Genomic DNA, 108,043 nt, shown 5'->3' with positions numbered 1-108,043 from the left:
AGTTTTTTTTTTTTTTTTCTTACTTGTGCTAACAGTTGCTAATTAGCACCTTATCACCCTCCAAGTAGCTCCATACTGCGGAGACGCCAAGCACACGAGTATTTATAACCCAGTGACTGAGGAGATAAACAGCTCTGCGTGGCCGATGGCCAGATCAAACATGCTGGTGTTAAAGAATTATTTAGCTGCATTGTTCTAGACAAAGGAGACGTCGCCTTTCAGATCACTTTCACCTGAACTGTCTGCTCCAGAGGCCGCTCTGTTTGGCAAGTTTAGGCGCCATCATAATACATCTCTGAGATTACTTGGGGGGTTGTGGGAGGGGGTGCGTGTATATTACATATATATATATATATATATATATATATATATATATTTATTTATTTTTTTTAACCAAACTGCTCCTGTGTTAGCGCCTTGCTAATGCCACGAGTGTGTTCATTTACTGCATGGATGCATCCTTTGGAATCAAACCCTTAAACCTGGCAGCGTCGCTGACATGCTTTGCTAACAGAGCTACACACAACCAGACTGACGCAAGTGAAAGGGAAAAAAAAAAAACATGTCTCTCGAGCTGCAGTTTCTTTGATGAGACAAAGAAAATAGAATGTGAGCTTTGTGTGAGAGCAAATCTCAATAGATTAATTTGAAGTGTTCACTGAATTGTGATTCCTTTTAATTAATGATAGAATTAACTGCTTTGTTAATGCGTTCCTGGAGGAAATGAGCTGCTGGCAAATTCTGCGGCGAACAAAAGGGGGGCACATCTCTCTTGACATTTATACAACTTTGCCAGTGTCAGGGTGCAACAGCTCATGCTGGGTAAAATTTGTCTTGAAGGAATGTTTTCCTGCACTGTTTGGAGACTGATTCAAAACTACGACTGGCTCCGACATCAGTAAAAGGCGGCTAACTGGACTCCTGGTTTCCTGGTAGATAAAAGGAGACGTGCTGAGGTTTTACACTCAACTGTTTTATTTTGAATTCTGCTAATCAGCTAACCCCGACACGACCTCTCTCATTTTTTCTCCAGTGTCGGGTGGGTCAGGTGCCCTCAATGCCACTTCAGTGAGCGGCGACGGCGTTGGGCTTATTTCTTCCTGGGCAGATGTGTTCTCTGCGACCTCTGGGAGGTTGAATCAGTTCACATGAGCCGGTTCTCTACCTGCTGTCCCTCCAGCGCAAACTGCTGGAGGGCAAAACAAGAACTACCATCACCACATGCAATCCAAGATGGTGGAATCAGAGGCTCACTGGAGAGGCAGCTTAATGATATTGAGGACAACAACAGCAACCTGCCAGCCCTGCAGGTGGAAACACCTGAGGGTCTGTTACTTCAATTAATAAAAGCACAACACATGACTATGATGACCTGGAACTTTCTTAAAACAGGATAACAAACAACAAACTGTGAGCTGTGAATGACTCTATCCAAAGTATTTGTTCTCCCAGGCGAGGCGTGTCAGTGGAGTCAGTCATGCTGTAAATATGCACATCATTAAAGCCTGATATCTTCTTACTAAGGAATTCAAAATGACTGACCACTTGTGACATCATAAAAATTTCCGCAGAAAAAACTGATTTGAGAGAATTTTTGACCCTTTCTGAGTAGAAGCCCGTGGGAGTTTATTACATGCTAGCACAGTGGGCCCCTTTAAAGGAAGTAAGCTTTAGAGACGCTTACTTCTGCAATTCCAAGCAGTGTCTCTTGTAGCTTGGCTTTGACTTGACCTTTACCTCAAAATTATTTACATTGCTGATTTTCAAGAAAGTAAAACTAAAACTGACAGATTTTGCAATGCCAGTAAAAGTTCAACGGTGTCTTTTACAACTAGGCTGTGTGGGATGTGCTTGAGTTAGTGAATTGCATAAAAGTTCATATATGTTATAACTTGATTTTGTGAATTTAACAACAGCCAAAGTCACGCCCCAGATTCCAGATCCTTTACTGTAATCTCGTCCCTATTTTCATCTAACAGACAAACCCTGTTTAAAATAACTTTAACGCTTCTGCCCATCCATCTACTCATCCAAGTTCACAAACCCGTGTGTACTGTACTGTAGCAGTGTAAGAAGGGCTGATCTCCCACTCAAAGTCTGTTGAGTTCCTCTGCTTGAAGCCCGGCCTTTGCTGCTCTCCTGTCTGGCGATCTGCTTCTGACATCTGACAATATCCACTTAATTACTTCCAATAAGAAAGAAAAACTCGAAACAACACTACCTTCCACTGGATAGACCATTATGGACTACATAAGACAATTATGAATGGCTGCTACACCCAGCAGTGCGCGTATGGGAGCCAGTGACCCGGCGAGACTAGTGAAAGAAACAATCTGCTGTATTAAAGCACCTGACAACATCCACGATGCTTATTACAGCATTTTCTTTCACCCCCTTCACTAAAGTTTTTCACAGTGTAGCAGCATCAATGCACCGTGCGCTTTCTGACAACAACACCAATGCGTTTGTGGAGAAGATTTCATGTTTCAGAATATTTTCTGTTTGACGGTGTGCTTTGTGATGATTCTGTGTTCGGGCAGAGACAGAAAATCATTGAGATTTCAGGAACAGGGATATTGGAAGTGGATTTGAGTGAGTGTTACGGCTACGTCTCGGCAGCAGCTCCTAACACATACTAAATTACAGCGCGTCCACGCCCATACTCGATATAAATCCATCAAAGGGGATTGTGGTGGTGGTGTGGCAGTTACATGGTTTCATTCAGCCACTGAGGGCATTTAATGAACAATTTGGGCCGTGTCTCTCCAGTGATTTCACACATGAATCCTTTAGGAAAAGCAGATTTTAAATGGGTGTTTACTCAGTAAAAGCGGCGTGTTCTTCACTCCTGTACCGCCGGCTGTCAAATGACAGCACACTGTGCTCTTGAAAAGGGCAGGCGACCCATGCAGCTCAAAATTTAATGACTTTTAACTCGTCCTGATGGATTGATAGGTACATACAAGTGTTGACATAAGATTTTAAAGAGGAGCTTCACCTATTGAGCAGAGAGTTGCACTCAAGGAGCATACATTCATGCAAATGTCACCTTGTGTGAGTAGTACTTCCCCCACCGATCCCCAACAACAGCTGCATATTCTATTCAAGAGCAGGGCAACGGGGCATCCATATGAGCATAATATCACCGAGCAGGCGATTCCCTGCATGGACCTGTCGAGCATGATGTACGTAGCAGACCGGTATCTTCCCCAGCAGAGCTCAGATTGTTTTGATATTTTTATTAACATGTCCTCAATCATAAATCACTCTGAGGGGAAGTGAGGCCGATCCCTCCTCTCCACGCGGCATCAGATTACAGGTAGAAGACAAAGCTATCGGACACCTCGCCACGTGTCCTGCGTTTAACACTTCTTCCAGCCGCTGAACACTTAAATTCAGTTTACTTTCAAACATTAGGACGCAGCGGAATACAATATACATAATATTATGTAAATCGACTCTCCAATATAGCGGCTGGGACTCAAAAGCAGCGTTCTATCCTTCATCAGTTTTTATCAAAGCTGGAGACAAAACCAGCCGGACGGGCAGTAAGTGTCTCGCAGTGTCAGGATGTGATGTCATATCGCTTTAAATAACCTCGCAGGACATCATTTTGTGTTACTGTGCGTCTTCTGATGTTATCTTCACAAATAGGGGACAGATTAATGCATTGTTTAAGCACAATACGGTGTCCATTTGCATCACAATAAGATTCCACTTTTTTTGACTTCTCAGCGAGCGCTCCGTGCCCCTGACTCAGGCCACGTGGCAGCCGTGCTGTTCTGCAGCCACACACATTTTCATGTCATACTAACTTGCCAGTGTGCGCAAAACTGTCACACTCCCTTAGAGGCTCTGGATGCTATGCGTAATTCCTTTAACACAAGGCCGTGCAGATATCCTTATCATTGTTGTAATGGCGTGCTCATGCCACCCTGCATCCTGTGAACTTGCACGAGGCAGCTGGTAATTCATTTAATTTATTCAAGTCGACCCGCGGTGGATCAGACCGCGCTGGGCTCCTGTTGTGTTGATGGCTGGAGTACACGGACGGACACTCAGCAGCCTTCGTCCTTCAGAGGTGATCTCAGGGCCACAGAAACATCATTCAGGACTTTCTATCTGCAGCCACTTGCTCAAATGTGAAACTCTGGAGGCTCGTGGAAAGGTATAGAAGCAGTGCGTCACAACAACAAATCAAAATGTTCTACTTTAAAATGATGAAAGCACTCTCCTGTCATCATCAGAGCAGAGCCTGCCTTTGTTTGCTTAATATGTAAACACCATCTGTATTTTGTTTAATCCTCCTCAACAGGTAGCCAGCTCTAAAGCGGATCCCCTGTCACTTGCAACCTAGGACATTTGGCGCTCTGACACGCTCATTCGAATCCGTGTGTTGGCGCTTCAAAGCAAATATCTTGTTCACATGTGGTCTGAAGCGCTGCGGGTGTGTTTGACTGGATCTCAGTCAGCGAAGAGCGGGAGCTTTATCTCTCCTGATGGATCTGGCCACTCATAATGAGGTGGACTCTTCTAATGAGCTCTGATTTCACAAAGCCCTGGGCTTGAGTTCAATCTAATGAGTGAGGGGCATTAATAAGTTTGGGTTGAGTTTTGCGAATGTGCTCCGTGGAAAATTTTTATTAGGAAACGGAACGATTCGGGTTCCCCGATACGTGACAATATACACATCTTGGATATATTATGGTCTAATTAGACATTTGTAGGTAGCGCTTTTTAACTGCAACACATATTGTATCAGTGTCATAAGGTGATTATAGAGGTGATGCACTTGTTAACAAATCAAATGCCAGTATCAAAGGCAAATCCTCCTTATATTAGTACAAATTTATTGGAGTGAAGAGTCTGTCCTTCCCACGCTGTAATTAGATTGCCTACCTATGCACAAAGGAGTCACAAGAAATGAAATGGCAGGTAATCGAGTCACTTTCTTTCCTCACTACTGCAGTCAGTGAAAATGCAATATATAGAGTATGCAACATATGTCACACAGAGTAACTATAACAATATATTTAAAAAAAAATGTATCACATGTAAAAAATCATGTAAAAAACACCCTCCAAAATACTGCAATACAACTTCTTCAGATTAGTCAGTCTAAACCCTAAAGACGTTTGATTTGCAATACTGAAAAGCAGCAGCACCAACTGTGCGTAATGTGAAAGACATCCCTTGTAATCATGAACCCACAAATACACTGCACTGCTATTCCTCTCGGTGTTGTGGAGCATTTTAGTGTCATTTGGTTTACAAGCTCAGATAAATCCAATTACACAGCAGCAAATGACACAAAGAAAATAGCAAGTGCACATAGTTGAGCATCCACAAACTAGACCTAGACACATTTTCATGCAATGGTGGAGACCAAAAGTGAGCTCAGTGTAAAATGAATATTGGACACATTAGCTGTTAGCATGCTTTACAATATCAACTTTATAAAGTTGCATTATCCCTTTGCTACTATGGTAATTCAGCAGATTTATGCAATAAATAATAGTTAAATTTGTTGACTAAAATTTGGAATTGTGCAATTTACTATATTCCATAAAATCTCTTGCTGTGTGTGTGTGTGCTCTACACGAAATATATTAAGTCATTAAGTTACTTACCAACCATTTTAGCCTTTATGCATTGTGTCATGCTTATTTCACCACAATAACTTGTAATAATTTGTATCCACGAAGCTTCAGTTACTCATGATACATTATAACGCCAATTAGGTTGCCTGGCAACCACCTAGCAACAGGCTAGAATGACCTATTTTTAAAAGATCGACGTCTACCACCTCATCTTTTTTTTTTTTTTTTAACTTTTCTCAGGGTGATTAAGAATATGAACTCACCAACAGCTCAATAACACAATAATCATTAATTAGATTTAAATTTTTATTAATCTACCAAATTACTGAGTTGTTATTTCAGCAGTGGATTTTCCTAATGCTACACAGCATATTGCTCCCTTGCTGTTATCACATGATCTTACTATTTCCACCACTGATAAATACTGAACAATGTGATAATGTGCTGATGCTACAGTACTATGGGCAGCTGTAGCTCAGGTGGTAGAGTAGGCAGGCCATTAATCATACGAGTGGCAGTCCATTCCCTCTCTCTTTTTGTCCATATGACAAAGTGTCCTTGAGCAAGACACTTTAACCCAAATTATTCCCACTGTGTGGATGTGGTGAAATATGTTTTGGACAAAAGCGTCAAACAGAAACAAACTAAGAAAAACAAAAAACACACACAACCTGAAGTCACCTGGAAGCAGCAGAATGCTGATGACACACAGGAAGTTAAGGACAGAAGAGGACACCGGCCAGGATTCGGAAAGGCATTTGTCTTGCAGGATGGTCTCGTAACCTTTCAGTCTGCCATTTGCGGAGATGTCTTGTCGGTGTGTGTAGATGTAAGAGAGCCCACTGGAGGTGTGCCCTCCCCATGTGCCCACCTGCCTCTCTTACTGCAGTCTGCTGTGCCATGTGGAGCCCCAGATGTAGCCTACAGAATAATCCACACTCGTACACTCATGAAGGTGTCCATCTGGTCCCACGCGCTCAAATTAAGTCCCAGAACCCGTACAGGCGTGGGGACACTGTTGTTGTGGCATTTAACAGATTCGAGAGCATGAGATACTGCTGTACTTCTTCTATTCTGTCTGTAGGAAGGCCCGAGCTGAGGCGCTGCACAGCTGAGAGTCACTTGGCTGTGACTGGGAGGTGAAACGGAAAGGGACTGAGCAGGATAAGCCTGCAGAGCTCACTGCTAGCAGAGCAGAGCGAGGAGGATCTTTTTACATTAGCTGAGCCTCGGGCACATGCAGATAACAGCAAAGCTCCTGCCTGGCAGGAGAGGCACCAACACTGCAGCCCTGCATCACAGCTGGCAATGTTTATCCAATCAAAATAAAAGAGCGCTTTTTATACTTCAAGGTTTTGTCTTCACATCTGAATAATATCTCATGCGTTTGCTTTTGACTAAATATAGACTGACCTGAAAACAACTGAATACAAACATCAGATAGAGGCCCGCCTCAGTTTATAATAACTGTCATTTACTTTATCCCCCCCACAGTGATTTAACAAAGGACAACACTCACTTATTTGACTGTTTAATATACAAGACATTTTCCTATGAAACACATTTATACAGGAACACCAATTTACAGCACATTTGAGCGAATACTGAAGGAGAGCTCCACTCAAAACCTGGATGATGTCATCAACGTGTCATCACTCGGGTGACAGCTTGGAGGTTAAGAGTCCTTCTGAGTGCAGGTCTAATACCCTCCTGGGAACTTCAGTTTCTCCCCCCGTTAAAAACATGTAAATGAATCCCGGACAATCTCCCAAAATTGCAGTATATTTACTTCCAGCAATAACCTTTATATAACCTTTAATTAACCCCCTCCCCCCCAAAAACAAAATAGTTTCCTATTGCAGGAACTTGCCATAACACTGATGTTGATATTTTTTGTTATCATTTTGCTGATTATAAGTTATTTGATGCTATAATAAGATTATTTGTCCTCATTACAGATCGCTGTGACTGACAGCTGCTTTGAATAAAGAAGGAGCAACTGCTGATGTCTGAGTGGGTTGTTCTGATGTAAACTATTCAAAGTGAACTATTCAAAGGTTTTGTGGGAAGCTGCTATGGGAAACTTTATTTGAAAGTAATGCAAACTTACACCAAGCAAGGTAATTGTGCAATCAACATGTTAGGTCTCTCCTCCAGAAAAGCAGTTTATTCACCAGGACTCGCTGGCTGCAACCATGGCAGATGGGAATCGGTACTATTTAATATTTTACATGATTCATTTAGCAGCTGCAAAGCTGATTGGTAACAGTCATCAGGAGCTGTAGGCTAAAAAGATGCACTTGATAGATTAATGTCTGTCTTACACCATTTTCAACTGCCCACAACGTCAGTTTTGGAAGAGACCAAAGACACAACATATCGGGGGTTGGTGGCGAGCTTCAGAGCTCACCTGGTATGCAGATTTCATCAAAGCCAGGCTCTATGTTCCCAGACTTTGTGCTAAGCTAACCTAACCAGCAATAATTTTATATTTAATAAACAGATGTGTGTTTGATTATCATTCCTCTCATCCATCTCTTTTGCTGCAAATGGCCCAAAATGTTAATTCCAAGCAGTTCTAGGTGAAAATAATGTGCAGACAGTGTGATGGTAATATAACATGAGAGCGACTTGTTAGCACGTTTTCTGTCTGTATAATAATGGTTTATGTTTTAAGAACTAGTGTCTCTCTGGGAAGCTTTAGTCTCATTTCTGAAGCAGCAGCGGGACAGACGTTGCTCTCGCCCCCGTCCTCGTCACCACTTCACAGGCTATTCAATTAGCAGAAGAAGCATGGGAGATGGAGCCATAATGGAGCTGATGAGATGCACAAGGACAGGTGACACTAATCAGAGCGGCGCCCCATTGTCTCTGTGTGGGCATCATTAAGGAAAGGGAGTAATTTCAGGCTTTTTTTCCCCTCTCTGAGCCTGAATACACTCATGCTGCCTGCGTGCATTCCCTTCCTTGTTATCAATTTGCAACATGTGTGAATATATCCACTGAAACGAGTGAGAGTGTAAGGAAAACAAGAATATTTGACACCTCAAAAATAGGTTTTAAAGTGTAAGTTCTTATAAATGCCACACTGATATACTGATGTGATAGCTTCAATGGCTCTCAGACACATCTAATTCCCCAAGGATTTACTCTCACCCTGTAATCTGTAAACTCCTTCTGTTGTTGGTTCAGAAAAGGCTGAGGCATCCACTCTTCAACACATCCACTTTCCCCTCCTCCATGTGAGTGGGTGAGGCCGCTGATGAAGCGCGATCTGCAGAGGCGGCCTCAGGCCGATCCCAGAGGCCGGGGTTGCTTCTGTCTTCCGTCGAGCCTCTGGGCTGGACTACGAAGGAGTTCTGCGCCGCCTGCCGGTACCGAGAGCTGAAGTAACTCCACAGACACCTGAGAAAATCCAGCCAAAGCACAAAGATTAGGAAAAGACTCAAGGTTTGACTGCTTCATCCCACATAATTTTGCCGAAAAAGTCCAATTAGCTACATTCGCACTTTGGCAAATCCCAAATAACTTTGTTAGTGTAATAACATAATCCTAATCTCATTACTAAGTCCCTCTCCTCCCATTAATTTAGTCGTTAGAGAGCGTGGAAGCCTGCAGCTGAATTCAGAGGGCCTCCCATACAGCCCAGTCTTAAAATATTCACGAGCTTCACCGTCTCATGCTGACATTAAAATTCTTTTGATGCATCAGTAAACACCGATAAGCCAAACTTTTACGACCACTAACCCAAATATGCTGTGGTCCTCTGCTTGCCGCTAAGCATCTGAAACCAAGCTGAGGCACGATCCCTACACGACTCATCGTTAGCAACAGATTCCTTAAGAGCTTGAGGGGCCGCAGATCATACTTTTTTCATTATATTATATATTATATAAACAGCTTGTGGCTGTTTGTCCCTCCTCACCCTGCGGTTGACCCACAAATTTTCCCACTTTGGAAACAATCAATCTTAGTCATCAGTCGTTATGTCTGGATTACAGGGATTAACACCTGGTCGTGTCTCCCAAATCCAACATACTGATTACACAAACCAACTGTTCACGTACCCTTTGAACATGCCATGAGCCAATCATCATTACTCACTTCCTCTGCGAGTTCTTGTAATCATTTGGCTAATTTGTGTAAATCAGAACCTGCTACACTGGAGTGAAATTACACATTTTTCTATCCAGCACCATCTCCTGCAAAAACATCTATACAAGACGTCTTTGCTTGGTCAAAAACATGTTGGAAGAAACTGCTCGGATCGTCTAAGCCAGGATGTTTAATACTCCTGCACTGCAGAGAAAAGGTATGAAAGAGGTCAGTGTGGGCAGTTAAGATTCCAGAGAACAGGACTCCACAGAGAGGTCAACAAAGCTGCAAGAGTGTAAATGATTAAATGCCGTTTCTGTGAAAGTCCACAAGGAGTGTCCGGATGCTGCTCAATATTTACTGTTGTGAACTTCTTGTAAACAGGCACATGAAGATGGAAATAAGTATTAACAGAACCAGGTCTGTGTGTTTTAGAGTACATCAGGGCCATTAACTCCTTAACATTCACCCTCTTTATTAAACAGGGATAAAAACTTGGAAGCACTTTGTTTGTTGGACTCTTGCATGCAAACAGCACATGTGACCTAATATGACCAAAACCTTTTTGCCCTTGTGTTACAAAAAACTGTTGCTGCTGAACTGAGACCAACTGAACTGTGAGGATGTTTTTTTAAAAAAACAAACGATGTTCTTCTTTGTGCACAGTAGCTCAAAATGTATCTGAAAAGATCTCACCAACCACTGCGCTCACCTTTTAGTTGCTATGCACAAACAATTGTTACGAGAGCATTGTTGTATTGTTGTGCGAGCATCTGGTGCCTGTGTTGTCCTGCGGGCGGATTTTGCTTACATGGTTTGAGTTCACTTATGAACAAAATGAGATACAAGTTGAATTTTGTTTAAATAAAGGTCAGCACAATAAATACTACACTCTTTCCTGAAGGGAGAGATCGCTTCCAGGTTGACAATCTCCTCCGCCCACAGCACAAAACTAGGATATAAAAGATGGACAGAGCTCGCGGGTCTTAAAGGTGAATCCAGTGAGGAAGTGCTTAAACTTTCATTCTTTTTAATGACCAGTGGGGTCCTTCACTAAAAAAGACTTCTGGTTGCATAAAAGTCTCTGGGATTTCAGCCCTCGGCGCCCCCGTTCTCTGACTTCAGTAAATAGAAATTATCCTCATTATTAAAGCTAAAAAGGAGGATTATTTATGGCATGCTAACTAAGTAATAACTCAATGACAACTCTAGTCAATACTCCTGCACTGCAGATTGTTGAAGAATTCCTTTGAACAACAATTAAATCCAACCCACCAAGATACTAATGAAAAATAGACTCATAAGAGGTCTTCACTAATATCTCAGTGGCTATGTTCATCTTCTATAATGTCTGTGGACACAACGGGTCACCGAGTGGCTTGATGAGTATAAAAAAAATGATAAAGCTTTTAGATTAACCAACTCTCAACCCAGAGATAACGGGCCAGTGCATTGGACCGTGTTCACCATCAAAACACCAAATTAAGAAATATGCTTTGGTAGAGTGGCATTTATAACTCGAATTGAATTCCAGAAACTCAACGGAGAATCAATGCCAAAGAAGCCATCAGTGGTCTTTTCTTTAATTTTTAATTAATCTGAATATAAAATGTTAATGGGTAAACCTTTGAGGAGTTGGTGATGGGAGCCAGACTAGCTCTTTCCACCTTACCTCCCACCTACACATTAAGCATACAAGGCATCAGCGACTCAGAGAATGTTTGACAAGTGAAAAACAAAGTGTCCCATGTCTGTTTTGGAGTGGATGTGGCAGGACAACAAATACATACATTCATACATACAACATACATAAAAAGAGAGAAAGAGAAAAAAATGCTGAAAATGTAAAATTCTACTGTGACACTGGGAAAAAAAGCATGTTTCAGTCTTGGGAGACCTTCCATGAGTGTGTTCTTGTAGGCACAGTGCATACCAACTATCCCAGTAATCAGTTACTGATCATTGGGTTCATGTGACTGATGTAGAAGCTAATCATGATAGCTTGACTCTGACGTGGCCAGGCAGCAACACACTGTATCATTTCCTACAATCAGCAGCCACTTAATATGAAGACATTCACCTTTCAGCGCTGCCTTCAACCTGATCGAAAACCAAGCGAAGACTGCTTATTTCCACCTGGATTTTTTCACCATTAAAAAAAAACTGTTTTAATTTAGCATTTTACAAAATAATAATAGGTGGACAAAAAAAGTCCTTTTCCCAGTACACTGAATGCATAACCTCGGTCCACCACAGTAATTGGCTGCTGAGGCAAATCAATGCCTCAGATCAGAATTGAAGCCTTCGGCTTGTTTACAACATCTATCATTTGTTCTTATCAAGAGTGATCAGAGCAATTTTCCCTCCCTTAATATAGGTTTGATGGGACAAAGAAAAGCTCAATTCTCAGAGAATTGGAAAACACATTTCTTGTGCTTTGTGGTAACTAAACTGTCAACAGATAAGAGAGTCCATGGTATCAACTCGTGGGTAATTCATCTTACAATTGTGCTGTTGTGTTTTCCTTTGGAACGGCTTGCAAATTTGGTTTGAGGCCTTTTGCTCATATGTCAGCGCGAATGCTTCGTCCAAATGTTCACAAAAAACGAGAATGTAAAGCAGAATGTACGCTCAGAGCACTCGTCTCCAAATCTGCTCAACTTACGTGCAGTGGCCACTTAAAAGCAGCACATTTGTAGCCTTGTGTGCACTTCTAAATCTGTAAAAGGGCGATGAGCTATTCGTCCTCAGGCAGCTCTGCAAACTGCTGTAGACAGTAGCGTGAGGTGAGAGAGCAGTGTAGGCCACTTTGTATCATGTCAGTGCTAGCGGTTAGACGCCATCTCCACAGTGTCCCTTGTCACCAATCACATCCTTTTAAACCACCCAGGGAGCTCGACACCCCCCCTCACACACACACATACACACTCCCTTATCTGTCAATGCTGCTTAAATAATGTAATTAATGACTTAATTAACATTTCCATAATCTATTTTAATAAATCTAACACGGCATAATGAGAGTTTCTAACCTCCAGGCAATGGCATATAAAAATTCACAGCGCAGAGCTGCATGGTCAGGGCACTGTCGCAGCGCCGCAAACTCTCACCATGACAGTAAAGGAAGGAGAGAGCGCATACTGTGTGACAGCCCTCTGAAAGGCAGTTCAAGTCTGACAAATATCATGTGACTTCGTGAATGTGTCCAATAACAGACCTGCAGCACGAGGAGGAGGCAAGAAGATTATTTTGGAGGGTCAAAATGCCGGAAGGAGGCCAGAGCATCGCTGAAAGAAGGATTGTTCGAGTTTTTATGAGATGAACAAAAATGTATTCTTGAACTCAACTGTGAAATAAAATTATTATTGTCAAGTTGAGCTTACATGTGGAGCTGGACCTGCTGCGTGGTTTCGTCTAAATAAATCTTACATAACAAAAGATGCTGTAGCTGACACACAACAACTACACAGATCTGGGTGATTAATCAGATTTTAATCTCAGTTCCATTTTGCTTCCCAGTGATTATCCTGTCTTCCTTCTCTCACCCCAACCGGTCGCAGCAGATGGCCCCGCCCCTCCCTGAGCCTGGTTCTGCTGGAGGTTTCTTCCTGCTAAAAGGGAGTTTTTCCTTCCCACTGTCGCCAAAGTGCTTGCTCATAGGGGGTCATATGATTGTTGGGTTTTTCATTCTATGGGCAGTAAAACTTTTTGTCGTTCAACATCTGGCGAGTCCGTCCGCAGCTGCCTTTGTCTCTGGATCGCCCGGGGTCTGTCACTTTTGGTAGCAGGCAACAAATGGCTTCTGCCTTTTGTTGTTCACCCTGTAGCTACTGAGTAGGACCCTCAAGATGTGCAAGTCCACTCACCCTTGAGTCTCTCATTGGTGTCATAATCTACCAGGGACTGACTGGTGGATTTTCTTGCAAGACAAGGTTTTATGGTCAAATACACCCCCTAATTATCACTTAACTCCATAGAAGATGAACCTGTGTCCTGCACTTATTTTCCCCCATTGGTTTTTTTGTTTTGAACTCAAATTAAGCAAATGAGTTCACAACAAGGATCCAACATGATGCAGACAATAAAAGGTCATTCTGAGCTCTTTGCTTGTTTATCTTCATCTTATCCCTGTCTGTCAGACTAACGGGCAGAGTCGTGGGTGGGGGTGAGTTGGGGTCGTTCCTTACTAGAGCTCCCACCCTTGGGGCTGAAGTGTGACTGAGATGCACACTGACAAGGGGCAGCAGGACACTGGCACATCCCAGGCAGCACAAGCACAATGAGACACAAGGTCTGTGTAGACCACCAATCCTAATGAGGGCTCCCATTAACCTTCTTACTGTACCAGTAATAATGTACAGTTAGGTCATTAACTATTTAGACAATAACAACTTTTGCAGTTTTACCTCTGTACACCACCACGGTGGATTTTAACCTTCACTTTTAATTCATTCAAAGGGTTTTTAAAAAGTATTTTATTAGCTTTCTTTTTTATACACTGTGCCCCATTTTCAGAGGCTCAACTGAAAACTCGATGACTGAAAAGTTGATCCACTGGGTTGAGATCTTATGACTGACTTGTCCATTGAAGAATTTTTAAATTCTTTGCTTTGAGAAGCTCTCGGGTTGTTTTTGAGGTTTGCTTTGGATTATTATCTATTTGCACTATGAGTGCCGTCCCACCAGTTTTCCAGCACTGGGGTGAACGTGAGCAGAGAGTGCTGCCCTGTACCCCTCACAATTCATCCAGCTCCTTTTATCAGCAGTGACATCATCAATAAAAACATTACTGACCCAGTTCCACCAGCAGCCATACATGCCCATGCCATAACATTACATCATGTTTTACAGATGATGTAGTATGCTTCAGGTCCCAAACTGTTCCTTTTCTTCTCCATGTTTTTCTCTTCCCATCATTCTGGTACATCTTTCAGTGCCAGTTTCATCTTGGCTTCTGTCCAAAGGCTGTTTTCCAGAACTGTGCAGGCACTTTTAGATGTTTGTCTAATCTGACCTTCTTTTTCCTGGGTGTAACAAGTTGTTTGCACTTTCTTGGTTGTAGGCTTTCAATCAAAGCAGAAAAATATAACTAGTAGTTCAACTTTAAGTAGTTCAACTTTAATCGAACTGAGTTTTTTCACACCTGTTGGTGTTACTGAGCCGGTCAGCACAGGCCTCTTTTTAAGAAGGACCCAGATTGTTGATTTGGACACTCGTGACGTTTTTACTAAATCTATGATAGTTCAAATGCCTTCCTCACTAGCACTGATATTTCTTTAGGCCTCAATTTCAACACTTGAAATCAACTACAGATTGTTTATCTGCATACTTTGTCATGAAAATACAAGGCAAGCAGGCTCACTTGGATATCAAACTGCTTGTCCATCAACAGTTTAATTTTTTTTTTTTTAAACCTTGGAAAGTGGTTTGGCTGTGTGTAAAAATGACTATGATTGTTAAACCACTTGAGTTAAAGTTGAAAGTCTGAACTTCAGTCTTATTTTTGATTGATTTTTAATTTAACATCCACTGACTGTAGCTCTGTACAGGGGCGAGAATTACAAAAAAAGACAATGCATCATTGTCCAAATACTTATGGACATTATGGACCTAAACAGATCATCTGTTTAACTTGTTATGTAGACACATGGAAACATGAATAGCACAAAGGAGATGCTCCAATATGCTACTCACTGAAAACCACATGTCAGCATGAATGGTTCCTGTAAGAGTGTGAGCATTTGAACTAAAACATATTTGAACCTCTTTTGACTTAATTATCGAGCAAATACCTGCAGCTGAGATCTGCTGAGAACGCAGCCCATCTGACGCTGCCAAACATGCTGTAAACAAACCAACTTCCTGTCATAAAATTACAGCTCATTACTAGTGTGGATAAGGGCTTCAACAACATAATGATGCAGAAGCACATTACCACCACTATATTTATTAATTACCAGTTGAGTAGCCACATTCCTTGCAAGGGCGGTTAATGGAGAGAGAGGAAGGGGGAAAAAAACGTTAGAAGCCTTGTTGAGTTAATTACAAACAGCCTGCCTTTTTTTTCCCTCCAAGTTAAAACAAATACTAGAGGAAGGACACATGTAGAACACAAAGTTTTAATTTTGCTACTGGCACAGAAAGCTGTTTAGGGTGATTGGAGGGTCACTTCCACTGCCACCATCATATTTTAGAAAGTATGTTATTAAGCAGGGGAGCTTGTCTGAATCCCAGCATCCAGTTTAATTAAGCAAAGTCGGCAAAGCCACATTAAAAACATAGCTTGATTTTCAAAAATATTATTAGGAAATATAATTCGAAGTAACCCATTATATATTTATCACTCATTTAGGCAATTACAGGTTACATAACCTGTATCTGTAATCTGATTACAGGACCTGCCATATGCTGCTTTCTAATCAGAGAGTAGATATTGTTTATGCCAGAAATCTAATGCATTATTTACAAGTAAGATGTTAATAAAAACAGACTGTTCATTTACTAATGGTTTACAGTACCGCAGGCATCGTTCCAATTAGCAATATAGAGATGGAAAAGGAGACTAAGTGAAAACAAGAGAGGTGGGAGGGTGCTGTGGGTCAGACAACAACATGTTTTCAGAGATGATTATTTGGATGACACAGGCACTCGCTGCTTCTTGTTTTTAAACTCACATAAAAATGAAATGTTACTTGATAATATTGTTTTATGCATTTAGCAGAACAGAATGTGGAAAGAGTGCGGAAAGAATGTTATCACCATTTTAATCATTAATCATTCTGACCGTGTTAGACTGAGTTCAGCCCAAGGGCACTCCATGGTGGGAAAAAAACAGTACACATATGAGTTAGTTAATAAATGCACAGTAAAACAGAACACACTCACTTGATGAGCAGGGTCTCTGTCAGTATACCGAAGAAAATTGCTGCCACTTTAAAGGTGCTGGGAGGAGGAGGGCTGGTGAAGGCCGTCATCATGCAGTAAACAGCGTAGGGCACCAGACTCATCAAAACGGTCGCCGTGATCAGCACGAGCCACGTCTGCCACTGGAAGCTCACCGACCGCCACGGGGAACTCCTCTGCAGCTGGTACTGGACGACACAAAGAAGGAAGCCTCGTGACAACGTTCATTCTACATGTAGAAACGCAGAAATGTTTTTGATTCTGACCTCCGTGATCACGTTTGGATGAACCCACTTTAAATGCTCAAAGCAGTAAAAAAAGCTCAAGTTGCGTAAACTTCATATTTAATGCTACAATAACGTTCCTGCGACACTTTCATTTTTTAATTTAGCACCCTGATTATTTCGGAACAACTTCAACTACAGTGTAGATGAAAAGCACCACTTAAAAGTACAATTACCCTGTGCTCATTTCGACTGAATGTGAGCTTGTGTGTGTGTGACATCAACATATTCATGCTACTGGTGAGGGATAAAACGAAAGCATTAAAATGAGTCCTGTCAAGCTGAGAGTATTATGCAAGAAAGACAGGAGAACATGAAGTAAAAGCAAAGACCAACTGTCAACCTGTCTGTCAGCGTCACTCCGTTTATTAATAATGTCCAGACTGCCCGCCTGGAAAGTGAAGGGTGTGCATATTATGCATGCGTTATGTCCTTCTAAGTGGTTTGGTAAATTATATTTTGTAGTCAGTAGCTCAGGTTGTTTTGTTTACCTGAATATGAGCTCAGCAAATCTATGACACGAAGAGTTAAGTGAGCTGAGCCGATGACTATCGCCACGTTAGCGCAGACAGGTAAGTGCGGAGCGCTCTGGCTCAGTGTGAAATCCTCCAAAGTCAAATTCAAGCTGTTTCTCTGAAGTTTGCAAGGTTACATAAATAGAGACTCACAATTTTGAAACACAATAACATGATCTGCATTCTTATCTTATTGTTTGTAATTTAAATTTTTGTCATTTAATAATGTATACTTTATTGATCCCTGTGGGGAAATTACTTTCTCTGAGTTTACATGAAATGTTTGACTTGAGTCCATAAATTCTGGAGAGCACCTAAACAACACTGTACTTTCTTTATTCTCCAAAAGAGGAAATAAAATACCCACATTTAGCATACTTTAGACATCAAACATCATTCAAGCTAATTTCATCTATTGGTTAATTTCAAGAGCCAATAAAGGCAAAACGAACGTTGAAACATGTCTTAATAAGGTGTTATAACAGCAGGAGCGCTGTGAAAGGACATGATATTAAAAAGAATATTATTAGCATAAAAAATGGCATAAAAAACAGGTTCAGGCACTCCACAGATTTGGATTAGTTTGTTTTTAATTTCTCTAGCTGACTAAAATAATGGCCTGTTACTGCTTGTCCAAACCTAACTTAAGTGCCTGGAGTGTGCTGACTGATTCACTGGAGAACATACTTCATGTTAAAACTACCAGCTGTGGTTAACGCATTAATATTAAAACACGAACAGGAACAGTGAAATCCCAACAAAACTAAGAGACGGACCTTTAATTGTCTGAAGATAGATATCCTTTCATTATTTCTTCTGTTTAACATGGAAACACTGGCAGATTTTTGTCATTTCAATCTCCTCCCATTCTGTTAAACTTCATGGATTATTACAACCCAACCTTTCCTGTGTCCAAATTCACATTAAAAGCTCTCAGAGAAAACACTTGTATTGTGAAAAGTTTGCAGTAACTTGTGTAAAAACAGATTTAAGAAAAACTGCGCATAACATTGTTGACATCTAGCGACTGATTTATGTGTCATTTGACCACAACAGAGAATAAGTGAGAGAGCAATACCATCCCGCAGGGAAAGAATGAAGGATAAATCATCATTAGACGATAGGGAATGGTCTCAAGATAGCACTGCGCGCCACTTCTGCAGCCCACATGGAAATACCCAAATGCAGCCAATGCTTACTCAGCTGTGATTGGTCAATACAACTTGGACTACAAATGGAAGTACAAAAATGTTGACCCGATCGCCACAGATCTGGTATATCCATACAAAGATCTCAGTTTATAGAGATTAATAGCTGTCCACCTCGTAGAAATTAGAGGCACTCTAGCTTGTAAATGTGTCCCCAGCTTAAAGCAGTCAGCATACACTGAGCAGCAGAACAAAGTTTCTTCATATCCAAATCCTAGTACAGTAACTGCACTTTCACCCTGTAATAGAGACTAAACAAAACCTCCTAATATTGGAAGAAACTCAAACTAATGCTTTAACCTCACACCTGCTCTACACATTCAGTGCTTCATTACTTCAGGCTTGGCATGGTTGTACATAACACCTGAAAGCAAGATAAAACACACACACACACACACACGCATAACAGACACATATAAGCACTAAAAAATGCATGCAGTCATTAAGTGTGCATGCAAACAGTGCCTTAAGTCCTGTCCAAATATTGCCTCGCTCTGGAGACAAACCAAACCACTTAAACAGTGTTTGATTAGTGTCTGGAATTCATCTGCAAATGCACACTTGCCTTGTCCTCTTTCATGGCTGCTATTCATTAATTAGATTCTTTGTGCAACTGAGCTATCCTCAATGTTTAAGGTTACATCAGGCCCCAGTAAGTGGCTGGCTGATAACAGAATGCATCCATCTTCATTACTCAGCCCTTTCTGTCGAGGCTTGCTCCTCCACAAGTGAGCAATGTCAGTAGGTTCTAAGAAGCTGATACATTTCATTGCATTCAAATCCTGAACTTTTGCCTCCTTTGATTTCGGTTGATCTGATTAAATTAGTGGGTTATGGTTTCCACTCGTGTTCTCTCGTGATTCTTTTGTGGTGTTTTTTTTTCCTTGTCAAGGTCGAGCAGTGTCACAGCCAAATGAAAACCAATCACCTTTTGGGGTTTATATGTATGTATGTATATATATGTATATATATATATATATATATATATATATATACACATATATCACAATCCGGTTGCTGTATTTTAATTAATTTGCAATGTCGCAATTAGTAATTCAGAAATGACTTCTTCTGAAATTGAATTTTCTTAAATATCTGTTGGTGAAAATGTTTTTATTAATACAAATAAAAAAAGAAAATACTGCGAGCCATCGTTCTTGCCAAAGAAACCCCAGACATTGAGATAAATGTCTGCATAAACCGAGACATGACTGTACTCCCAAGGCTATCTTCTTTTATTTTGGGAACCTTATAAGGAAAGCTATTAAAAAAAACAACCCAGTTGTGGTGGTCAGTCCTTAATGTTTGCGAGACTGAAAGCATTTGAACACAATCCTAAAAAGGCAGACTGAAATGAAGCTGTTAGCATCATATCCATCAACCGGGCTGCAGCTTTTAGTCACATCAAGGCCAAACCAGTCTTAGTATGTTTTATTGTAAGCTCTCCGTCAAATTAATTATCTGTGAAGACGCTGAGTAAGGCGACAATAAGGAGACAGCCAGTCACATCTGTCTCGCCTCCACGTAACTCTGCATAGAATGAAAGCAGGTTTTGAGTATTTTGGGGAGGAGAGAGAAAGGAGACGCAGCGGTGCATCGTCTTCGCGAAGGGAACTGATTACAAACACAGTACATAAAGGATATCTACCCCCAGGTCTGCCCCTTTATGGAGAGGAACGCCGTCTTGCCAGAAATTACATTTGCTCTGCAGCCAATCCCAAATTCAAATAACACATGGTAATCCAAACACTACACTGAGAAGCAATAATTTAAAAACCCAACAAGCAATACATTAAAAAAAAATCAGTCTGTTATTTACTCCTGATGTTTTATGACTATGACCTTTAAACACTATACTAATCAATCAATACAGGAGGGAAGAAGCCTATTGGGAATATTTAGATTCTACAGATTGTGAAAGTAGGGCACTATTTATCCAAACACAATCATTATTAATAGCCCGACTGTCAACCCAAATACATTTTCTACATATTTTCCACATTAGCCCCTCTCCCTCCAGAAGTACTCATACACAATGTCCAGCAAAGGAGATAATTAATGAACCACAGCTGTCACGTCAGTGTTATACAAAAATATGTTAGAATCCTCATAAAGTCATGGTCAGAATGTTTGGCCCATCATTTAAAGGACTGTCATGGCGATATTACGTCACAGAACTCCAATAATAACATCAAAGTTTTAATATAACGTGTTGGAGAGGAACAAACCGCTACGGGCGATGTAATATGGCAGAAGATAATCTGATCCAGGTCTGTATGTTTTTCTGTTTCATCGAGGTTTTTACGCAGCGTTTACATTCAGAAAGAGGACAAGAAGCGAAATGAAGTGTTTGATTACACTTACAAGTAGAAAAACAAACAAACTTACAGCCTTAGAGCTGCTCTAGCAATATTGCAATTTTTCATGTTTTCAGTAAAATCACATAAAGATTAAAAAAATGTAAAGTGCACTTCTAGTTGTTAAATACTGCAGAAAATGTCATGATGTGTTGGTTAGCTGAATGCTGAAAGTACAGGAATGAGTATCCATAAAATGCTAAATACATTATAAAGTGACAAAATGGACCAATGGTAAGTGAAGCGGAAGTATGTTTTGTTTTTTTTATACTGTTGAAACTTTTTGTGAGGAATCAAATTTTTTCAAGTTCTAATGTGTTTCTAAGGAATCAGAGATTTTTTGGGCAAAAATCTTAATATTAGGAAACTGACTGTCGAACACACATAAAAAAAAAGCTTATGCAGCTAGTTTTTTACTGGCGTCTGGAACGATACAACGAGCTACTACTGCCAGAACTACAAGATGTTTGCTGACAGCCATTAGACAACAAAAATCAAACGACATGCTTTCACCTACCAGACACTGGGCTGTTAAATACGTTACACAGAGAGATGGGATGGTATTATACAGTCAGGAGTAATATGTTACAGTTATTTTGCTTGGAAAGGCCTGTGTCTAATTAACATTAAGATCTATTACTCTTGCCACAGTAGATATCTAGATTGGGTTCCCCAAGCTGCGTCAGTATTTAGTAACCTTTAACTGGCCTTTATAGGTGTATCGACAAACTCTAGTTAGATCTCCTAATTTCAGGTGTGACACAAATTAACTCTGTAACATGGAAATGCCAAGCAGCTCCTGAGACCGTCTCCCGTGTAAGTGCTGCTTGTTTGCAAGCAACAAGGATGAAGTTCTACTTAGCATGACCAAACTCGAAAGTCTATTAACTTATTGAGATTAAAAGCCTGATGCCTTCCCTCCCTACTCACCCACCCCTCCGTGGCCCCATCCCCCGGCCGGCATCACACATCCAAAGGAGAAAGGTGATTGATGAGAGCCATCAGGCTGCTTGGAATCTCTTCTCTCATTAGACTCCTTATGCATCTGAGCCGTTTCAACACACACTGGGAGAGCAGGGAAGGGGGATGGGAGCAAAGGGGGTGTAGATCCTCTGACTTTTTAGAAGATAACTACTTATACTAAAATATTTACCTTGTACATTAATCTCTGGGAAATTAATTTGCCGTTATACTTTCTCTCTGGGAAAAAAAGAGACTTTTTTAATTGAGAAGTTTGAATCCCGACTCCCTAATCTTCATGCTTAGTGAGCGCTGTCTCTTTTGACTCACTCATTGGACTGGCTGGAAATTAATGTCCCAGAGGGAGCAGTGTTTGGACAGTCGGGGTGGATCCTATCATCGACCACTGAGGTTCTCCTGAGGAGGGTTAGCTAAAGAGCCGAAAAGGGAAGCAAAGATTGTTATGTATGCATATCCCCAACAGACACGATCAATCACATTAATGCAAGTGCAGCACATTATTATGTACTTAATTTCCAATGGATAGTAACATTACTATAATGTGCTGGTGATTGCACTGCAGTAAACCAACTGGGGTCCATTCTGTCCAGACAAATAATCTCATTACATCAAAGACAACAACCAAGATAAACAGTGAGAATCAGAGCCTTCAATTTAAACTGCAGCTGACTCTTTTCAACTTTTATGTTGCAGATATTTTAGGTTTATAAAGCAGCACTTGTAATGAATTAAAAAGGAGTGTAATTCTTTAAATAACAGGAAAAAGTATGAATTTTACTCATTAATTTTTATTCATTTTATTTTCTGATTTTTAATCAAGTTTAGTTTTTGGTTGCTTTTTTCAATAGTTTCAGTTCTATATTAATAACAATATGTGTATTTGTCATGTGCAAAACAAGTTCAGACCAGGTGCTACAGTACAAACAGTTTGTGAACACAGTTTACTCACAGTCATCCCAGTACCAACAAATATATACCAAAGCCTTCTTAGGCAGGCAGATAGATTTCTCTTACATTTCCTAACAAAGTGGTTTTTTATTTCTACGCTACAGGGTTTTAACTGGCTCAAGATTAGCCTTTAGGAGGTGCACGGAAGCAGGACTGATGCACGCATAGTTTAGCCACTGATTCTGTGCAGACGTACTTCTTTCTAGTAATTAGATAAACAAAATGCATTTTATTCCCAAGTAAATTAAACCCTACAATGTTAAAGATAATTATTATCACAGTCCTGGTGATTTTCCTTCAGCGTGAGGTCACCACCTCTTCAGTGTTAAATTAAAAGTACGGCAGTTGACAATAATGATAGAATCACTACACTTGTAGGATATTCACTCGGCTCTTTTATTTTGTAGGAAACAATTAGATCAAAGAAAACTATTTTTGTTTTATTGATGAACATCCTGGTTTAATCTAACATTCCTGAATCAATTTATATTAAATTATTGTAATTCAGAAATCTTTTCTAGATCACATGAAGGGAAAAAAATACTGAATCACTCAGTGCCGAGGAAAAAAATGACAGCGTTACATTGAAATGTGTTTTTCTAATCTAAATACCTGAATGTATAGATGATAATCTCAGAGACCTTAACATGATTTTGCACCAGACTGAAAGAGCTGTCGCTTGAAACAATGGAAAGGGTTACACAACTCCTTCAAGAAGGAAATCCAACACAAAGTGTGGCAAAAAACTCAAACTTAAAGCGACATGCCTATAAAAAACAAGCACATTTACCCGCTCGTTTATGATATGGGTTGGATGTCAAGTGAAAAACCAGGAGAGATGGCAATCATTCGCTCACACTGTTGCTATGCCAGCGATAGAAGCTGGTCTCAAGCAAAGAGTGTTAAAGCTGATAGTGATGTCTTTCTTGATGATTCCATAATTTTTCCTCTACTTAATCTGTAAAACCAATCATACCATTAATTGAAATCTTATAATTGAATTTGTTTGAAGTCCCAAATAGCTTTGTGTCATTTCCTATGAAGCAAAAAAAGTTGAATGAACATCCTCCAAATTTTTTGCCAGGGGTTGTAGTACGATCACTGTGTGAGAGCCAGAACTGCAATGCAACCTGGTCTTTTTACCTCCTCCTGTACTTGTTACCTGAGATTCGAACCCGACTGTCTGGTTCTTTAAGCCTTTTCTCTTGTATTGTGTAAACCCGGCACGTACTGTGTGAGAATGTGAGCAACAATGCATAAATCTAACCATGCGGTTTGTACAGATCAGCCAAACGGCATCACGTTACAATGATCTGACATTTCTTTCCCATATTATAATAGCAGGGTTAATTAGGCCCAGCTTTCAACAAACCCACTAATGTATTTCCCTTTCTTTTACCTCAGCAGCGCAGTATCATGCATATTTAACACCCTTTCACAGACTTGGTGTGTTAAAATGAGTAGAGAGAGACATTGTTTTCAAACAACTCATCGAACGAGCTTTAGCTTAATTATGGTATTGGCTCAGGTTGATGAAGCCTGTCTGTGATATTGGTTATATAAGTCTCCAAAAAAAAAAAAAATGATGTTGCCTGCCTCTGTCTGTTTCTCATATTCATTTCAAATGCCCTTGCTAGTCTCAAACTACTGATGAGTAACTTGGAGACTGGTTGATTGTGGCTGAATGTGCGTCCTTGTGGGGAAGTGTAAGGCACCGCATGTGAGTGGGAAAACAGAGGATGCATTGTGTGGAACAGATTGTGTGTCAGAGAGACAGAAAGAGGGAGAGTTTGTCTATGAAGGGTGGGGTTTTGGTCATCTGCCATCGGATAAGATATCCTGACAAGGCAATCAGAGAGAAACAAATTCTGCAGCCACACGGGTTCAACTCTCTCGTTCTTCACCCTGATGAGCTTTTGAAAAATGGAGCTCAGTTGAAATTGGTTTTGTATGAGAGGCTTCAGATCTGTCGCTTGTCAGGATTATTGCCACCTGTCTTCATTGGCTGCAAAGGTCTGTTAATTAATCTGCCTCTCCTTCTTAGTGGCCAGAGAGGACGGGGTGAGCACTGTGCTGTCTTCCCTTCTCAGCACTGATGTGTCAGATGTGGTATTGCAAACAAGCCTGATTTAGCATAAGACTGCTGCGATGTTAAGCAGCAATCCTAATCAGTATCATTAAAGTACTGCATCATGTCCCCTTCCTCCCAATTTTATCAGGGAGGCTCGTTAATTGCATATTTAATTTAATTTGGTTAATGAAAGTCATGAGAAAATTTATTTGATCGACAGTAATATCTCTTGTGATCAATGAAGCTGCAAACAGAGCTCTTCATACATTCTCTCCTGACTGATCATGTTAAACCAAAATGAAGTGCAAAAACATCTATTTGGTGCCAAAGAAATTAACGCAATGTGCTCTGTTCTATTAAAAGTAACATCCTGATATCAGTAAATGTAAGTGGAAGCCTGCAGCTAAGAGCATCAACATGTAATCCAGCATTGATTAATTGGACATGGACAGATTAATATGCCAGTGGATACTCATGCCAAGCTTATCAGAGTAAAAGTGTTATTACACAACCATCAGCTGTGTGGCTGTAAATGAGCAGAAGAGTGGAGATGGATTCAACCAGCCAGGTTACTGCACAAATACAGGGAAGGGTTGGGGGGGCATCAGTGGACTTGTTTCCTTTGTTACGTGGGCCCCAATCACACTCCCACAGGAACTTGCCACTGGCCCCGGCCCTGCAAAGTGTCAAACTGATCAAGTGTTGGCTGTGATTGTCTGCTGCTGAGTGTCTGCACCTGTGCATTCCTCTAAGTGTTGAGATCCCAGTGATTTCTTTGAGTGAAGTTTGAACTTGGCCTGCAGTTTGCAGTCCGGGCGTACCCAGACTTGCCTGGCTGCGAGCGGTTTGTATTGTACACACACTTCTGTCACTCTCTGCCGTTCCTTTGGAATGCAAACCGCCAGTGTCACAGCAGAGCCATATATTGGGGCTGCGTGGTTTTGTTGCGGTGCAGGTGCAGTTTGGGATGCAGGGCCGAAAGGCTTTGCCAAGTCACGGCGTGCAACTGATTGGAAAGAGCAACAGTTGGAGTTAACCGCATACACAATGAAGTTTCTGTTTCAATAACAAGTCTAAACAAAGAAAAAAAATCATTAAGTAATGTTCATTATACATTTCCCCTCTGAATACATGCCACTGTATCCATAATCAACAGTACTTTTACATATGTTTGATTAAACTAAAAATGAGCTGCTGTTTCTCCAAGGACATATTTTCATGTGAAGAATACTTTTTCATTTAGCAGATGCTTATATGCAGAACAGCGTTGTTGCCGCCCACAGGTATAATCAACCAGAAAATTAATAATCCTACTGCAGGACTACAATAAATCATTATGCTTTGGACAATTAATAACGGAGGCGAAGCTTGGGGTGTCTGATTACAATAGTTACGATGCATATCATCAAGATTTAAATTTAACATTTCACAATGGAATTTCAGACACCAGTGCACATTACTGATGTTTAAATTTGGCATTAGGGCGGGTCATGGGGGCTGAGGGATGGTGTGTGTCTTCATCCATTACTAACCAAAGTGCTGCAAAATTACAGTGCAGCACTTTTTATAGCTATAAATTTACACTTAGTGCACAGTGATTAAAGGGAAAAGTAGGAAAAAAGTGCTCTGCTCCATAATTGGGAATAAACAAGTTGAACACCAAATCTTTAATTTAATTCAAAGATTTTAATTTAATTTAATTCATTCATATTCCAGCAGAGTTTCAATTAATGTAATCAGTAGTTAACGGGTCAGACCTCTCTTTCTTTATTGAACTTGAGAAACTAATTATATGATGGAACACGACCTTTAATTTTTTTGCTTTTCTGAGTGAAGTATGCTACAGTATGGTGTTCCACAGGGAAGTTGTCTGGGGCCACAGTTTTTCTCATTTTTCTTTTAGGATGAAATCCCTCTTAATGCAACATCACCTTGAAAAACCAAAAGGATGAAAACAAAATGAGGTTACTGAGTTTTAATTCTGTAAACTTTTTTGTTTCAAGTGTTTGGACATTGAAAACACTGGAGGGTCATTTTTTTCTATGACCCTCCAGAGTTTCTCATGGCTCCAAATGGGCCTTTGATAGGTTACTATGCACATACGAATATTAAGATTGGTCCATATATGGTTAAGGGGAATGAGTCTTTGCTACCTCACATAAGAGAAGTTTGTGCATTTTTCCGTTAATCCTGTTTTGTTGAACAAGAATAGATTTTATGCTCAAACAAAATGCTTTAGGCTTTATTTCAATTTAAATTCCCTTAGGGTAAAAGCTATTGTTTACAGGAAAAAGATATCTTTCTATTTTATAAAATCAAAACCTACTTTAAAAAGTACTTATTTCAGAAGAACTAGGTTTTTTAAAAACTCTGATTAAATAATTCATCAAAAAGAGGACAATTTCATATTTTCTAACCCTTACTGGCATCTGTAAATGATCCTCATCTACCAGTCCACTATTTTTTTTTCCAGTGACCTCATAATCCAGGTGTGTAGACATCTGACACTCTGGAGGCAAAGGAACACGGGCTCCTCTCAGTTTTGACATCGAGCTTTCAAGAGTCGAAGAAGAAACAGAGAGGGGGGAAAAACACCAGGGTCCAATACCTGAGCAGGGTAGTCAGCTCATTGAGTGGACATAAACTTCCTCCACCTGACATGTGGTGGGAAGAGGATTAGTTACACACGCTCAGCCTCGGCTGACTCACAGTTTGTGGAATCACAAAGTAATCTTGAGGCACATTCACTTAAGAGGCAGCTTGATGATCCCAGGCCAGTGATTTATACATCTTAGGAACGTTGCGAGGCTGTAAGAATTTGTCAAGTTAGAATCCTAATTAAAACTGTTAATCACAGATTCCTGTTTGTTCAGCACTCGGGCGAGATGAAAAATGTGATCAAATTATTCATTGCTCCCTTTCAGACAGGTAAAGCCAGCATAGCCTTGAGCTCCAGAAGTTTTTTTTCCTTCTTTTTTTTTTTTTTGCTTCTCCTGAGTTTTTTCAATTAATTTGATTTACATCAAAATTAAAGGTTTACATTAGCAACTTTCCCATCTGGTCAATTCGGACTTACCCGTTCATGAATATTGGCATACATTGAGAAATTCCGAAAATTCACTCAGGGCAGGTTTTCAGTTGACTGGATCAGAGGGAATACTTAAAACTCACAGCAGTATATTGCTCCTCTTAAGAGTGAAGCTTGGTGCTACACTGCACTAAGTTCAATGTGTTTGAGTGAATTATGTTTACTTTTCTTAGCCCTAAGATTTCATACTAATCACTACGCATTTTCATTCTATTGCAATTAAATTACAATTCGAATTTAACAATTACCTGTTGACCCACAAAATGCTTTTAAGGGCCGCTTCACCGATTTTCCTCTTGTTTCATATCAAGAAGGGACAGCTATGCATGCAAATGATAAATATACTATATTTACCTGCACTGTGAACTGGGAATTATCTATACTGGCTGCAAATAAAAAAAAAGCTTTTTATTATTAACAAAAACAAGTATTGTATGTATTGTGATCAAGTAATTAAAAAAAAGCTACAAAAAGTTCAAAATAAAGCCCATTTCTGACTGGCCACAGCTATAACATCTCATCCAGAAATTGTTTTGCACTTCCTGTCACTGTTATGTACTGAGAGCTGAAAACGTGGAATGGCTTATCATCAGAAATTACCAAGAAATACAAACACATACCAACGCATGCTGCAGACTCTTCTATTTCTGTCTCTTCAAGGCTCAAAACCAACCACAGGTACTTGTGGTTATAGTTTTGTTACATTGTTTCCATTCATCCATCCATTCTCTTCCGTTTATCCAATTCAGGGTCACAGGTGGGCTGAAGCCAATCCCAGCTACATAAGGGTAAGAGGTAGGTACAGATATGGGTGCACCCTGGACAGGTTGCCAATCTGACCCAGTGCTAACACAGAGACAGAGGTAACCATTCCCACACACATTCACACCTATGGGTAAGAATCAAAAACTAACCCACCCCACTGATTGCATCTCTTTGAACAGTGGGACAAAGTCAAAGTGCGTGGGGATAACACGCAAACCCCACACAGAAAGGCCACGGCTAAATGGTGGCGTTGAACTCAAGACCTTCTTGCTATGATGCAGCAGTGCTAACCACCGTGTCATCATGCTGCCCATTTCAATGCTTCCTTTTTGTATATTTCTGCTTTGGACTTTATCAAAACCCCCATAACTATTTACTATTAACTATACAGTTTGTTTTGCTTTGATGTAACAGACATGAACAAGACTCCTGATCAAATGGACAAACGCAGCCCTCTAGTAGGAAAACCTCTGTATTCTTTCAGTTTTAGTTACAGACACAGAACACAGGAAGCATCAGGGAGTCGAGGAGAAGGGCCGAGAAACACAAACGGTAGTATTGCTGCCCGCTGCGAAGAGCCTATTAAAAACAATGTGGACACCAGCAGGCAGTCAATCTAAAGACCAGTAGTGGCCCCCTTTGATGTACTCTAGCCGCTTGATAACAGCATCAGAAATGTATGAAATATTACATCAAATAGTTTGACCACAAGATACTCCTTGGTATGTGGACAGAGTGAAGATGATCTGAGACCACAGTGCTGTTTTACTGTATTCCAATTTTAAAACTGCGAGTTTCAGTTTGAAAACATATTTAATTCTCAAAGAAATGCTATACCAAGAACTGTCAATCATTATGATTTATTGTCCTGTAACAGCACAAATGGGAGCCACAGGGCAGTGAGGGCTGTACAGGGGCAGCTCTGCTTTGACTCTAAGTGAAACCTTAGAAAATGATGAAGAAATAAATCTTATCACTGTTATGAGAAGTTACAACCCGTTAACCTGGATTCCCATTCCCATTTTCTTCACATATAAAGAAATGATATGTTATGTTAACCTTAAAAGTAGACTAGGAAAGACGTGACACCCTGGGTGAGTTGGGTAGTTGGTATGATGACCATATATTTATACACAGAAATACGTTGCTCTTATAAAAAAAAAAAGTTTCATGCACAGGCCGACGCATCTTTTCAATTTCTAATCTAAAAGAGCTAAAGGAGGTGTATCAGAGTGAGGCTTTCTACTTAACCATGTCCATTTATTCCAATCAATGAAATGGACTTAAAAGCCTGCCTCTCATACAAACCTGGTTCAAATAAAGGTCAGCTGCTTTCTGAAGTTGAGGTGAATAAAGGCCAAACTTCATGAAAAATTATCCACATAGGTCAACATTTCATAAAACATAGTACACATACATTTAAAGCTTGCTGCATGTGTAAAGCACAGCCTAGGTGATGTTAAAGCATAACGTGTTCATAATGGGACGTATTCAGTGTAAATTACAGGTGAGACAAAAAGTGATGTCCGATGGCAAGTTCCACATCTAAGCATCTAAAATGCATACACGACAGATGTCTAATATTTAGATGTTTATTTTATATGTTTAAATTTGGCTGGCATCATATAAACGTAAACATATATTTTTCAAACAGTGCACAGATATCGGTTTCGAGTACCAGTGAGAAAGCAAACAAATGTTTACGCTGAGTATAATTTCATATAGATCAAATGTACAGCCCTGGGCAAATGTAATTACTGAGATTATATCCCGAATTAGCTGGATTTTTGTTTGTGGCTGGGCTTACAATGTTTATTATGATGTAAAAGAAGACCAATCTGTTACATGATACGCATATAGTGAGGATATATATATATATATATATATATATATATATATATATATATATACATTCGAACCCTGAAACTTTTTGGTTGAGGGTTTGGACAGGAGACAGCACTAGAACTCATACATGCCTCAAACCAGCGCATCAGGATCCTCCCCCCAAGCAAACAGCCACTACAAACTCTCCAGGGATTCCACTTTGAGAAACTCCTGGTTAGTGGGTAACAGTGAAAAATGTGGTGGTGGGTTCTGGAGATTAATTGGCCTACTTCCTCTAGTGTGACACCCCACTTCTCATACTTCCACCAATGAAACAAGGAAACTGTAAAACTGTACATGATAAGGCTTGTTGGAGGTAACACTGCCTCATCACCACAATCTGTAATGAAGCCAAACACACACAGTACAGGACACAAGGGGCCTCATGCTGTACACTAAGTGCCTACGATAAGACAGAAAACATGACATCATGCCGTGGTATATCTCTGTGCACTATCACTATGCAGGTTAATGCTTCTAAGCTAACAGCAGTTTTTGATCTCTCCCTGGATGAGCTAAAAGCCATTCCAGTGAAACGCTAAACTACAGAAAAGGATAGATTGACATAACTAGGTAAACCTATCTAGGCCATAGCATCCAGACCTATAGAGCATGGAAATATGAAACTAAATACAATGACATCAGGCCTATTGATGCTACTTGTGTCTAAAAAGCTTCTTAGATCTACTGCAGAAACAATAAAGTGCTAAAGTTATCCTGTGAATACCACTGTATATAGCAAAAAGGCATTGTTTGTTGAATTCATATGAAATACAGAAAATGCATTGCTTCTAAGAACTAATGATAATGACTTGTAGTCATTCTGAATGACAACAATAGATGTTGATATACTGGCAATGACAAAGAGTGTTCAAAATGTGGATAACGCTGCACATTATCGATGGGAACGATCTGGGACACTGCTTCAGTTCACTTGCATACTAATTCTGATTCATTCACCAACGTGTTCAGTGTGTATACCACACAAGTAGAGGATAAGGTTTTTCTTTTCCCTGTCTACACGTTCTGACTTGTCTCCATTCCCAGTCTTATTCCCATATCCCTATGTTTATTCCGAGGCATAGATAGTTTAAAAGATGGGCATAGCTTCTGGGTCTGAAAGTGAAACCAAATCAGAAATACTTAAATTTGAAATTATTTAATGGTCAGTAGGGGGAGACTCTTGTGGTTGCAAAAAGACTTAGAGAGAACTTAAGGGAAAACAGCCCAAAGGGTTTCTTCCTCCATAAGCATTTTACTGATCACTTTATGGTCTCAATTATGGGCTATGCTCATTAGCCAATGGGCATGCTTTTAAAAACTCATCAGTTCCCCCCCTGCACATCATGTCTGGTTTCAAAACACCATGATGATGACAGCAAAAATGCTCAAGGGGTAGCAGGGAGAAGCAAAAAAGGCCAAAATCCAAATCTTTAATCATAAAATAGGCCAAGGCTATCAGGCAGTAGGGCAAACAAATCCAGTAAAGTACAGGCAGAAGGCAAAATCCACAAGAAGTCCGAAAAGTCAAACACAGAGAGATCAATAATATCACAAAGGAAAAGCCAAAGTATGCGAACAAGATGATCTTGGAGAGCAAAGCTGATTATGACTGAAACAGCACAAAAGAACAAAGTATGGAATTTCAGCTAACTGAAGTATACGAGAAATGGAGATTTCTAAATAAAAAACGAAGGGACTAAGACGAGGATAGAAAACTAGAAAAAAGTAACTAACTAAAATAACTAAAACTCCACATTGTGGCATATATATTACCTTTAAGAGTCTTGTACATGAACACTGCCACACATTTCAGGCAGCTTTCTGAGGCGATGATAATAATGTAGCACACAAGTGCCACAAATAGTAGAGCAACAAATGTAAAACGTAAGAAGTGGGGGGGAAAAGGAAGTACAGTTCATTGCTAACTACAGTTCATGCCAATGCCAATTCCCATTCCCCAAAACTACAGATACTTTTTGATACAAACAAACTAGCATGGCTTACAATGTCTCCTTTTTTATTTTTGTGGTGGTTCTACAAACACTTACAAGGTCCTGCTGCTTCACCTACAAGGCTTTAAATAGTTTGGCACCTCTCTGATCTTTTGCACCCTTATGTTCCATCCCGTGCTCTCCGATCCCAGGATTCTGGCCTTTTAAAGATTCCTAGAGCCAGAAAAAAAAAAAAAAAACTATCGGGGAACGTGCTTTTTCTTTTCGTGCCTCGTTTTTGTGGAACAACCTCCCTCAAGATGTTAGGCAGGCATGCTCTGTGGAGGTTTTTAAAGCTAAGTTGAACATCCACTTGTTCACCCTATCGTACATGTCTTAATTCTTTGCCTTTTAGTTTTTTTTCTTATCCTTTTTATTGTTTTTAACTTGTTATTGTGTTTTTAACTTGTATTGCTATGCATCACTTTTATTTATTTATCTCTTTATTTTCAAATAGCTGTACAGCACTTTGTCTGAAAGCGCTTTATAAATAAATGTATTATTATTATTATTATTACAATGAATACGGCCCTGCATCAATGTGAATTACATATACATACAGTCTCTCTTCGTGAAAACTTAGCCACAAAGAAAGAATGCAGTGAAATACAGTACAGGAGTATCTGGAGGAAATGAGTTATTGCTGGAAGTTTGGTTATTTTTCTAAACCCAGAGAAACACCAGACATTTTTAACTGCATGTACTATAGAGAGGATTAAAACCACAGTCGAAAATCGCTGCTGATTACTGCAAAAGACTGCCAGTCTTCCTTTTCATGCATGTGACTTTATGAGTCAAAACACTATGCCATCTTGGAATGATGTGGTGTTGGTCCATTATGTTCTGCTAAAACAGCTGCCAGCAGCTGAGGCATGGGCTCTACAAGACCTTTGACCTTGTGGTATCTGACAACAAAACACTAACAGCACATCTGTTAAATTCTAATTTGTGAGTTTGAGTTTAAGCTATTGTAGAACAAACCGGCTCCAGCACATGTTCAACCATACTGCCACAGGTTCATGGTTTGTCAGACTGCTGCTCACAAAATCAAGCCCACAAGCCTTGATTTTTAGCAGATTCTCAAACCTGGAGATACACATTTGGGCATTGCCAAAGTTGCTCAAGTTTAACCCCCCCCCACACACACACACACACATCTGATATTCTGATGGAGAAAACTGACTGTTCATTTAATGTCCAATAATGTAGATATTCCAGGTCTCGATATGAACCACTGTTAGGAGACAATCTTAATACTTTGGGTCTGGACATCTGGAAAAAGGTTTCCTTGGAGTTCAAGTATAAATAAATATCACATCTTGCTACAGGAAAGGGACATCAGATTTAAGGATGAACTCTTGTATTGTTGTTCCTTTAAATTCTGCTTATCATATTTTGATGCGACACACTTTTGCAGTGTCATTGCCAAAAAAAAATAACAGTGACCCTGTTGCTTACCAATTTCACTCTTTCCTGGGCCCCCTTATCAGATGATTGGATAACATACATTCTGTTCATCAATAGCAAAAAGCAATCAACAAACAAATCTGTGATTACCAGAAATGATCAGGTAAATTGCTTCTATTGCCTCCTTAGCTTTATTTATTGCATTGGTTCTGTGTTAATGTGATGTTAGTGATGCATTTCAACCTAATGAGCTGAGACAACGGTAAATTAGCAGCTAGTAAATTGATACATTGCTGTTGTTTTCAGTGAATTTCCCTATGGGAAGCTGCTGCTAGGCCCTGGTGGGCATTTGTGTCACTTCAGTACAAAACAAATGGAGGCAGTTATTTTCTGTGGAAACTTATATGCTCTTAAAAATAACTTAACAGTTTAATTAGTGTTTAGGACATTTTTTCTTGTTATTTCAAGTATGTAAGTGGTTCTTGTAGTTCGTAACAGGGGTTTCAAACATATGCCCAGGGGGCCATAATGTCCCTGCCAAAGGTTCCAATCAGGCTGTTTTCCAAAGCACATGCTATTACATCATGATAGTATAAAACCTGTCTGTTTCATAATCATCTGCTTCATCATCACACTTACATGCTTCTTACTATCAAAGACTGTGCTCATGGCCTCACATGCCACACAAAAATAAGGACCAGTAGCATTTCTTCGTAAACACACTGTTCAAATTTCTCTTGTTCTTAAGACATCTCACTGAGTTCATCTGCCTCTAAATGGATGCTTCATTAAATATGAACATTTTTAGAATGTGCTGTTTACACGATTGTGTGGCGTTTAGCACGATCGCCTCACAGCAAAAAGGTCCTGGGTTTGAATCCACCAGCCTGTTTAGGCCTTTCTGGGAAGAGTTTGCAAGTTCTCACCATGCTTGTGTGGGTTCTCTCCAGATACTCTGGCTTCCTCCCTCACCCCAAAGACAAGCATGTTAGCTTAATTAGTGAACCTAACTACAACTTGGCCAGAAGTGTGAACATGAGCGTGAACCACTGTGACCCTGAACTGAATAAGTGAAAGACAATGGATTGCCTACATGTGACTCATGAACTAATATGAGTTTGACACCCCTGGCTTACGACATTCTAAGATAAACATTGTATAATATGTGTTAATTACTGATTCTCAGTTATAGCCAGTTATAATAAAAACACATTTTTTGTTAACTAGACTATTATTTCCTGGAAAAAAAATCTATCCTACTTCCTGTAATCAACTGTCTCGCCCTGTGACTGAATAAGATGATCCATCAAACTTTATGCTGCACTTACATTTACACTAAATACTGACCAGTGGAAACTGTTTGAATGACGTATATATATTTCTTGTCTCTGAAATTAGGAATTTAAAGGCAAGTAAATGAAACTGAAAGGTTTGTAAAATTATGTATAACTACAATATTTTTTAGATGCCAGTGAGGGTGAAAAAAACATAATTCACCAGTTGCAAAAACGCTCATGAGACAAACATCTCTCTGAACTTCACCATCCTATTAACCATACTGGGACCCCAAATATTAATCTTGGACCCCCGGAGGGGATCCCAACCTGCATGTTGGACAGCGCAGTGTAATAACTATGTCCTCTTATATGTTTAATGAGGCTGAAAAATCAGTGACATTTTAAAATAACTATGGTACTGTTAGTCAGGTATTGTAATAAAGTTCAAGCCATATTGAAATTCTGAACAAAGTGTTTAATGGTTGGAATAATTTTTAAATGGAAGGTGTGGTTCAACATGGGGTGCGCTTATGAATTAGGCACAGCAGCTGTCACTCAAGTCCTCATCTGTTGCAAATACCCTCGTCCTCCAAGCCATCTCAAGGTGTTCATTCTACCATGTGACAGCCCCCTTTGTGAGTGGGCCCCACTCTAAAAGCCCATCCAGACATAGATGCGCAGCACTGGTGACCTTTAATTTCATTCAGACTGTGTACAAATGACTGCAGCATAGCCCACTTAGGAAAAAAAGCCTGTGAAAGAAAGTCTTTGCGAGATTGTAGCTACTCTGGGTTTCGGCTCACTGGCATTATCTACTCCCTTGCTTTAATGACTTCCCGCCGAGAGGAGCCACGGTGAGAGCCTTGGCAGTCAGACTAAGAATAGCATTAGACACAAGGTTATCTGGGCATTACACTCACTGTAACATGCAATTAACTCTACTCGTCCATTTTCATTATACAATTATTCATTAATGTCAATTTAATTTTATGCATTGTTCTACATGACCAAGGCCTGATTACGGGGCCCTTGCACTCCAATATCCCAAGTTAACTGGTGCCAGCCTCACTTGCAGGCCGACTAATTGCAATTTAGCCCTAGACAGCACCTCCCTCTTTAGGCCCTCCATAATGGAGCAACTGATTCACAGACAGGTAACGATTGGAAAGACAAAGTGCTTCTCTCGCTGAATGGGAAAACAAATGCACTGCTGCTAAGCTGTTTTCTTTGTGATAGCACTGAGGTCTGCCCTTTGTATTCAGAGAGGGACAAGAGGTAATATGTTTCCTTAAATCCTATTTGTCTTCCAATTCTATCTCCATATAGAAATAAGACCCTATTAAATCACACAGGAATGTCTATACTGCGACTGCAACAGAATTAAATTTCTAGACAGATAATTTGCAATCCCCATGTCAAGACTAAGAGGCCCATATGTAGGTTTTTCATTCTAAACCAGTCAAAATAGTGATGCAGAAAAGAAAGTATTTCTGAAACATTTATTGGTTCTTTGGGCTGTTTGCAACATACTGCATGCCAGAAGAACAGCCAGAGAAAACTACTGTCACCGTGTCAAAGCCCGAATCAAAGAAGCAGAAACGTACAGTAGATAGACCAAAGCAGGTAAATCTGAGGGTGAGTTTACTTCCTGTTGCTTAAAACTTGTGGCACAAAGTTAGATAAAACAGGATCAAATGCTCTGAAGAACACAGAGAGCAATGAGGGCTAATACTTTGTTGTTTGTTGTGCTACAGAACTAGAGTGCCTTCACTGCAAGAGTTTCTGTCATTATTCCAACTGTAGCTAAGTTCAGCCCAATTGTTCTTTGACAAACTAAAATTGCAGCAATTTTATTTTGGAATTTCGAATTGTTTCTTACTGCGTTGAAGGAGTTGGTGTGTCAGATATTTTTGGTACAGTGTTGTTGATAACTGATTAGGGAGACTGATTGGGGAGGTTAACCAGACCAGCGCATGCTGATTTGTTTACTTGTGTGAGCTGCAGATTTGGATTTTATACTTTGGTTACCCTAGGTCTCAATTCTTATGGAGGTGGGGAAATAGTGTAAGTAGTGGGCCTGAGTTGCCAACAGTTTGGATGACTTCCTGGAAAAACTTTCTGCACTTAGCTCATTAGGTAGCTTAATAGCGTTGCTGATTCGGGATGTGCACAACAAGCTGAAAATATCTCAGAAAAGCAAGACCCCTGCGGGAGCCTGGGGTTCCCTTCCTAGGAAAAGTTGTTGAGGTCTTGTTTTGGCCAATCGCTTTACTCAATATATGACCGACAATGATTTATGTGTTGCATGGCAGTGAAACCCCAGACCCAAACACAAGTGGCTCCAATGCACATTTAGTGAGCTGTACGTGAAGCTGGACATCAAGGGAGAAGATAACACAGGTATGTCCAGATGACATGGAGAGTTATGGAGATGTCCAGTTGAAAAGGCAGTGAACTTTTTACCTGGACTGTTTAACATAGTCTTAGAGAGTGAGAGGATGCCTGAAGAATGGAGAAAAAGTGTACCGGTACAGAGCTATAATGTAGTAAGTGGGATAAAGCTGTAGAGACATAGCATGAAGATATGGGAGAGAGTTGTTAAACTTGGTTAGGTAAAGAGGTGACAATCAGTGAGCAACAATATGGCTTCATGCTGATAAAAAGCATGAAGCCATATTGCTTTGAGAGTGTTAACAGAGATGTATAGAGAAGGTCAAAAGGAGTTGAACGATGCCTTTGTTGATCCAAAGAAAGCATGTGATAAGTGATAGGTGCCTAGAGTGGATTTGTGGTATTGCACGAAGCAGTCAGAAGTGGTAGAGAAGTACGTGAGAGGGGTGCAGGACATGTATGCTTCTTAGTTTCAAACTAGTCAGTTAGTCTAATTTTTTTCATGGTTAGTCAGCTAAGAAAAATCGCCAGGAACATCCCTAGTTATGATTTTGATTCCTTATGGTGAACCCTAAAGGGAGTAGCTGAAAGAAAAGTGTCAACCCATGATGCTGAAGGACAGGTAGCCAATGGATGCAACAGCAAAAATAATAGTCCAAAGCATGATTGTAGAGCAGGAATGGGAACGTCACACAGCTGGGGCTTTTTCTTAGCCTTCCACATCTCCTCCCCTGTCCCCTGGCATCGGGAGAAACCAAGGACTGGAAGCCTGGCCCCCACAGCAAACTAAAATCATATAGATTCTCAGAGGACAACCATGCAAATTGCCTTCTGGATCATTTATATACTGTTAAATATCTATCAGAATAGTGGTTGCTCTGATATTTATGTGTCAACATGTTCTGGAGAAATTCAAGGAAATCAAGGTAAGAAACAAAAATAGCACCACTTTGAATTTAGTGTGGCCTCTGTGTCCCTGCTGCCAAAAACCAGCAAACCCCTATAGAGCAAAGTATTCAGCATGATGCACCTTTGAAGTACACTGTAAAGCAGCATTTTTATTTTTCACATGGGTGGGAGAAGGTGAAGAGTTTCAAGGACACTATAAAAAAATGGCCCGTTTGAGGCCAGAAAAGGTTTGTCAAACTTTAGCTTCAGCCGCACTCTGATTATTTTAGCTGTGCTTTCTTTGGAAGTGCGTCAATGTTGCTGCCGTTGCTAATTTTGAGCATAAATGGCCACATCTGAGTTTTGAATGTGTGTAGCATTTACCTCCTTTCTTTGCCTGGAAGATATCACCTTGCTGCTATATGTGTGTTTTTCTTCAGGTTGAGCGTTTTATTAAAAATGATCAGCACATCACTAAACAACAGTATTATCAAACTCAAAATACAAATGAGATGATGCACACTCCAACCTGCTGGAAGCTTAAGAAGAAACATCAGGAAGAAAAGAAATTAGAATTTATTCTCTGTGGACTGTGAATGCCTAAACAAATATCACAGAAATCTATCCACATTGTTGAGAGACTTTAATGTGGACTAAAAAACTGGACTGAGAGACGGACAGACCAGCATCGAAGTCCCTAGAGCTGCCTCGGTTGTGTAGCTAAAAAAGGCTATGACTGACCTTTCAGTTCCATCCATCTGATGGTAATTAGGTGCAGCGATCCCAGTGTTTATGAAGGTATTAACACAACAACTGTTTGGGCTTTTCCTCCCATCTTGTCTCTGTCCTCTTTAATGTCTTTCACAGCACGCAGAGCTTTGTGCAATAGCTAAAACCATATTTAAGGCCAGCAAATGCTTTCGCACTCGTCTGACAGGAAATTTGCCTCATGCAATAATGGTAAAAAGGAAAAATCATAAACCACGAGGGGCTTTTTTTCTTCTTTTTTTTTTTTCATACACCTGACATAGAACACATGATTAAAGAGTGCAAATTTGAGGGTGACCCCAGGCCAATTGGACCTGTCTTTCATGCACTGATTCACATCAAAGACTCTCAGGCAAGACTCCTCAAGGCATACAGTATGTGATCAAAGCGCTCTCCTCTTTGTAAATTCTATTTTATGCTTGTTGTTCATATTACGTTTCAGAGTGACCATACAAATCTCACGTGTAATTGAGAGGGTAAAAGACATTTTAATTCTTACAGAGCCATGTTTCAGGCACAAAACAAGAAACTGTAATGCAAGATAATGATTAATGTACTTCTTTGCTGATTGACCATTGAAAAGACTACTCTTTTATTCTTCTGTTCGGCAGACTTTGTAAGCAGTAGGGCAGCAATTATTGTTCATTTTCAGACGGGGAATAATCAAGGCCTTCAAAAGAAAATTAGATAATAAGCATATAAAATATGAAAGGAAAGAAACAGCCAACTCGAGTCTTCAGTTGGAATAAAAGAAGATGTGATTAGCGTCGCCAAAGGTTTACAACATTTTGTTTGAATATAGCTGATATAATTACTTTCATGTTGAACTGAATTCACTTCATAACAATATATCAGAATGAGGTGAAATATGTCTGGATTAAAAGAGGGATAGTTTTTTTCCCCTTCTGTCTGGATGAGGATAATGTTGCAGTCTATTCTTTTAATTTATACAGCTATAGTCATTACAATTAGAAATTAGAAAAGACAATTTTGTGCACTTTTATTAAGTCAGTTCAATTCCATTCAATTCAGGCAATTCGGGTTTATTAATAAATATATACACATTATGTGGGCTCTGCAAAATGATTCAATATCTGTGATGCATGTAAAGACTTGCACTGACTTAACAAAAGCTTCAGAGCTACTTAACAGTAGTGCTCAGCTTTTCAGCACTTTTTTGTGGCTGCAGCAAGGCAGGGAGTGTAAGCACAAGCATGTATACACACAAAAGGACCAGATCCCATGTAAAGACAGCACAGAGGCACTAATCATGGCTGCACAGGAACAAGCTATGAGCACAAGATCCATAAAGGTGGGGGGGTCTACCACACCAGGCAAGACCCCAGGTGCAGGCTGTGTAAAGATGTCCCTGAGACAATCCAGGATGGTTGAGAATGATCGAGCTAAGATCCTGTGAAACTTCCAGATACAGACAGACAAAGTGGTGATGGCTAACCAACCGGACATAGTAGTGGTGGACACGCAGAAAAAGATGACCATAACGATAGATGTAGATCAACATCAGGAAAAAGGAACACGAGAAGCTTGAGAAGTACCAAGAGCTCAGAGAGGAAGTTGAAAAGATGTGGAGGGTGAAGGTAACAGTGGGCGCGAGGCTCCAGCAGATCCCAGGAACAACATTCAAGGTCTTTGTCGAGAAGACAGGAGTCCTAGGAACAGCAAAGGCACTGCGCAGGACTCTCAAGATCCCAGGCCTCTGGTAGAGATCCCGCAGGGCGAGACTGGATTTCTTAATATTCTCTCAAGCATAAAAGCACTATGTGACTGACACACAATTTGATAAAATCACTTTTTAAAGTAAGAACAAATTTTACACTTTAAAATATATTCATTCAGAGCCCTCTCTTTCCATAAGAATGGAATTCAGCAGCATTTCATTGGCTCTAAATCTAGTTTCAAATCTGTTTATTGAATCAGAATCGTTTGGAATCCCTCCTCCCATCTATGAGCAAAGTAGCAAAGAAGAAGAAGAAGATTCTATATGGGATGCAGGAATGAATAAATCTGTGAATTTTACCAACTTGGAACTGAATCCAGAATGAAACCAGTAATCAGAATCCATTCCACAGTACAAGCTTAAGGTAAAACAAGAATCCCAGTGGGAATTACTGCTCCACTGTCCATAATTAAGTCGATGCCAGTGATTTCCAGATGCTGGTCTTCATCACAAAATATATACAAACTCTATCTTTGATGGATGTTGCTTCAAGCTGCAAAGAGGAGTTGAAGAAGTCAAAATAAGAGTCCATGGAGACACAATACCGTTCTTCTGAAATGATTATGGTAAAAACAACTACAGCACCAACATGGTATTCCTGCATTTATTGAATGCATCTTTTAGGAGTTCATTTTCTTTAACGTTAAATTAAAGAAAGTGAAATGAAAAACAAACACCACACAGATTTAGGAGTGGAGATCTAGGAACATAAGATGATGTGGAGCCAAAGGAAGATGTGGCCAGTGAAAAACCATTCCATTGTTTCAGCTATGCCTTTTACTTCTACATCGATCGTGTTGACCAAAGGCTCTCTTTTACTCGTCTTGGCTCGAGTGAGTTTGAGCTTCTAAGGGAATAAAAACATTTCAATATAAAGGAAAAGCTATCACTGGAAGAAAAATGAGAGCTTTCTAGGGAAAATGAATGCAAAAGAGTTTCTTTTTTTCTGAGTAATCGCCCAGCAGCAACCACCAACACTCTTTTTTCTCAAATGGTGCTGGGTGAAATAGCTAGCTAAGTGAACAACCGCCCATCCAGCAGATCACACAAAACCCCCTGGTGTACGAAACGTAGCTTGTTGCGCTTAGTGATTTAAAATATCAAATCCAATTTCAAACAGATGATTGTAGATCAAATATTTAACAGTTTCCTATGTTTAAAAGGCCGTTTGAATTTCAAATGAAAAGTGACAGCCCTAGTGTCCATATTAATGTCAATAAAGAAACATGTCACTCAGTGCAATGCTGTGGTTCACTGGTGTGTTTGTAATAGTTTTGGGACCACAATAGAGCTCCGCAGCACAGAGGAACAATCTCAAATACAGCAGGCTTTAGTTTTTAGAAGCAATTCAACTGTAGTTCAAGTCCTTCACACAATTTCTTCTAAAAACAACTACAGACTATAACTGGTGCTCTCTCTTCAACTTGATGCAACTTTTAACATTTTACAAGAGCCATGTCTGTGACAGGAACATCTGTAATATAATGGGTGCAGTGTGTTTAGAGAAAAGGCCTAATTTAGGAAAATAAAAGCTTTAATAACAGAATGCATGCAAGTAAAAAGAAAAAACAGTTATCAATCATGATCGTGGCTGATTGGTGGGGACTGATTAACAGCTTTTTGCACCCCCTACTTCTGTTTCTTTTTTTGTCTTTTAATTAATCCTTGTTCACTTCACCTCTGGGTGTACTGTGCATCAGTATAACAAAATCGAATGAAGTGCAGCCCTAGGGGGGTAAGAGCAATCCTCATAAGATTATAATTGTCAAGATGAAACTATCCAAAATAAGCTGGAGAAAAACAAATGTTCAAACATGAATTAGATAGTGAGTTCCCTTGTACAGTGAATACATGCATAATATTTTTGTTATTGTTGCATTATTAATCCACGCTTTTAAATCATAAATGCCACAGTAAGTGTCTTTGGAGAATGAGACATTTTTCAGTTTTTTTCTCTCCTTCTTTCATAATTTACAGTGTTTGGCAGAAAGGAGGTCCGCCACAAAAAAAAAATCTTGCGCTAAAAATCATCTCAGATTGGTTGCTTTTTAAAAATGTGACATTTTTGAGATGGAAAGCTCTCGTATCACCGAGCTGAGTGATTTTCTGGGTAATCATGACAATAGGATAATTACAGCTTGAAGAAAACATACTGCATTTAATGTGCGGCATATCAGCATGTCTCAGCATGCAATTAAAGGACATATGGGAATACATTAGGGTGGTAACGAGAGACCGAACCCTCTTTGTCCTCAGCTCTCTGGTCGGGAGTGTTGAGATGGGCCCTCCGATTGTCCACTGAGAGTTGTTTACATTTCCTCAAAGGCTCCATTTAGTTTCCCCTGACAAGGTGGAATAAGTGACTTGGCCATGATGGATGGAGGCACCTGTCCTAATGGTGGCTCAAACTGTGCCCACTAGTGCACGATACATTGATAAATTGACAACAGTTGGGACATGCTCTGCTAGCAGGGAGAATGAGGCTACTAGGACATCCGACTGCTCACCATGCTTCCACGTCAGTGCAAGCGACCCTCACAATGTGGAGGTCTCCAAACAACTGCAACACAGGAATGAGTATTCAGAGTAGGGGGCTGACGATTAATGCTTGATCTTTGCCAAAAAACATAAAAGCAATACAAATAGTCTTGGTTACATTTTTAACTATTGTTGAATGGTTTTGTTTGAAGAACAAAAGTATTTTTGATTAAAAGTTAGAGTAGATCAGTCTTGCTTAGAGCCAATTTCACTTTTTTTATTTGTCTTTAAAGTGCTACGAGTATTCCTTTAACTTGAGCTTGAGCATGGATTTCTTCACAAATAAAACTGGAGAAAAAAATATTAACAGCTGTATCACAGACATATAATTAAGTACAGTAACCCTAATAACTCCTGATATTTACTTACAGTTTCTGTCCTATCAATCTTTCCAAACTACAATAATTTCTCCTTCGTCTCTTCCATCATAAACATATCAGCGTGTCTTTAAGATCCCACTGCTGCAAGACTATTTAAGGAACTCTCACCATTAATAAAGACAACAATTCCAAATATGATCAGTTACGTCTACCAAAAGGATATGTACCACAGGCTTTTGAGGTGGCTGTCTTTGTCTTAGCTAATTATAGACCAATCTCCAACCTTCCTCTTATTTTAAAAACACTTGAAAATAGTTGTCAAACAGCTAACTGATCATTTGAATAGAAATGGTTTATATGAAGAGTTTCAGTCAGGATATAGCGTTCATCAGAGCACTGAAGTATCACGAGTGCAGGTTACTAATGATCTTCTTTTCACCTCTGACACTGGTCTCATCTCTGTGCTTGTCCTGTTAGACTTCAGTGCAGCATTTGATACACTGATCATAACATTTTAATAGAGACACTAGAACGCACTGGTGGTATTGAAGGACTTGCACTGCAGTTACACTGGTTTTAATCAGATCCATCTGATGAACTCCAATTTGTGCATGCAAATGGGGAGTCTTCTTCACACAAAAAAAGTTAGTCTCACTGTTCCACAAGGTTCTGTGATAGGATCAATAATTTTTGCATTATACATGCTTTCCTTAGGTAATAGTATTAAAAAAAACTGCATGCATTCTCACTGATATGCCGTGGATATCCTGCTTTATTTATAATGGAGCCAGATGATGCAAACCAATTAGTTCAACTACAGACATGCCTTAAAAACATGAATTAACTCTAATTTTCTATTTCTTGCAGCAAACTAAAATGATAATACACAGCACTAAAAATCTGAGAAAATCTCAGAAACATGGTGTCTTTGTGTGGCATTACCTTGGCCGACAGCAGCACTTTTGATCAGCACATTTTTGATGCACTTTTGATGTATCCTTCAACGTGCACAAATGACTGCTTTCTTTTATCCATGCAATATCTCTAAAATTAGAAATCTCCTGTCTCAATGTGATGCTGAAAGACTAGTTCTTGCTTTTATTACTTGTAGTTTCGGACCATTGCAATTATTTTTTATCAAGTTGTTCTAAAAGTCCCCTAAAAAACACAGTTAATCCACATCACTGCAGCCAGACTACTAACAGGGATGAGAAAGAGAGATCATACTTGCTCCCATTCTGGCTTCTCTTCACTTCTACTTGTTAAATCCAGGATTCAATTAAAAATTTTCTCCTCATGCACGCAGTCTTGAATAATCAGGTTTCATCATATTTTAAATACCTCATAGTATAAAATATTATCCCAACAGAGCACTTCTCTCTTTGCAGGCTTTCCTATAGTTTTAAAGAGTAGAATGGGAGGCAGCGCCTTTAGCTATCAGACCCCTCTCCCACGGAACCAGCTCCCACCTAGATTCAGGAGACAGACACAGTCTCTACTTTTAAAGTTACACTCAAAACTTTCCTTTCTGATAAAGCTCATTCTTTGAGCTGGATCAGGTGACCCTGAATCCTCCCTTTATTTATGCTGCTATATGCTCAGGCTGCTCCCGATGTTCCTCTGTTGCAATGAACACTTTTCCTCCTTCTTTCTTCTACCTATGTGTTTATACACCACTGCAGCATTTCAGATTTGTATCTTCTCCACCATAGTCTTTGCTTTGTCTTATCTCCCTATGCACTGTTTTCTTTCTTTTCCATAACCCCCTCTGGTCATGGCAGAAGGCTGTCCTTCCCTAAACCTTGTTATGAAGAAGATTTCTTCCTGTCAAAAGGGAGTTTTTCCTTCACACTGTCACAAAGTGCTTGCTGTAAAGGATTGATTGTCAGGTTTCTTTCTAGAACAATGTAGGGTCTCTCCCTTACAGTATGAAGTGGCTTGAGGTGACTTGTGTTGTGATTTGACGCCACATAAATAAACCTGAATTGAATTAAACTGAATTACCAAAGCTAACTTTGCAGTTCATCTCAGCTTTGTACCAATTCTATAGACTCTTAAGTCAGCTAAATACATCTCTGTTGAGTTATGTTTGCTCCACTTCTGCTTTTTATGCAATACATTACATTTTGTCTTTGAGTTCTTTTTACTGCTCTGCAGTTTTCTACATTTAATTAAAACACTGAATTGCTTTAGATCATTTCTGTGAAGCACTTTGTGACCCCTTCCTGTGAAAAGCTCTATACAAATAAATACTGCTTGTTATATGAAAGACTTTTTTTCCCCTCTTTTAAACAGTCTCTAACTTTGTATGAGACCAATTTGCATGGTTACACAATAACATGGAAACATATTCAGTCAAAACAACCTCCGCTTACATGACCACAAGTTCCAATATTATCTGGAAAATGAGCTTATAAAGCTTTAAGGTCTGCTAGGGGAATTAGTTCCCTGAAGTATTTAAGACAAATCAGGTAGTATTAGTAATAAGTTGGTAACATAGCAGAGCACTGTCAACCATTTGTGGAATACACACTTTTGTGTAAAAATGACCAGTGTTTTTATTTTTACTGACTGTTTTCCAGGGCTGATTGAATGGGACTTTAGCAATCTATTTCACAGCAGCTCCTAGCAACCTCCAGCAAACCAGTCGGGGAACAACAAGTGCTTACCAGATGTTCACCAAGGTCACCAGGTCTCTAGGCCTGTGTCACTGGGGCCTTACTTTAGTTCCACCATTTTTACAATTTTCACTGATTTTATGCACTATTATTGTTCTCATCAACCTTTTTTACATATCAAAAGCAGCATGGAGGGAAAATTCTGTGTGGCTGGCAAAGTTACCAACCATCTGCTGAAAATAATAGTGCATTTAGCAGTTAGCTAGAGATGGGGGAGCAGGTCACATTGAGCATTTTAGATCTATCCTGCAATTATTCATATGTAAATACTGTTAAATATCTTTATGGGAAGATTGTCAAGTTTTATGCCACATTTTAAACTATATACTCAGAGTACTGTAAAGAATTTTAATCTTGGGACGTTCTGTCTGATCTTAAGTAGGTAGTAAGTCGCTGCTAGCATACATGGCTTAAATTACTTTGCATATGACGACTCTCTCCTGACTCACAGGAACCTCTCTGTGTTCCAGTGGCAGGAGACCTTTACTCTCCTGCTCAACAGAAAATGCACTTTGGCAGTGTGGAACGACACTGCATGTCTTTGCATTTTGCAAGAGATTTTTTGAGGCTCATATACACAGAAAATGCAGGAAATGGCTGAAGATTGCGGCTCAGATTTATTTGATTATTTTTAAGTTGTATTGCAAAAACTCAAAATGTAAAGGTTTCCCACATAGCAAAATAGGTATGGCCCGGATCTGGCCCACACAATGTTGTTACACATTGCCCACATCCCGCAAAGAATGACGGCCCTTTGGTGGCCCAGACAGAGGTGGCCCACACATGGGCCAGCAGCAGACACACTGGTGGTCCTGTGTCGGCCCAGAACAGTTTCAGCTCTGGCCCCAGATGTCAGCCTATTGTGTACCTTAATCAATCCATGTAATAACAACATATGCCGGAACATAATAGTGCAAAAGCAACTTGAGGAAACTCTGTTCAGACAGTGAATGGATTGATTCTTGTATAGCGCTTTTCTACTCTCCCAGAGTACTCAAAGTGCTCTATACAACATTTACCCATTCACACACTTTCTCTAAACCGAGTGCTTCCTAACTAAATTCATATACATTCACACTCTTGACATGCAGACTGGAGGAGCCAGGGATCGAACCACTAACCTTCCGATCACTAGGTGACCTGCTCTACCTCCTGAACTACAGCCACCCAGTGGTAAACATGAGTAAACCCTCAATAGGTTTTGCATAAAGTGTACACTTACAAACCTGTCAAACCTACATGGCATTTGGGTCTTCTAACTAAAGTAGGAAAATAGGAACATAAATAGTGCCATCATTGCCAGACCTGGCCCACATCTGGTTGACATACACCCTGCCATGACACTAGTCAGTCAGAAGTGCCAGCTTGATGCCAGATCCGGGCCAGACCTGTTTTCTATGAGGCTGGATCACATAAACCAAACCACAATCGAGGCAGATGTGGCATGCCATCACATAAACAGTGCCATCTATGCACTGTTTATGGCCCATATCTGGATGACATACCAGTTACCATGCCAGAAGTCAGCCACCTGTATGCTATATTAGTGTTATGTCTACGAAAGAAACAACTTTTTAAACCCACTACTGTTTAAAAGCAGTAACTATTATCTAATATATTACATATATTAGATAAAACATGCTTTCTTGACTTCCAACTTCTGAATGGTAGTGTGCAATTGTAATGAGCAGATGAGTTTGGGGGAGTTTAATTAATACAAGGAAAGAAAGAAGAGCAAAGTGTTTTCAACTGGGTTTCTTAACCTTCCGCTTCTTGGTTTAATTCAGAGAACAAGGAGCTGTGCCCATTGCTATTTAGTTGGCAACAAGCAGAAACGTCAGCCCAAATGATTGTTCCTACGGGATGTGTAAACAGCCAAGTGTACCTTCATGAGGTTGTATTATTTCACATTTGTGTTTACAGCTTGTTCCACTGTGCCAAAAAAGAAATGTACTGCTGCTTTAACCAGGTCAACAAACAAACCATGCTGATTTTTCCTGGTAAAGTCTTTTGATTCTGCATTCAGGGCTGCTCGCGGTTTGAGACATCACTGCGCACAAGTGTTTCCTTAGAGATATTCAATTCCACTAATACCAACTTACAAAGTGAAAATGGTTGTTTTAAAAGCTCCAGATAGTTATGTAATCTGTATGGCTCACAGAACTCATACAGTTTATAATGAGCGTCAGTTCAGCTTACCTCAAATGAGACTCATAAAGCTTCCCTTGGCATCCTCCCTGCTGTCTGTTTCGCCTTAGTGTGATATGGGGTCCATAACAATCAGCACCACCCTAATTATTTTTGGCACTCCAAACTTGTTCTGAAGGAGAAAAGACCAATTTGAGGCCTTTAAAATGCCTTAACCTTATTTTAAAGAGCCAATTAGCCAGCATATCTACCCATGAAGCCTGCCATTACACCATTTCTGTCACTTTGTTGGAGAGAAACCCATTTTACACAATTAATGAGGATTCCTTGCAGCTTGCACTTCAAAGTCCAGGCTCTATTGTTTGTGTTGTCTGAGCGAGTTTGTCTTTCAAAATCCTCTGCATGTGTGTCAGCACACATTCTCCAGCTAACAACAAAGACCCAGTTTTAAAGTGTGTTAAATTAAATTAGAACATCAACACAGAACTTTGAACATACCTTTGTGCTCTGTAACAGCACATATCCCTGCACCCCCGGCAGGTCAAGTTGCACTGAGGGGAAGGAGGGGAACGAGATGGGTCAACTGCCTATCACCGCTCGTGCTGACAGAATGACTTATGAAAATCTAAATGCAGTTATTTCGAGAGCCTGCATCTGCAATTATCTCACATCTGCAATAGTTTACTCGGGTTACTCAGGTGATTAGTCAGAGTCCTCGGGCTTTATATAGATTAAGTCCAGATGTCTGTTTGTTTGCAGCTATGTGAATTTAAACAACCCATCTATATCTTGAACTCTGCAAAAAATAAAACAGGGAAAACATTATCTACTCATATTGATTTCTAAATATGCTGCCTAACAGCCTAGCAGCCATGGTTTTTATAGAGTAGCACACTAACATCACATTTCGAGGCTAAAGCTGGTGTCCAACACATGTGACTCATGAATGTTAGTCATTCGTCTCGCAGACATAAATGTCTTCAGTGGTCCAAATAAAGCTGCTGTCTATTGATTATGCGCAGGAACTGAATTTCACTGAACTCAACTGCGTCACACACACGTCACTTCAGCCTGTTAAATCTTGGAAAACTTTTCAAACTTCCTACACGATAAAATAAGAGCAATCCGAAGGTGCATATCTCCGCCAAGGCTGAAAGTTTCCCCAATAGCATGCATTTATTGAGTGATCTATACAAGATTTAAGATATTTCCTCAAGAACATCATTCTTAATGCCCCATTTTTTCTTCTTGCAGTTTGATGTTCATTAGCAAAGCGGTGATGTAAAATGTACATTTCAAAATTTCCTGGATGTGGGTTAACTTTAAAAGCTGAATACTACTAAGTTGGGCCTAAAATCACTTCTGGTAAAGTTTTCCCCACAAAATTTGACACACCAAACTGACCGCAGAGTGTCCTTAATTAACTGTGTGACAGAGCAAAACTGTGATAAGCGTCCCATTTCTAAGACTTTTTTGTGTTCCAACACTTTTAGTCATTTTGTCAACAGTGTATATTTAGATGACAAAGTCAGTAAAGTAAAAGATTTGCACAAAGAAACCAGGCAGAGTAGGGTGAATATGACTTGATTATAATTTAGAATAATTTTCAAAGTGGTAGATTTCAAGCTTTGATTTATTTGTCGAGCGCATTGTTCACTACTCTCTGTGTTGGCAGTCCTAGAAGGTACTGGATCTACAGCTAATTGTAAGCCCGCTACTTGCTTCTACAGGTCTGTGAGGGAGGTTTATTAAAAGCACTATATGCTCTGTGGACTTTAAAATGTGAGCGTTCACAGTGACCTTAGTAAATGTTATTGTGACTTTTATTATAGAACTTCATGTGCATTTATATATCAAAATGCAGGTTAAACAAGAAGCTCCTTTATATTCTATAAATTGTGACCCTGTTTAACCAAAATGTATCTTTCTCTTAAGATATATAACAAAATCAGTCAAACACTAAAGGTACTAATGTTTGTTTCTGCCATTGTTTCTTGTCACTGTGAATACTTAACAAGGACTAGTGATTCTTGTGATTTGTGGATGAACGGGTGGACACCTTGCCATGGAATGAACTCATTGGTCTTTCAGCTGAATGAGCTAATAACTGTGCTGAACAAAAATGATATTTTAACTTTAGTTAGTTTAGTGCCTCATAGAATGGGTGTAAAATTGATTTGGGCGCCGTTTAAATATATATTTTTCCAGCCCAGAAAAGCTCAGATGAATATCTAAGAAATGACTGAGCTCAGGAATGTCAGAAAAAAAGTCAATTTAAAAGCACCACATTTTACCTAGCTCTATGTTTTTCAAGAGCTTGCAACTGAAAAGGGAAAAAAAAAATCATTACATGAAGGTAAAACATGGCCTTGGCTTCATGAAATATACTACAGTGATTCTATAAAAACAGAAATCAGCTGATTCTGAGGGCACAGGTGGGATATGATTGATTTTATATGGAATGACTGCAATGACCCAAGTTGGCATGAATTCAAATGTGAAAATTCACAGTGTAGCAGGGCTTTTTTTTCTAGAATTAAGAACAACTCTGGCTACCATGATGTAGTGTAGTGATGTATATTCTAACCTTACTGTAATGCCCCTACACTATATCTTAGAGCAAGTCTTTAGCTTTGTGTGAATTCCAGCAAATTGTGGTGTCAGTTATGCTTAATAAGATGCAGAGAGTCATCCAAGGAAAATCTGGGACTATGTTTCGCATATTGGAGCTTTTTAAGGGGAATGTGTATTCGCACTGTGACTGACACGTATCAGGACCGCCTCCCCCTCTCCCTCTGAGCCTAAAATCATTTATAGGCCTGTAAGCAGGTTGCCTTGACTTTTGTCATTTGTGTGATGTTGTCATCAGCTTAGCCTAGATGCCGGGAATTATTGGAAATTTTGAAACCGTGCGGCAAGCTTTAAAGCAGCACTAATTCATCCTACGAGCTTATCACACCTTTCACTTTTGTAAAGCAACATAACCTAGGCGATTTATTCAGCATGTCAAACTGTTTAAGCTTCGGCAATCAAACAGCAAATGCAGTGGGTATTTTACTTTACGCTGAAAAATGGGAAACAGTATGTGCGTAAGCGAGGAGTCTCGGCTTTTTAAACTAGCACTGAATCAATCAAAGAGTACAGGCAATTGGCTATTTCGCCAATAGCTGGAGGGCAAAACTTTTGCAGCACCGGGCCACACTAAAACAACACCTAAAGGCTGATCTATTTTCTTGTTTGGAAGTAATATGAGTTCCAACAAACCTTCTTGGGATTTAAATCAAGGTCATTAACTGTGATGTGCTGGAGGATGCAGAAATTGGGACATTAATCCTGAGGAAATAGTTATCTGCCTGAAGAGGTGTGATCTGAATGCAATAGAACTGGATATCAGTGGATGAAAAATGTGACAACAAGTCCATGTCACCAGACATTATCTTCCACAACTTTTGCACATAACTCCTGAACTACTCAAGATGTCACCAGGGAGGGAAATCTAGGGCCGGAGCCGTTGTTCCCATGAGCCTCATCGCCTCCACTATTTATTGTGCATTGCTCAAATTCTGCCTTTTTTCAGGGCCTACTTTTCAAGACTAAAGACATTAATAACCGGCTTTACTTACATTTTAGATAAAAGTAATGACAGCATCCCAGGCGTAAGCCTCGCAACAGTCTGGTATAACAGAGGCCATTATTTCTAATTTCCTCTGTTTTATCTCATATATTAGTAAGACAGTTCCCATGTTTCTAAGATATGGTCATATTCTGATTTGCTGTTGATGTTGGCAAACTAGACACTTTCCCTGTTATCTTGATAAATTCAATGTAATATACACTTCCATAGGCATAATTAAAACGAAATCATGTCATACTAAAAACCTCAGCAGCTCTGTTTCTCTTCTCTTCGGTTTTTCTTTCTTTTTTTAAGTGAGGTTAAGTTACCATCAAAGAATGTTTCACATTAAAAGCATTCAAACAGCTCTGAGGATAAAAATCTATGTTTGAAGGGCTTTTAATTTCAAACACCTGCACTGACGAGTTGAGTTGAAGTAATCAATTAGTGATTTAAAAATATTGTTTTATTTGAAACGGGCACTCAAACCACTATGGTGAATACATTTTGTGGCCAAGTCAACTAATTTCATTGGAGAGTTGCACTTGGTGGGGTCACTTTTTAGGACAAAGTAAATATGTGCAGTTGGAGAAGTCAAAACACAGGATGTTGTCATGGCTCATTAAACTAGACTACAAATCGTCCACCTCCATATTTTTACTCCTGGAGTTCTTCTACAATAATTGTTTTGCATCATTGACAATTCAAACTAATCAGTAATTCTCTTATACAGAGCCTTGCAGACGTCGAAACAATTGCCTGAAATGAGCGAGATGGAGAGTTTGGAGGAGTCTGAAGTCCAGAATTTAGTGAGTTTTAACTATAAATTAAGGTTTGTTTATTGGCTTGTACTACACAGAAACAAGGTGTTATCAGCATCGTGTATGCTATATATGGAAATTCCAGATTTCATATTAAACAGAGTGAGATGAAAGGAAAACCAGCAGTTGTCATCATGCGCTTTTTTCTTTTCTCTTCTCTTTCCGCTCTCCCCCAACCAGTCACAACAGATGGCCTACCCTCCCATAGCCTGGCCCTTTTGGAGGTTTCTTCCTATTAAAAAGGAGTTTTTCCATCCCACCATCACAATGTTTGCCCATAGACGATCATCTGACTGCTGGATTTTTCTCCCAAATACCGTTGGGCCTTCACCTTATAGTATAAAGTACCTTGAGGTGACTGTTGCTGTGATTTGTTGCTAAATAACAAATAAATAAACCTGAATTGAACTGAACTGAATCATGACTGGAAGAATTTAGGCTGTTCATATTTAGCGTTTGTTGCTGCAACATAGATAGAATATGAAAATTTATGATACAAAAACGACAACAGAAACTGTGCCAAGATAATGGATTTACTCTGCAAGTGGTGATGATGAAGACAGTGGCAAAGACGCATAAATATTAAAGGAGTGAGTGCTTCATCGTGCTCCTAAATGAACTAACTGAAAACTCAATATTTTTCTTATTTTCCAGTGTTGCACGGTTGACCTTTTCCAGGGCTTATCTAGTGGCACAATGCAAAATTTCATTTGAGTAGTCAAAAAAAAAAAAGAAAGTCATCATTTACAACTGTACAACAAAACAAAAATGTAAACGTGAGCATTTTACTTTTGAATATTTTGCCTATTTCAACTGGGATTGGGCAACATGCAGGGTACACCATGGACAGGTTGCTACAGTCTATCACAGGGCTAACACAGAGAGACATAACTATTCACACCTACAGCCAAATTAGAAGCATCATGTCTTTGGACTGTGGGAGGAGGCCCAGAGCAAACCCCCGCAAGCACAGGGAAAGCATGCAAACTCCTAAAGTATTCTTCAATTCAACGACTGGAACAAGAAAGGAAAAGGATGGAGGAGGCAGCAGGAACAAGATGAGACTTTCACTACTGAAAGTTACTGTGTGACTGAAGTAAATTAGAGAACAATAAAACATTCATATCATCAGCTTCTTTCCAGTTCATTTTTATTGCATTATGAAAGCCAAGTATGAAACAGTATGAAAGCAAAGTACGCTGCGTAAGACATCATGTACAAAGCTGGACTATTCATCATGCACCTAATAAATACCAGAATTTGATGCTCATAGCTGGAATTATGTTTGTTTTATGTACACAGTGCCAGTGAACAATACAGTTAAGAGGTTTTAATAGTACATATACATTTTGCAGTCTTGTACGGTCTAGGAAATTTGACTGTTTTACATATTAGGGCAAACATCTTAATGCAAATATGATATTGACAGATTGTGTGTTGACTGACAAATATTTTGTGTGGTCTGAATATGGTCCATCAAATCTGGGCTGCAGACAGCCAGCTCCTGGGCAGATTTCTGCCATAGGAGCTATCCCCCAGCAGAAGCCAATGGAGCAATCACTATATTAATACATTTGTATTTAAATTTAAATAGCAAGCCATCATCAATACCAAAATATATGAAATTAATCAAGTGCATGGATTTCAAAAACTTCTATTCTAATGATAGTATGAAAGTAACCTCTAGGCGAAAGCACAGTTCATCTAATGGCTACTTGAAGCAGGCTCCAATCCCCAAAGACTCCCATGTTAAAACACCCAACTTTGCAGGAGTAATAACAATGTTTACAGCCTGTTTCAAAAACATTCATCTCTACAGCCATTTTCATCCACTCAGGATGAATGAACTAGCATGACTTTTAAACAACTCACCTTTTTAAATAGTACTTCAAGCCTTCAATTATGCAGGTGTGTACTAAAGGACACTCTGAAGAGTCTTTTTCTGTAAGTACTTTTTGTTTTATGCCTCTTTTTCAACATATAAAAATTTCTATCACATTTAAAATTACAGTAAAAAGATCTAAGCTAGCTAGTGAATCCTAACATTAGTGGAACACTCCGGTATGAAAGCACGGTCACACTCTCACAATGGGAAGTTATGAGGGCAGGGGAAATGGGAAAATAGCTGCTTCACATATCACAACACCACTGTGCCCCCTTAGCCTCTGTGAAGCAGTCATGGAATAAAGAAAAATAAGGGGAAAATGAAGGCCGTAGACCACATGAATACACATACCTATAGTGATTTCACACTGATGACACATTTGTGGTAATTTTTGGTCCAGAAGTGACCATATTTGGATGACAGAGTGAGACACCAAGTTATCAGCTAAAGCTAGTTTGGTTAGAACTTTCATTTGTAAACTGTATGGGTGCAACTACTTAATTAATGCTAAATAACGTCCAGAAAACATTCTAATTTTCAGACATCGACACTGATGCACTGACTACTTGTCTGGTAATTGCTCATCAAGTCATATTGGGAGTCAGGTATTTTGATTAAAATATTCCAAAAGTCCAGATAGCAAAAAAGGCTACAGGCTACATCTGAGAAACCATGCCCTTAACTTTAAGGTTAATCAGTAACCTTTAAAAAAATTCATAGCAAAATTAGGATGATTTTGTACCAGGCTGTAAATATGTTTGAAATCTGTGAAGACTGACTCACTTTTGGAATTCAGCATCAAGTGGTCAGTAGAGGAAGTGGAGTTTCTGGAACATTTCCGTCCTGGAGGTTGCTGCCTGACGAAGGCATGGTTTAGGAATCTCTTCTTCAAGTAAGAGCACGCTACTTGACAACAAACACTATAATCTGACAGCCCTGATGCAGATTCCTTTCGCTCAGTGACTCAAAAGTACCGCTGAGCTCAAACCATTTAAATTCAGAGTACACCGAGGGGTACATGAGGCCTCCCGATAAGCAATTTTCAGACACAAGTGGTTAATCAAATTAAATCTGCTTTTATTTCTTCTTTTTTTATCTACGTACTGCTTTCCAAAATCTCTTGATCTTATGTGTTGGATCACATGCACGTCTTCTTTTGTTGCTCTGTTAAAGGGAGATTTCAGTATTCTGATCATGATTAATTAGGCTGGTGCATTTGTAGCAGGTGGCAAAGGTAAATCCCTTTGTTTGGAAGTGGCAGGTGGGTAAAATGTCTGAGAGCTCCTGCCCATGCGCTAACATCTTACTGTACACATTTTATTTTATGGTCTTTCCATTTCCTGCCAGTGGATTCTATACTGTAGGTTGGAGAGTGAGATTAGATCAGTGTGTATAAAATAAGATTTATTTCAACATTAGAGCTAAATTGTGACCAAAGAAGATTAGTTAAGCTAAACCCAATCTAATTTCAGCTTTGCTCTCGACAGTAATTTGCATATTCTGTGGCTATAAGATAGGATGATTCATCTTTTACACGTTCACAGATGGGATCATCGAGGATCAACTGATGCATCAGTGTATTTTGATTTTCCTTTTTTCCGGCATTAAGTAGCTTTTGATAAAGTCTTAATTTCCTTACTACATCATTATTAGCTTTTGATACCAACGTGCCATCTGGCAAATGTTAAAGCACCAGCAGATAAGAATTCATAATGAATATGGTTGACTCTATGACAGATTGTAATAAAAGAGCGGGGCTGTGACAATTATCGCAGAGACGGAGCATGAGGGCATTTGACAATGTGGCAGGCCTGCACTTGCTAATTGCAAAGCTGCTTGTACATTTCCACTCTCCCACCGACCATCAGAATTCAGTTATGTGCAATCACATCATCTTTTTTTGTTGTTTCTCCACCTCTGAAATCCCACTCTCCTACGTAAGTCAGATTGTGTATTTAAATGGATTTTATTTGGCAGTTAAATTGAATGCAGCGATATATAACAGAAGACCTATAACACTTTCCCACCTACACATGGTGAGAATGAATCCAAATCGTTCTATTTCGCAGCCGTGTCAACTCCTCCCCAGCACCACCTGTCATCAGGATATTTTGCAGCAATATCAGAGGAAACACTTTGGAGATTGTGTGAGCTGTGTGCTTTCATCAGTGTCCCTTAATTAAATCTACCTTTCCCCAGGCTCTTCCATGATCTCTGCAAATAAAATACAGAGTAAACACACCTAATTAAAGAAGTTAAAACAGCCCAACCTGGTTCTGCCTCAATGTCAGCAGCTGGCATATCTGCAGAGGCTCTGCACTGCACTGTAATTCCTCCCCGGCTCGCAGTCAGCGCAGGGCTAAAATCATGTGTCATTAGTAAATTACACAGGTGCCAGAATGAGTTTATCATCTTGAGTATGAAAAGCTTCATAATAACCTAAGGAGGTGCTTCTAAAACGGTCCTATCTTCTAAGCTAAATGAACACGCCACACTGATATGAGATTATCCAGCTTTAGAGCAGACACTGTTGCCCTGAGGCCTGCAGCCAGTTTATGATGCACTATTTTCTCCTAATCTTTTTTTTTTTTTTCAAACCATTCTCAACAAGCACAAGTGCAAGAAGAGAAGAGAGAAGCATGTGTAATATAGGTGATTTTTTTTTTTTTTTTTTAAATGTGCTCCTATTTTTGTTTCCCAGAAGAAAAAATTCAAATCTTGGAGACTAGTTGAGCGCAGTGAGGCAGCGGGGCTGTGCACCCTTCAGTCAGATGCCTTTAGAGGCTTCTAGGTTTAGGGTCCAAGTTACAAAGTTAATGTCCCCACCACAAATAAACTGATTTTAATGGTAGAAGCAAATAAAAACGGAAAGCAAATTATATTCACTGAAATAATAAAGGATTATTGTCCCAATGACAGCAAACTCCACTAAATAACTAATAATTATACATAATAATTAATATTGATTCTCTCTTTACTTTCCCCCTGGTCATCCAAGCCTGTCCCCTGTATAGGTACGGCTCCTCTGAACAGGCAAACTGCTGCCCGTGAGACACATGAGAGAGGAACAGCAGGGGGTTTATTAACCACCTCCCTCACTAACAGGAAGCAAGACTATTATAGAGAACAGCTAAAATTAAACCTAAAAATAAGGCAAAGTGTGAAAACATGCTAGTTAACTAAAATGAAAAAGAAAAAGAGTAACAGAAACTAATAAACACTAAACTGAAACAAGCAAAGCTACTGTGGAAACTAACTGAAAGTAAACAGAAAAGGATAATAACCCTGATAGGAAGTATAGCGCAGGGGTGGAAGAAAACTAACAGTTGATATCACCGGCACACTGTTTTTTTTGTGGGTTTTGGTCTTGAATTCTGAATTAATCTATTTAAGTTTAGGTCATATTGTTATTCTTGCATCTAAAGTTTGCTTTTCATGTTGGTTAGGCTTTGGATTTCTGTCCTGTCGTCTTCATCAGTCTTGTAAATGCTGAGCTTTTGTTTGGCTCCTGTTTTATGGCTTTACTGTTCCAGTGTTCATTTTGAAAACTTCCCATTTTAAGTTTGTTATTTCTCATTTATTTGGTTCCCTCAGTGTTTCTGATCCCCGTCTCCTCTTTCTGCATTCATGTTTTTTCCCCTCAGTTCTTCTTTGCCGCTAGTTCTTCTTTTCTTTTTTTGTCCGTGTTAGTTTTACTTCCTTTTCCCATCGTTTCCTGATTGTTTTTCACTTGTGATCTGCTTTCTAGTGTTCCTTGTTGATTATTCTATCCTCAGTTTGTCTATCTATCTATCTATCTATATGTGTCGGTGTCCTGTTTTCTTATGTTTCTACTGCCTTGTTTTTGATTTTGAACTCAGCTATTAAAGTTCATTTTTGCTGAATTAGTCTGCCATTTGTGTCCTTGTCTCTCAAATCTCTACACTCCACCTTTTATAACACATGCATTACTTTGCTGATGGTGACTGAACATAATGGATATTAACTGAGCTGGTTTTAAACATGTTTACAGTTTTCAATCTTAATCGTATGTGTCGAAATAGCAAACGTGAACTATAGGCGAACAGAAAATTTTCTTTGAAAAGGGCGGAAAAGTATCCCGGGATTATAACATGCTTCAGAAAATCTCGATGTATGATATGTTAAGCCATTACACATTTTAATCATCCTTTCTTTCAATCAAAACCTGAAATTTCTGGTTGTTCAATCAACCATCCAAAATATGGAGCTCACAATGCTAAATGCTCGCTTTTTTCCACTGAAAATCCCAACAGTGTCTAATCAAGCTAAATGGCTGCTTCCTCTGTGGTGACAAAAAAAGTGACAAACTGTGCATTTCTACTTGTAATGGTTCATATAATGCAATTATCAACATTCTAAATGGACGTGTAGATTTTATATGCTTTAATCTTGAGAATATATCGGTCTTATGATGAATCGTTGTTGATTTTAGTGTCATTGTTTTGTTCATTTTTTCCCCAACTGAGAGCACTGAGTGCTTTAAATGTTAGAATTATGGACTGTTTACTTTAAAAGACCAATTGTTCATAACCTTTTGTTTTGTTATGTTTTCCTGAGCTGTGGCATTTTACTCTTGTTAGCACTCATTATCATCTTTAGGAACAATTCAATTCAGCAAATAAAAACACAGATTGCACAAATGGAACTTAACTCCAGTCATTTGAGTTCCCCCCTCTACAGCACAATTTATTAGGTATACCCAGTGCAAAATACATAGATCTCAGGGGTTCTCGGGCTCCTCAATTAACACGTAGAACCTCTAAAACTGGAAATTTGCAGTCTTAAAAAATGACAGTTATTTTCAACTTTACAGTTGCAGTATAATGCAAACAGTATAACACCACCACTGCAAATTACCGCGTCAAATTCTACAAATTCTTAACGCCTCTCAGCCAAAACTTTAACAAACTTGTGACGTTTTTATCTTTATTAAAATGTCATTTAATGTATTATGTCAACTGAATTGGCAGTTACGGCGTTTAAACTTCATGATATCTAAATGGAGGACAAATATGACCATATCCTAATTAATAGATGATGGTGGCATAAATGGGACCTCTGAAGGCAATGCTATGATTTCTGCCAGAAATGTAAATGGATGTGTCTCAATTATTAATAACAATATTAGCAATGAATCAGCAAAAATGACTCCGAAACTATTGGTCGATTTCTAATGTATAGTTATAAAAATTTAAATATATCTCATTGTAAAATGTAAAGTCTTAATAGAGGGATGAATGGATTAAAAATTGGATTAAACTAATTTTAATGTGTTGCTTTTTAACTTAATGCTGCATACATCTTAGTTTATTGACTGGCATCTTGATCAAACTTATGCTGACAGCTGTGTCTACTCTATAGATCTGAGCTATCTGCATAGTAAACATGACTTTAACTTGGCATCCAGATGAATATCTAATATAGAAGAAACTTTGAATAAATCTTCGTAGTGACGTATATGGAGAAAAAAAGGGCTGCTTCCATCCACGATAGCGGCTTAGCAGTATATAATTCACTCAACAGTCCTGACGGTCCAACGGCTCAAACATTGTCAAACAAAAAAGATATTTAATCAAGATTAAAGGAGAAAAGAGTGTATGAGGTGACAGTGAAAGTACCCAGGACAAGATCTGGTCCTCATGACACCTCATCAAAATAACCGTCTTATAGCGAACAGTTGAAACTAAAGATCTGCAAGCTGCTGCATTTTTCAGTCTAGACCATAGGTGTCAAACTCTGGCCCGCGGGCCAAATTTGGCCCGCAGCCTAATTATATTTGGCCTGCAAAGCCATACCAAATTACTATTAGAGCTGGCCTACTGGTATTATACAGCTAATGTATATATTGTTTAGTATTAAGCTTTGCTTGTTCCATATTCAGTTTTTCAGCAAAACGTGTTTGAGTCCATAAGAAAAGATTCATTCTTATATCTAGAGGAAGATTTTTTTTTCAATAAATATTAATGTTAGCCCGCGACTTTGTTCCAGTTTTGAATTTTGGCTCACTGTGTATTTGAGTTTGACACCCCTGGTCTAGACTGTTGCTGTTTTTAAGTTAGGAATCTTACGTAGACGTAAATAAGGGAGCTTTCAGTTAGACTGTTAGCAATACAGACCAGATTTTATTGGGGTTTTGCCATGACTAATAAAATGAAGAAAATGCAAGAATAAATATAAGAGATGTTATCATACTGTAGTAACTGGAAACACAAAATTAATAAACAAAAAGATGAAATATTTGGAGAAAGAGGTCTGAGTTAATGTACAAAGTTTTCAAGGGAATCTAGGATTTCTGAACCTAAGCGCCTCACACCTTCAGGTCTCCAGTTTACAAGAACACCACAAAATGTAAAAACAGAGAGCTAGTTCCACTCCCTTATTACAGCACCTTAGTAAAAGGAATAAAAATACAACCACCTCCTACGCCCCACACCAACACTGTAAAGAAGCTGTAGCAGCAATAATAATTAGGAATTTATCATTTGAATTCTGTTTTTTCTAAATGTAGCACATCAGCTGTTAGCATGAGAGCTAACATAGCATTGAGGAAGCTAACAGCAAAAGTACAGCAATTTAAAAGCAATTCAAACCGCTTGCCATATTTAGAGATTTTGACTAAACTACAAACCATTTCTTCTGTGTCTTGTCCACTCTACTCCATGTGTGAAGACATATCGTCACGATAGCGAAGAAAGGAGAAACTAATCAGAGTACAAAAAACAGTAGCACATAGTAAAGACTCCCACACTAAGCTGAAATGAGACCAGGGCAAATAAATTAGATAATTTTTTTTTTTTTTTTTGGTTTATTTTGTTCTTTTTGTCATTAATATAATACCAATTCAGTAAATTTATACTGGATGCATTTTACATTTTTTCCTACAGAGAAAAGAAAGCAAAAGTGTATTTACCCAAAGCTAAGGAACATTATTATTATTATCACATTTCTTCTACTTTAATTAATATATCACATTTCTCAAATACAACTAAATATTATAGTATAAAATATTTTACTTAATATAATATTATATGATTTAAGCAAGATGTATTACGATAGACACATGACAGCCTAAATTTTTAGTCATATTTCACTCACAGCAACTCAGCTTGCACTAGAGTATTTCTAGCACCTCGACAATTAACTGAATAATTAATTAGTGAATTAGGATTAGACAAATTAAAAGAAGTTTCATTTTAGTCGGTTTCTTAACAAAACCCTGCTGCTTTCAGTGTCTCCACCATGAGGGTTTCATGTTTGTTTTGTTTTTTGTATCTCGACAGTAAACTGAATATTTTGGGCCCTGTGACAATATCAACTTGGCCTGTGGGAAAATATAATGATAGATTTACGGCATATTTAATTGGCTGAACAGTAGCTATGCTGCATAATAAAGCAGTCAGGAATAAATTACAAAATGCTTGTTGGAACAGCACTTCATGGGTAAAAAGTTGCCTCCAACACACAACTATAAGTTGCTCGTGTCCTTTAGCCTGTAAACGTGTTTGTCAGTCCGTTGCACTTCCACTTGTAAGGCCTCCAGTGTGTGACTGTCTGACGCTTATCTCTCCAGGAGTTATAGGAGTTAATGAGAGCAGCTTGACAATGTGAGACTACCTGGAGCCCGAGGGCATGTCGGGGAGTGAGTAAACCATTAGCCATAGCCCGGGGGTAAACGACTCCTAAAAAGTAGAGAGTTCTGCAACACCATTTTCCTACTTAGTCTCAATGCAAAGGCTAAACTGTGCTGGTGTTTACTGCCACTGCAGATATCTAATGCCATTTACTGTCCTGAACCTGAAGTCCAAGCTGGTCAAAACAAGCCAGAGATACAGAATATTACTGACATACAGTAATCCCTGCAACCAACTCACATGCGCCAGGCTTTTTACAAAGGCACTGAGAGCTGATACAGACAGGAGTAATGGGTTTCTCCGCCTGTAACATGATTCTGCCTTTAGAACGAGGCCCGAGGACGGCTGGGTGTGCCCACCCTCAGTCCTCCCAGTTGGACACCACTATTCTGCAGCTCATTGTCTTTGTGTGATGGGTCAAGAAGATAAATCCTCTTAGCTCTCGGCTTTCGCAAACAGGCACAGAAAAATGATAGTCCTGGGAGCATATTTTTGGCATCATATAAATAAGAAATGAAAAAAAAAGTGCTCCTGAAAGGAATATCAAGCCTTGCGGGGATCCACAATCACACACCACAGACACAACTTATGTTAGCCTCCTTATTATGAGCAATGTACATGCAATTAATAAATAGTAACACACATCTGAAAACAGAAAAGTTGTGTTTTTAGTGTTTTTAATCCCAAAGCACCAGAAGTTGTTGTATTAGTTATAATAATATCTGTTATCTTAAAAAGACCTATAGTGTGAACCTGCAATACATATATATGTTTATGAAATAATCCTATGAGAAAGATTTCCTATCAGAGGTATTTTAAATTTTGTATAGCTTTCTCTTTTAACATATTATATCTTGCCAATGCTTTACATACAGATTAGTTAGATATTTATTGTCTTGAAACAGAGACTAGAGCAAAGTTGGTAATTTAAGTAATTCAATAATAATCCTCACACATCTTTTTAATAGCAGTGCTTAGTACTTGCAAATTGACAAAGACAAAAAAAACCACATATTTTCTTTTGTCTTGAACACTAATTGTGTTTCTAAAATTTTAAAAATAGTTTTAATTTGTGACAAAAATATTTTGTGTAGTTGCCTGCGTCAAACATTTCGTCAAACCGATTCACAGTGGAGGGAGACTTGAGAGTTAACAACAGAAGGGTGAAGCGCTGGAAACTTAAACAATTAAATCCGAATGTGGAAACATTTCCCCAAATATAAATATACACAGACATGTAATATCTGCTGTTAAAGAAACAAAAAAAGTAAAGCTGCAGATTTTAACTGGAGAGCTCCACATTTGAATTTAAACCAATGAAAATAAATGAAAGATATAAAAGAGATAATGTGCTCTGTGGAAAGAAGGAGAACAGAATTTGTATGAAATCTTAGAAAGATGACGCCAGACACTGCCTCAAAAGTTTATGCTTAACGGACCATAGAGGTTTGTAGATTTTTGTTTCCCAATAAGTCAACCCAATCTCATTTTCCATTGGAATGTGTCCCCTTATGCAGACTATACAAATCTCAAAAGTTGGAAGTCAAACAGTGCACGGATCAGAAGAAATGAGATGCAAAACTTAAGGATAAAATAAAAGAGAGACACTTTTTCTTATTATCAGTCAAGAGAGAAATTTGAACATGTTACAAGTTTACTTGCACAAAATTAAAATGTAGAAACGATAATGTGGCACCTGTTTTAAAAAATTCTGCAACTTTACCCAAATTTTTGCGATATAGAAAATAAATCCAACATTCATTTCGGAGTAACAGGAGCAGCAGTAGCAGTCTCTTCAGTCAATGTGCTGTGCCACGTACCAAATGGTGGTTAATTCAGATTAAATTACAGTTTAACTAATTAAAAACTATTGTATGTTTAAAGTGAAACTCTTCTATATTTAATTAAGCACATTTGGGAAGTTATGCCAAAACTAAAACTCTTTATTAGTCATTAAGTCTTTTCAAACTGTGTGTGTGTGTAGAGACGCATGGATGGTCGCACATGCGTGGGTGTGTTTTTAAAATCCCACACAGCCATAGTGCAGTGCCTCAGCAAAGCCCTTGATTAGTTGCGGTTTTATGTTTGGATGGTCCATTTAATTAGGTTATGTATGAGATAAAGGCCAGCCAAAAGTAATCACAAGGATTATTTACTCTTGTTAATTGAGGTTCCATCTTAACACCACAACTAAAGGTTAATGTTGTCTTGGTATATTATTTACTGTCCACACTGTCTGCTGAGGCTGGCTCCCACCACGCACAGCAGGGGGAGGACGGGAGAAGCCACAGGTACAAGTGATTTGTGGCGTGATATTGACAGTAGTTGAACTTTGTAAGTCTTCTGAAACACTCTCCGTGCTTCATTTTCATAATCTCACTTTGGCTGAAGGTGTGATGCTCAAGTTTCCTAGAGGTGGGTGCAGCCCGACGTCACTCCTAATCTCTCCTTTAACTAACTGCAGATAATTCTTCATGCACATGTAAATCACAGAGCGAGCTTTGAAGAGAACTGAAAGGTAGATTTGAAGTGACAATGTGTGATTAATTCAGCTGCTCTCTAAATGACCCATAGTTCTGTCTTCATAGGAAAGACGTTCTAATAGTCTTTCCAATAGTGATTAAAATTACAAAAATATGAACCTGTAGGTTAATAAAAATGGTAATTTAACTAGTATCTGATTTAATTGACTCTGAAGAAGTACTTAAACGTGTTTGCACTCTGGAAAATCTACATGGCTCAGCGGCAAAGAAATTGGAATATCCAGCTGTCAAGATAATAAATTTGACTATTTCATCACTGTAATCTTCATACAATCTCCCTTTGTGCTGGTCTCCACCACTCGCCGCTAATGTAATAAATCACCTCCGTGTTTGGAATAGTTTCATGTGATTTAGAGTAATTGTAATATACTCAAAAGACCCCGAGTGCTGTGATCCGCTTGTGTTCTTAACCTCTGTAGATTGAAAATTTTGAAAAGTTTAACTTAACCTTCCACCTCCGTCAAACTTCTCGAGTGTTTGGCAGGTTTGATTGCATCGATCATAACCACTTGTAGATAGCATTTACGAGCTCTTCCTGTCTCAAACCTACCTTTGTGAGTCCAGGATTAATTAAACTAATGATTAAAAATGTAGAAGTTTCATTTTTATAAATTCTATGAACATCAGAATGACCTTTGGTGCTCTGTGATTTTTAAAAAAGAAAGTAGAATCATTGATTTTGGCCTTCAAAATAATTGAAAAATCAGGGGAATAGATACACAAAGACCACAGGAAATTCGTAGCCTATGCTTATAATTTGGAGAAGTACTTCTGTGTAATATACGGACACTATACAGGCTTTTTGAGTAAAAAAAACCCAACTAATTTTTTCACGTTGTCATGGTATCATCCTTTTCCAAGTGGTGCTTAGAGATGTCCTCAAAGAAAAATACAGTCTACATGCAGCCTGTTAAACCCCCAAAAAGGATGTTTAATATTTAAACGTATTACAAAATATGTCAGAAGCTTTAATTGTAATTAAACTGGTGTGAGAAGTTCTATAAAATGTAACACGAATTTACACAATTGAGCCATGTATAACGGAGAAGCTTTACTTTATTAGGAATAATATTCTCCCTTCCACTGTGCTTCATTTCTCTCAGCGTTTTGCTTCCACGGCCTTACTTGGTCTGGTATGACCAGCAGCTTCTGGTGGTTTGAGTTAGCTAACGTCAGAAAAATGCAGTAGCCAATCTATAAGACTTGTCATTTGTTTTATTTTCAAACAGCTCTAAAGTTCAACCTATAAGCGATTAAACATCCTTATTTTTAATAACCAGCACTGTCTAATAATTACCTTCCAAAAATGAGCTGCTTCACATGGATTCTTCCAATAAAGTTATCAGTATGTATTTTATTCTACGTGAGCTTTTTTTGTATATCATTAAAATAACAAGATAAAGCTCATTAAAGTCGTTTGGCAGATGTCAACTAATTGCTAATTGTTGAATATAAAATTATAAACATGGAAAAAGCTACAGTGCAAATGTTGTAATAAGAGACAAAGTCTTAGCCTAGTTTAAATTTCACCTTCACCCACTTCCATGCAGTAGCAAAGCTCCCAGCCTTCCTGCTGTGGTTAGAAAGTTCTGTTCAGTATGAGCATCAAGGGCCATCTAAGGCTCTGGACTTCCTCCGTGGTGACAACGTGGAAGCCCTTGAGCTTTTGGGGGAAGAACACAAAGCCACAGGAAGCCAAATTTAGGCGAGTGGTGGACAGCAACAGCTGTTTCAGTGCAGCCAGCTCTTCTATGGCAAAAAGTTTGCCGTTTGGACTCCAAACTCTTTGCTATGAAGGTTGGATCATCCCTGGGCTGTAAATGTGCACAAAAATGCTTGTAACACAACTCCTGATGTTCCTTGTGCAATATCATGCTGAGTTGTGAAACATAAGCTACCGCTGCCAGAGATGTTCCATCTCAGAACTTTTTCTGATTTTACCTTGTAGATAACTTATCAGTAGTTTGCTCACTCTGTGGATGAGTACTTCAAATTTTAACCAAGCAGTGTTTGATTAGTCCAGGAAACAATTAAAACACATTCTATCGCACATGTAATTAGATCAGGGCTGTCAAGAGGAGAGGAAATAAAATGCAGAGAAATGAAGACATGTGACATAAAGGACTTAGACTTCATTTTAGCAATTACCTGACAGCTAAAGTTAAACGTCCTTTAAAAAATGCAGCTGTTTGGATAAACAATTAAATGCTGGTACTTGTATTTTAAATCTAGTCAGGTGAGTTTTCTTTTTTGTAGGATTCCTGACTGCTTCGGATCGGAAGCTGTGGACACAGATGCTTTGGACAGATACCAAGATTCCTGTTTTTTTTATTATTTGTGAAATAAAATGACTCAAATGAAGATTTATTTTACATTTCTAAACTAAGATTATCTCATCAATGTGGAAAAAGATGACTACATGAACATGTTTTAATGCATAAACTCATAACTTGTTAAAACCTGAAGCCTGTGTGCGTTAGATAACAGCGTGAAAATGATTAAAGGAAAGTAGGAAAACAATACCACGCTGTGCCTGGAATAAAGGTAATTACCGTGTTAACAAATGGGAGCTGTTATATAAGAAAAATGCTGTCTTTTTGAGTTATATTACATTTCAACTTCCACTGCATTATTTGACTAAATCATTTTCACTTTGGTTTGCAGTTCCATGTGTCTAACATTACCTTCCAATGCTTGCTATGCACATTGTCAGCCAGAAATGTTTCTCAACTGCTTCTCAGTGGACAGTTGAACTTATTTGAGGTCTTAGTTCAGTAATATTGGATTTGGTTTCATTATGTTTGCAGGTTGGATTTGGTTTAAATAGGCCATAGGAAATTGACTCTATTTAATCTGAGCATTGAAATGTAGACCGTGTAATCAGTTCTCGTTCACATGTGGGCCAAGATAAGACTGGTTTTATTTGTGTGTAAATCTATCCTGAGAGGCCTCATTCTTGGCTGTGGCTATAGTAAGCCATGCCTCCGAGCAATAGCAGTGTATGTGTGTGTGTGCGCGTGTGTGTGTGAGAGAGAGAGAGAGTGAACAAGAGTGTGTGTGGACATAACTGGTCCTTCGCTTGGGTCCCCACCCTCTGCCTCGGGATCCTTGTGTAATTGAGAGATGATCTGGGCATCGCACACAAAGCGTGGCCACACCGCCTCAGGAAGTGAACACAATAATCTTTGTAACAAGGCGAGGACACTTCTTTCTCTCTCACTCCCTCCTCCCGTGATGGAAATAAGGAAACTCAAGGGGGAATAATTTAATTATTTCAGCGTATCGTTCAATCAGAAGTTCAGCAGAGGTTACCTTTAAGCAAAGTAAAATCTGACATGAATTATGCATCCCCGACACCTCCAAAGTACAGTAATAGGAGTGCATGTGAACAGCGAACTCTTTGTTTCAGCAAAAGATGCGGTGTAATCCAATACGTGTGTGTATTCCTAATCATTTGCATCCGTATCCGTTACCTCAGCTCCATAGTGGCACAACACATTACGGAGAAAACTTGATTGCGAGTTGTCACCTGAGCCACATTCCCTTTAATTACAGCCTCTACATGGACATATATGCATACAAATGGCTTATTTGAACAGTGCATGAAAAGGAGTTCATTTGAAAAACTACAACAAAACCATTTGTTTCCACCAAAACAGCACTCGCTGTATGACAAATGATGCTTTAGTCTTATGAATAATTCTCAAATTCTAAGCAATCAAGTTTTAAAGATATCGTAAATCCTGTCTAAATGGCCTCATTCATTACACGGCGGAGATGGGAGGGATACTAATAAAGTGTTACGTCTGAAATTGTCACTGACTTCATGCGTCTCTGGGAGATGTTCGGCGCTGAGCTGATGTATGGTGCGACTGACTGTATGGTGATGGAAATGTCGCCGTGGCCTCGTTAGCATTCTGCTGTAACCCTCGGGCAGGGGTGTCAGATTCTCTCAAAATTTACAGCTCAGTTTGGAACCAAAAGATTCGGTGCATAATGGCTGTGGGGACCCTCATAATGAATATACTGATCCTCACTAGCAAGGTCCGCTGTGAGGAAAATGTTAATGAACAAGTACATATGTGAAAGGTTAGCGCTGGTCAAAAGCAGCACAAAAATAATGCTGAAATAGTTCAATTAACTGCAGTTTTCTTTCGATCGCTTTTAGTTGCTAAGGTAACTGCTCTCTCTTATATAGGCTTTGGGCCTTCTGCCCAAGTGTCAGCTTCAGTTATAAGGAGGTGTTATGTGTGAGTTTTTAATGCCAGCAAATCACAGTAATGAGGCCACCGCCAAATGGTCTCATATTGTCTGACTCCAAGTTGAAAGAAAACACAAAGGAAAGGAAACTGATGCCATATTTACTATATTATATTTATGATTAACACACGCGCACGCACACGCACATACACGCACACACACAAAACCAGGACACAGCAATCTGACCGAGTCCTCGGTATCTTTATCCGCAGCCAAGCTGAGTAATTGCAGCTACAACTACAGTGCCCTGATTTGGTAGTACTAAAGATTACATCAGCTGTCGAGTCCATGACTGTTTTTTTTGTATCCTTTTTCTTGTTGTAATTTGCTAATTTAATGGTCAGCTTCACTGAGAAAACAGCACAATGAAAAGTGCGCCCCAACAGAAACTGGCAGTTGGATTTGGGACATATTAGTAGTTTGGTTAATGTGTTCATGGCAGCGGTGAATCGCTCTGGTCATCGTTCCTCCGATGGCCAGAGCAATAAACATATTTAGAGCTCGTTTCATATCAAAACTTAATTGAAAGGCTTCTAACTTTGATTTTGTAAAGGCCAACAGCAGCCTTGCAAGTCTACACTCATCAGAGTCAATGACAGGACTTCTTGAACCTTCTTTGTGTCTCTAAGGCTACGTTCACACTGCAGGTCTTAATGCTCAATTCTGATTTTTTGATCAAATCCGATTTTTTTGTCTGCTCGTTCACACTACAAATAAAATGCGACAGCAAACACGCTCTAGTGTGAACGCTCAAAGCGGCCCGCATGCGCAAAAGACGACGTCACACACGACGCACTCTGTTTAGACCCAGAGCAAGCAATACTGTTTGACTGATGGCCCTTAATACAAAGACTTCGGACTTCACGTTTCCCAATTTTGGCTTTAAGTTATTTTGTTATTTACAAAATAATGTAAATAACCTAATAATTATCCTTATTGCTGTTTTAGAGAGGAGCGGTGCTTCAAAGGATAGTTGCAGATTTCTGTCAGAATCTGCAGATTATGCAGTACAAATAAAATGTTCACGTTTCTCCAACGTTGTCTTCCCAACAGTTTCACTGACATCTACACTGGATGGCCAGGAAGCGTTCGCGATGTCTTCTCGGGCGTTTCTCCGGAGCTGATAATTGGCGTCTGTCTTGTGTCAGTGACGTAAAAGATGGATTTAATGCGACATGACCGTCAAACAGCAGTCGCTTTCTAAAACATCGGATATGTATCGGATTCAGTACCACATACGAAAGTGACCCAGCTTTCGCCTGCAGTGTGAACATAAAGTATTTTAATGTAAATATCTGACAAATATAATGGCCACCTGAGTGCTACAGCAAGTGAAATTGTTTTATTATTTGTAACTTAGCATTAATTAGCAGGTATCTGTGTTTGTTTCAAAATTCGGCGACATCTCAGTAGTTATGTGAAATTTTTACGTACAGGGCATGGGGAAGAGTTGCACGGAGATTTTTGCCATGCGTTACTGGCAGATGTGGTGTTGTGTAGACCTCAATTCCTGTATTAAAATTCTGTGCTAACAAGCCATTTTGGCTACACACCTGGACATACCCTCTCATTGGTTACTAGTTTTTCTGTACATGTGCGAGGAAAATGTAAGTCAGCCCTACGTTCCCAGCCTTTCATCGACCAAAGATGAAAGTACACGATGTGCTTTTAAAGACTTCAACAGGAACTGTCAGACAAGGTAGGAGAGTCAGAAAGCCCTCAGAGGGGGAGCAATGAGTTTTATCCTGAGCTAAATCATTAGTGCTGCAATTAAAGATTTTCATTCCTGATGAAAGAATTTGTTTTCTCAAGTCATCTAACGAGAACACGAAACTAGTTGATTTGAATCAGAGGAATCTGAATATTTTGCTATTTTTGCTTTGACAATTACTTCAGTGATTAATCTTTTATCAAAAGCGTCGCCAATTAATTTTACATTTACACAGGCTATAATTGCTCCAACTGAAAACTACATGAAGGATTTGAAAGCTGCAAGCTGATGTTGACATTACGGGATAGGAATGATTCCAGATCTGAATTTATGTTAAAATTGTTCAAATTAGATACCAGAGTTAACCAGAGAGACTGCAGAATGTTTTTTGTTGCCTCCCAAATGTCACTGAATTTTCTCATGTATTTTAGACAGTATTTAAATGAATGAAGGCTTTAAAATGTTCCTTCATGCGGTGCTCCCATGTCCTGCTTTAGACGTCTCATTCCTTGAGCACTCTGCTAAGACGGGTAGGAAATGTGAATTACAACTAAGCTACTTAACCACAATGAATTAAAGCCTAACATTTGAAAATTTGATACTGAAATTACTGTCATTATGGTGCATTATGTCTGAGCATAATGATTGCTTTGGCGCTGTTTGAAGACAAAGGCAGACTCTGGGGGAAGAGTACATTCAGAGGAAAAAGTTGATTTCATGGACGTTAATGACATGTGAACTTCAAACCTTCATTTTAGCAGCCATCATTTCCTGCCATTTCACAACTCTTCTTTTGTTAGCTACCTAAATAGTAACGCATCTGCGAGTGATTTCTCTTTCTTTGGACTCCAAAGAGAGCCGTGCCCACGGAGAGGCAGAAATATCGCTGCTTTTCAGTCTTGTGTTTGCTGTGTACAACACGTGCTTAAATGAATAACAAATAGGAGAGAACGTACAGCGAAGGCTTAAGAGGAATGCAGAGATTTTTTTTTTTTCCATCTCACGTCGCTAACCGACTGATTTGGAGAGAAGTAAATGTTTTCAAACCACATGCATCTTTTAGGTCAGGGAGGAAAAATAAGATACACTATACTTACGCTGAGCTTTCTTTGGCATCTGCTTTGTTTTTATGGGTACAAAGTTTGCACCAAGCGTCTAGGGTGTTGACAAAGAGACAAAGTGCATACCGAGAGCGAGGACCACACAGCAACTGTGACCACGTTTTTGCAGCTGCATTATCAAACGTCCAAAACAGACACATGGAAAATGGGACCAACTCAGGCTCTTAGAATGTTTCCAGGGTTGCAAACAGTTTGGAGACCTAGTGGAGCTGTTATTAATTCCCCATCAGTTTCAGTTTAGATGCCTGAAAGCCAATTAAAGGAGAACATAATTGAATCACCCTCCTGAACAGGAACTCAAATGAATTGTGCTTGGCGACGGATGGCAGGAGAGAGGAGGAGGAGGGCACGGAGGTTAAATAAGGAGGGTAAAATTACCAAGAGTCCCAGTCTTTGCTCAGAATAATGGTTAGAATCTGACCCTGCTATGATGTAAATTAAATTGCATTTGCAACTTCATCCTGCCAAACCACATGCTGTAGCTGTCGACAGACGGGGTCTACAAAAAAAAATTCCAAACTCGTATTAGCCTCTATTAGTTTGTTACCTGTAGTAGCTTTAGTATACAAGCGTAAACCTCAACAACGATCTCGGCGATAAATTGACAAAATTGAAAATGTCCACCTTAAAGTCCTCTCTGTTCCTCATGTGAGCAAATCCGGAGAAAATGGTTATTGACAGCCAGGGAGAATGAGAAACACAAGTTGCATTTCAGAGCGAGAAGTGACAAAATGCTTCACTTTATTTGCTAATGAGTAAAAACTAAATGAAAAAGTAATTACAGCCTCAAAAATGAAAATTCCCCACTGCTGCCTCTGTGTGAGAGATTATTCAGAATTTTTAAATGCTGACATACCGCTTCAGATTTTCCATTTAACAAATATGATTGACAACATAAAAAAATCAAACTTTTTAAAATTTAATTTTAAATTTCTGTTCACATTACAATATAAAATATGCCCAGTTATTTATTTTAACTTTCGTTTGAGATACTGCACTGAGCTTTTATTGGTAAAATGCACTGACATTGAACTGCAGTATAATCGCCTCTTTTCCCCATGCCTGCGTCATGCTTTAAGTCTTTTATTTTACACAGCTGGAGATGGAGCTAATAAATGCTGAACAATATGGTTTGTGTATATAGCATATTGGTTCCAAGCGGACCAATAATAGTTTCCATTGCAGCAATAAGCATCTATACATTTATAGAGATGTGTATGTCAGGCTGCAGTGCAGGCCAATCTGAGGCTGACTAGCAGGTCACCTGTCAGCATGGTTAATTAACCAGCTGTTAACTTGCTGACTGGACTGGGAATGTCTAAAAACATGATCTCATGTTAGTAGAATATCTGTTTGATCTGCTGTATTGATGTTATCAGGAGCAATTTACTTGGCACAATGATTATAAAAATTTCATATATGAACTAAATCTGCAACTTTACATCAAAATTCTGTCTATTCAAATTTACCATAAATTGGAAAAGTAGCCACAGTCCTCAAAACCTACTATATGACAGGCTTTAAACATGTTTTTGTGAATACCCTGCTGAAGGTTTATGGTTTTGATTAAAACACTTTTTAAAATTATTTGTTTTGACCTGTTTTTGCTGCCATTAATAAGAAGCACACAGATTTGACCCTACAGCGAGTATTTTAAAGATGGTTCTGGTCTCTTTTACCTATGATTCATGTTCCAAAAGTAAGTAATCTCATTATTAGGTTTTTTTCATGCACAAAGCAGTTAATAGGCACAAAAATGACACTTATTTTGACTGCCTTTTCTGTTACTTCTAATAAACCAATTTATTTGGTTAAGTAATCGAAGAAAAACAATTTCATTTATAATGTAAGATATGTTTCTGTGAACAGGTTTTACAGACTCTAATATGTTGATCAATGAAGTCGTAGTGGGACATCTGGTTTGTAGTAATCTTTAAATATTTTGTGGAGAAACCCTTAACGGCAGTAAGTCTTGCTACTTTTGGTTTAGTACAATGTACTGACTACAAGTGGAAAATTACAATGAAATCAAACCCTATAATGTTTTTTTAAAAACCCAGTATATTTCCACACAGCTTTCCATTATCATTGCTACACCAAAGGGCCAGTTCCAGTGAAAAGCTATGAAAAGCTGCAGGAAAAATACATTGGCGAATTCACGGTTGGAAAGATTTTTATGATTAAGAAATCGTAACTGTGCGCATGAATACAAGGGTGGGGTCTTAAATGACTCCAATTGGTCACTTGAAGGTTAAATAGATTTATGAACTGAACTACATTCCAATCCATACTTATTAAAGCAATTATCAAAATTAAAGAAAAAAGAAAGTGTCTGAAGAGATTTACAAAGAAATGCTGCTGTGTGCTTATTCTTGGCAGCTAAGCATGGTGTGTGTGTGTGTTCACATGCGCACGCGTTTTACCTCAAGGCCATACTCCATTGTCCTGGGAGAGCCACAAGGAGGAATTCCTTTCATGTGTCATCTCCTGTCACAGTGCTGTCCTGACAGAGGCTTAGTGACATACGAGAGGCCTCGGCACAATGTCCTGCTTTTAGTCAAATGAAGTGTCTGGCAGCTGCTGCATTCATCAAAATCAAAGGATAATCTGCTTTCCATATAAAATCAAGTGATGATTAACTTTTTTCCCCCCAGAGGGGGAGGGTGGGAGCGTAAATGCTAGCACCTTTAAGGAGACACTTGAGAGACAAGAGGCGGGGAAGGTTCGCTAAAAGTGCAGAGTGGTGCTGGAAGATTTGAGGCTCTCAGGTTAGAGGGCTGCTCTGTTTAGGCTCACTTCTGAATTAGGAATTTCATTTTATCGTAATCAGGATTAATTTCAAACAAAACACCAATCACACAATAGGCTCCTGTACATGATTCAAACTGAGTGCTACCATTACCCACCTTTGCACATGTGAAAAGCATAGATAATGACAAAGAAGCAGAAGCAGAGAAATGTGTAATGTCAGCATTATACACAGAGGGAACGTAAAAACGTATTTACACTGAAGTCATTATTTCATATATAAATGAAGGACAACCACAGCAGAGCAGCTTTTTTATATCAGGGTGTAAAAACCAAACTAGAAAATTTAGTATGGCTGGAGGAGCTCTCTACAATCTGCTACAGCTTAGAGCTTAGCAGGTTATAGTTTGGCCTGTCCTTGGTGATGATAATTACTGTTAAAGCAATGGAAAAAATCTAATTTTATGAAGGACACAAGCTCAGTATATGACAAAATTGCTCTATATACTAGAAATGTTGCTGGAGAATCTAATTTCACAACATTTCTTAAGTCCCACAATGTTCATGCTGATTTAGCCCTGTTTTGGAAAACAAAACTTTTTTCCCACAAAAAAATTTAATGTCCATTTAAACTTATGCTACTAATCAGTTGTAGTGAAAAGCGGGATATGATAGTCAATCTGGGACAGGAGATGGAAGCAAGCTTCCTCCGAAGGGCGCCTGGGCTCTTCCTTAGAGAGAAGCGTAAATAGCTGCTCCTCCACATCGAAAGGAGGCAGTTGAGGTGGTTCAAGCATCTGAACAGGTTCCCTCCTGGGCAGGTGAGGCGTTTCGAATGAACAGGGAGGAGGCACGATAGAAAAATTATGTCTCTTGGGTGGCTAGGGAACATCTACACCACCAGAAGAGCTGGAGGAGGTGGGCGGGGTTTCTGCTGATTTATGCTTGAGCGGGGTTAGTGCAGACGCAGTCCAACTGCAGAGAGTGTTTGCTGTCAATGGAGTGGACAAAATATGCAGTAAATATGATACTCTAGTTTGTGCTGTTGGTCCATCAGCCCGCCGTGGAATAGAGTGAAGTTATAGCATACAAAGAGCTGAAGTCACACTGAGTGCTAAAACAATAAAAAGTATTCACTGCATTCACTGTCTGTGATTTTCATGGTGTAAAAATATTTGATTATGTTTTGCATTTCTCCCATTCCTGGTGAACTCTGTTGCTCCCTTCCTTATTCCAAACCACTTGTCAACCAATAAGCATTTGACCGACGCGTAGGTCATCCACATCCAGCACTGTGCAGCTCGGATTTTGGAGGACTGCGCTGGAGCTGTCCAAATGGCAACGTGTATGCAGATGGACGCATTTGCAGGACCATAAATTTAGCTTTTGACTGCTGCCTCCGTGACCCAGATCGAGATAAGCGTCCAAAAACTGCTGGACATAAAAAATGTGGCATTTTAAGTTTCGAAGAGGATTCCTTAAGTTATTAGCGTGCACATATTTGATTAATATGCACTGTATACCTCGTGCATTTTTAAAACCTCTGAGTCACCCTGCATTTATGTGGCACCGTGGCCTCAGAGAGCATTCAGCTAGAGACTCCAGTGTTTGTTGAATGACTTAAAACCACTTTTCTAAATGGTCCAATCCTTGTCATCATGTACTGTGCATTAGTTGCCATGGAAAAACTCAACTCTTGTTCCAAGTATAAAGCCACAGCATCTCACAAAGCATGCTCTGTATCTTTATTTCTTGTTTTCTGGGGGTATTCATATGTTTAAGCATCAAGTAATTTTACAGATATTTCAAACACATGCATCATATTTAAATAAAATTGATAGACATAAAATATAAATAAAGATATCAAACAGTTATATTGGATCCATGCAATGAATTAAAATCATTCCTGTTATAATCAACACAATCAAAGCTATTAAGAAGCTTCATACTACTGATTTAAGACATCCACATAAACAGAAATATTATTTGCTTTGGTTACCCTGTATTATTCACATGCTGTAATAAAGCTGTTATACTTTACTGTTACAAAGCCTTGTAACACCCCAACAGATCACTACTGTCACAGTGAAGCTGCAAATATATATTCCTGATCCAATTTAGGACCAACGAAGTGAGCTGTGAATCTGTTCATCACAAGTCATGACCAATATCATCTACACTGGACTGCAATCTGACGGAGCAGGGGCCATTAGACGGCCTGGAACTACCGGACCTCCTTTTCTTTAAAATTACACCCTCCTGGATTGACCAAGCACCAGCTAACCCTCTGCTATTTGTGGTAATTAGTCCAGAATGTGAGCTGTCAACATGCAAAAAATCGTGCCAGTAGGCCCACAATGTCGCAGACACCCCCACTGTGTTCAACAACAAGCAGCTAGCCTCGGCCACTGGAATGCATTAACTTTCTCCTCTCTTTTTTTTTTTCCCTCGGCGACTCATGTCAAATTCAGGTCCCTCAGAACAAAATCTTAATAATTAACTGGCAAATTTTAACATGATTGCTTCTGACACACCTACTCTGGTAATTATTGCTTTGAGGCCATGTGCTAATGAAATTAATGCATTCATTGCCCCAACAAATTAGCATAACTCATACAAATGGCCCACATTTGAGACCCCGTTGCAATAAGGGGAAAACAACATACAGGAAAAAGAAGCTTGAAGAATAAAAATAAAGATGCAAAATGAAATGGCTGGCGCATTGAATCGGAGACTATGATGAGCACTGCTCGCTCAAAGTCGTAATGGCTAAAGCCTCTTAATGTTAACCAAGGGTGATTGTAGTAATGCATTATAGAGCGATAGCTGCGCAGGACAAAATGATTATCACCATCATTAGAGTCATTGCAGATCTACATATACATCTCTCTGTGGACAAATATTAAATGCCCATGCCACTGCAGACATTAAAATGTTATTATACTGATGCATTAACTTACTGTAGCAGAGTTCATATCAATATATAGTAGGAGCTTCCCAACAATCACTCTCTAAATGGTGCAGCTGCCACTCGCAGCACTCCCTGGCCCTGCCACTAACCCCTGTTCGTGGCTGTTTGGTCTCTCAGTGGGATGTCTCTCAGACACTTACTCCTCGGCATTAATAATTGACGATGGTGCCATCGGTACAATAGGCGAGGACAAATGCAACAGTCAGTTGGAGATGCTGCAGAAGTGCGAGAAATGTCCCCTCGTAGCTAAAAGAAGGGGAGGGATGGTTGTAACACCTAAAAAAATGCGTTTGCCCGCAGCCAGATACTGTCAGGGAAGAAGGAAAGTAATGAAAATGGCCTCAACACTGGATTACATTATTACAGTCAGGTGATAGTCTGCAGGGTAGTGTGACAGCTCGCAGTAGTGTTTCCATAACTTCTCTTTATATATCATGGCGACTTCATTTTATACAGCAAATCGGTAACTCACAGCCCCACAGTCAGGTGCATGATTATATCTGTAGGACAACAGAGCAGCAGGATTTGTGCTAAAGGATAAACTGAAATGAAAATGTAATTGAAAGTGTATGAATCAGCATGTTTAAAAAGGTCAGAAAGGAGAAGTTCCCCTGTTGATTGGTGCCACGGCAACACTGACAAGTCGGAAAATAAGGACACTTGGTCTTTAAGTGCCGTGTTTCTTTGACCAGTGATTGAAAGTCAGAGTAAACAGTGAGTGAAAAACGCAGAGCTCCCAAATGGGACTTAAACAGCCATCGCCTGGTTAATAGTCATAGAATTTATGGCACTGCCACCTTGCCAATCTCCAAATACACACTGCAAAAAGTGTACAGTTTGCTCCCGGCATGCAATACTGCTGATGGCAGAGGACACCTTTTGTAAAAAGAATGGCAGAATTCGACCCTTTGAAAGCTAAAAGGCATTGGGACAAATATGGTTTCTGTGATACTGAGTACTTTTATGTTTGTTCTAATGTTCATTTTCCTCAAGTCAGTCTTGTGTTTGATTAGTTATTTGATGCCAAAAACTGCAACATTGCTGACTGAATGAAGTACACCTGGAGGCATCTGCAGACCTTTGAAATTAGACATAAGAACATAAAAGGACGGCTCCTTTTTTGGCACCTTGTGATTTGTCACCTCTCTCCAACCTCCAAGAAAGTTGCTCTGCAGCAAACTGCACTAACTGAGACTCTGAGGGATTTTGCTTTTTTCTTCTTTTCTTTTTTCTTCTGTTCAGAAAGTTAGTTTGACTTTTGAAGGCCAGCTGAACTGACAAGATAATTTTGCTTTAGCTGGTGAGTCAGGAGCACAACACCTAAAATGAGAAACATTAGCAGTTACTCTAAGAGTTCTTCATTCAAGGGACTTTCCAGCAAAAATAGGACCTCAATACCACAACTGCAGTTTGTTAGAAATCGCTTTACCAGAGTAGGGTGACAGCCCGTCGACATCGACCATCTTCGTATACAATCTCAGCTCGAAAATGCTTCAATGAGAATTCCTCGCTCAGAAGCAAGAAATGCTCATTTTTAAGGAGAAAAACAAAAGAAATAAGAACACAATTCTTAAACCAGCCTTATTAGATTATCATCTTCTTTTACGTGAAACCCATGAAAAGACCTTAAAAACATACCCATCACCCCGCTGCCAAAAAACAACATCTCACTGTTTTTTAGCCCCACAGTGGCAACGACACACACTCGAGACTTCCACCCCAAGCTAAATGTTTCATTTAATTTGCTCAGAGTGAGACTGTGGATGTGCACTCGCACGATTTCATGTTTAAAATATCTTCGACACCTGAAAGGTCGTCGTCAAAGTTACTGTGACATTTTCTCCCACAGAGTGGATCCTTCCCATACATACACACAGGACCAGACAGCGAATCCGACACTGGAGAGCAAACAATGAATAAAACACTCAAGAGCCAGCTTGTGATGCTTTGACCCACGACACAAGCATGAATACATACAACACATCAACGGCATACTTCCTAATCTGAGATGGTTAGTAATGCGGCCACCTTCTCCAGCATGCAGGCCCATCTGTGATGACACATCAGCTCCGCCGTTTCAAACGAATAAACTCACAAACACGAGACACAATGTGTTGACAGAAAATTTGCATTAGGAATGTAACACAGGAAAGCATGATTAATTTCTGCTCACGAAATGAATACAGATTTTGTCATTACATGGCTTGTATCCTCTGCCAAATATTATAATGTTTCGCCCTCCTTTTCCGCAGCGAGTGTTCGGCTGCAATAATAAGGAATAAAAGACAGCTTACAGCTCATAAGCAACACAACTGCTGGCAAATCAGCTAAATCACAGAGCAAAACAAAGACCTGATTGCTCATTAGTATTATAGATCTGCTCTCTTTAAATCTGCTTGTGAGATGCAGACACTGTTTAATGGCTTAACTGGGGTTTGTTTAAATGTGCACCATCTACATTTCACACAGTAAAGATTAAAAGAATGAGACATAACCAGATATCTCACTGAATTTGATATCACGGCCCCCTTCTCAAAACACACATGCTCGTCGATACACTTACCTTGGCCTTGCAGATGATGCATCGCGCTCTGTCTTCACTCCCACATCCCTGTAAGGAAAGGATATTTAAAAGTAATTTAGTGACAATGAGCCGTGAAAACAGCGGCTCCAAAGTTCCTGAATGACACGCATGAACAACGAATCATTTGTTTGTTGTTTTGATCAATAAACTAATTAAGTTTGTTGGGGAAATGGTGCACTATTTTAAACCCAAAGGTGCACTATGCATAACAATGCTAATTTAATTAAATTGCTTAAAAGCCTTTATAGTATGGTGGCCTTGAGGAGCAAAAACACAACTTTTTTTTTTTTTTAAATAAGCATTAGCCAAAAAAAAATCATACAGAAAATCAACACTGTATAAAAAAAACCCCACAAATCGTAAAAATAACACTAACAAAAGCATTTCACAAGACACAAGGACAAAAGAGAGAACACAATTCAAAAAATGCATTAAAAACACAAAGGATCAGAAAACAACCTTTGACAAAACAACAAAATATGAAACATCAATATTTCACAAAACTCAAAAAACACATCAAACCAAAAGCAACATTTCAGACACCGCACTCTTGTTGTTTTACTGATTGTGTTTTTTTTGGCTGGTTTGCACACGAGGCCTCCTCTAACTACAATAAATAGCATGAACACGTGCGCGTATTTAACGCTTAGACTAAATGCATCACTTCATATGACAGAAGCACGCATCCAGTAACATGTTTAACAATCTTTAAGCTGGTGCTCGCTCGCTAAACACGCTAATAACAAGAAAAGCATTTGTGCGTACACAAACCGCTAACATGCATGGCATGCAGGAGCACATTTTGATAGATGTTAATGGCATATAATTATAGAACACTGCTATTAGGCAATGTGATTTTATAAAGAGGACCATTGCCCCTGGCACTGTGGCCTGATTGCTGCAAGTGTTGGTTTGATGAATGTAAACCAGGTCTGTTTGCAGAGATGTCAGCCAATGAGAGAGAAAGGGAGAGAAGAGGGTTAGACGCTTAACTCGCAATTAAAAGGAGACATAGTCATGCACCCAAACAAATTTATCACAAATGAGAAACATATCTAACGTACGTCAGAAACTAAACTCATTTTCTGCACATCTCATTATGTTTTTCATCACTTCACAGATTCTCCATTGAATCGGTTCTATATTTAATTCTTCAGCGTGACTTCTTTTTTCCTCTGCGTTTTTTCAAACGGTTGGAATTACAAATTCTAAAGAGCATTTTTTTTCCGATTAACCTCAATATAATGAAACCAGATGGATAAAAAAAATAAGAATTTATCTGTAGAGATCCTAGTCAAGTACTCAAGCTGTCAGTGAGTGGGCAGGCAGTGCTCACACCAGTCCACACTCAGCTGGTGCTATACAGTCTACTCATGCCCTTGTACTTCGTGCTTTGAGGGGTTTCACCCCTCTAGGAATGCACTCCCTATAATGAGGGTCAGAGGTCAAAGTGCTGCCGTGCCTGGAGGCCGGGATCTCCCAGGCACACTCAGTCACTGACTCTGTCCCTATATTTAAATCCTGCCTCAGGACATGTTTTTCAAAGGGCATCTCCTAACTAGTTCCTGGTTACTAATTAGTTCTGTGCCATGCTATTTGTCTTTAGGAACCTGAGTGAAGAGGAGGAGGAGGAGGAGGAGGAGAAGGGGGAGGGAGCCAAATGAGGCAGCCCTAAAAAAAGATAGCGTATGTTTTGCCTCAGTGGAGACGATAATCACTCAGACAGTCCTCTGCTGCAAACATGCTGAAGTATGTATCAACAGCTGAAATGAATGCCAGTGGTGTTTCGCCGTGTTTGAATTCTGCGTGCCCACTCTTTAGTGACAACATCTGTGTGATACTGTTGTGGCTGAAATTAAATAAGGACGTGGATTTTTTTTTTTCCCCTCCCCGTACAAGCTGCTTTTAGAGGAGTGGTAACTGTGCATGCTATCACTCCCAGCTGGCTAGCTCTGTCTCTCTCAAGTCAAATCATTATTGGATTACATTTTCTGGCTTCATAAAATGCGGTTAAGAGGCACTTTAGACATATGTGCATGACCTGCTTTCCAGAGATGGCTATCAGAGCAAAAGTGACAGGTCAATTGCTGATTTCTGTTCCGTAAAAAGGGAAAGGGGCTCCCAACCCTGAGCACTCTAAATGGATGCATGTTCCCCCCTCTCTCTGTGTCTGCTTCTCTCTCTCTCTCTCTCACACACACACACTCACGTTAAAAGTACTCGGCACACACACTCATCCCAGAGCGTGTAGCATGCCCGTTTCATAAGCCTGTGTGTATGTCTGTATATAATTGTATAGTGGGAAGACACACACTTAATGGAAGAGGCTCTTCACTCTGACAGCTGGGTGGTGCAGATGAAAGGTCTGCTGTAGCATGTTGTCTACCACTTGTGGAGTATCCAAAGAGACCCAAAGCTCTCTGGAGTGGACGACACAACAAGCTTACGCACATTTTTCTTTGATTAATCTACAAGCATCAGTATGCTGTGAAGTGCATACATTATAATGCAGAATTAGATCTTGATGCATTTATATACAGCTGGAATTTGTTTATACCTCAAATGGAATCAAGCACTATCCAAACGTGCATTAGTGACACAGATGAAATTACTTTTCAGTTTATTTGCTCTTTGGCTCTACAGTCAAATCCGAAATCAGATGGTTGAAATTTGTGCCGACACATCCTCACATTTAACTCTCTAGAAGGCGTAAACGCCACACATACTGAAGCCTACTACATTTCCCACCATGCAACTGTGTAGTCTTTATAGTTGTCCGTGTGTGTATTTATTCAACTTGAGAATAGATTTTATTTGAAAAAGCAGAAAACGTGGAACATTTTAGGAAGATTTTTTTCCACCGTTTGACTTTCTAATTTATTGAAATTATCTTCTGCTTTTTTTGTTGTTGTTGTTTTTGGGAGCATCCCTAATGGTGACAGAACTTCATGACAAGGTTAAACTTACATATTTAACTTAAGTTTAGTTATTAAAAACGGTCCGCATCATTGTGCTCATGGTTGCCATGGTGATGTCGTCCCTACACAAAATATACTTTTTACTGAAATGCATCACTCATCAATTTGTGTGCATCAGATTATTTTGTGTGGCTAACGTTAGCTGTTAGTTGCCTTGTCTTACTGCAGACTAGCATCCACACGCCTGCGCAGGATGTAGTTTATGGAATGTTTCAGTCAAATGGTTATGTTCACTTTTGAAATCCAAGTACTGCAGCACTGCACCGATTTGCACAGCTGTCTGCTTACTTTCCACCGCGCTCATTTACAACTTCCCATTAAAGCCGTCTGTGGGGGCTGCAGACCCTGTTAATGGTGCGTGGCATCATACAATCTTAATAAAGTAAGAATACTTTGTTTAACTGATTAGCTGACTAGCAAAAGCAGCCCCTAGTTGCCACCCACAGTTTAGGAAAATGTGGCTCTTTAACTGCTAAATGCTTAAATATATTTACCAGCTTTTTCCTAAAGCTGTCAGTCTGCAGGTTGGTGACGTTCAGTGGGTTTATCAGAGCTACCTGCTGCTACAAGGTTGGTAAGACAGCTAAACGGAAGCGCTAAAAATGCTACATTATAAAACCACAGCTCCTAGCCTAAGAGAGAGTTATTACACACAACACATAGCCATTCAATCTGTTTTTCACTTCAAACATTAAATTAGAGCTTTAACTTTCACAGTGCCGTCTGCTACGATTCTCAGAGCTAACAACCAGTACTTTTAGAGTCATATTGTGATTACTGCTGTATGACGCCCTTTAAGGCAGTTGTACAGTGATCACATTATGTAAAACTGAACAGCGCATCAGTGCATCTGTCCAAGCAAAGTAACAAGCTCGTAAAGTGCACTTTCATGTCCTGTGACATAAAAACTCATTTGCATACAGAGAAGGTTTTTTACTTCTGTGAAAGACTGCAGCTGAGGTGTTAAAGTCCGCTGCCGAATTTACATTTTCACATCAACACACCTCTTCACTCGCTTTTTAGCTTTTATCTTTTATTTCTGGGAAAATACTTGGTACACAGCGGTAATTATACATTCTGGCAATCCAATTTCTGGCAGCGACAGCAGCAGCAGTTTGTTGGGAATTAATGGTGGAAGAGTAATTAGCATGAGCAGAAAGAAGCTCCATGACTGAACAGAAAGAGAAATGTATGCCACCTACGGAACCTTAGATTTTATCAACTGAGAAGAGTGTAAAGTGAGCTTTTGGGAGGTGCAGTCCAAAAACACCGGCTCCCCGACCAATGTGTTAGTACAACTGCTGGTTCAAGAAGGACTACAGATGTTAATGAGCTCCTCTGTGGTAGGTGACCTGTGCTGGGCACTTGATAGCTTCCTGGATTTCAGCCAGTCCATTAAGAGGTACTTCTCACTGTCTTGGCCTCCGTGTTTCAACTGTATAACGATGACGCGTCACCATTGTTAGCAACCCTCATTAAAACTAATTGGTATTTCTATTTGAAAGGTAGCTCATTAGGCAAGCAATGTTTTGTCTCAATAAGGCGAGACGGCAAATACATTTAGTCAATTTTGGAAAACCAGCACAGACGTTTCACCGCTTACACTTTAACAAACAGCTGATGGCAATTCAAAAATATCACAGTTCCCTACATGGAAAGTCTTTCTTACCCTCTGGATCCATGTGGACAGACACACGTGATGGGCAAGTAAATTCTTGCAGTCGCAGAAATTCCTCAGCGGGTCACTGGCTTTAAGTTCACCATCCCTGCATATAAAGCACTCTGATGTCTCTGTGGAAGACGAGCAGAAGATGGAGATTATGAATGGTTTCACATTGGATCAAAGGCTAATCCCTGATTCGCGTTAAGATTCATATCAAATATTCATCCATGTATAGCGATACTTATTTCCTATTACAGTGTTCAACACACACAGTACGGTTCCACAGAGCATTAGACATTCATGTTATTCCCAGTGGGAACGCAGAGAAGGGAATGTGGGCTTATGATGCTTTTTCATTATTTTCTGCCACATATAAACTATTAAAATAGTGCATGCTCACATTAAATACGGCCACAGTTTCAGATAATGAGGTCCGAATATTTACAAGTCATCCCTGTTAGTTAAAAGTTCAGGATTCAGACTGCTATAAATATGAAGTTTCAGAGAGTTTTTTGCATGATGTCAGTGTTAGCAGATATCCTAATATGGTCAGACACAACTGTCTGCTTTCGAGGGGCAGCCAATAAGGAGTAAGAGTTAACTGTGAACTTTAAAAAGCTTCAACTGTACAGGGAGTGCAGAATTATTAGGCAAATGAGTATTTTGTCCACATCATCCTCTTCATGCATGTTGTCTTACTCCAAGCTGTATAGGCTCGAAAGCCTACTACCAATTAAGCATATTAGGTGATGTGCATCTCTGTAATGAGAAGGGGTGTGGTCTAATGACATCAACACCCTATATCAGGTGTGCATAATTATTAGGCAACGTCCTTTCCTTTGGCAAAATGGGTCAAAAGAAGGACTTGACAGGCTCAGAAAAGTCAAAAATAGTGAGATATCTTGCAGAGGGATGCAGCAGTCTCAAAATTGCAAAGCTTCTGAATCGTGATCATCGAACAATCAAGCGTTTCATTCAAAATAGTCAACAGGGTCGCAAGAAGCGTGTGGAAAAACCAAGGCGCAAAATAACTGCCCATGAAATGAGAAAAGTCAAGCGTGCAGCTGCCAAGATGCCACTTGCCACCAGTTTGGCCATATTTCAGAGCTGCAACATCACTGGAGTGCCCAAAAGCACAAGGTGTGCAATACTCAGAGACATGGCCAAGGTAAGAAAGGCTGAAAGACGACCACCACTGAACAAGACACACAAGCTGAAACGTCAAGACTGGGCCAAGAAATATCTCAAGACTGAAATTTTCTAAGGTTTTATGGACTGATGAAATGAGAGTGAGTCTTGATGGGCCAGATGGATGGGCCCGTGGCTGGATTGGTAAAGGGCAGAGAGCTCCAGTCCGACTCAGACGCCAGCAAGGTGGAGGTGGAGTACTGGTTTGGGCTGGTATCATCAAAGATGAGCTTGTGGGGCCTTTTCGGGTTGATAATGGAGTCAAGCTCAACTCCCAGTCCTACTGCCAGTTTCTGGTAGACACCTTCTTCAAGCAGTGGTACAGGAAGAAGTCTGCATCCTTCAAGAAAAACATGATTTTCATGCAGGACAATGCTCCATCACACGCGTCCAAGTACTCCACAGCGTGGCTGGCAAGAAAGGGTATAAAAGAAGAAAAACTAATGACACCTGATCTGAACCCCATTGAGAACCTGTGGTCCATCATCAAATGTGAGATTTACAAGGAGGGAAAACAGTACACCTCTCTGAACAGTGTCTGGGAGGCTGTGGTTGCTGCTGCACGCAATGTTGATGGTGAACAGATCAAAACACTGACAGAATCCATGGATGGCAGGCTTTTGAGTGTCCTTGCAAAGAAAGGTGGCTATATTGGTCGCTGATTTGTTTTTGTTTTGTTTTTGAAATGTATATTTGTGAATGTGGAGATGTTATATTGGTTTCACTGGTAAAAATAAATAATTGAAATGGGTATATATTTGTTTTTTGTTAAGTTGCCTAATAATTATGCACAGTAATAGTCACCTGCACACACAGATATCCCCCTAAAATAGCTAAAACTAAAAACAAACTAAAAACTACTTCCAAAAACATTCAGCTTTGATATTAATGAGTTTTTTGGGTTCATTGAGAACATGGTTGTTGTTCAATAATAAAATTATTCCTCAAAAATACAACTTGCCTAATAATTCTGCACTCCCTGTATCAGCGTTTAAGTATACGTATATTTAGTTGGTAGAAAAACGGCAGCTTCTTTCTAAAACAATAAAAGCTTTACAAAGTTATTCTACAGATTGGTTGCCCCACAGTCGGCAGTCAAAAGCAGTCTGGACGTTTTCAACTTTGAGAATTCTCAGGACATAAAACATTGTCATACCAATGTGTGCATGTTAGGTGGTAGAAGAGTCAACTGACAGGCCTTTATCAAACGTCCTGGTGGCTTACCTCTGAACTTTGGATTATTTTTGATAAGCTAGAGGCAATATAGAAAGTACAGAAAATACATCAAATCCAACTCAATAAAGAGATGAAAAACAACAACAATGTTGTTTTCTATTTAGTCATTAAGGGAACATTAAAGGGACAATCTATTTAAACCTGTATTTCTACACAGTAAACTGGACTTTAAGCATGAACTGGGTTCACTGGGTTTACCATGATGACACTGTAGTGTTTATTCAGTTAGAGCAGCTTTTACAAAGTTCAACTAGTGCGTGCAAATAACAAAAACAAAAGGTAAGAGTAATTCTCATTCAAAAGTCAGTTTGGAAGTTTTCACATTGCATCGAAGCCACATTTAGCCTAAAAAATCCATTTTAAAAAACTGATTTTAGCTTAAAAGTATACACAAGGTGAACACTGGCCACTTTCAGAACTAACAATATTAGCACTGCTGGAAAACCGGGCTGAAGTTGAAAAAAGAATACACTCACCTTGAAGAACTACTGAAAGAAATATCTGGAGAAACATTTCAGTTTTTAAATGTTCCACAAAATTCACCAGCTAGCTGCTAAATCTGTCTGCAGTTTGGGGCTGGGCAGTTAGCATACACTGGGGATAAGGGAGGTTTTTTTCCCACTATTTTCCTATTGGCAGCAATGCGCATGAGAGCACTGAGGCATAAAACCAAAATAATGAGCTCACACATGCTAAAAACTCCATTAATTGCAGTCAGGTGACAACTCTGTGAGTCTGGCATCTTTTGCATAACCTCCTGTCACTATAAAAATCCCGATGCAGCTGTAGCTATAAGTGTGATTATACCACGTAAAACATTCACGGGTCATTTCACGAAAACCCGATCCCTCCCACCTGACCCCATCAGAATCAGCTGATGTTGTTTTTGTGTAGTAACTCAAGTATAATAAATGAAGCCATGCGTAATATTCCTTTCATACTGCAAATATGTTTCAAGTTACATGTCCCCAAGGTATGTAAGGGTGGGTCAAAATGTAGCATTTTCCTGTATTTCTTTCTGCATCATAAATCATGACATGAAATTTTCAGGGCTTCTAAAACCAGATCGAATTTACACCAAGCGTCACATTTGTTTTGTTTCTTGCATTTTTCTTTCTGACCAACCCTGAGCATCACTGTCATGGAATACCTCATAGCTTCAACAGCAAAACTGCACCAGTTTAATCTCTATGACGTAGAGGAACAGAAACAAGCATTGGTACCCTGATTGTTTTATCTCACAACTCACTGGAGAAAACTTGAAAAAATGTATTTTAGGTAAACTTTCAGGGTTTGCATCATCATGTGCAATAGGCAGGATATGGAAGGACTCATTTTACCCTATATTTTGATAGCAGGCTCATCTTCTAACTTTGATTCCTTCTTGGTGAAAAATAATAATTTCATTTGTGAATGTATCTTAACTGCTATGTTTGCATGTTCTATATATATGTTTGCAACAACCACGGGTCCTTACAATCTGAAATCTGAACCGACCCTTATATAGAATAGAATAGCCCTTTATTGTCATTGTACATATACAACAAAGTTGTGGAAATATACGTTAATCTAAGCTAAGGTGGTGTTTTGCCCCCTGTAGTGCCGAGGTTAGTACCACACATTCTAAAACCCCAAATTTCCATTGCCTCGGTCCTCATGCAAGACTGTGTTTAGCAACAGGATGTAAAGAAAGGTCAGGAGCTGCTAATTGTTAACAACAACACTTCATCTGCTGCCATCAAAACTCCTAACAGCTGCTTTGAGCTCACAGCTGAAGCAAAGCCTAAAGTCTCGCAGTAAAATGATCCGTCCCGGTTCAATTAGGGGTGGGCATAAAAGTAGAGAAGAATACATCATGTGCGAGCTGCCAGACATGCGGTCCTGGCCCTAGGCTGGGGTTAGTCACAACATCCATCCAGCGCTTTAGGCCCCATTGTGCTGCAACCAGCACCTCTGATTTAACAGCACACTTCGCCAGGACCGTCCGTCAGTGATGATTCCCAAGCAGCAGCTTTGAAGCTAAATATTGGACAGTAGCTAGAAGCCAGGTCCGCTGGTTTCATCCCAGAAAAACACTGAGAGACGGCAGCGAGGGCTAGCTGTCATCTGTGCTCTCGCCTGATAGGAGGATGAACTGCTGCCTCAGAAGCTCCTGTCTCTTTTGGGCCTCTCGCTGATCTGCATTGCTTCAGGTGAAAATCTATCCTCAGATGAAAAATCTTTTAATCAAAGGAAGAGTCTTTAATGCAACCCATCACGATCTGCGTAAGCAGATTTTATTACTGACCATGCATATATTTCACTTTGCATTAAGATCTCTGAGACAGGCTGTGTAAAGGAGGAAACCCTAAACTTTTATTTTTGATTCAGTCCCAAAGCTGGCACTTCGAGATAAATGTCTGGTGTTTAGCTGCTTGCTTTAACTCGCTGTTATTGACAGCAAGCAACTGGCCTACTGCTTCCACTGACACACTTTCCACATACTAGTATGTCAACATTCATCTGTTTGCTCGCCTTTAGTCTGCCTTCCTAACAGTATAGCAAGTTTAGTTGGTTTTCAGTCACTGTCAAAATAAGTTTGTATGTGCTGAAGAGTTTGCAGAAAATAATGGAGCCATGTACAGACATACCTATAGAGAATGACAATCTAGCTAACAGGCAGTCTGAGTGATTCAACAGCCTGACCAAAAATATTGCCAAAGTTACTGTGATGGCAGGTTCACCAATTATACGCACAAGTCCTTTTTAACATTTCACTCCCCCGAATCTGTGCTGCTTTTACGATCATTATGGCAAGCCCTGGGGCACTTCTGGAGCTAAATAACAGCACTACTGCTGGGAAAATAACTAGAAAACAACATTACAACAGAGATGTAAACATGCAGTGTGTCAATCGTAGTCGAGCTGGAACGTCTGCGTGATCTGTGACTCCCATAATTAACTGTCAGTGGTGTCAGCGTTCAGCAGAGTTTCACATGAAGGTGGGTGCTCCACTAACTGGCTGAAGTCCTCCTCTCTGCACGATTTAACAGCCAACAAAACTTGCTCTGTACAGCAGCAGCAGCTCTCAGCTGTGCGCTTCCATACAGGGTGATGATCTTATCACAAAGCAGAACGTACCAACACTCTGTCAAAAGCTCTGTTTATGCTACTTGACTGTGAAACCAGCTTCAGTTGCAAGGCATGTCAGTGATGTTTTAATTCACCGCTGCTCAGCATCACACATGAAACCTGAGAGAAAACGACAGAAGGATGGAAACCATAATGTCAACAGAGGCAAACTGAGCAGTCTTACTCGAGGTTGAAACACTGTACAGTGCACTACAAAGTAAACAAATGAGGAAAATGCCAGATTGGGATAATTTAATTGTCCACTGCATTGCTAACGACCTCATTAACAAAAGAATGATGGGAAATCAGCATGGTCTGGGCGAGGAACCGCCTGTGTGACAGCCATCTGGCTACAATGGTTAGGGGGGGTTGCGATGGGGGTTGGGGAACTTGTAAGCTAACACCACGACCATCGCAACTTCCAAGTGCAGACCTAGAGCACCTCTAGATGGAAGTTAGTGGTGTTTTACTAAACAAGTGTAAATTCGACATTTTTCTCTTTAATTACTGAAAATGTGACCAAAGTCTGAAAATGAGAGAAAATATTACTAATACTGGACAAGAGCTCAATGACTTTTCTCAGCATTTAGGTCTATTTGTAGGTAATTGCAATATACAGTATAATATCCATTATACATCAAACACAGAGTGCATTTATGCACACCTAAAAACACTGTATCGTCCTTAAACACCTGACATTGTAGTGTTTTATGACTGGCCTAAGACAGGTAAAACCAAAATCTTTGCAATGGGAAGACAACACCACCTCACATAGTGTAATAATTACTGGCTGATGGACTCTGGTAATAAAAATTCAATGATAAATTCATTTTGCAGTGTCGTTTCCAACACTGCTAAATGGGTGCAAACTGGGTGTGGCCATAGTTAAGTTAAACTAAACCAAACTAAACCAAAAACTAAAATTAGGTGGGAAAAAGCATTTTGGTTAACATTTATATTTACATTTTTAAATTTAGACAAATTCCTCAACACAACCAGTGCAAGGAGGCTTTGTTCAGTGAGGTGGGATGTCTACATGACTGAGTCAAATGCTGTGCTTGAAATATAATATAGGTTCTGAATTTTAAAAGTAAAAGTGAAACCAATGACAGCTCGCCATTTTCAAACAGTAAACACTTACCGAAACAAGCAAAAGTGAAACCAAATCAATATCAAAACTAAAACTCAAAAGAAAACTAAAAAAAAAAAAATATCACAACAGTAGTCAATAACCACTGATGCTTCGAGGTATGTAAAATTTAAAAAAACAGCCATAAAACTTTGGCTCTGCTGTTGTTCAAATACATTTTCTCAACTGCAACTCCTCCAAATTTGGTAAAAGAGAAATCAAGCACAACATCCACTGTAGTTATACCGGTAGAAGGCGGCCTTTCAGTGAATTTGCCCACTACACCTCTATACTCCCATATAAATGCTAACTGACGTAGACTTTTGAGCAATCAAATCGATGTGAAGGACCTGATTTAAATCTCCTCACTGTGACCTTAAGAAGCTGCCCACTGTTTACTTACAGCCCTCTGTGCCAATAGCTTATTATTAAATGTCAATGATATTTAAGCTCTTTATTTGTTTTTCATTTGCTTTTTCCGGCAAATTAGAAAACTTATCTCCAAAAGTCTGATAACAGAAGAATGAAATTCATGTTCTTGCTGCTTCAAACATTTGAATCTGATGTCAGAGCAGGACAGCGACAAAGGCAGATCCTGACTTTGTTTCACACACTTATATGCAAACAGCACATCATATATGTGTGTATCATACATATATAAAGCTTAGAGAATTGCATTGGTTAGTCACTGTCAGTGTCAGCTATAAAAAATGAATCTGCACTTTATTTTTGTGTTTAGCTTAGGACAAAGTGATGATAGATTTCTTATAATGTTTAAACCAAGAAAACAAGCTTCACATGCTACATGCTACATGCTCATTTACCACTGGTCCCTTGACCATATTGATAATGTATTTCCTTGTTATTTTACAGTCAGCCATAATGTTTTAATTTAGACATTGCTGGTGTAACTTTGCTTAACACACTATCCCGGGTTTGTTTGTGGTAGCAGTAGTTACATCCATTACATCCATGCACATGTTTTTTAAAGCAAACACTACTAACCATCAGGTCACTTGAATTTTCTTCTGTTCACAGGCAAATGTCTGGTAAATTATGTTTCTTCGGTTATACTTACCATGTTTGTCCATTTATTCAGGTCCTGTATTTAAGGCAAGTATATGGGAAGGGCCGCCCCAGTACTTCCTGTTTATATAGGGTCATGAGGTCACTGCTCGCATCACTGGGTGCAACCAAATGAAGGGTTTTTCATTCTGTATAGTATTGTTTATTTTCTTTAAAGTAGCCTTTTGAGTTGTATTGTATGTAGTGTTTTACTTTTCAAACCATTTAGCTGAGTAAATGCGTTTGTCAGTTTCATGCATAATCTTATTCCTGTTCTTTGTTTAGAATCGTATTGTTTGGTCTGACCTATTTCTTTCAATGGTAGAGACTAACGAGGTTCAGGTGTGGGTAAAGTCCTGTATAAAGCAAGTGGGAATTTTGCCTACCAGGTTGATTGTTTTGTGGTAGATGCCAGAAATAAAGTATACTTAGTCTGCTGATGCTGTTTATGTTATGCTACCTCACACAGTGATGCAGACTGAGACCCACTGTTTTTTTTAAACAACCTGAACTTATTATTTTTAAAGGTAACTTTGATAACTTGGTTATAAAAACTTGTATGAATGTGTTCAAATATGCGCTTTGTGCCAGCGTGCTTTGACAACAGCACATAGACTCCCTCCCTGGAAGAAACAGCCCAATGACACAGGCTGTGGTTTCTGTTCTGAAACATCTGGCTGTCAGAAATGGACAGCCAGCTGTTTCATTTCATTTCCAAGAAAAAAAGCCAATCTATCATTTCTGTTTGAACACATAAACTGAAAATTGTAACATATCATCAAACGTCAAGCACATACCTATAAACAAGCTTCTACATGACTCTGCCGGAGACAGAGGTCGGTACTCGGAGCCCATGTCTCACTCTGTGTTGAGAAACAACTCCTTCCACTCTCCTCTGACTGTTTTCAGATACCAGCAAGTTGCTCTACTTCCTGTTGGCATTCCTCTTTTTTCCCTCGCTGAAGACGGATGAACATTTAGAGACGAATTGACATATCAAAACAGAAATTTACCACAGCGTAGCTCCACTTTCTGCTGCTGCACTCGGTCAGCTGATAAGCTGTGTTTTTGTTTGAACGGAAGTTGTGAAAGTGAGCAGCCAATTACAGCCGTGAGCTGCAGCACGTCACGACAGGAAGCCACATGAAAGAAAAAAAGGGGAGAGAGAAAGCGGAAGAGAGAGAGAGTTGGAGAGGGGGGCTCTCCGCTGGATTTCATTGTGTTGCTTTCAAGAAGGTCTAAAAAACAGATGCTGCTGGCGATAAAGTGATGACTCACACAGCACAAAGGTGCTTGTCTGTTTGCTTGTTTAGAGTAAAATGATTTACAGTGAGCATTGTTTCATGGTGAGGGAGGAGCATGAAGTGGATGAGACTTTTTCCAAAAAACACCAGAGTTGCAACAAACTGTCGTGTACAGTCCCTGCTGGGAAATGATTAACAGGTTCTGGAATTTCCCCACACGTCTTTCTGCATTGTGTCGGAACACATTCATCGATGGAAAGTTCCTCACCAGCAGTTTGTGACATTTACTTGTCCCTTTACTGCTGCATTTTGATAGATCTCCTGCAGTTTCCTTTTTGAAAGTGAGGCCAGGCCATGAAACACACACAAAATGTTACAGTTGTCACAGACACAAGGGAATAAAGATTTTCAGTTTATCTGTCAGTGTCTCTGGGTAGAAGCAAGTAAATGCAAGGTTATAACATTTCAAGTTAAGAAGCACATCAAATGAATGAGAAGCAAAAACTCATTATAAAATGAGCTAGTTGTTGTCAGTGTGTTAGTAAAGGTTTTATAACTGCTTATTTCATAATGTATGAATGAAAGGTCAGCAGGACAAGTACCAGACAAAGCACGACGTGATACAGAACATCCAAATATTCACTGCAAGATGCAGACATGACCCAACTCTTCCCAACTTGAACCAAGAAGAAATAATAAAACTTAAATCGTTTATAGCTCACCTTTTCTTATTTCTACTTTCACCAGTCTAAACCTGGTAGAAAACAAGTAGTCTGGGGTGTTGTCAGATGACGTTAATGCATTCTTGGCTCCTAAATGTCTGGAATATGTTTGGCAAAAAGACGATTTTGCTTACCAGCGTTTATATAGTTTAAATCGTGCAGCCGTGTTTTAAAACACCAGATCACACAGTTTATTTCTTTATACAGAAATCTGAAGAGTCTCATACCTGTTATAACGAAGCACTCAGCTTCAGAAATAGTAATAAAAATATATATATGGAAAAAAATAAAACACATTGGAGAAGTTGTGAGGATGAGCTAGGTCTACACTCTGCCTAATTAAATGGCACGTCTCCTACTATTCATGAAGAGCACTTATTAAAACAAGCATTCACATCCAATCCACTAGATAAATGACTTTACACCAAGTGCCATGAAGCCCATTAAATTGCTTCTTTAGAGATGGATCTGGTCCAAACACACAATCAAAGGATTTGACTGGGATTATCTCAGATTAGAAACACTCAGGGACAAATGAGGAGATGACAGGATATCATACATTGAAAGGATAAATTAGCAGTCACATACCAGACCAAATTTGCGATGGGTGTTAGGGAATAAAGAGCGTGGAGGGGGAGACTGAGTGCTAAAAAGCAAAGCAGCTCTTTAGTTTTTAGTAAGCCCAATGATACATGGCCAACGTAAACCACAGTAAAAGCTTTTCCCTCTCCCTCTAAAACCCCCTGCCATGTAAATAAAGACCACATCAGGGGAAGAATCAAACACCAAAGTCTAAGAAATGAACGCTAAGTAACTTTTGAGAAATTAATATGTTCATTTGTTATGTTTCTCACGCAGCTCTCTTACCTAACATACACTTTGAAGTGGATTTGAAGCCCAAGTGCCCAAAGTGGAACATAATTTTAAAAATGCAGCCTTGGTTTCATGAAGTAATGTTGGAGTCCAAATATTTCACAAAAATGATCATTAGAGACATTTTTACTGTGTGACTTCGTTTCAGCTCCACTTCAGTCTAAAGTCAAACTTTAACTTTGTGAAAAACGTGAACAGTTGTCAGTACTTGACTGTATTTCAGAGGGAAAACTATTGATTATTGTGGAGCGCTGAGCCTTCGGCAATTCCTTTAATAACTGCGGTGCTACAGAATTTGCAATGCACCAAACTGTATTTTAACCAAATATATGAGAATTGTGAGTTTAATTTTCAAATCCAGAGTTAAAAAGCGCTGATTTTTGCAAGGTGGATGTTTTAGTTCTGCTCTAATTTGAATATTTTAAAGTGAAGTAAAGCAGGCCTAGTGCTGATAAAACACTTTTCAGGAGGATAAATAATGTAGGCACTGGTTAATGTTAGCATGTACTGCTTTGCATATTTTAACACCGATGAGGACCTCAGTTCTGTCGCATTAAACCGAGGCTTTCGCTTTCTCCCAGACAGCAATGAAAAGGTATTCTGGAGGGTTTGCGCATTAAAGAACTGTGACCTATGAACTCCACATAATCTTCTCTGCCTTATGCTCAGTTGTCAGGCTCGTTTCCCCATTGTGCTAGGATTGGGTGCCACGGACAGTGGGAAGTAATACCCTACCTGCTCTGCTTGTTAAAAGTTGAAAAGCTCGATTCATCTACTCTTTGATCTGTTTTATCGTCTTTAATGATGAATAACGTGACTTACAGGTTGTCTTTGTGTAAGATTTTGTTTGAATTTCTCCACCGGAGACAAAAAGTTCACTCTCGGTTAAACTTTAGCTCTGGATCTGCAAATTGAACCTTTCAAGAATTTTGACAAGAAACTGATCGGTGCAGTTGATACACATTTATGCTATTATGTTACACTACAGCTCAACTGAAATCTTAATTCTCCACATTTTTAATTTTTTTTTAATGAAGGACAGTATTTCATCTAATGCGCGTAAGTTCCAACTTCCATTGACCAACATTTTGTAAAACCTGTACATGCTATACAAAATATATACTATACATAACGGTCACTAAATATACATGAAAAAATAAATATACACTAAAAAGTATTGAATAAATAGAGTAACTATGACTGTGTTTGCAAAATAAAACCATTTCAAAATCGGTGACAAATTAAAGGAAAAACATTGAATTTTTGGATTCCAGTGATCCAATGAGAGAGAGGCCTCACAGCAAATCAGTGTGTAATTGTTCTTCATGATCACCTTTATCTTATGACAGTTCTGAAGGCACTGATAAACTTCTGAAGCAAATGTCCCCAACTCCAGCCACCTTAGCAAGCCTTCCCAACATTGGAGCACAATAAAAAAAAAAGTATAACAACTATTATTACTAATGTTACTATTTTAAAGGAGTTTGCACTGAAACTCTGGTTTCACTCTCCTAGCTATACCCTACATCACAATAAAATGCCTACAGCCCTACAGTACACAGCAAGACTGCTGCTTTTTCGGAGTAGTACAAGAAACTTTCATAACAAAATGGCACTCCACATTCAACATGACAATAAAATAACATGTGAAATAAAGAAAATGTTATCTTGATGAAGGTTTATGAAAATCAAACAGCTAAAAAATGACGCCTACGTCAAAGTAAAAACTGCAGTTCCTCCAATGGCCACATGACAAAGCATCTGACAGTGATCCAAAACGCAAGGTAGGTGTGTAGAAGCTTTCAGCTCTTATTTGCAGTTTATGTGTCAGAAACTATTTAATAAACTACATTTTAGAAAAGAATAATTACTGGGAATATGACACAGTCCGATTGGTTTTTGTAGGTCTGGTTTATGTAAAATTTTGTGATATTTTATTTATTCTGTGGTGATATCTTCCTATAAATAAAGAAATACAGTGTATGGTAGCATATAAATTGTGTTTTCCAACATGCTCTCATTAATATTAAGAAGTATGCTCATCAGTGAGTGATATAAGGACTGGGAGCTGCGAAATAAGTCTAATTAGCTGTCAGTTCAAGCTGTTGTCACGGGTGATTGGCAAAAGTTCAAAGTTGAACAAATTCTAATACTGCTGCATTGTTGTCACACACTCCATATACGATAATTAGGAAAGGTGCATACATTAAAAAAAATCAAATCAATACTCTAACACAAAGAGTGCTCATATCACAGATGGGACTAAGCAGCTGCTAACAACATCACCCCTCAAGCTGATTAACAGCCTGTGTGCTCTTGAAATTGCTGTCAAACTATTTTTAGTGCTTGCCCACACAGACATTGCATCAATAAAACTACCAATTACCAGTACCAACATTGTCAGATGAACTGTAAATTCAAGCAGAAGTGACAAATACATTCAGAATTCCTCTTTATGGCAGTCACAGTTTTGACCACGAGTACGCAAACACGATGAGTTTGTATGAAACGAGTATAAAGTCTCGGTCTGACATTAAATAAACCTCCTGACACTGTCACCCCGTTCTCACGCTCACACACACGCAGTACCTCTAAATGCAGTACTGAATGCCTTTGATCATTCCACTTGATCACAGCTCTAAGATGTCAGCTGTGTTTGAGATAGGGAGAATTTGTCATTGGCTGCAGCCAGCCTTCTCTCCGTCATCCAATTTCACTGCCTTGATTTACAGCAGACGCCAGCAATTTAAGTGTGAATGAGGGTGTTTCGCAGACACATAACTCCACATCTAACACCTTCTCATAAACAATAAATTGCCGAAGTTATTTTGTTCTTGTCTCATCCTTCTCTATTAACGAGGCGTTATTAACAAGCGCAGCAGGGAACAAATTCTAATCTTTCGGATTGCTCACAGAGGCTTTTGCTTGCCGCTGAAAAACAAAAAAAGCATTTTATTGTCACAAAGTTCTAAAGCAAGGTCAGACGTTCAAGGTTGCCGCACGGTTTTAATATTCAGACTTGACCATGTAAAGCTTCAGGAGGTAGAGCATTTTCACTCCATTAGAGAAGGGACAAGCATAATTATGAAAATGAGATAAGGGAGAATCAAAATGACCTGATTGAAAAAAAGAGAAAAAAGTCCTCCAGTGCAGAACTTAGTTTGATTGATTCAGAGCAGATGAGCCCAGGGCTCCACTGTTGGCAGCCCAGGGTTCATGCTGTAATGATAGCTTTATAATTAAGATTAAAGACCACAGAGCACAGACAAGACACTCGAGTGGTGTTGGGGGCTTCTCTGATGATACTGGGAATAATTGGAGAGAAGTATCTACAATCCCTACCTCCCTAAAGAGCAGGCGAATGTGGGTATCACTATATGCAAACACTGGGTGTGACTGACAATCGGAATGAGCTTGAAATACCACAATCGCTGACGTCTTTCAGAAAGCGTGATAACTCACGATCTCTGTGTCGCTTCAGGATGTTAAAAAAAAGGGAGAGCTTGATTTATGTATTACTGTACTAGTTCAGTTCAAAAAAATGAAGCAAAAGGCATGTGTTAAACAGAAGATTATGTATTATTATGACTATTCGCTCTTTACACAGGGCAGATTGGAGAGCCATCTGGGCAGCAGTTACGACTGAGACAGACTGACTTCTGTTGCTAATGAGTTGGCCAGCATGAAATGAACAACCACATTTTCAACAACTTTCTCCTTTTGTGATATTTGAGGAGGTGGCGACACTTTCTGCTCAACTTTTTAACAACATTTTTTTTCATAACGTCAGCACGGACGGGTCGGAGGCCCTCCCCCCTCCGCCCACATGGCCGTCCTTTGTTAAATAACGTCTTCAGTCGCTCGTCTGATTTTCACCATTTTTCCGCAGCTCATCAAGGTTCGTGTTCAAAGTGGCCATCATTTCTCACCTTTGCTGACACCTTCTATCTGATGAGGGTGAAGTCAAGTCGCTTAGATGACTAATAATCATATCAAAGGTGCCATGTCATGCAGCAGATTTAAATAAGAGGGTTTGAGGGAGCATTTGCATGCATCTGTATGCCTGGGCTAAGAGGCTAATGTCATAAAGTACGGCGCAGACATGATTTAATGTAATCTGTCATGTCATATGCTAATCTTCAGTCCTCTCGGTAACATGCAGCATGTTAGCACGGGGAGCTTTCAAGGAGCACTACAGTAAGTCAGAGGTGTGCTATCAGACGGCCTACAGCGTGTGTTTGCGTTCTCCTACAACTCAGACTGCCTACAGTTTGGGCTGTCATAACATTACATGACTGAAATCATAAAAAAAACACAACAATGACAATATTTTAACATCTATAAGAAAATAATACGAAAACACAAAATAATATTTTTTTAAAAAGCCGATGAAATGAATTGCAACCGAAATAATAAACAGCACAGGGAAAACCATATCTGTATAATATGATGTGTATTATACACATGCTTTGTTGGAATTTCACATCAGTGTATTGGTACATTAGTTCTGTGTTTATTTCCCAGTCGGACAGACGTTATTAGCAGGGATGCACAGATTGTGAAATTCGTTGCCGATGTTTAAAATAACAATTTGGCTGATAACCAACACCATTTTTTCCCCAGTATTTAGATTTTTTTAAAAATTTATTTTACTTTTTGTTCCCAGGAAACGAGCAAATTGTCACTGTAAAAAACAAAACAAAAAAAACCAACAATTCTGTGCCCCTGGTCCAGATCCAGATCGGGGGATGGGTCGGGGCAAAGATGCCCAGACCTCCCTGTCTGGAGACACCTCCCCCAGCTATAATTTTGGGGTGGGGGTGGGGATGTGGGAGGCATTCCCAAAACAGCTGAGAGAGATCATCTTTCCAGCATCTCCTGGGTCTGTTCGACAGTCTCCTTCCAGTTAGACGAGTCCAAAACACCTCACCTAAGAAGCATCCTGACCAAATGCTGATCCACCTCTATCACCTCCTTCTAATGTGGAGGAGTATCAGCTCTACTCTGAGCTTCTTCTGAATCATCAAGCTCCTCATCTGATTTGTAAGACCGACCCCAGACACCCTTTCGATGAAGCTCATCTATGCAGCTTGTACATTATCTTCAGTCTTATTCTTTTGGTCATGAGCCGCAGCTCGTGGTTTGTTGCTTTAGTGCTAAACTCATTTTACCACAACAGAACGGTACATTAGAGTGGTACAACGGGCTGGTCTAGAAGTTCTTCTTCACACATCTGTCAATCATTTAGCCAGCACAAAATTAGTGGGACAAATCATATATTTATTACACTTTCACATCGCCAGTGTCGTCAAAAGGACCAACACTAATCCATACCAATGTATTGGTACAGCTTAAGTTACTGTTAAAGCCTCAGATTGACTAAAAAACCTACAATAAAGTCACTTCTGCTATGTTTTATCCAGATACTTACATATTCTAGTCTCCATACAGGCAAATTATTTGATTTGATTTAGTCTCTGTGCTTTTGTATCTACTTTCTGAGCATTTGCGTCCAACCCTGACCTCCTCCAACACTGAAAGTGTTCATTCTAATGAATCCAAGTTGATCCCTAAGCTGGTGACAGGGCAGCCAAAGGTCAAACCAAAGCAACAGATAAGACCCATAGTTAAAACAAAATCATCGTCAACTAACTAAACATAAGAAAAACTGCAACTAAACCTCCTAGCAACTCAAAGAAAAGAGAAGAGGGGAAAATGGCAGCGCTCCTTTCAAGCTTTCTCTGGCAAGGTTAACACGAAAAGACGAAAACAAAGGATGAATTAGCATAAGAGAAGCAAACAAAATAATACGGTAAAGTGGAACCTAAACTAGACAATAGCATAACACAGTTGCACAGCCTCACAAAAGCACTCTGACAGATACAAAAATAACCAAAGCTCGTCTATCCAGTTTGCTGTTCTTTGCTGCTCTAGATTTTTGCATGTGGAGGTGGATGCTAGTGACTCAGGTGTATGATCCAGCCTTCTTCAGGATGATCCCACGGGATTGAGTTCAACAAAACTAAAAACAGCATATCTGTATTTAGTATCACCGTTATCGTTTGCCTTTAAAGACAGGTAATTGTCTGTTATGATGGTTAGAGGTTGGGATCTGTGTCGTGGACAATGCCTTCTTTTATAACCAAGGCACACTTTATGCAACGACAGCTGAAGAGACAACACATCGTACACGTCCTTCGTGGTTTTGGTTGTTTACATTAAAAGGGCTTTGTGGGAAATTTGATTTTCTTCAAACCATAGTGTTTATAATTTTATGCCCATTTCTATCTTGGATAAAATACACACACACACACACACACACACACACACACACACACACACACATCTAAAGTGATGAATTACAATCTCATACAACACTGGTGCATTTGGCCGCTCATCAGTTACACGATGTGACCTTTTCTTGATGAGGGTAATGCTCTCTTTTCATAAAAAGTGCAATTTTCACACATAGTTTTATCACTGGCTCACAGTGCACATGGTGAAGAGGGGAGAAAAGGAGCTAAATTTGGTCACAAGTGGCACAACTGCAAAAATACCAGAGAATGAAAAATAAATTCTTTGGAGGAAAATGTCAGGTACGAAGCTGTGAGAGCGACTCTGGAGGTCTGACAAGACACAATTACAGACCAGCCCCCTGCTGAGAACTGGGATGTGGTATTTTCATGTTGGTAGTCTCTCAAGTAAGCACCACAGCAGCACGGCACACCCCACTTTGATCTGTGTGGAAGGGGTGGCTGCTGCCTCCCACTTTTGTTGCTGATATAGTGTGAGAATGAACGTGGACAAAGTCAGCAAAGGGTCAGCCTCTTCCAAACACAGAGCCAATGAATGACTATATAAAAGATATATAAGAGCATGAAGCCATAACCTATTACCTGCCCATCTGTAATGCATTTTATACTATAAATATAAAAAGCAACATACATTGTATCTCCTTAAAGTGTACCATATATTCTTCTGCATACATATGCAGCTTACTTTGATATATCCAGTATATATTCTCATCTAATAATATTTCCAATTATTCATGCCCTGAAGACAGCCTGATAAATTGCCTGTGGTAATTAAAATGATTAAGTGAGAAGTGCAAAATGGTAATTTATCCTTGCATGACAGAGTTAAGTAAACCTGGTTATAAAACCAGCCTAATTAGCTGTCGTAAAACAGAGCTGAACGGTAAACCAGCGAGCAGGTAGTTACAAAGAATTAAGGATTTTATTTCTCACTCTCCAGATGGCCTCCTTGCATATTTTTCACTTTTATTAACTAAAGATCTTTATGTGTTACATTTATTTGACCTAATGCTCAACTGTGCAGCAAAGAAAAATAATGTTTTATATTATAATATTCAAAGATTTTATTTTTTTCCCTATTTTGAATTAGAAAATTCAGTCACCAATTATTTTAAAAATTCTAATGAATTGTACTGAATTATTTTTTTTAAATCAAGTATCCAGAATTACTTGGGTTTTTTAGTGAATAATAATTATTATTATTATGAATAATAATAATAATTATTATTATTCATGTTACCAATAATTTATTGGTCACATGATCCTAGCATATTCGAAATCCCTTTCTAATGCTAAGGTCATACTAGGGAACAGTTGCTGGAGACTGTGGCACCGTCAAAATTACTTTGACCATGTGGAATGTGATCTTCTTACTTTTGAAATGGTTTTATTAAAAGATGTGAACCAGGCCTACGACCAGCTGCAGTTAGTTGTTGTCTTCAAAGCAACTTTAAAGCAACTTTGTCTCAAAACATCAATAAAAGAGCAATAACACACAGTCAGTTTAGCTCATAATAATCTGCAAAAAATTGACATCATTCAAAATTTCCTTTGACTGACTTTAACGTGTTGGCAATCTGTGGGCTTTTATAAATTAAACAGAAATTATTTGCAAACCACTGCCAATATGTCAGAGTGATAGCAGTGATAGTCAGTCCAAGTTGGACCTCGATTCTTTAAAGATTGTTTGTCTCCCGTGACCAGACCTGTGCAATTGTCTTGCAATCAAAAGCGGTCACGGTAACTACTTGCAATTGGTCACCAAATACAAAAAACGTCATTGCAATCACCAGAGAACAACCGATTGCACAATCGTAAAGAGTGTTTTGTCCTGTTTCTATTCTAGTGTGACAGAGCCATAAAAAAGAGACGCCAGTTACCATCTTCCAAATGTACAACGTCTCCAATTAGTCATGCTACTGTTTTTAACTGATAATAACTTAACCTTCATCCTCTGTTTTCCACAAGCTAAAGAGTTTATATTGACCATAGTACATCATTACACCCAACAAACTTTGTTAGTATTTAGTTTTTTGTCTTATTTTATGTCCCGAGTTTTAGCAGTGCTTTTCATTTGTCCAAATGCAACAAGGTTCAAGAGTTTTCTGACTGTTTTTGGAAGTGTTACAAATATGTCAAGGCATTCATGAAAACTTTACTTCCTATAGTAAGATAATTTAAAAAGACTAAACTAACAGTAACACTATTAAAAGCTAAACATAACCTTTTCAACCAATAAAAACTACATGAAAAAGGGCCAACAAACTCAAAAATGATTAAAAAAAACAAAAACAAATTATAATAATCTGCTACTTCTACAATAAAAGAACAATGCTGTGCCAAAGTAGACTCAACTTTTTTTTTTTTTTTTTTTTTTTTTTGCCTGTCCCGTTTGGCTCTTTTGCCATCAGAATTGTTGTCTAAAGGCAAAGAAAGATGCCCAACGGATTTACTTTACCAAATTGACCATCCCAGCCTTGCCGTAATGGTCCATTTGATTCACCTTTTATTGTTTATTTTATTTTCACTTACTGAATACGGGACAGACTTGACTGGGGGAAAGAAGGGGAGAAAGAAAGAGGGAAAGAGAAACAGCTGAGAAGAGGGACGGGGGAGAAGGGCAAAAAACAAAAACCAACAGAATGAGCAGAAAAAAAAAAGAAAAAAAAAAAGCATATATCAATCACCTGGATCACCTGCTGAGAAAAAAAAAAGAAAACAAGCAGAAGAGAACAAGAGTAATAGAATAAACAACATCACAATGATATATGGGAATATGACAGTAAATACTAAATATTAAACATTATTGTGCAGCACATAAGATCAACAGAACACAGTGTGCTTTGAGGTAGGAGCCAAAAAGGGTGTAGTTTGTGGGTGTGATCACCCGTGTGTACACCTGTGAGCATGGACGCGCTTGTTTTTTTGTTTTTTTTAAAAGGTTCCTTCATGTAATGATCTGCTAGAGGGTGTGGGGGGGCCACAGCCCCGTCCTCCAGGGCATGAAGCAGGTATGGAGGAGATCAAAACTCCAGACATCCAGAGGCCCCCAGAACACAACAGACCAAGGAAGACCAACAGAGGGGCAGCCGCGCCACTGTCCCAGAAAGAGCTGAGGAGAGTCCCAGATGAGGGCTCACTCAGCAGCCGCGGAGCAGAAGCCAGGGGGAGTTGCAGTTATGCGCCCGTGAGCTCCGCCGGCAGCCAGCCGTGCCTGAGTGACCGAGCCCCAGGCCGAGAGGCCGGGGGCACCCCACCTCCGAAGTGGCCCGAGCGAGCCCCAGGCTCCAGGCCCCGATAAGCGGCCGCCAAGGAGTGAGCCGGTGTGTACCTGGACGCCCATCCCCGGACACAAAGAACCACCAACGCACCGATGTCTGAAGGAGTCCGCCACTGGCAGGGGAAGTGGTGGTAGGGGGAGATAGGCCTCCAAACCTTGGAGGGCCTAAGATGTCCCCAGAGAGGTGGCGCCTGACACCCAACCTGACATATAGACACAGAAATACAGGCACACACAGATACAAACATCCATTCCCACCCTCATGCTCTCATATGCACTTACTCCACACTCAACCAACGTGGAGACAGACATAAAGAGACGCTGTACACACAATCACACTCCCCAAGCGTACTCTACAAACCGGGTCTAGGTACCCTTGCCCCTGGAGGGGGGAACTGCACCCAGACCCAGGTGGTGTTACCCTTTTCCCTGCGGTGGGGGGAGGCAGACCGCCCCGACTCCGCAGCAGCAGGGAGGCCCCACACTCCAGACCGCAGTCGGACGGCCAACTCCTCCTCCTAGCCCCCCCCCCCCGCTCCAGCAGGTCGCAGAGAATGGGGGTGAGAGAAGACTCCAAACCTCCCTCCACCCGCTCATTGTAGTGTTGATGCATGTGTGTTCTAAGGTGCATTTAAAACCCAGGAGGGCATGGAGCTACCTGCCAGAGAGCAGCAGGTAAGCGCATGGTCCCTCCTGCTAGCCCTCAATGTCTACGTGTATTTAACATTGAGAGGTGGGCAACGACGCCAGGGGTGGGGTGTACACCCTGATGGTACTTTGGATTCCGTGTATCGTGCCCACCCCCAAGATCCTATATGTATGTGTAATGAGAGTGTGAGTAATGTGAATGTCTAAGTTGTGGGATAAAATTGAGGCAGAGGCAGCCAGAAGGGGACAGAGGGGGGGTAGCCTCCTCTGCACCCTGGTGACATACCCCTACTCCAAGGTCCTGCATGTGTGGGTGGTTGTGGTGGAGCGGGAAGAGGGAGGCAGCTGGAGATGGGGAGGGAAGGAAGGGAGGGGCAAGTGACCCCTCCCTGGGGCCAGCTCCCCCGCTGACCCCAGTAGGCACCCCCATACTCCGCGACCCGCCAGGGAAAGGGGGCCCAGGCCCATCCAGACCGGGGCCCAGCGCAGCAGCGCCTCCCGGCCCCACAGAGCCCGGGACAGTCCACCCAACCCCACCACAGAGAAAACTGCACCCACCCCACCATCCACTCATCTTCCAGACTACATAAGACAATAAACACCCAGGCTGAGATCTTCCTCCACCTCTCCTGTATCTCCCCCTCCTGCAGAGAGAGCCCCTGAGGAGAGGAAAGCTCCTGCAAGATGTGACAATCTTCCCCACCAGTTGAAGAGCCCCCCAGGTGGCTCGATGCACCGGTGGCACCCTGCTCCAGGGCTGGGCCCCCATACACCCACCCGCCCACAACCCCGGCAACACACAAACCAGGACCCAAGCCCCCGAGGCCCGGCCTGGGCCCCAGCCCAGAGATGGAGCGCCCCCAGAACCTCACGCCCATCCCGGACCCACCCAGGGGCAGCCAGGCTACCAGGTCAGTAACCCACATCCGTCAGCACAGAACCTCCCCTAGCCCCACTGCACGCAGCCGCAAGGAAACAGTCACCTGAGAGCCAACAGAGCCCCTAACCGGACATGACCGCTACCCCGGGTTGAGCCCCCCAAGGAAGATGCCTCCGGGGAACCCCCCGACGCCCTAAGCCTGTCCCTACCCCCACACCAATCACAACAGTGAAGGCGGGACCAAACTATGACCCCCCACCCCCACTAGGTGATGGAGCTGATCAAAGGAGCCCAGAGCAATTGATCTGATGTGGTGGCAGAGGCTGTATCAAGACTAATGTAATCTAATAGATAATTTCTATATTGGTTAGAATTAAGATTATTTTTATTTTTCCAGTTCATGAGGACTGTTTTCTTGGCTATGCATAGGGCAGTGAAAACCATATGGGCGATATTCTTTTCTGAAGTGACATTATCTAAGCTGCCCAACAAACACACTAAGGGGGAAGTTGGAATGTTACATTTCAAACACTTCGATAAGTCTTCACATATCTCGCGCCAAAACTTCTGAACTGGTGGACAGAACCAAAGAGCGTGGATATAATAGTAGACTCAACTTCTAAAAAATATTTCTTGTTGCTTTAGCCAGTCTTTATCCACATATTTTTTTTTACCATGGCAGAGCTTTATGATAGATGATGGAGCCTGAACAGATGATTGAGTCTATTTAGGCTCTGTCTGCTAAACTATTTCTTCAATTGCATTTTAGTCTCTTAATTTGACCTTATTTATCTTTTAAAATTGATGTGAATTTTTGCATTTTAAATTTGAACATGAATCAGTGGCTGTATGTTAGAAGTTCACTGTTCGTACTCAATTTGGAAGTTTTATATGAGCAAAGGATAAAGACTCATAAGCACATGCATATAAATGTGTTTGGCAAGGTAATGTTCTTTT

At 39.7% G+C, this 108,043-nt stretch overlaps 1 protein-coding gene across 3 annotated transcripts; it reads right to left on the bottom strand.

Annotated features, from left to right (window-relative positions):
• Positions 1-7,117: 7,117 nt before the first annotated feature.
• On the bottom strand, positions 7,118-94,219 carry LOC120738933. Of its 3 annotated transcripts, XM_040040511.1 has the most exons (6): positions 93,923-94,219; positions 85,403-85,524; positions 80,735-80,782; positions 16,581-16,786; positions 8,757-9,005; positions 7,118-8,417 (listed from the first exon to the last, which is right to left on the bottom strand). In XM_040040511.1, exons 1-5 carry the CDS (start codon positions 93,978-93,980, stop codon positions 8,789-8,791), a joined length of 651 nt encoding a protein of 216 aa, XP_039896445.1. In that variant the 5' UTR covers positions 93,981-94,219; the 3' UTR covers positions 7,118-8,417; positions 8,757-8,788. The 3 variants fall into 3 exon arrangements, with proteins under 3 accessions (XP_039896445.1, XP_039896444.1, XP_039896447.1); XM_040040510.1 differs by having other exon boundaries at positions 7,119-9,005; positions 93,923-94,217; XM_040040513.1 differs by lacking the exon at positions 93,923-94,219 and adding an exon at positions 93,139-93,913 and having other exon boundaries at positions 7,119-9,005.
• Between the last annotated feature and the right edge of the window lie 13,824 nt (positions 94,220-108,043).

Source organism: Simochromis diagramma, unplaced genomic scaffold, assembly GCF_900408965.1.
Source record: "Simochromis diagramma unplaced genomic scaffold, fSimDia1.1 OVJJ01000026.1, whole genome shotgun sequence".
NCBI lineage: Eukaryota > Metazoa > Chordata > Actinopteri > Cichliformes > Cichlidae > Simochromis > Simochromis diagramma.
The sequence above is the reverse complement of the archived record's forward strand: the minus strand, read 5'-3'. Positions and strand labels throughout refer to the sequence as shown.

Coding starts and splice junctions, on each gene's coding strand:
- LOC120738933 (XM_040040511.1), bottom strand. CDS start 93,980: ATGGGCTCCGAGTACCGACCTCTGTCTCCGGCAGAGTCATGTAGAAGC. Junction 85,525..93,922: donor ATGTAGAAGCTTGTTTATAG/GTATGTGCTTGA, acceptor CGTCTTCCACAG/AGACATCAGAGTGCTTTATA. Junction 80,783..85,402: donor TGTCCACATGGATCCAGAGG/GTAAGAAAGACT, acceptor CTTTCCTTACAG/GGATGTGGGAGTGAAGACAG.